The sequence below is a fragment of the Alnus glutinosa genome, chromosome 14 (genome assembly GCF_958979055.1).
Source record: "Alnus glutinosa chromosome 14, dhAlnGlut1.1, whole genome shotgun sequence".
In the NCBI taxonomy this organism is placed as follows: Eukaryota; Viridiplantae; Streptophyta; class Magnoliopsida; order Fagales; family Betulaceae; genus Alnus; species Alnus glutinosa.
In genome coordinates, this window is record NC_084899.1 from 2,389,381 (window position 1) to 2,530,625 (window position 141,245).

Below are 141,245 nucleotides of genomic sequence, written 5' to 3' on the forward strand. Positions count from 1 at the left end.
TGAAATATGTAGCATTGTCTTTTCAGAATTAATTATGATTGTCTGTTCGAATTGTAGCCTGTCTAGTGCAATTATTTGACATCATTCTTGTAACACTCTATAAAGTTAGTCTTCTATTGAAGAGCCGATTGTAAAAGCATGTTATATTGGTATTAATTTATAGTCTTACACTGAGTGGATAGATTGAGAAGGCCGGCGAACGTTGTATGGGCGATAAATTTTACATTGATTTTTTATTTTGTAAGACTACATTTTATAATTGACATTAAAGAACTTTAATTGTACATTTAACTAGTATTTTAAAGTAATAACACAAATGTAGTTTGAATTTTAATTTCCTTGTAACGCTATGAAAGGTTTAGCCTCATATTGGATGAGTGAATTATGATCACGTTATATAGGTGCTAGCTAAGTTTCATATAAATCCTTTACAAGGTGTGATTATATTTTATAAGTGATTATAATTAATGAGCTTTAATTATAATATTAAATAGTCCATTTGAAATAATAACACACGTGTGGTTAGTGTTTTCCTGAGTAGTGACAATTCTACCTACAAGTAAAATTCAGTCAAGAACCTCAAAGCAAACAAAAAAATAACATTTGTAAGTGATTCTAATTAAAAACTCCAATTATAATATTAACTAATTTTTTAAAATAATAACATTTTCTTGATTTGAGACAATTCTACCTAAAAATAAAATTCAATCAGATCCTCAAACTAAACAAATTAAAAATACAAAAAACAAAAACAAACGCAAGCATGTATATATACTTCATAAAATTGAAGGGTCCCCTACTGGATCAAAAGCATAAAGGGCAATATGCAATTTCGTCCAACAACAGGCCCTTATGTTGTCTAAGTCCTAAGCAAGCACCGTCAAGTCTCCGCCTATAAAATGGTTCTTCAAGTTCGATATGCTCGTAGCAGCATTTTCAGTCTCTCAAACCCTGCCAAAATGACTGTGATCGTTCCTGGTATATATATATCTTCATACTTAAATCATTAAATCTCATTTCTTTTATTCTTTTTTCATCAAATCTTGGGCTCCTAGCTAGTATATTAATTTTACGTGACAATATTGTTTTGATTGTATATATGTTTCTGTTTCCCTTGATGCAATTAGAGACGGTTCTCTCAGTCGATGACGAAGACAACATCCCCACCATTGAAAACGAGAATGTGAAGGAGCAAGCAGGAGAAGAAGAAGAAGAAGATCGAAGAATGTGATGTTCTAAAGCAATTTGCCATCCCAGAAACCAATGCTTTTGGCCATTCCTTCAGGTTTTTTGGGGTCGCGATTTTGTTTTACTCTCTTTAATTTTTGAAGGAATCAACTAACTTAATATATTTTGTCTCAATGGCCTCAGGGATTACCAGAAAGAGAGCATGAGAAAAGAAGTTGTTGAGGATTTTTACAGAAAGAATCACATCTACTACCAAACCTACCAATTCGTAAAGTCTCTCTCTCTCTTAATTTTATTATGATTAATGATGAACGAAGGGATCGGATAATTAATAATATCTATAGTAAATTAATAATAATACGTAAATAATAGGCAAAAAAGAAGAAAGATGAATATGAGAAGCTTGACAAGGCGGTGATGGGGATATGGGGCCATGATGAATACATGTCCTTGGTGTGTGAACATGATCAACTCGATCGAACTTTTTGGTTTGTTTTTCATTCTTTTCCACCACATTGACAAAGATATATATATATATATACATTACATGCAAACAGGTTGCAAAGGGGAACCACACCACTCTCCCACCAGCTGCTCTCTTCATCATTAGGTTCCATTCCTTCTATGGTGGGTTTTAATTAAAGCTGCTCACCAACTTTTCATGGTTGCAAACTATCAATTAATTTTGAAGGAATTTGAAGGGTTTAAGCATATAGAGGAAAAGGACAACTACCCATATGCTTAATAATTATATATGCTTGAATATTTCTTGCTATTTTGGACAGCATTACACAAAACTGGAGCTTACACATACCTGATGAGTGATGAATGACGAAGACAAAGAGATGCTAAGGTGGCTGAAAGTGTCCAAGTAAGTAACGATCATTTTTCTGCCTCTCTAATCTATATATATTAAATTTATTTGAGAGTTTTATTTGGTTAATTAATTACGTACACTTTCCATATATATCCACGTACGTACGTATGTTGTAATTCAATATATTTACATGCAATTGTTGGTTTGTTCGTCTGGATAGCAAATACGACCTGTACAGCAAGAGCACGGTCAGGGTCGACGTGGAGAAAGTGAAGCCATACTATCTGTCCCTGATTGATAAGGTCAGTTAATTAGCCACATTAATTGTTGAATTCGTCTATAATTATCGATTAATTAATTACCTCGGAGTAATTGTCATGTATTTTTGTTTCTTTTTCCATTTACAGTATTTTCCAGCCAAGCTCAAGTGGTGAAGGGATATGGCCCAATATTTAGCCTATATATGTCACCGTCTTAATAAAGTGTAACCAAATAAAATGTAATCTTACCTCTTATATATATGTAGCTTTCTCTGTTCTTATGTATGAATCTCTTTAATTTAATACAAGTGCATTCTTTTCTTCATATGTAATATATATTTGATTATCATAATTGCGCCTAGCTTATCCAAATTCCCATAACTACAGGAAATTGGGGGGGGTGTGGGGGGGGGGGGGGGTCTCACCCAAGTCCCAAGGCAAAGCCATCAATTGAGCATTCTCGAAGTCTTGGGATCAATATATAATTGTAGAATAAAATTATAATTTTTAATATTACTTATTTTTTAATGAGAAATGATCTATACTACACTAACTTGTATCATACTTTATTAATTATTGTTACATTGCTAATCAGCTTTTAGACTTTTTTTTTTTTTTTTTTTTTTTTTTTGGTTTTTTAAACAACGGCAGGTCCAAAGGCTGATTGCAAGGCCAGATCAGCAAAATAAAATAAAAATGAGATAGACGTATAACATTACTCTAGCTTTCTTCAATACATGTTTTGTCATTAGGAGTTAAGCAATACCAAAGGTTGCAGTAGTGCTGGTGGCTCCTCAAAAGAAAACTCAAAGAATACAAAGTGTCAAGGAAAACTCTGAGGGAACCCTGCGGCTACTACAACTTCCTAGCAGAAAAAGGCTGTAACAATTTCTTAGAAGGTTTTTGTAACACTATAACACTTGTCCCGAAAGGACTTGGCTTAGATCTAGTTCCAGTTGAAACTAGATCTTGTAGAGATTGTGACACGTATTTTGTAACGAGATACAAGGAACATGTGTCTTAATTTCAACGAATTTGATTCTAATTGAAAGTGAACTCATGCCAAATTGGTTATGAAAAATCCTAAAGCGTTTTTCTGGTAAAAAGGAATAGATTACAACAAAAAAACATGAGTTTGAAAACTAGATAAAGGTGGGATTCTTTCCCTTAAGATGAGTCCTCATTATGTGTAAATTCTAAGGCAATTAATCTTGATGCCTGTCATGTTGTCAATTAAAAACCAACCAAAATGGTGAGACATGTGTAGAGAGATATGCACAAGTCACCTCCCTCTCAAATCTACCACCACATGCAGGAGCGGAGCCAACATTTGGGATTTTGAGAAGCAAAATTGAAAAAAAAAAAAAAATTAAGAAAAACTTTGGAACTTATGGGGGCCAAGCCCCCAAAGCTCTTGGTAGCTTCGCCCCTGACCACATGGATTGTCGAATCTAATAGATATTCAATTGGTTTCAATCATGGCACCTAAACCCCGGCTTTTGGGCTAGGTCTCATTATGTAAAGGGCTTTGTGCCCACTCCTTTCAATCTTTTTCTTACTTCCGTTTTGCCCAAAGAAGAACTAATTACTAGCCTTTTTTTTTTTTTTTTTTTTTTTTTTTTTTTTTTTTCTGGTAAATCTTTAATCTTTCATAAACTCTATTTGCTTAAAAAAGGAAAAATTCAACATCCTACTCAGCCATGACTAGACATTGGGTATGTTTGTTAATGTGTTTTAGAATGTGTTTTTTATTTTTATTTAAAAAAAAAAAAAAAAAGGTGTTCTGATGACATAAAAGTATAAATAATTTTGAGTTTGTTTTGTATTTTGGGTTATTTGTTAATGTTTTTGTTTTGATAGAACGGAAACCAAAAAAAAAAAAAAAAAAACCAAAATTTTAACAAACATTTGCTTTGCAACTAAAATTAGGATGTGATATTGTAATATGGACGTAAATTTGACTCATGCTGTTCTAGAGCATCTTCTGGTGTTCTCCTGGAATGGCATAGATGTAATTTTTTTGATTAAAAAATTACATCTATGCCATCCAAAAGGACATAGATGTAATTTTTTAATTACATCTATGCCATTTCAGGAGAACTCTAGGAGGACATCAGGAGATGCTCTAGCATTTCTCGTTCAAATATTATCACTCAATACACAAACAGTACAACTCTAATAAGAGAATTCTCGTTGATTTGTTCTCGGTGCTTTCCATAAATAAGATTATTTAATCCACATGCAAATTAACCCCTAATCACTTTTGTTGGGGTAACCAATTTAATCTCGTTATGAGAAAAGGATAAATACAGACTTATGATCTTGTTAATTATTTTGAACGTTTCTTTCGGCCATAATGCGTAGGAGTTTGATTGAAAATGAAATGAGGTTTCTATTAAGAATTCCAAGGTTTCCTTTTAGCAGATAAGGACTCCTTTTTTGTAACTATAAGTACCCCCTTTGACAACGTACGTGCTTGCTAGATAGCCACAGCCGATCATAGTAGAAACTTTGAAGGCAAAAATGACCATCCTCGTTGAGAAGCCTGAGCTAATTGGTATATATCTGTATATATGTATATATACGCACACACCATTTGGGGTGTTCTTTGTTGTTTCCTTAGATTTTCTTGAGGTTTTGATGTTTTGGTCGTTTGTTTTGTAAGGGACAGAGGTGGAGGGGAAGAAGCATTTGTCTGAAACCAAGGAGATGGTGCCCCAAGCAGTATCAAACAAGGAAGATAACGAAAAAGAAAATGGATTCTTTGCACCAGATGTCAATTCATTCGGCAACTCATTCAGGTAATTTCCTTCACATTTCTTTTTACCTTCAGCTCTTAGAGTGATGAAAATGGTTTTCAAGTTCACACGTACGCAGTACGTACTGATCTGCGCATGTACGTGGTGAAAATTCTTGACAGAGATTATAATGCTGAATCCGCAAGGCATAAGACGGTGGAGGAGTTCTACCGGTTGCAGCACATTAACCAAACATATGACTTCGCAAGTGTTAATTAAAGTATTAATTAGGTTAAAGCTTTTGAAATAATTTACCCGGTACGTGCTGAGTTTGAATAGTTTATCCCCATTCGATTAAGGCTTCGTTTGTTTCGGTTTGATGTAAAATGTTTTCTTGAAATTGTTTTTGTATTTTTTGAAGTTTTGTGCGATTGAAAATGATGGTTAAACCGAGAACATTTTCTGTTTGATTGGAAAACCTTCTTTAATCTTTGAAAAATGGTTTAATATCGTAAACTATTTTCGAGTTTGAGCTTTTCATTCTCGCACGCATTCTCTCACACAGTTTATTCTCTGCCGTTGCCCGAGATTGTTGGATTTTGGTGACTATTTTACATACGAGTCAAAAGCCAAAAAAATGTTTTTAGCTGAAATCATTTTCTTGCCGAAAATATTTTTCAAAAGAAAACATTTTACATCTAAACAAAAATGGAGCCTAGATATTTCACGTGTATTTGTTGGGCTCGGGACAAGTTTGTTAGAATAATATAAATTAAATGAGTAAATTCATTTCTTTCTAAGCTTAAGCTTTTATGATAAATTGTAATTTAGCAAAGTTAAGCTACTTATTAAACCATATATATGTGTGTAAAAAAAAAAATGTAAAAAGAGAAATTATAATGGGTGTGGGTTTCGGTTAATTATTTTAAAAGCTTTCAAATTAAAATGCATGCAGGTGAAGAGGATGAGAGAAGAGTATGGAAAGCTGGACAGAGTGGAAATGGGGATATGGGAATGTTGTGAGCTCCTCAACGAGGTGGTGGACGACAGTGATCCCGACTTGGATGAACCTCAAATCATGCACTTGTTAATGTTCATTGAAATCAAGGAGTGAAAACATATTCACAAATGAAGTGTTTTAATTTTCTTTATGTTCAAATTAAGTTAACTAATTTGTGAATTTGTTCAATGTTATAATTTTTCCCCAAGTTAAATGTACTGTGAATTTGTTCAATGCTAGCATTGATAGCATTTGATTCCCTAGTGTTCTAAAGGAGTAATTCTATTAGTACATTAAATGTTCATCAAGTGTCTATAAAAAAAATGAGGTGGCTTTTGAAACTACCATTTAATCAAAATCTTCATTTGATCAATCACACGCCCAATGGTAATTTTAAAAACCATATTATTTTTTGATGAATACTTAATGTATCAATAAAATTACTCATTCTAAAGATATCGAACCCTACATCTGATGTTACTTCTTAGAGCCACATTGCTCTTTCCCAGAGCCTATGCCCAAGGCAAAGATCGTGAGTTTATCTCATGAATTTTTAAATTATGACCTAAAAGTTTGATTTGATAAAAGATTAAATGGTATTAAATAAATTTAAATTTTCAAAGAGATATTAGGAGTTTAAGTTATAGAAAATATAAATGTAAGGGTATTTTTAAAATTTTGAGCTAGGTCTGCCCTGAGTCCTACGATCATTGATTCTAAAAATTCTTAATAATACTATATGGTTGCAAAAACAATGTGGACCAACCAATATTAGCATAACCCAATCCCTATTTTCTTAATAAGAATAAACAAAATATCCAAAAAAAACTCGATTATCCAAAAAAAAAAGAAAAAAAAGAAAAAAAGAAAAAAAAGGTGGAAATATTCCAATCACTTTTACGGGTCAAATTCATTAATATATCAATCTCATCCCCACCCATTCCCTCCCTTAAATTGGAATGTCGTATACGCCCAAACCTATCCACGTCCCCCTAACGAAGCAACATCTTTATTTTCTGGCAAAAAATAGAAATATCTTTTTTTCTTTTTCGGATGAATAAAAAAAAAAAAAAAAAAAAAAAAGAGCAACGGCCCAGCTAATAAGGTCATTAAGGTGAGTGCCAGGCGTTAGCGGTTCGAGCCGGTTGTTGCAACGTGCCCAAGAAGTGTCACTGTTTAGACGTAGCCACTTACTAGATTCACCTTATAGGCCATCTCCAGCAGATGCTTTAAATCTTTCAAAATAGTCAAATTTGACTATTTTGAACATTTTTTCTCCAACAACAGATTAGCCACTATGACTTTTTCTCTTCAACATTGAACAGTGCATAGCCAACACCGGCTATTCACTGTTCATATGTTTATGATTTTTTTATTAATATTTTCTTTCTCTCCCTCTCCCTCTCTGTCACTCCACCTCCACCCACATCCCTCTCCTTCTTCGTTCACCCACTTCCCTCTCCCTCACTTCTCATCTCTATTGGTCTCCCCCTAGTCCCCCACTTCGACGCCATCATAGGCCGCCAGAGACCTCTGTTCCGACCTTGACGAGAATCCAATGCAATCAATCGTTGCTCTCCCTCTCTGTCACTCCACAGCGCCGCCCCTCCGTCCCCGACCAAGCTCCACACCAAGATCTCCGTCATTGCCCAAACCGAAATCAACTGAAACACATATTCTAGAACAACCAAAATCAACCGAAAACAACCAAAACCTTGATCTGTAAATATTTTCTGTTTGGTTAGAAAACCTTCTTTAATCTTTGAAAAATGGTTTAATATCGTAAACTATTTTTCGAGTTCAAGCTTCTCATTCTCACACGCATTCTCTCACACAGTTTATTCTCCGCCGCCGCCCGAGATTGTTGGATTCGGCGACTTTTCCATACGAGCCAAAAGCCAAAAATATGTTTTTAGCTGAAATCATTTTCTTGCCGAAAATATTTTTCAAAACAAAACATTTTACATCTAAACAAAAACGGAGCCCAGATATTTCACGTGTATTTGTTGGGCTTGGGACAAGTTTGTTAGAATAATATAAATTAAATGAGTAAATTCATTTCTTTCTAAGCTTAAGCTTTTAGGATAAATTGTGATTTAGCAAATTAAGTTAAGCTACTTATTAAACCATATATATGTGTAAAAAAAAATGTAAAAAGAGAAATTATAATGGGTGTGGGTTTAGGTTAATTATTTTAAAAGCTTTCAAATTAAAATGCATGCAGGTGAAGAGGATGAGAGAAGAGTATGGAAAGCTGGACAGAGTGGAAATGGGGATATGGGAATGTTGTGAGCTCCTCAACGAGGTGGTGGACGACAGTGATCCCGACTTGGATGAACCTCAAATCATGCACTCGTTACAATCTGCTGAAGCAATTAGGAAAGATTATCCCGATGAGGATCGGTTGCACCTCACTGCCTTAATTCATGGTAATACTAATACCCCATGCCATCACAATTCTTAATTATGTGCTACTTAATCCGAAGCTGCAATGCTATATAATTAATCATATCTATGTATCACGATCCACATGATCTATATATTTGACTTTTAACATTTTTGGTGTGGGCAAACCCGGGCCGCTTCTCCTTTTTACTCAAACGATTGATTAAATACACAGTTTATTTATTAATTTAAATTTTTAGGATAAATAATGATTTAACATGAGACACTTAGACTAATGGTCATAATCTTGTCTCCACAATTTGCTTTCTATTTTTATTATTTATTTCATATATATATATATATATATTATGTGTGATTGGGGATATGAAAATGCTACCGGTAAAGGATCTAGTCGCATTCTTTGTGATATTCCAGCTAAAAACTATTCAATAAAAACATTTAAGTGACTTTTTTGAATTAATTAATGAGTTTATGGCAAAGGAGCTAAAAGTGAATTTTATTTTGAACTTTTAGTTCATAAAGTTATTGAATGTGATATGAGATCAAGTAGGCATAAATCTTGGAACTGAGATATGCGTAATTTTTGGATAATTGCATACAAATAAAGAAAATGAAAAAAGAAAAGAAAACGTGTAGAATTGAGAATGCAATTGTATCTCGGCATGTCAACTGCATTTAAGATATTAGGGGCCACCTACATGGGCCTATGGCTATATATATATATATATATATTAAAAACAAATTAAAAGCTTCACGAGATGAAGTTTGAGAGAAAGCTTTTTAGTTGGAAAAATCAAAAATGGTAACATGGCCTAAAACTAACAAAACTAAAAATAAAATAAATAAATTGCGTGGGACCAATTGACCAAGTTGGTCCCATCCTCTTCTCCTATGTTACGGAAGAGAGGAGGATGGGAATTAATCACATTTTATTATATGTGTAGGCTATCGATTAGAGTGACCTTTATTTAGGGAAGCTTTCATTCTAGGCTTTATAGCAGCCTTTTTTGTGGTCACATGATTGAGCTAACGATAGGGATTGATTTATGGGGAGAAAGTATAGGCTATGGCCTCTCTATTCAATTCTTAAAATCGGAAAAAAAAAAAAAAAAAAAAATGAAGAAGAAGTAAAAAAAAGAAACTTAGTCTACGGATCTTTACCAACAAATTTTTTTTGCCTATGAGCCCTGTCCATAAGAGTTTTTGGCTTCGTCCCTGCTAATGATGGTCCTTCGAGACAAATCAACCTGCACCGCTCAGAGTTTAAAAAATGCAAAAATGGCCCAAAGAGTAAACATGATACACAAAATATTAAGTACGTGAAAAATGGAAGGAAGTTTGTTATGAAAGATGGATTTGGTGATTAAAGATAATTATGAAATTATGTTTATAAGTTTAATTTCTAAGGATCCGGCTTGTGTGCTGTAGTTTTAACTATAGCACACATGCTACAAAAGTATGCAACGACCCAAATGGTGTAAAAGTATTTAACGGTCTAGATGTAACAAAAGAAAATTTGTTTTTTAAACCCTTATTTCTCTTTGATCGTGTTTTTGGGTTACCAAGTCCAAACCAGTATAGGGTTTAAGGAACCATAACAACTTTGGAAGTGATGGATGGAGATGTGTTTCAGAAATGCAGAACGACACCTGTTCTGCGACCAAAAGCGAACATTGCCTTTGATTAATGGCAATTTCTTCAATTTCTTAGTCTCACTCAACATCTTCAATTTCTTCATCCTCTAGTAACCCACGAAGATACATTGCATTGTTACATCTGCAAATAATGGAAGAGCAAGCAAGTCAAAAGCTTGCAGAAAAGAAATAGGACTCCAATATTTAATATTGCTTTGTTAAACCGGCCAACCTGCTCATTAGAGTTGAAGCGAAAGGAAGGCCTCTTCTGCCACCTCCTCCTCCCTCATCTCTACCAATGTCCCTTTGATGTGGCGTCAAACGTCTTTAGATGATCAAACCACCTTTAAATTAAGTCTATTTTTAAGGTAGTACAATTTTTAAAAAATGGTTTTAAGAGTGGTCGGGATGCCGCTAATGGACAAGGAGGGAGAGACACTGATGCACAAGGAGGTCATAGGATCGACTATCATCAGAATTTTGAAACTAGAAATTTTTATTTATTTATTTATTTTATATGGATTGCTGATGTGGCAAAGAGATCAATCATGTCCTCAAGATGAGTACTCTCATATTCCGACTTCAGTTGCGAGTTACCTTCTTATTACGTTACCAATTTTATTGACCTTTTGGCTCCCGTTATTACTAAGAAACCGAAAGAAATATCAAAAGTGAAAGAAAGTGGGAAAATGAAGATGAAACAAATGTAGGAAAAAAAAAAAAAAAGTCCAAAAGAGACTAAACATGATCAAGAATAATCCATGGAAGAAGACCCTTCTCCTTCTTCTTTTTTCCTCATTATTTTTAAAAGAACAGCTATGATTGATGAAATTGCCACATTCATGAGATTTGGATCCTTCTCAGTAATAGACTTCTTAACCTATACGTACCCACAGTACCAATAATATCTGTCACGCAATACATTTCGTCTATGATATATTACCCAACAGAAAATAAAATAAAATAAAATAAAAATAAAAATGTCGGTTTAGAGTTTAGATTATTATATAGCTGCCATCGTCTCAGCAAACCTGTCCAGCAGATCTCCAGCTATTAAAATTCAACAAAACAACAACTAAAACGCGGGAGCATACGGAGTTGATGACGTGGTGCATTAAGCAACGTCCGTTGCGTATACCACCTGCCACGAGAAAAGTCAGAGGCTTATTTGGCCATGACTAGATGCTGCGTCATGAGTGGGTCCAACCTTTGCTGCGTGACTGAAATTAGGATGTGATATCCACGTAAGGCTGACTCATTTCCTTAAATTTTAATCCCGGAGAACATGCAAGTGGGCGTCTGTAAATTCTTTTTAATTTAGACCCCCTTCTTAAACTGCCAAATTATGGCATGCACCACTTCTTTCTTTAAATAATATTTTGTACCACCCCATTTAGCAAATCCTCCAAAATTGGTTATATGTTGCAATTAAACTTATAAATGTAATACTGTTTAAAGTGGAGCTGACAATTTTTGACACGATTTTGTAAATTTGATATGAACTCAATACAAAATTAGCAAGTTAAGGTTGTGGAGTTTGACCCGTTTAATTAAATGGGTTGGGTTAGGAATGAACTATTTAGTCTTATACACATGTCTCGACATGGCCAAACTCAACACGAAATGAGGGATATGATCCGTTTAATTAAATAGGTAGGATTATGGTTGACCTATAACCGTGCCTCAATACCCCACCTGAATCCGACACGCGAGCATGAATTGACACCCTTAGTTTAAAGCGGATTATAATAATCCTTTAAGTTTAAGATTCGGCTTAAATTAGTTTTAGTTAGAATTGAACCTGTTGGAACTAAGATATATGTTCCTTATGCCCCGTTATAGAACGCGCATCTCAATCCCAACAAGTCCCCTAAGCCAAGGTTTGGCTTATGTATTGTAAAGAGCCTACAACATATGTGCTTTTTTTCAAAGGTTCAAATTTTATTTTAAAATTTTCAGGAAAAACTTTATTTATCACCCGTGATCTTTTATTACTTTTGCAATTATACCCTTAAACTTTTAAAAATGTCAATTTATGGTCACCATCTTTCAATTGTTTGCAATGTTAACCTTCTTGTCCAAATTCAACATTAAATCCTAACTGAAAAGGCAAAATTCTCAAAATACTTCTCCCTTCTAAATTTTTTCTTTTGGAAAAATGTGACCCAAGTCGGGTCAAACTTGTTATTTATTTATTTTTTAAAAAAAATTAATTATTAAATCAATGTATTTTTGTAATTTTATAAACATCTTAGGGCTATAAATGATATTTTGCTCGTAAACCATTTGATTTAATGTTGAATTTGGACGGAATGGTTGAAAACTTGAAATTGCAAAAAATTGAATGACATTTTTAAAGTTTGAGGGTGTGATTTAAAAAGTGATGAAAGATTAAGAGTGGTAAATGAAGTTTTTTCAATTTTTGACGAAAAATAGATAGAGAGAGAGAATGAAGTTAAATATGGATCCACCGTTAAAAAACCTATAACATATATTCTGTAGTTTTTTATCGCACCTAAGCCAAACCCTATGATTTATAGGAAATTCAACGTTAAATTTAACAATTAAATTTTAATTAAAAGATCATGATTTTATTACATTAATTTTCATCATATATAATATGCATAATACTTTAAAAAAATTTGTGTACTAATTACATATCTAAATAATTTAATCTGAATATAATAAATTCTGTTTAAGGAGCTCAAGAGCTTGTAAGATACCCAATCATAGATAATCGATTAATGAATAAAATTGTAGAATACCAATTTTAGTAAGAGATGATCTCACAGCTTCGACCATCGATTGGGGTAGGGTTAAGCTCAATTATTAGGGTATTAATTGGAAGGCATTTACGTGAGCCAATGAATGAGTTAGAACTTGAGTGGAAGTGATAGACACGCGCAGGAAGCGGGGTGTATCTCCCTCGTCAATTTCCACGTTTTGAATTGTTTTGAACGTTTCCTAGCTTGGGACTTGTTGGATAAAATAGCAGGAAAACTTTAGATTTTTCAGTTCAGGACTTCCAAGTTAAGGACTTCAAGGTTTCAATTTAGCAGACAAGGACTCGTTTATTTCACCATAAATACCTCCATGGACAACGTGTGCAGCCACAGCTATTCAGAAGCTTTTCATCTCTATTCCTTTGGTTTGAGTTTTATTGCTCCAAGTTTGGACGAACAATGACTATCCTCATTGAGCAGCCAGATCTTGGTACCATTCTTTTAATTTTTTAATTTTTTAATTTTTTAATTTTTTAATTTTTTAATTTTTTTTTTTTTGTGTTCTTCCTTTGTTTGATCATCATGGGTCTCATTGCATTGGTTCTAAATTCTGATCTTGTGTAAGTTGTTACCTTTTTTTTATCAGACTCACGAGCAGAGAACCAGAAGATTTATTCTGAAACCAATGAGTTGGTATTAGATGGTGGATTTGTGGTGCCTGAAACTGTGTCAAATGATGGATTGGAAGCAGAAGAACTTGTCTCAAACAATGCATTCCTGGCACCAGAAATCAATTCATTCGGCCGCTCATTCAGGTCGGATTAAAAAGAAGAAGATTTATGTATTATTTTTCTTAGTGATCGAGTTGGTTTTGGTTGAATGAAATCTGACATGGAGTGATGGGTACGTAATGCTTGATCACAGAGATTATGATGCAGAAAGCGAAAGGCAAAAGAGTGTGGAGGAATTCTACCGCTTGCAACACATTCACCAAACATATGATTTTGTAAGCAGAAACTTCCAATAAATTAAACTATGTGTTTGGCTTGAAAATTTACAGGGGAAGAAACTACAGCAAATGTAGATTTAGCTGACATATCTTGTGGATATTGCAATTATAGGTGAAGAGAATGAGAGAGGAGTATGGGAAATTGAATAGAGTGGAGATGAGCATATGGGAATGTTGTGAACTCCTCAATGAGGTCGTGGATGATAGTGATCCTGACTTGGATGAACCTCAAATCATGCACTTGTTACAATCTGCTGAGGCAATCAGAAAAGATTATCCCGATGAAGATTGGTTGCACTTGACTGCACTTATTCATGGTATACCTAGTTAAATTTCTTTGGTTCTATCTAAATTGAAATGTGATATTCTAAACATTCTAGATGTGAAACATGATTTTTGGAACAGAGTATAAACATCAAGAAGATAAAAGAAGAAAGTCGCCCAAAAAAAAAAAAAAAAAACCGCCATTTGGCATTAAACGACGCAAAATGGCGCCTTAAAAACACCAATTATTTAGTGCCGTTTAATTGGCGTCGTTTGCATAGTGACACGAAATACCAGCAGAGAAAATTTTCTCTCATCGTCTCCGTATGAAACGACGGTCGTTTGTCAAATGATCGATGTTAATTGATGATATATTAATCTTGCATGGTTTCAGATCTTGGAAAGGTTCTCCTTCTTCCTAGCTTTGGAGGGCTTCCTCAATGGGCTGTTGTTGGTGAGTGACATGTAACTTATTAGTTGTTTTGCCTTCAGTTTTTAAATTTCAAGTACTATAGAATTGAGCAATTAATTCCAACATTGCAGGAGACACATTTCCTCTTGGTTGCGCTTTTGATGAATCAAACGTTCACCACAAGGTCCTTTTCAAAAACTTAATCTATATTAGCAGATTTAGATGAGAAAATTTACTCTATGTATTAAGATAATTGTCTTTCATATTGCAGTATTTCAAGGAAAATCCTGATTACAACAACCCTGCTTACAACACAAAGTACGGACTTTATTCTGAAGGATGCGGACTAGACAATGTGATGATATCATGGGGGCACGATGACTACATGTACTTGGTATATATATAAATATGTCTTAAGTATCAGCATTTTTTTATACATTTCCAGAACCCCATTTCCTATTCGCCAAAACTCGTTTCTATCGTTCACCGTTTAGTTAAATATTTTACGTGTTTATAAACTGCAGGTGGCCAAGGAAAACGGGACAACTCTACCTCCGGCTGCACTATTCATTATCCGATACCACTCATTTTATCGTAAGCATTATCTTTCAACTCTTCCAGAGTATGCAAATTGTCAATCGGCCAATTAACTTGTTCTAACTCTTTTTTTTCTTTTTTGAATTTATTATCTTGTAGCTTTGCATAAGGGGGAAGCGTATAAACACCTAATGAATGAGGAGGACGCCAAGAATTTGCAGTGGCTTAGAGTATTCAAGTAAGCTTTTTGTTTATTTTTTTCACCCTGATCACCTTGTATGCTCTGATTGCATCAACAAAACTGATTATGCTGTGCTTATAACATGTATATGCAGCAAGTATGACCTTTACAGCAAGAGCAAAGTGCCAATAGATGTTGAACAAGTGAAGCCATATTATCTATCCCTCATTGAAAAGGTGAGATCGATATTTGTTGGGTGTGGAACCTTTTCTTTAATATTTTCACATTCATTTTCTGAATTGGAAAACTTAATTTGTTTCAGTATTTCCCACAAAAGCTCAGATGGTGAAGCTTATTGGAATTTTGAAGCTTCTGGATTAAGGAAAGAGGAAGGCTACTTGGTGTCGTATATATAATGCATGAGTGGATGCTTAATTTACAAGAGGAATATTGGAAATGTTTTTATAATTGAAGTTGTAGATCAGTCATGTGATTTTTATGAATTGTATTCCTTTGCTGTTTATTCCAGTAATTAATTAATTCCTTTTGCTCCAAATTTCTTTCGGCTTTCATCAGATAATTAATTAATTAATTAGTTATAATTAATGTGTCTTTAATTTAATTGTATATCTTGCTTCTTCCAAAGGCAAGAAGACCTTGAACAAACTGGACCGATATTCTAGAAAATTAGGTTGATAATGTGATCAATGTGAGCTGTCAAAGTTTATCTGTACCTGAAATTCAACTTCTAATGAATTGGCTTTCCTGACAAGTATTGCCGTGGACGGAAATTATAGAACATCGAGGATTGGTTGAATAAATCTATTAGTTAATTTCTAAGCCTAGCTAGCTGATTAATTAACACCAACCCCCATCTTATTTATTTATTGTCAGACTCGTTGATTAACTTAAGCGGTCAGGTTTTCAAAAAACACGCAAAAAAACAAATAAAAAAAAAAAAAAAAACACAAAAAACCTCAAGCGGTCAGCTCCTGTCTCATTCCAAAAGTTGAGGCAATCAATACCGAGATTCAAAATTTTAACAATTTGTTAGTTAAATGAGTAGTCATTCGTTACAATTTATGAGTAAAGGGATAACTCAATCAGCTGGGGGTTACGCCTCATGAAGCGAATGTTACTAGTTTGAATTTTTCATTTCCCTTCTTGTATGAACATGTAAAAAAAAATATTATGAGTAAAAGTGTTGGAGATCTTTATCCAATAATACATTTACATTTTGGATATGACTGTTTCAACCACTTAATATAAATGGATTAAGCTGATTCAAATATTTGATCTCATTTAATTAACACAAATTTCATATCTAATAAGCATAAATTATATATATACAAACACACACACAACTAGATTCATGACAAAATCAATTTGATAACCAATATTCATAACCTTAATTAATAATATTAACCCAAATTGTTTGTGCATATCCAATTAACATACTATTACATTTCAATGAAGTTCATCCAAATAAACAAACACAACAATAAAAAATATAAGATTACATTATAACAAATAACAAAATAAAACATCATCACTAAGCATCGACTTTAGTTACTAACATGATTGGAAGTGAATAGAGTTGAAGGGTTGGGCGGAGGACTCTGAATGATGGTGGTGGTGGCGACAACTGTCGTCAATGGTGAAGACAAAGATGAGAGAGAGAGAGAGAGAGAGTGGGAGAGAGAGAATTGAAATTTTGAAAGCAGGAATAAAAGAGTTTCATGTGATCTTAAGATTTTGGAGAAATTTCATTTAGCTCCCCTTAATTGTCGATACTTTTGCAATTACCTCATTAAACTTAAAAAAATTATCAATTCAGTTTATCAATATTTCATTTTAAAAAAAAATAATAAATATATACAAAATTTTCAAAGATTCAGGCGTTGATATTTTTGCAAATTCTGTTAAATCTTGACCAATTCTTATATCCTTGCAATTTTTTTTCTCTCTCTTTTTTTTCCCCCTAAAAAAAGGAGGGGTATTTTTGAAATTTTGATACCCATCCGTTACAATTCAACAAAAAATCCAAACAGAGTGGTGACATTAAAAAAAAAAAAAAAATGAAAGATGAATACAATAAGTTGAGAATTTTTGAAGTTTAGAAGAGTAATTACAAGTATGATGAAAGTTCGGAGGGTTAAGTGGAGTTTCTCCTAAATTTTTTGACTTTTAAGTGTAAAAATATGATTTTACTATACGAATTATGCAGGTTGACCCACATTTGACCCATTTATTGTCGGGCCAATCCATTTTGACCCCAATCCTATTACACTAAATCTTACTATATAATTTTGTATTAATTCCGTATTGTGTTCTTAAGTTCGTAGCTCGTCTTAAACACTATAAGCATTCCAAACTAAGTTAAACCCCAATGCCAATTACCAATTAAGGCATTCCTAATTCGAATCCCCTTTTCCCTCTTGTGTGAACATGTAAAAAAAAAAAAGAAAAAAAAGAAAAAAAGGGCATTCCTAACTCAAGAAGGGTGGGTTTGAACTTCAAAACTGAAAAATAGTTTAACTGGGTTGTGTATGGGTTGGGCTACGAACCCTTCAGGCTTCAATAGCCCGGGCCTTAGTTTTGGCCTTTTATCCAAAAAAAGAAACTAAACCCAAGCCCAAATTCTGGCAACACACACGTGCCATGCACACGAACCGTTTCTTTTCCATCTGTTCTTCTTCCCTGTGCAGCTGTAGTCTGTTTCCGTTTCCCTCTCAGACCATTGATCTTTTTCTCTCTCTCAGAATTTCTTAAATTTCCTAAAAACTCTCCTTCAACTTCACGTAATTGAAAATTCCCCCCAACTTTTACGTAAAAAACCCCTCGATAGTTCAATTTAATTCAATCCCCTCCACAAGCTGAAAATTCCCAAAACCCATCGTCTTTCTCGGAATTGGGTTTTAACTTTTACCTCCACATCAATCTAAAAAATTTAGGGTTTATTCGTCTCTGTGATGACTCTCACCTCCTCCAATGGCTTACAATTTCTCACCACACGCACTCCATTTCTTTGCTCTTAGCGTCCTCGCCCTCTTGACCACAAACCCTAGCCTCTGTGCCGATTTCGGCGATGAATTCTCGATCATCGGGTACGGTTTCGACGCCTTTCACAGCGATTACACGCCGCCGGCGCCGCCTCCGCCTTCTCAGCCGCAGCACCCGCCGTCGCTCACGTGCGAGGACGATCTTTTTGGCACTGGATCCCTCAACACCACGTGTGTGCTCAATTCTAGCATAGTTTTCATAGATGACGTGTATATAGAAGGAAATGGAAGCTTATATATAGGTCCTGGTGTGAGTTTGAGCTGCCCTGTGTTGGGTTGCTCGATTACGGTGAACATGAGTGGGGGATTCAGTTTGGGTAACTATTCGACTATTGTCGCCGGGTTGGTGAGTGTCCATGCTTGGAATGCGAGTTTGTTTGAGGGGTCGATTATCAATGTGACCGCATTGGCGGGTGCGCCCCCGGCACAGACCAGCGGCACCCCTGACGGGGTGCAGGGTGCGGGTGGAGGGCACGGTGGGAGGGGTGCAAGCTGTGTGTCGGATAACACGAAGCTTCCGGACGATGTGTGGGGTGGGGACGCTTACTCATGGTCGTCACTGGACGCTCCTGTGAGTTATGGAAGCAAGGGTGGGACGACTATGAAAGAAGAGAATTATGGTGGGGAAGGAGGTGGGAGGATTTGGATTGAGGCTAATACTACAACTGAGGTTGGTGGGGATCTTTTGGCAGACGGAGGTGATGGTGGTGAAAAGGGTGGAGGAGGATCTGGGGGCAGCATTTTCGTTGGAGCTCAAAGAATGTACTTATCTCTCCCTATAGAAATTTTTTAATTTGGAACTATCCTTTAGTAATGTTTATGAAAATTGTATGCGTAATCGATCATGAATTTGTTATGCTATCGGTTTGTCTTTCAGGTTTGCTGTTGTCATACTTTTTTTATGGTCACCATGTGCTATGTGTTTCCCTTTGATCTCATTATGATTACGTCATTGCTAAATCTAACCGTGCATAATTTGTTTAATACTAACATCCCAAGCTAGAGAAAGAACACTTCTAGTAGTATATGATTTAGGAACAAGGCTTTTACATTTACATTTACATTTTATACTCCAGATTATCTGCAAATGTTTTAATTACAATACATAGTTTAGAGTTTTAACCTATGTCATGGACTTCTGATGGACTCCAAGTTGACCCCCACATTCTTGTCCTTTGGGGACCTTATAGTTAATTGTATAGAGATACTTTCCTGTAAATTATCATCTATAAGTGGATTGAAAACATTCTCAACTAATGATATCGTGTTGTGAAGAACAGGACTGGAAGTGGTAGGATAAGTGCCACTGGGGGTAATGGATTTGCTGGAGGTGGGGGTGGAAGAGTTTCCATCCACGTTTTCAGCAGGCATGATGATACACAAATCTTTGTTCATGGTGAGAATCAGATTATTTTTTATTATTTTGTTTTTTGATCTCAAGGGAAAGATTCTTTTTAATGAATAGATCCGATCACGACTTCGAATATGGAATTCAAAGGGATCAATGGCTTTATAAAGTTCCTTTTTCTGGTCATTTGGGTGAAGAACTCATATTTGAACAATCATTTGAGCTCTCTAACTTATGTATATTACGACTGAAATATACATTATGATCTACTGTTTTTTTCGCACATTAATGTTAGTGAAAGATATCAATTAATATGAGGGAAAAAGGACTTATCAAAAAAAAAAAAAAAATATGAGGGAAAAAGGAGAAAGATATGGCTATTCAGAATTTTTTTTTTTGTTAGGGGGGGGGGGGGTGGTGGTGGTTAATACATTGTGGTTTAGTTTGTCATGCACATGTTTTATGAATAGAAAGGTAGGAGTATGCATAAAATGGGTGCTTTTGTTTAAGATGGACTTTTAGCACATGATAAACCAGTAAAAAGCAATTTTATTAAAAAAGCGTAAGGCGCCCCAGTATACAGGCAGTATACGAGAAGCACTAGCAAACCCAAAACCCAAGAACACGCCCAAAAAAAGCATAAAGCTTTATCTACACAATTATCAGCATGGATGGTATGGCGTAAAGTCCTGATAATCAACAGAGAGTGCACAAATCAAGTATGCTATTAGACTAGATAAATCTTTATCATTTGATAAAGATTAATCTATCTAGATTTGAATATTAGATGAGTCCTAGTTTATCTAAACTATCTTGATAGTCATCTACAAGCATGTTGTATAATTTTAGGTTTCTACTTCTAGTCTTACTAAGCTTATCTTTTGATAAGCTTTTATCTTGTATAGTCTTATTAAAGGACTAACTCCTTATTCCTATATATGAAGATCACTGACCTACAGTTTAGGTAGGCAGAAACATCAAACAATCATAAACTCTATATGGTATCAGAGCCAATCAAGACAAACGTCTATGGCCACTCCCCTTCCCATCTCCGAAACTACTTCTTCTCAAACAGCGCCTCCTGTTTCCCACCCACCTCAAATCAATTCTTCTGCAAACCTAATAGCACTTCAAAATGTGCATCATTATATTTCTGAAAAGCTCAACCAAGATAACTACATCCTATGACGATTTCTTATGGTTCCGTTCCTTGAGGGCCAGAATCTCTTCAGCTAAGTCGATGGAACTCATCCACGGCCACCTCAACTTCTTCCCGATCCCACTTCCGGTCTTCTACTTTCTAATGCGGAATACCAGTCATGGTATCATCAAGACAAAATGATCTTCAGTGCCATCATCTCCGCCCTTTCGGTTGAAGCCTTACCACATGTTATTGGTCTTTCCACCTCTCAGGAAGTCTGGCTCACCTTGGAGACCATGTTCTCCACTCAGTTTCAATCACGGATCATGCAGCTCAAACAGCAGGTTGCTACCTTGAAGAAAGGAACCCTCTCAATCTCCGCTTACTATCAAAAAGCGCAGGGATTCTCTCACCTTTTAGCTGCTATTGGCAAACCCATTGAAGCATCGGAACTCGTCTCCCACATCCTTTCAGGTCTTGGTCCAGAATATGATCCTCTTGTTACCTCCGTGACCACCCGCCAAGACTCCATCTCTCAACGAACTCTACGGTTTTATGCTCTCCTATGAGATGCATTTAGGGCAACACAAATCATCCATTGATTTGTCTATCTCCACTGCTAACACTGCTCAGTGTCAAGGCCTATCTTTTCCTCGATTCAACCATGGTTCTTCCATTGGCCAGCGCAACAGCAACTTCTCTCGCGGCAGAGGCTCTGGCTGAGGACGATTCTCACCTCAGCAATTCTCCTTCTCGGGTCCAGGTTCTTCTCAGTGCCCCACTTGTCAGGTTTGCCATAAACAAGGTCACACTGCCTCAACCTGCTGGTTCCGCTTTGACCAAGGATATCAAGCTGAAACTTCTCCGCTGCATGCCAATCTTGCATCTGCCACCTTTGCATTTGATTCTTCTTGGTATCCGGACACTGGCGCCAACGTCCATCTCACCAATGACCTCTCCGATCTCAACTTAAATTCTGAGGAATACACTGGAACTGACAAGATTCGAGTTGGCAATGGCCAAGGTTTGGAAATTTTACATTCTGGTCGAGGTATCTTGCCTACACCTTCAAACAACTTTCTTTTATCATCATTGTTCCATGTCCCTAAAATCTAGAAAAACCTTATATCTGTTAACCAATTTACACATGACAATCAGGTTTTTATTGAATTTCATCCCACTTTTTTCTGTGTCAAGGACCTCCAAACCCGTCTACTGCTCCTCAAAGGCTCGAGTTGATCCGGTATCTATCCATGACCCTCATCTTGTGATCATTTTTCCATGTCTCTCACTGCCCTCATTGGTGAGAAAGTTTCCTTGGATCAATGGCATCACCGATTGGGTCATCCAGCTTCTCCTATAGTCAGCCAAGTTATCAAGTTCAATAAATTGCCCGTGGTTCCATTCAAGATCAATTCTGTTTGTTCTTCATGTCAACAAGGCAAAAGTCATCGTCTCCCTTTCAGTTTAAGTCCTTCTATTTCTAGTCGCCCTTTGCAATTACTTTTTTCTTGATGTATGGGGCCCTGCTCCACTCAATTCTGTAAACAATAATCGGTATTATCTAAGTATTGTGGATGATTTTAGTAACTATACTTGGTTTTATCCTCTCCAACTCAAATCTGATGTTCTTGCCACTTTTCTACGTTTCAAACTACTTGTTGAAACCTACTTTGGAACAAAAATAACATCTGTCCAAAGTGACAATGGAGGTGAATTGCGCCCTCTTCAAACCTCCCTCACAACAATGGGAGTCTCCTATCGTCCAAGTTGTCCACATATTTACCATCAAATGGGGTCTGTCGAAAGAAAGCATCGACATATTGTCGAAACAGGCCTTACACTTCTTGCCACTGCTAGGACACCACTTTCTTTTTGGGATTCGGCTTTTGAGAGTGTCGTTTATTTAATTAATCAACTCCCATCCAAAGTCACAAAACAGAAATCTCCCTTTGCAAATTTATTCCAAATCTCCCCTGATTATAAATTGTTGAAAATCTATGGCTGTGAATGTTGGCCATTCATTTGTCCCTATAATTCCACCAAACTTGCTTTCCGATCTCAATCTTGTGTCTTCATTGGTTATAGCAAGAATTACCTAGGATATAAGTGCCTTCACATCCCTTCTGGCAAAGTTTATATTGCTCGGCATGTGGTCTTCAATGACAAAATTTTCCTTTTTCACAATCTGTTACCACCCAATCTCCACCTCATCAAATCTCTTCTATTGTCTCTATTCCTCTTATAATTTTAGTAAACAATCATATTCCTGACCCCTGCAGTTCCACACCAGAAAATTCCCACAATACCTTACCAAATTACTCACCTCAACCTCTAATTCCCTTCCACTCTTCAACAACTTCCTCCTCACCTGCACCAACCGAAACCTCACCTATACAGGCCCTAGTTCCTTTAAACCAACCCCCTCCTTCAAGAGTGCATGGCATGATAACTCGGTCCTAGAATCAAATTTTCAAACCTACTAAGTTCATAGATGGCCAAATAAGATATCCTACTCCTCAAGCACTCACGGCTTCACTCCAAAGTCAGGAAGTTGAGCCTACTTGCTACACTCAAGCTAGCAAGCATGCTGAATGGAGAGAGGCGATGAATTAAGAGTTTGATGCACTTCTCAAAAATGGTACTTGGTCACTTGTATCTCCCTCTTCTTCTATGAATATAGTTGGGTGTGCAAATGGGTTTTTCGAATAAAGAGGAAGGCTGATGGGTCTATTGAGCGCTACAAGGCTCGTTTAGTAGCAAAAGAGTTTCATCAACAACCCAGAATTGATTTTTCAGAAACCTATAGCCCTGTAATCAAGCCTATAACCATTAGAACAGTGCTCTCTCTTGCTGTCTCTGCAGGTTGGTCAGTTCATCAAGTTGATGTAAGCAACGCATTCCTCCATGGTAGCCTCCAAGAACCTGTCTACATAGAACAACCTCCTAGATTTCAGCATCCATCTCATCTTACAGCAGTTTGCAAACTGCACAAAGCCTTGTATGGCCTAAAACAAGCACTAAGAGCATGGTTTTGAAGGCTAAGTGCTCGGCTTATAGAACTCAACTTCAAGGGCTCCAAGGCTGATTCATCACTCTTCATCTACAAAGCTAATGGCATTCAAATTTTTGTGTTAATCTACGTTGATGATATCATCATCACTAGTTCACACCGAGGAGCTATATCTAAACTTATACAAGATTTACACTCCTCTTTTGCTCTAAAAGATTTGGGTCCTCTAAACTTCTTTTTAGGTGTTGAAGCTTCTTGGAAATCGAATGGACTTCACCTATCTCAGCAAAGATATATTCTGGATATCCTCGAGAAGACTAATATGGAGCTTGTTAAGCCTGTCTCTACTCTGATGTCCTCATCTACTAATCTCAGCAAGTTTGAAGGATCAACCATTACAGACCCTACACTCAATCGCAGCACGGTTGGATCTCTTCAATACCTATCTCTCACACGTCCAGACATAGTGTTTGCTGTCAACAAGGTCTCTCAGTTTATGCAAGATCCTCGAGAACCTCCCTGGACTGCTATTAAATGCATCTTGCGTTACTTGAAGGACACTATTGAGTGCACTTTTTGCATCCACAAGCTCTCATCTCATCAACTAATAGCCTTCTCGGATTCAGATTGGGCTGGCTGCCCGGATGACCGCAAATCAACATCTGGATGTTGCGTCTTCTTGGGTAAAAATCTGATATCTTGGAGTTCCAAAAAGCAGCCCACTGTGTCATAGTCTAGTACAGAATCAGAGTATAAAGCCCTTGCAAATGCTTCTGCAGAACTAATTTGGATTTAGACTCTACTAAATGAACTTCGGATCTCACTTCCATGTGCACCAACTTTATTTTGTGATAATATAGGTGCCACCTATCTCACTTCCAATCCTATCTATCATGCGTGCACAAAGCACATTGAAATAGACTATCATTTTGTTCGTGATCAAGTTGCAGATAAGTTATTAAATGTTCGGTTCATCTCTGGAAAAGATCAGATTGCTGATGTCCTCACAAAGCCTCTACCTGCTAGCCGGTTCCTTCTCCTTGCTTCCAACCTCAACGTTAGGCCACCTACGTCGAGTTTGAGGGGGCGTATTAGACTAGATAAATCTTTATCATCTGATAAAGATTAATCTATCTAGATTTGAATATTAGATGAGTCCTAATTTATCTAAACTATCTTGATAGTCATCTACAAGCAAGTTGTATAGTTTTAGGTTTCTACATCTACCATCTAGTCTTACTAAGCTTATCAAAGATAAGCTTTTGTCTTATAAAGTCCTATTAAAGGACTAACTCCTTATTACTATATATGAAGATCATTGACCTACGGTTTAGGTAGGTAGAAACATCAAACAATCATAAACTCTATATATGCTATTTGAACAAAAAGGGATTTTTTTTTTCTTCCTTTTCTTCAATTCAAATTTGATGTTTTTCAATAGAAATATTACGTGCAGTTTTTTCAAGCCTGTCCAAGAGAATACTACTTTGTGGACGGTGGATATTCTTTTTTGTTAACTTGATAATTTTTGTTGCTAATACTAGTTGTGGTTTATTGATTGATCAGTTTGAGTGTTTGATCTCACAGACTAGGAGGGAAATGGGTTTAACTCTGGAAGTATTGGGTCAGTGGTGAATTATGAATTCTTAGCTATTTAATACATATATATCCTATTTGTATTTTTAAAATTTTTTTTTTAATTAAACCACATTTAGAGCCAATTACTTTATATCCTATCAGTTGGCCTGGTTTTTGACTATTAAGAAAAAAAAGTTGCCCCAGTTTTTACTGGGTATGATAAAAATATTTGCAGTAGTTTAGTTGCCTGCGGTAATTTTTTAAGATATGGGCCTTGCTGCCTTTTTTCTCCTTACTTAAGAGGAGCTGTGTCGCCATATTGGTTGGGATAATTTATCATTTGCAAGAAATACAACCACATGTATTTTATCTCGTGCTTGCCATTTTGTTTGCAGGAGGAAGGAGTTTAGGCTGTCCTGAAAACTCAGGTGCTGCGGGGACATATTATGATGCTGTACCTCGGATTCTTGTTGTCAGCAATCACAATATGTCCACAACGACTGACACACTTTTGTTAGAGTTTCCTAAACAGCCACTTTGGACAAATGTTTACATTGAAAATCATGCCAAGGCTTTGGTTCCTTTGTTCTGGAGTCGAGTTCAGGTCATTGAAGAAACATATAGTGACCCTATTTTAATGTATTCTGTTTTTATTTCCTATGAAGGTGATGATTGATTTGTTTCTGCTAAGACAAAGTTGTTTCTTTCCCCGGAAGACTTCTAATTATGCATTTACATATCAACATTTACATATCAGCGGTTCAATTTATGAATATTAAATGATAAACTTAGCATGGTAGCTCGAGATGGTTGTCAGAAAGACAGAAACTTAGCATTGCTCCGTAAACATTACTCTTTCTAGTATTAAGAATGATATATATATATATATATATATATATATATATATATATATATATATATTTTGGGGGGGCTGCACTTCAGTCTTGTAGTTGTTGGGTTGTCACATTATGATTTGCTTCTTGTCAAAGATGCTCATCCAATGGTTGTAATACTTACTCTCTTTTTTTTTACTTATCAAAAAGGGTATTACAATCTAATGGAAGCAAGCTAAGATATTTTAAATTATTAGACATTCAGACGCCTGAAGGATTAGATCAAATCTATTAACAATACCTGCAAGTATCATATGAATGCTTTTAAGTTGGTTATTGAGTAATGTGATATGCAAACGTTGATCCAAATTGTTTCATAGAACTCTTCTTAGGAGAAAGGTACACTGTGTGGAATAGGGGGAGAAAATTTAGTTTAAATTGATATGTGGTAGGAGCTTTGGGGAGAGTGTAAATGAGGCAATTGCAGGACAACATTTCTAAGCAAACTATGGTCATCTTTAGTTTTGTCATTTTTTTGAGGTAAGTAGTCATTGTCAATGTGTTTATATTTAAAATAATAATGCATTTTACAGGTTCGAGGGCAAATTCATTTAACATGTGGCGCAGTGTTGACCTTTGGGCTTGCACATGTTGCTACATCAGAGTTTGAGCTAATGGCAGAAGAGCTTTTGATGAGTGACTCTGTTGTGAAGGCAAGTGAGAAGCATGTTTTTTTTTTTGGCTCACCTTTTTCTGATTTTGATTTTTGATTCAGGATTTTCTTTTTAGTGATAATGTTCCACTCTGTGTTTTCCCATAAAAAAAGTCCATTTTACAATTATTATTTTCATACTCCTGCTGTGGCGGTATATTTATTATGCCGGCCGAATGATATAACCTTGTTAAGGCATATTTATCTCTGCATAATCTTTGTAACATTGCCTCTGTTGCCATGTGGAATAGCTTCAATCTTTTTGCATTTCATTCTTCTTTTGTCAAATGTTTATCATGGATTTATTAGTGATATGCTGATCTTCTTGTTACTCCCAAATATATTTAGATATATGGAGCCCTTCGAATGTCTGTAAAGATGCATTTGATGTGGAATTCCAAAATGCTTATAGATGGTGGTGTCGATTCACTCGTGGCAACGTCCTTGCTCGAGGCCAGCAATTTAGTAGTTCTCAAGGTACTTAATCTTCAATATTTTTCTGTTAACTATAGAACCTTGCTTCACGTTGCTTCCACGTAAGAAATCATGTTTCCATATTTGTTTGCCAGGGATCCTCGGTGATACATTCTAATGCAAATTTGGGAGTTCATGGACAAGGTTATTTGAATTTGTCTGGACCAGGAAATCTGATTGAAGCACAACGTCTGATTCTATCATTATTTTTTAGTGTCAAAGTAAGTATTAGGTTCCTCTTGTAGTTTTGAATGTGCAACTTTTCTTAAAAAAATTATTGGTTAGTTTCACTGGTTGGTTTAGTTTTAGGAGATAATCGCTGGAAAAGCTTATATCATATCTGGACATTTTTGCGTTTTTGAGATAATTTTTGGCATAAGTTACCCCTTTGTTTTCTATTTTGGAAAGTGGTGCATACATACATTCTTTTATTTCTATATATGTTTTTCAGTTTAATTCTTTTCCCAGTTTGTTCTTAACTGTTTCTTGTTGTGATTTCTGAAATCTGGTATTTTGTAACTATAACTCCACAGCAATTAAAATTTACCATGTAGCTTTACCCTTTGCTCATGTGGTCAATCCTCTCTTTATAACATGAAGGTTGGACCTGGATCTGTTCTGCGTGGTCCCTTGGAGAATGGCAGTATTAATGATATGTAAGTTATATCATACATAGTGCTCAATGCTGGCATTGCTTATTCAGTTTAATATTCATTCTTTTGAATTTGATAGGACTCCGCGGCTCTACTGTGAACTCCCAGATTGCCCTGTAGAACTACTTCATCCACCTGAGGATTGTAATGTGAACTCTACGCTGCCCTTTACTCTTCAGGTGTTCCATTAGCCAGATTGAGCACTAAGTACTTATCTTGATCAAATTAGCGAGTGGCTCATGTGCTGTGAATCAGAGTGAGGACTTTGTGTTTCTGACAAATGATTGACTTGGCTTGCTGCTGCAGATCTGTAGGGTTGAAGACATCATCATTGAAGGCATTATAACAGGATCTGTTGTTCATTTTCACTGGGTTAGAACTGTGGTTGTCCAATCTTCTGGAGTGATTAGTGCATCTGGGCTGGGTATGATTTTTGCCTCTTTTGTTAAAAACTTTGACACAATGAATGACCGGCAAGTTTATGTAGATTTGAGTGAGAGAAAAAAAGTGAGGAATCGTATTTTTGACTTTGACTCTCCCACTCCAGTCATTGCTTTACTTTTGGTGACTTTGAAAGTAACTGCTCCAACTTCAGCCACTTGAATTTTCGATAACCGACAAATAGAATATATTTCCTTGGAAACATGTTTTCTAATTCTTGACTTTATCACATCATCTGAAAAATTCAATTTTCATTGTTAACTGGCTATGTATTCTAAGTTACATTATGTTCTGTGGATTCTTTTATTGCTTTATTGGACTTTGTGCAGGCTGCACTGGTGGGGTGGGTAAAGGAAGAATTTTTGATAATGGTCTTGGTGGTGGTGGCGGACATGGTGGCAAAGGCGGGGATGGATATTATCTTGGCAATTTTATCGATGGTGGTGTTGCATATGGAGATACTGATCTGCCCTGTGAGCTTGGTAGTGGTAGTGGAAATGATAGCCTTGGTGGTGCAACTACTGGTGGTGGTATTATTGGTAAGTATTTGAATGTGTTCAGTCTGCAATTTTCTTCCTGTTTATGCTCTGTACTCTAGATGAGAATGAAGCAATGTTGTATTAGGTGCCATTTTAGAGGTCTGAAGCCAAGGCCTATTTATATACATTTCTCTGTCTTATTTATTCTTTACTCACACATCCTGCTGCCTCAGGGGCCCCACAGGATCATTAGTTTAAGGGTCACTTGTGAGGTATAGTTTTCATGTTGCAAAACATGCTTTATATCTGTGATGAAACAATAATCACAACAATACACGTGTGAAATTAGGGCAAAAGAGGAGAAAGAAGCTAAAAAATAAGAGAGAAAGAAGTTAGCAAGGGGTAAGCCATGGAAAGAAGAAAGAAAGAGAGGTAGGGGGAAGAGAGAGAGAGAAGGTCGGGGGGAGAGCAGGAAAGATAAGAATCGATTCTTCAATTTTTTTATTCCATCAAGTCTTCCTCCATTGGAGTACAAAAGACACTTAATAGACTGACGACTAAACCCTTGGGCAACACCCATTTATTGAATTACAAGAATACTCTTCACTCTTGAAAATTAAATACTAAGAACCCTTTAATTAATAGGACCTAAATAAAATTAGGTGGACCACTAATTCATGCTTGGCCTCTTGCATCATTGTCCCCTAGTTGAAAAAACTCGACCTTGAGTTTTGAAATGTTGAAAGATATTAAACATATGCTCAGAAAATTTTAGATCCAAGCCCCAAGTCTTGAAAAGGTCCAATCCGCCTCGGTCCAAAACAAATTTTTTTTTTTTTCCAACAAATCCCTGTTGTCACTCTTTGTTGTCTCTCTCATTATTTACTGATGTATTTGACCGCTGACCAAGGGAACACAAACAAACTCTCTTTTACTCCTGTCTCTCGCACAACATCAATGGGAGCACAAACTGGGACATGGATGCAGTGTGGCTAGGTGCGGTTTGGAGCCATGGTTTCTGGCAAAGGCTTTGGTGGTAGAGACAACACAAAGGCAGGTTGAGTATTGTGGCGCTACAATTGTCCTCGTGCTGGCAGAACGATGGCCAGTGATCTCTACATCGGAGTGGGAGGCTAAAATGAGGTCGTTGGCTGACAGAGACAGGTGAGGTGCTGTGGTTCGGTGGTCTGGCGCAGTGGGATGTCAGGTGTTTGGGTGGCAGAAACCGTGCAAAGGAATCTGTCAAGGTGGATGACAGCAGGCCGGTGGTGGATTTGGATGATGCGTAGCGGCCGTAGGTGGGTGATGGGGTAGGTTGCAACTATCGGTGGTGGTTTGTGGCTCTAGGTTGGGTGGGCTCCAATGGGTGGATGTTGTGCGGATGGAATTTCAGCAGCCTTGCATTTTTTTTTTAAGACCTCGGTAATTGAGAATGTGGTGGGTTCCAGCGTGGGTGGGGTTATTGCGATGGGCGTTGTGGTGGACGGTACGCTAACAGTGGGGTGTTTGTGGTTGGGTGTTTTTGATGGTTTCGACGTGGGTGTTAGATGGCGTTGCGGTTAAAGAATGGTTTGCCAATATGGGTTTTATGTGACTGACGGAGACACCGGGTTTTGGGGGTGTGGCTTTGTGTGGTTGATGAAACTTTTTGTGGTTGACGAAAATGAAGGTGGTGCAGGGGTGTGGCTAGCTTATGGTATATCAAATCACGTGATTGTTGGTAGAAAACAATCGCAGAGGCTCTGATGCCAATTTGAATGATGCAAGAGGCAAAACATGAAATATTGGTCCACCTAATTTTATTTAGGTCATATTAACAAATGGGTTATTAGTATTTAATTTTCATGAGTCAAGGGTATTTTTGTAATTCAATAAATGGGTGTCGTCCTAGATTATGTTAGGTAAGTTCATCCCCACAACATCCACCCATCGGAGCCCAGCCAGCCTAGAGCCACGGACCACCACCGATAGTTGCAACCCACTGGCCTCTACCCATCAACCAAATCCATCACCACCCTGCCGTCATCAACCTAGATAGATTCCTTTGCATAGTTTCTGCAACCCAAACACTCGACATCCCACCGTGTCTCACTTGTCTCATTCAGCTCATGGCCCAAATGGTCTCATTTCAACTGCTCACTCCAATGTAGAGATCATTGCCATCGTTTCACCAACACGAGGATGGTTTTTAGCGCTGCCGCACCCAACCTGCCTTTGTGTCGTCTCTGTCGCCAAAGCCTCCGCCGACAACTGCGACTCCGAACTGCTCCTAGCCGTGCTGCATCCACGCTCCAGTTCGTGCACTGATGCTGTGCGAAAGACAAATAATCAAGTGTCTATTTGTGTTCCCTTGGTCAGGGGTCAAATACAGAAGGAAAATAATGAGAGAGACAGCAATGCATGACAACAGGGATTTGTTGAAAAAAAAAAATGTTTCAAACCAAGGCGGATTGGACCTTCCTTTTCAAAACTTGGGGCTTGGGTGAGCATATGTTTTTAATCTTTCAGCATTTCAAAACTTGAGGTCGAGTTTTTTCTAACCAGGAAAGAATGATGCAAAAGGCAAGCATGAAATATTGGTCCACCTAACATTAGTAATTTTTAAGAGTCAAGGGTATTTTTGTAATTCAATAAATGGGTGTTTTCCAAGGGTTTAGTAAGTGAGTCTCTTTACGTGTAATTTGTACTCCATTTAGGAAGCAAACTTAATGGAGTAAAAAAATTTGAAGAATTGATCCTTCTCTCTCCCTCTATCTCCTTGGCTTCTTCTGTCCCCATAGCTTCGTCTTTCTCTCTCCCCTTTAGCTTCTTCCCCCTACTTTCTCCTACTTTCATTCTGTGATTCTGGTAATTATTGTTTGTCCTGCATCAGCTTGAAGTTAGCTTGAGGCACACAGACATCGATCCTATGTTAATGGTCTTATGACACCAACAAAAAAAATGGTTAATTACACTTAGCCCCCTTCAACTACCACTCATTTACAGATTGCCCCCACAAAAAAATGGTCTCAATGTTTTGTTTTTTGCTGGTGTACACATTCTGATAGTAGATTAACATTACTATTATCATTTTTTTTAGTACCTTTCAAGTCCAATGACCTTTTTTGCCTCTTAGTATTGATTTTCATGCTCAAATTAGATGTTGGTTTTTATAATGTATTTCCTGGATAGATAATCATAGCCTTATATATTCTCTTATGTTTACAGTCATGGGTTCAATAGAGCACTCATTGTCAAGTTTGTATCTCAATGGTTCACTTAGAGCTGATGGAGAAAGCTTTGGAGAAGATATCGGAAAGCAAGATGGTATGACCAGTTCAAACATAGGATCTGGGGGTGGATCAGGTGGAACTATTCTCTTTTTCGTTCATTCGTTGGCACTTGGTGATTCTTCTATGATCTCAACTGCTGGAGGACGTGGTAGTCCCAACGGTGGTGGTGGTGGTGGTGGTGGAAGAATTCACTTTCATTGGTCAGATATACCAGTTGGGGATGCATATCTACCCATAGCAAGTGTGAAAGGAACCATTTATGCTGGGTTTGTATTTAATCTTTGTTTGTAATATATAATATATCTGATGAATGAACAGGTTGTGCCAATTCGTTGTCATCATGGCCTAAAAACTGTCTCTTACATAGTATCATTCTCTTCTGTGATGCTTCTATTGCATGTGCTTTTTTCCAAGTAATATTTCTCACCATAAATATTCTTTGAATGAGGTCTTTACTACATTCGGTGATTAGTTTACAAACTCATGGAAGAGAAGACCAATCATTTCTTGGTTTGCTATCACTAAATCCTCTTGCTTTTTTGACATTGTGATGATCTGGTTTTCTCTTCAGTATTACCCCCAGTTTGGTCTTCGCGAAATCAGGCAGGCTCTGAGCCTTTTTTTTTTTTCCTTCCTTTTTCCTTATTTGCAGGGGAGGAATTGGTAGAGGTCATGGTCGTTCTGGGGAAAACGGGACTGTTACTGGGAAGGTCTGCCCAAAAGGGCTTTATGGTATCTTTTGTGAGGTAGATTTCCCATCATCATTCCATGTAATTTTTGGACTTCTTTTTAGGTCTATATGGTATTAGCAATTGTATAATGTCTAAAACGGAGTTTAAAAAAATATATCTTGTATTATTGAATATGTTTAGTGTAGTGACCATAGCTTCAAAACCTCTGTTGACTTCAAGTTTGGTTGATTGCTTTGAATTATTTGATGAAAAGACTTTTGCAACTGTAGCTAGATCCATATATATCATTTTGTTGATGAGATAGTTCAGTCCATATTTTATATCTTCTCCTCAGTGAGAGTTAATTAAGGTTTTCTTTTTTCTTTTAACTTTATACATGTTTTGTTTACCATATGAGCAAATTGTGCTGCAGGAATGCCCTGTTGGCACATTTAAGAATGTCAGTGGGTCTGATAGAGCCCTTTGTCGTCATTGCCCATCGTATGAGCTTCCACATCGTGCCATATATACTACCGTTCGAGGTATCTCTAAATATTTACTCCTGCTCGCTTCTGTGTGCAAAAGGATGACATTATATTTGTTCAAGCTTTATTTTGAGCAGTTTTATCAGAATATATCTTTCCGAGAATTTCACTTGCAAAAAAAAAAAATTTCTTTCCTGAGAATTTGGAAATTGTCATCGAGTGTGATAAAAAGTTTTTTGCTTCCATTTTTTTTTCTCTGTATTCCACCTTCGATGCGATGGTTTTATCATGTAATGAAATATCAAGATCTATTTCTGTGGGTAACTCAGTGGCTTAAATCTCATTTCTATCCTTCAACAGGCGGTGTTACTGAGACTCCTTGTCCATACAAGTGCATCTCTGACAGATTTCACATGCCACATTGTTATACAGCACTTGAGGAATTGGTATACACATTTGGTGGACCATGGTTATTTGGTCTTATTCTCTTGGGTATCCTCATCCTGTTAGCTTTAGTGCTTAGTGTTGCACGGATGAAATATGTTGGTGGAGACGAAATACCAGCCCTTGTTCCTGCTCAACCTGTTTCTCGAATAGATCACTCCTTCCCGTTTCTAGAGTCGTTGAACGAGGTCTGCCTCCAATTTATTCCTTTTGCAAGTCATGCTTTCTCGTCTGACATGCCTGATCAAATATACACCAACTTATGGAGTCTGCTGCGGCTGGTCACACATTGTTCTAAAGGTGATAATTTGTTTTTTAGGTCTTGGAAACAAATAGAGCCGAGGAATTGCAGAGTCATGTGCATAGGATGTACTTCATGGGGCCAAATACTTTCAAGGAAGCTTGGCATCTACCTCACTCCCCTCCTGAACAAGTAAAAGAGATTGTGTAAGCTCTCTTCTCTGATGTACAACGAATTGGTGGTTACATTTCCGTTGAACATGACACCTAGTTTTGTGCCATGATTAAACTACTGTGTACAAAGATTTGAGTTTTTTTTTGTTCATAGCTTTGTATCTTGCAGTCTTAATTTATAATAATAACGTTGCTTAATTATTTCATTTTCATGGCAGTTATGAGGATGCATTCAATAGATTTGTGGATGAGATCAATGGTTTAGCTGCTTACCAGTGGTGGGAAGGATCAGTTTACAGCATTCTCTCTCTCCTTGCTTATCCGCTTGCATGGTCATGGCTACAGCGGTGTCGAAAAAAGAAATTACAGCAACTTCGTGAATTTGTTCGATCAGAATATGATCATGCATGCCTACGTTCTTGTCGTTCACGTGCTCTCTATGAAGGACTTAAGGTTAATTTTTGTAGAAAATCTATTCCAATTTTTTCCTTACATTTATAAATATAGCTTTCTTAGGAATTAATTAGGTTTTAGGATGTTAATACCTACAAAATATATTGTTTTTGTTTTGCACAGCATTATTACCTGTCTCCAGGTTTTCTACTTTCAAATTACCAGACTGTTTTGTTGGATTTTAAAGTTTGGAAGTCAATAAAAGGTTTATTTATCTTTTGTGAAGGAAGTCTATCTTCTTCTTGGTAGATTTAGAAATTTTATTAAGAAACTATATCCAGGACTTACATTCTTGAATAATATTACGTACCAAGCCCACAAAACCTCTGGAAGTAGATGAGGCAACATAACTCTTTCTGCATGTTTGTGAACAAAAACAAAGATTTCTGCTATGGCATTGTCAATCTTCATACTTGACAAATTCTAACAAAGCTCAACAACTCAATAACTGTTTAATGTGTCTACCTCATTAGTATATAAATTTGTATTGTGCTGATGAGCTCTTGCTAGCAATCATCTGTTTGCCTGACAGAATACCTTTTTAATGGATCAACAATTCTCGTGTTAATGTTTATCGTCTTATATTACAGGTAGCTGCAACTTCTGATCTGATGCTTGCTTATGTGGACTTTTTCCTTGGTGGGGATGAAAAGAGAGCTGATCTTCCTCCTCGTCTTCATCAGAGATTTCCAATGACTCTAGTTTTTGGAGGAGATGGAAGTTACATGGCTCCTTTTTCTCTACACAGTGATAATACTCTTACCAGCCTTATGAGTCAGGTTTGGCTTCCATAAAGTTCTAAGCTGCCCTTTATTTAGTTTTTGCACCCATATATCACGTATTGGTGCAGTTCATGGAATGGATTCTGTTGATTTTTACGTTTGATCACCTTTCAGTCTATTCCACCTACCATATGGTATCGACTTGTGGCGGGTCTAAATGCTCAACTACGCTTAGTTCACCGTGGACACCTAAAAATATCTTTTGGGCATGTTATAAGCTGGCTTGAAACCCATGCAAACCCTACTTTAAGTACATATCGTGTACGTGTTGATCTCGCTTGGTTTCAGCCTACAGCTTCTGGATATTGCCACTTTGGACTTCTGGTATGTGCTATTGAAAATGAAAGTGCCCAGCCATCAATTGGAAGTCAAGATACTTCATCGCTACCCGAGCAACATTCATGGTAACAATTTGATTTTGATTTACTTTGTTGTTTCTGGTTATAAGTTGTTATGTTCAATTTTCATTCCTCGGCAATTTTCAGTTTGCACAGAATTCATATGGTTGATCCACTTGTTGATTTGAGAGTCGGTGAGCATTCAATGACGTGCAAGAGAAATTTTGGAGGGATTCTACATGCCAAGAGCTTACGGATGCTTAAACAGAAGAAGGCTATATGTTTTCCCTTCTCTTTCATAGTTTATAATACCAAACCTGTCGGCCATCAGGTAGTTAAAATGCTTTTATAATAATAATTTCCTTATTATAAAATCCGGTTGTTTCTTTTGAATGTTATTTTAATCCTCTCTCTCTCTCTCTCTCATTTTTGCAGGATCTAGTTGGTTTGGTCCTCTCTATAATACTACTAGGAGATTTTAGTTTAGTCCTTCTTACTTTGCTACAAATGTACTCTATTTCGCTGTTGGACTTCCTTTTAGTTCTGTTTGTCCTTCCTCTTGGCCTTATATTTCCCTTCCCAGCTGGAATCAGTGCTTTGTTTAGTCATGGACCTAGGCGGTCGGCAGGTCTTGCTCGTGTATATGCTCTGTGGAATATCACATCCTTGATCAATGTTGTAAGTTGTTGTCAACCATGTTTTCAGTATTCAATAAAGAACTTGAAAATAATGAATGCACAAAGTCATATAGGGTGTTCCAGAAATTTTCCAGTCGTTTCTAATCCTTAAATTTTTTTTTTCTTTTTAATTCCAGGAAGATATTTCTTTTTGTTAATATGATATTCATCACCATGCTAGTGGCATGATAATTAACTTTTTTGGTTATTTTAGAATAGATTGTTTATGAAAATGAATGGGATTAGTTGTCTTGACCAAATGGTTATGTTCTGACTGCTGTTGAAGTGATGGATGCTTTTTTGTCTGACGAATAGGGGCCTCGCCTACATTGCACTAAGGCACGTTATGCCAAAAATAAATTGGATAACCAAAGATTTTGCATCCATTAATGTTATTGTAAACAAGTACAATTGACTGCTGAAACTGCTTCTATGTATACCAAATGCAGCCTAGGATTCTTCTGATTGCTTTTGGCTATTTAGTATGCTACCATAAAGATACACTAAATGTTACTTTTACGATTCTAATACTCTTGAACATATTTCCTCTTGTAACAGGTAGTTGCTTTCTTGTGTGGTTTACTTCACTATACTACCCATTCAACTAAAAAGCATCTAAACTTTCAGTCCTGGAATTTTAGCGTGTAAGTAGCTCGTCTCGTACAAGCTGACATGGCAATAATTGATTGTATGGTTGTCAGTTATAGTGAATGTAGCTGCTCAACTAATCATAGTCCGAAACTTTTCTGTGTTGGTGGGAAATGCAGGGATGAAAGTGAATGGTGGATGCTTCCTTCTGGATTAGTGCTGTGTAAAATTATCCAAGCACGACTCATCGATTGCCATGCGGCTAACCAGGAAATCCAAGACTTCTCATTGTATAGCAGTGACCCCGACGTGTTCTGGCAGTCGTGAGGCGTTCCTTGTACAGCCTAAAAGTGCCCTTTTTTTTGTGTGGCCCTAATCATTTTTTCTTACATAAATCTTGGGTTTCAGGTAACTTAACGCATAGGATATAATTTTGAGAGGATTGGTAAGTGGTGCATACTAGAGGACTAAATGGAGAGAAATAGAGTCATAGAGACATCAAATCTTGTAGCCCCTGTTAACATGTTGTAGAAGTTTTCTCCAATATATTTGAAAATAGGCTTTGTCTGTTACCAGTCCAAGCCTGCTCAGTCCCTCAATTACAAATTCATGGTTAATATTTTCTGAAAGATCCCAAGATTTTGTTTGTATATAATAATGCATCCGGCATACAGACCTCCAGAAAATCCCAGGTACACATCAATGACTCTTTGAAAAGGATTTATATATAATCCTTTTTTCCTTTCTAACGACCAACTATTCATAAGTCTCCTATGGCTAGTTCTTCTTTTTTGAACACAGTGCCTTCTTCTTCTTTACTGAGAATCAATCCCCAAAGGGGTTACACAACCAGAAAGCCATTACAAAGAACAAAAGCACCAGATACAACCGCTAAGCCCAAAGTCGAAATCAGTGCCCAAAGGCCAAAGTTAGTGAACTAGAGATAAAGAATTTCTACCCATTAAGCCAGGAAAAATCCGACTTAAAGCAGCTACCAAACGGTAGACTATGATCAAAGACAAGAATTTACATAAAAACAACAAACAGAAAATCCTAGAACACAGCACCGAGAAAAGAAGATCGCCGAAGTTGGCGCGTGTAAAGCATGCATTTTCTCTGGAAACCTCCCTATGATGGACGACTTTCAGGAACATAGATCGACATTCGACACCTTCTGAGACTAGAGAAGCAAGCTGTAATCCACACGCACAAAAACAAAACAGCTAAAGACCCGTACGCACCGAATAGAAGCGAACCGCACAGTCTCATTGAGTACCATCCTGACCGAAAAAGGCCGACGACCGCAACTAGAAGGTCTTGTCGAAGAAAAAATCAGCCGAGAATTATAGATCTAACTTTGAAAACACCTTTATCGGAAATCCACCAACACCAACTGTTCTTCACGGGCCAATACCTAAAATTTTTTGCTTACAACAAGAAACAATAGAAAAACAAAAGAAAAAAAATCAACAACCTCCACCAGTTCAAGCACCGGGAGGATCAAAAGCTCCAACAGCCTTAAAGGTATGGAGAAGAGATCACCCACCTCCCCCCTCCCAGGGCGAACAAAGCTCACAATTTTTCTCTCCTCTCTCTAGAAACTTCATACATACGTTCTCTCTTTTGACAAAGGCAGTCTATGGCTAGCTGTTCTGTCAAATCAATAAAACTCTTTCTAAACAAGTTTCTCATTCTCTTACTGAAAAAAATAAATAAAAATAAAATAAAATTGGCAGACCCGACTATTTAAACTAATTAGTACTTTTCTCCTCTCCATCTTTTTTGGTCTCTTTCGTGATGATTTGGGCAACATAGCTGCATAGCCGGCCTGAATATTCTCTATCACTTGCCACCAACTCATCTGGGATTTTTCGTCCTTTTTTTTTTTTTTTTTTTTTTTTTTTCTGAAAAGACAATTCTTTTTTGGTTTGGATTGATAACTATGTTATTCAACAAGCAGAACTACCTATGGATACTGTTTTTCTTTTCCGGGAATGCTTCGTTTGCAAAAAAAATAATAACGTCATTGCCAACTATATTTGTCTCATTTTTCCTTTTAATTTCTCAAAAACAGAAAATTCTGTTAAGATAAAAACATTAACAATTCAAAATGTAAAATATTCATCAAAATACATAAATTATTTTTACCTTTATATCACATCAAAATACTTTTTCAAATTTTAAACAAAAAAAATTCCCCAAAATTCGCTAGCAAACATACCCTAAAATTCTGGTGTGAATCAGAAAAAAAAATAGAGTCCATAGTTGACTAAAAAAATTAAAAAGAATTTTACCATCTCCTAAAAAGAAAAGAAAAGAAGGTGTTGCCATGAAACAAGCATCAAGAAGGCAAATGAGGCACTCAATAAAGAAAAGGAATCGAAATTGGAGGAAACAATTGACCATTTCTTTCTATTTTGTCGTGAGATCATGCAGGACGTATTTACTATGATTGGGCTTTTTTCACCAAGTAGAAAGAACTAATATTGCCAGCGAAATGGACAAAAAAAAATAAAATCTGCAAGCTCACGTGGCTTCAATTAATTGGTCAGTGAGGAAAAGAACCTGATCCCTGTTGGACTCTGAATTTGGCCTCAAACCTGACCAAGTTGATGCATGACATGCTGTTACCAGATTCGCTCTTCCTAAAAAAGAAAAAGAAAAAGAAAAAGAAAAAAAGAATTGGCGCATGGCACTGTCACCTGACCCTTCATCTTTATTTATATGTATAAATACAAATGAGTTCCAAACCAACGACAAACTCACCAACCACTGTTCTACCAATACAATTTACAACTACCAATCTACCTGTTCTCTCCTCTCTCTCTCTCTCTGTGATGAGGGACAGAGTGATGGGGCAACAGGGCATGGAAGCTCCACTTTTGGGCAATCATGGCTTGGCAGATAACAAAAAGAGGAGTTGGAGCAAGGCTCTGCGGTTCCTTCTTGCATTTCTAACCACTACAAGTCAGTTTCTCTTCTCCCTTCTTCTGGGTTTAATCTAATTAATTTTCTTTCATCTGGGTTTGCCACAATTCCTCTATCTGAGAGAGTTTCGGTGCGTAGATATCCAAGGAAAGTATACACCATGTCCTCTATCCCTTCTTTTGGTCTTAAGATTCCTTGATTGTCACTGCAACGCCAACATGTTTGGCTTTCATTAGAGCTAGTGTTCGTGGCCCTGGCCTTGAACCATTAATTGGCTAGACTCTTTAGCACCATGCATGTTATCTAAGGGGTGGTCAAGAGAAAGAATTTGATCTTGGAGTGGAATCATGGTTTGTATTTGGTATTTCAGGTGATTCAATTTTTGCTCAAAAATGAAATTACCATAATCAGTTCACACCAACCCACAGCTGAATTTGGAGGGATCCAAAGATATATAGTTCAAGTCCCATAAATTTCCATTTTTTTCCCCCCATTTCGGGCTTGAGCCCAAAGTCTGGAATCATACAGTTCATGATAAGTATCTGTTGGGATATGTGGTTCACATTAGAAATTTAGATAATGGTGGCTGTCCTCATATATATGCTATCCTCTCTTATGTTATATTTTCTTGTGTTTTGCCAGTTTATGGTCATAGGAGTGTACTAGAATTAACTATGGGAGTACTGTTTGCGTTTCAGTTGTATGCCTTATTCTCAGTGGCGACTTAAGTTCTTTGGTACTGAGAGGAGGAAACAAGTATGATAAGAGGATTGGTGGCAGTGATGCTGACATTGTTGAGTCAGATAAGGGTGTTGTTGCTGCTGATGATGGTCGATGCTCTGAAATTGGCGCATCCTTTCTTAGGCAGGGTGGGCATGCTGTTGATGCTGCAGTGGCAACCGCATTGTGCGTCGGAGTCGTTAACCCGATGGCTAGTGGGATAGGCGGCGGAGCTTTCATGATTGTCCGGTCTTCCTCAACCTCACAAACCCAAGCTTTTGACATGAGGGAAACTGCCCCCTTAGCTGCTTCACAGGTTCACATTTCTTTCTTTCAGCTAAAATTTTGGACCCCAAGATTGAAGTGAGTCCAATACATAAAAAAGTTCTGGGTTCGTTTGACAACTTTTTAGATACCTTTTTTTTTTTAATTGTGATGTGACGTAAAGATGAAAATAATTTTGAGTGTTTTGTGTTTTAATTTGATTGTTAATGTCTGCTATTTTCTTTCACTATAGTTTATGACAAATTTTGTTTTGCTGCTTGTAAAAAGCAGGATATGTATGAGAACAATCCCCAATCCAAAGCTTTTGGTGCACTTGCAATGGGAGTTCCTGGAGAGATAGCTGGCCTTCATGAAGCTTGGTTGCAACACGGGCGTTTGGCATGGAGGACTTTATTCCAACCTGCCATAAAACTAGCTAAAGAAGGATTTGTGATTGCTCCTTATCTCGGACAGCACATAACTAGGCATGCAAAGCTGATCTTGAACGACGCAGGTTTAAGTCAAGTATTTGCACCAAACGGGAAGTTGTTGCAAGCGGGTAATACATGCTACAATGTGGAGCTTGGCCGCAGCTTAGAGGCTGTGGCAGAGCAGGGGCCTCAAGCTTTCTACGATGGAACTGTTGGTGAGAAGTTAGTGAAGGATGTGAGAGAGGCAGGTGGAATTTTGACAATGGAGGATTTGAGGAATTATAAAGTGGAAGTAAAAGCTGCAATGGCGGCGAATGTGATGGGCTACACAATACTTGGAATGCCACCTCCTTCAAGTGGAACAGTCGGCCTTTCTCTGGTAAATAATATTTTCTTGTCCTCATGTTCTTGTGTAATTAAAGGACTGCAACATCCATTTTCAGAGGATTTCTTTCTTCAATTGTTTGCCAAGCGGTAGAATATGTGTTAATTAACTATTAAACATTGGTAAAAACAGGTTCTAAACATTTTTAACAGCTATGGAAGTTCCAATGCTGCCAATGGAAATCTGGGTGTACATCGCCTGGTTGAAGCACTGAAACACATGTATGCTGTCCGAATGAACTTGGGTGACCCTAATTTTGTTGATGTGAGTAAATATGTATCTGACATGCTCTCGCCATCTTTTGCGAAGCAAATTCAGGAAAAGATACTCGACAACACCACTTTCCCTCCAGAATACTATATGAGCAGGTTTGGTCCGTTTATCTTATTCGCGTAAATTTGATCTTCCCCCTTCCCCATCTGGTTGAAAATACAGTTTTAGCCTATAATTTTCAGGTGGAGTCAGCTGAGAGATCACGGAACCAGTCATTTCTGCATTGTGGACGCAGATAGAAATGCAGTATCAATGACCACTACAGTAAATTTTCCTTTTGGAGCTGGGGTGCTCTCTCCTTCCACTGGGATTGTGCTGAATAATGAGATGGATGACTTCTCAACGCCCACAGAGATTACCCCAGATAAACTCCCTCCTGCTCCAGCAAATTTTATCAAACCAAATAAAAGACCATTATCTTCCATGGCTCCAATCATTGTTACCAAGGTAAAGAAATTAAAACAGCTAAAAATATGTTGTTTCCCTTGAAGCTTTTCTTCTAAAACTGATTGCAGCAAAGTAATCAGTTCTCAATACTACGGCAGTCTGCCCTCTGAGGGCTAAGAGCCTGTTTAAAATTACGTTAAAGAGCTTAAAAAGTTCTTTTAATACATAAAAAGTTGTGCCAAACAAAAATCGGTTTGTTCGATAAAAAAAAAACTTGGAAAGCACTTTTTTGTACCTTTTTGCTCTATAAAAGCCACTTCAAAAGATGTTTTTTCTAAAAAGCTATTTCAAGATTTTTCTATAAACAAAGAGCTCTATTTCCAACGCAATCCCAAACAGGCTCTAAATCCCCTGCCAAAATTGTCATCAAGCAGAGTGCCTTCACCTACATTAGATTGTATCCTTTGCACTTACCTCACTTCGTATCTTACCATGGCAGGATAATCAGCTGGCAGGGGTAGTTGGCGGCAGTGGTGGTATGGAGATAATCCCAGCAGTAATCCAGGTTTTTATTAACCATTTTCTCTTGGGGTTGGAACCATTAGCTGCAGTTCAGAATCCAAGAATCTACCACAAGGTTTCTTACTCGTTTCAATACATAAAACCACAGTATATTCTTTTATAATTCAATAAAAGTGAGCTGACTAAATCTGAATCCTATGCAGCTAATACCAAATGTGGTTTTGTATGAAAACTGGACTGTGATTGATGGCGATCACATTGAGCTTCCAGATGAAAGAAAGCTCTTCTTGAAAGAGAGGGGTCATCAACTGAAGGGCGAGGCAGGGGGGGCAATCACCCAGTTTGTGGTTCAATCCCTCCAAAGCCCCATTAAAATGGGCAGAAAATGTGGAAAATATTCTAATGCCAACATATTCCATGGTACACTCACTGCTGTTAGTGACCCTAGAAAGAACGGGAGGCCTGCGGCCATTTAGTCACCACTTCTCTTTCTGGTTGAAATATTGTGGGGGAGGGAGAGCAGGCCTTCCGTTGAGTGTCTCAAGCTTGGCCTGCAATGCTGTAATGTAAAAATACTAAATATTTTTTATTTTGTAAATATCATTTTCAACTTGGTCTACGACCATTCTTCTGCCTTTGTCTTTACCCACTTGAAGAAAACTGAAACCATCAGATGAATGAGGAATCCATACTAGCCTAATTCTCCGTTTGTTTTAGTGGTTTCAAAACATGTAGTATAAAAATAAAAATAAATTACGTTTTCAAACTGCCATTTTTTTCAAACGTATTGCTAAATGGAACACTAAATGGGATTTTGTTTTAAAAAGCGTGTATGGCTTAAAAGCCAAGCTCAAGCTTAAAATAAGCTTAGTAGTTAGTAGTATTAGAAATAATTTGGATTTGATTGGCAATTTTTTCTTTTTTCTTTTCTTTTTTCTTTTTTTTTTTTAATTTTATCTTACGCGCATTGTACCTTATGGGGATGACAATGGAATCTCAAGCTTTTATATATGTCTGGAGACTTCCACACCTCAGATCATGTGATCAATACAACAGAAAATACAACCAAACACTATCATGAAGAAAATGAAGGATTTTTACGATTTTTTTTAGCTTAATGTACGATAGGCAACAACCCAAGTAAGATGCAAACAGCAAATTTTCATGACGCTTTATCCATCAGCTGTATCGGTGCCAGAATGTTAGGCTTGCTTGTCTCAACAATACACCCGTTCATGACCATTTCCTCCAGCATAAAATGTGCTTTCTCTAAATGGAACATGATGTCTAGCTCACACTGCAAATTTAAGTAGAAAGAAATGGGAAAAACCATATCAACTTCTTCTTTAAAAGGAAAACTGAATTCAGGAGATAGGAAATAACCTAGGATATTGGCCAGAAATAACTGAACTAAGACTTACCACATTGCCAAAATGACGGTCCATGGTTTCAACCAAGAGATGTATGAATTCCAAGATTGCAAGTTCATTCTACAACATAGACAACACGGAAAGGGAATCAATATTGAGAAAGACATCTAGGGAAATGTTTGAAATGAGAAAACTTTCCAATAATGTACTTTAGAGTTTAATGTTGATTTTTGAACACATGAAAAAGCCTTTTAAATGGGGTTATCTTACAACCCTGTGTGTGTGTGTGTGTGTGTGTCTCCCTCCACCTCCTTTTCATGTAGGTTGAAAATGCTACATCCAATCAAAGCATGTCAGTAATACTCTCATCTCATGGAAACTACACCCTTGAAAGTGAGAGGGACATCACTTTAGAAGTCCTATGCAAAATGATCTATTGGTGCAAATTTGTAGGCAAAGAGAAATGTCCAGGGTAGAACCCAGATTCTTTAATTGTCATAATTCACATTGTTTTCTTCTGTGTCCACAAAAGTTTCAAAATGCAAACATCATCTCAACATATGGATTAAACAGAGAAACTTACTTCATCATTGTCAACTCCAACCAGGAAAAAAAGTGATGCATAGCGCCTGTATACAATTTTGTAGTTCCGATGCTCAACAAAAGAACACTGTTAGCATGAAACAAAATGTATCAGCGACAGAAACATAAACATCTGCTGTGACATAATATATATAAAAGTTACTTCAAGAAAGACTTCACTTTACTGAAAGAAAAACAGGTTATCTGATTATCAATAGCAAGCAATATGTTAACATTGTCCAGATACAGATTCTTACTAGAAACTGGAGAGCAGCTAATAGAATGCATAAACAACGAATAAATAACCAAAACAAAACATAACCAGAAGAAAGTAGAAAACTAGAAAGTGCTTGACTAGGCAAGTACTCAACTCCTATACATGATGGTTTTATTCACCTACTCCTAGGCATGGTATTTTTAGGAATGATATGAATCCCTACAGAGCACACAACAAACTACTACTAAATAGTTTGCGTCTAAACAAGACCCACTACACTACCTTCCAAGAAGCAAAATCCAAACATTTTTTCGACAATCATGAACCAAGCATGAGCATTACTGTTCTTTGGATGAGAAGCTGTTTTGGGTAAAATATTGATGATTGATAACTTGAGAAATGGGGGGAAATCATTGCGGGTTATTCTTGCATGTGCAAGAATTTTTTTTTTTTGATAAATAATCTTGCATGTGCAAGAATTCTAGCGAAAAGGTGGACTATCTCCTTTCACATTTCTGTTGTGGCAAGAGAACGGCAATGCCTCGGGACGTGATAGAAGTGTTTATAAGTTGGAAAGGGAGACTAAGACGGCATGAAAAGTTAGATTTGCAGCACACTTACTCCTTGCATTATGAGGAAATTTTGGCAGGAGAGAAATAATCATACTTTGGACAAGGTAGAGATGAATGGGAATTCGCTTAAAATCAATGTTCTTAAGTTCATTGTTTGACAAGTTGCACGCTTTGGGCGGTATACAGAACTATACCTTCTGGGATTTCATTGCTCTTTTGAATTTTCGATTCTAATTTGTTGAGAGGAGGTACCACAATCATCCTGTACATTGATAATTTTACTTTTCTGAATAATAGTTTATTGATTGATAAAAAAAATCATAAAATTCAAGACCAAACGGACATGAAACCACGTCGTTGCCAAGATTTGGCAATTGAACTCTAAACCATTCAAAGGAAGCAGACCCTTCATGCGCCCTTTGAAACCTTTTCACCCTCCTCTCAAATTGGGTACTCGAAATTAATTCCTAATCGATCGGTTAATATAACAACCATGCAGTTCATGTACACGAAATTGAGTTTCCAACACAGACTGAAAGCAAAGAGCTTTACCCGAAAGGTTAGCGATTCAGTACGATCTGGGAAATGATTTGGGTTTGATTAACCCCACTAATTCAATTAACCCAATCTCCCTAACAGACTAAGAAAGAAAATAAAAAAATAAATTTAGAGAGAGAGAGAGAGAGAGAGAGAGAGACCTGTTGCTCAGAACGAGCGAGGCATTTGCGAACGATTTCTCCCTCGAGAGCGCGACGTTCTTCGATTGTGAGGTACTCGTAGTATTGGGCAAGACGGGTCTGTCCCTGCTTGTTCACCATCAAAATGAATCTGATCCCCATTTTCTTCAATCTCAGAGAGAGAGAGAAAGAGAGAGAGGGGGGGGGGGGGGGGGGGGGGGGGAGGGAGGACTAGAGAAAATGAGAAATAGGACGTGTTTGGCTGCTCCTCTTTTGAGAAAATTCAATTTTTTTAAAGTTTTTTTTTTTTTTAATAGGTTTTTAAAGTCATTTTCAGTACACGTAGTTTAAAATTTTACAACGTTCACCAATATTTCATTTGGTATCTTAAATGGTGTTTCGATTAAGGCTACAAAGAAAGATGATCCCTTCCTACAAGAGTTAGATTATGAATGAAATAGAAATAGAAATAGAAATAGTTTCAAGATCTCTCTAAAATCTTTTCTTTATTCCCAACAACGCAATGCTTGTCAATGCTCAACACATTACCTTGCAAAGTTGCAACCTTTTCTTTGATTCACTTGCGAGTTCAGGACGTACGAATCAGGATATTAAGGATTTTCTGTAAATTAGTTGGTGCAATTCAAGCACAACCCCCATGCAAAGAGCAACAGATTATAAGAACAATTAATTACAAAAAAACTAAAAACTTATACCCATTTTCAGCTCTCACCCACGCAATTACTTTTCAAGGCAGTCTCTGTTGTGGTCTGTGGGCTTATAAATAAGGTTGATTGATGACTTTTTGGATGTTGAGGTGAAGCTGATAAGGAGGTTTGGAGGGAAGGAATTTGGCTAAGGGCGTGGCTACCCCCTGAAATTTTTTTTTTTCTTTTTAGATTATTTTTGTCATTGAATGAGACTGACAATTTTTTATAATTTTAAGGAACATTTACTTGATCAACGGTTTGAAGAAATATTGACAATAGTATGGTAATTTAAAAAGAGAATTTTTTTTTTTTTTTTTTGGTTAATCAAAAACTTTTTGTTTCTTTTACTCTTTGAAAAGACCTATGAAATGAAGGTTGAAAGAGATGATCCTCTAAAATATCTTCAAGTTTTGCCAAATCTTTTTTTTTTTTCTCTATTTTCATAATTTAATTTTGGTTTTTAAGAAAAAATTGAGGTAATTTAGGAAAAGATATAGAAAAATGGTTACTTTTCCATTCATTTTAACCTCCAACGCTGACAAAGTGGCATTTTCAATAATAAATAGTTGTTTGATGTATCTATACGGCAATTTTTTAAGTTTGAGCGTAAATAAAAAAGAATAGAAATTTCCTATAAACTTGTACTTAATAAAATTATTTTTTACAACCTATATATAAAAAAGATATTTGTTTTTTTATTACATTTTTTTTATTAATATTATTAAAACAAAAGTATGTAAGAAGCACATGCTATTTAAATAACATGTGATTCTCGCATGCTAAGAGACACATGTCAATTTTATATGTGGGTCGTAAAAAATTTTTTACAAATCAATTTGTAAAAAGTTTCTGTTAAATAAATAAAAAAAAAGAATAATAGTTCATGGGACAACTGTTTTTCCCTCGCTTTAAAGTATAACCAAACCCACAAATACCAAAACTAAGTTATAAAAAAGAGATGCCTCGCTTAATTAGGAGAACTCATTTCTTCCCATGTCAAGATAATCTCGCTCAAGAAGAGATTTTTTTGGTAGCCGGTGCCCGCGAGATTTTCCATTATTCGGTAAAATGAAGCAATTGATTACCTAACAAGTTCAATCCTTTCCTCATGTCTGTTATGAAAGTAAAATTTTACAACATGTAATAGACGTTGTAGTTTGCATTAATTTATTTTAAGAGCAATCATAATTTAATTAAATAAAGATAGTAATAGTTATTTAAGTAAAAAAAAAATGTAATTATTTGTAACACTACGGTGTAGAAGTTATTTAGTAGTTTATTTGTATTAAGAGTTTATCTTAAAAGTAGAAGTAGGAGTTCATCTCCTATTTTATGTCTTTGTAATTTTCTTATTTATATGCGTCAGTAATTAAGAAAAAGTAAGCAGAATTAATTTCAAGCCTTTTCTTGTGTTTGAAAATATTTAGGTTTAATCCTAATTTAATTATCGTGTTGCGTGTTCGATAAGAGTAATGTTTGCTGCACAACATTCAAAGCTGACGTAGAATTAAAAATGAGGTGGTTTTTAAAATCAACTTTTGATCAAAATTTAACAGTGATCAATCACACACCCAATAGTGATTTCAAAAGCCACATCATTTTTAAATGGACTTCTAGCATTTATTAAAAATTTCCGCACAACATTACACACTTTGTAAAAAAATTGAAAATAATTTCTATGTCACCTTTGTTGTGCAAAGTTTGTACAAAATGTTGTGCAGCAAACACTAGACGTTCTATAAACCATTCACGTAACAGTAACAATGTACATGTCAAGCAAGGATTGGATTTGAATCACAATGTCGTCGTCATCATCGGCAGACAGACACAGCGAACTCCATTCGGACATGATTTCCAAGCTAGGAAGCGTTTAGGTCTACAATAATACAAATCACCAGCAGCAGCATACGAAATTCCTTAAAAATCAATGGTTTAAGCAAATCATATTATTAGCATATCTAAATTTTGATCAAGTGGGATAACATTTCCACACAAATCCCATGGAATTGGAAGGCCAAATATCACTTGCAACAGAATAAGAGTGGGCAGGAACAGCTCCTAATCTTTTAACTGTAGGCTACAACAATGGCAGTAACCATACACAGAATTACATATGGCTGACTTCTTTCTTCACGGCATTGTTATCCGAATCTTTCTCCTCGTCCAAAATCTAGGTTGGTGGTTCTTCCTCTCTCTTGTCTTCAACAATAACATCTTTAGCGCTCAAGAAGCTCGGCTGATTCGTCGAAGACAGAACCCTAGCCCACATTCTCTCAGTTATCACAACCTTTTTCTCTCTCTCAATAATCCGCTGGAGACCAACAATCCAGTGTTAGGAGAAAATAAACAGTTACTGACATGAAAAGAATGTTGCAGTGCTATAATATTCGACAGGTTTTTAGATTTTATTGTTCTCTTAATGGAGTTGGTGTAATAATCAAATTAGAAGTTACCAGAATGGGAAACAATCATCAAAGGGCACACTCACATAGAAGGGTATATAAGACTGTCTTCCATTGACAGGTCCAACTGTAAAACCCGTATAACCTGCCATTACTCCATGAACAGCACTTTGAGCAAGAAGTGTACAATATACATTGTCAGAGGCATTGCTTGGAACAGCTCGGATCATATAAGTAGGATCTGCCAAACAAGCAACACTTGATTATAATAGGATAGAGTATTCTATATATATGTGTGTGTGTGTATGTGTGTGTATTACTGATCTATACAGCATACGCAACACAATACGTATATCAGAACATATTACTAACCTCCATATCTGAGGTTCACGACCATCTTATTTGGTAAGGAAAAATGATCCTGTAAAAACAGTAATATCAAATTAATCAGGGTGAAGATAAACAATAATATCCAGGAAAAAAAAAAAAAAAACCATACGTGACATTAAGGGAAGACCATTCACTCTAGCATCCACACCTTAATTTTCTGCGATATCCATAGCCCAGCATCTTGGATGTTTCCTGAAGCATCCAGCTTATCCATAGAAAGAACGGTCTCAGCAATCATGACAAGAACAAAGTGCCCATTTTCTGTGAGTCGTTTCTCTATGTATTCGAAAAGTCCACCTGGACCTTCAAGATAAAAGGGTGACTCAGGAATCAAGCAACAGTCCACATCTCGGCCAGCAAGAGTAGCATACATCGCAAGAAACCCTGCACCAAAGCAATGTAAAGTTAGCAGAGTCACATCACATGACATCGGAAACACATTGGGTCATTAATTCTGTCAAGAAAGAGAAATACACACTTCAAGTACAGGCAAGGACACCAGGGAAGAGTAGACCGAGAGTCCCAATCACTTTTTATTTTATGCTCAAAAGTATTTTAAAATCTTGCAATTTACCATCTTAATCAATGTGTAGTAACAAAAATTAATAAACCCATACACATAATTGCATTGAACTTTGACAAATTGAATAGGAATATTAAAACTAAAATAAGACCAAATTAAACCCTAAAGATTGGTGGACGTGAAGACTACTCTAATTACGTAGATTAACAGATTTTTTTTTTTTTGATAAGTTACCTAGAACTTACCACAGTAGCGACCCATCAACTTCACAACCCCAATACCATTCTCAACACTTGCAGCTTCAACACGTGCTGCATTAATAGCACGCTGAGCCTCCTCAACAGCAGTGTCAAAGCCGAAGGACTTGTCAATAACCTGTATAAGCAAGAAATAGCATGCAGTCAAAACAAAGTGTTCAGATAATCAAGCATTATATTTAGAGTAATGTTTCTTGCATAACTCTTGTACAACTTTTACACAACTCTAACAACTTTTTTTTAAGATCAACTATTGAATATTTAGGGCCCACATATAGGAAAACAAACCCAATGGTTGATCATAAAAAATAATAATAATAATAATAATAAGAAGAAGGGATTTGATTTTTACACTACACAATCACAATAACTGCACAACAACTCCTCACATGAGGGTGGGCCCCAATGTGTGAGGCCCACCCTCATGTGAGGGATTGTTGTACAGTTATTGTATTAGTGTTGTAAATCTAACATTTTCCTAATAATAATTAGAGTTGTACAAAAATTGTATAAGAGTTGTGCAAAAAAAACATTACTCTTATATTTGATAGTGATAGTCCAGTAGGTAGGGAACACCCAAGAGACATACTGGAATGTCGTTATCAATGGTTTTGGGGATTCCAGCGACTGCAACTTTGAGACCACGCCTTCTGATTTCCTGCATGAGTTAACAATAACTTGCATATGGTAATGGCAATCAGTTTTCTACACATTTCAATAGATAAGACACCTTCGCCTTTTCTTTTTTTTTTGGGGGGGGGGGGGGGCCTTGAACAATAGGACATTTATCAATTAGCATTTCTAAAAACATTAAATACCTCGAATATGAATGAGGCCCCTCTTTGAGTTCCATCTCCTCCAATAATATAAACCTGAAATCCAGAGGATTATGAATCTAATGCCCATGAATTGAGAGGATGGTCTTGGTCAGGATAAATGCATATAACAAAATCTTAAGTGATGAACAAACTGGACTAAAGACAATGTAAATACCTGGTTTATCCCCCGATCTTGAATGCTGTCAACTATCTTTGAGGTATCATGGCCACCACGTGATGTCCCAATGAAGGTTCCACCACGTTTATGGATATCATTCACAACCTTAGGGGTTAAAGTAATTGTATTTCTAGCAGAGAAACCCCTATATCCTCCCTAAGGATTCTGCCAACTTCATTAATTGTTGATTCCAACAAATTATCCAGTACAAAATAAACTGATACAAAATTCAAATGCTTCGAAACTTACGCTCTCAACAACTAAGGCAAAATGAAAGAAAGGGGAAAAAGTAAAGAACTAGCAATTGACATGATTTCCAAATTCAAATGTCTTCCAGGCCAGGGAAGGCATTAAAGTCAAATGGGAAAGGAGTAGGCCACCACATTTTTGTCCATTCAACGTTTTTTTATGGTTCTTATTTATCTATTTGTTTTTGGTTAGGAAAATCAGCAAGTTAACCCAGATGGCAAAGATGCGCTACACCAGCAGGGCATTACATCGACCTGTGCCATTAATGTCCCAATGAATTTTTAAAACTTGACCGTCTTTAACAAATATTCTGGTTCCTGTCCACTTTCTAGATATTACATGCTTATGAGTGTACCGTGATTGATTATATTTTAGTGCAAAAAAGCCATCAGGTCCACTAAGAGAGAACAATGAAAATAATTCTTGCATTAGCAGTTCTGCCAGTTCCCTTAGCATTACGTATGCCTAAACACCCTTTTAGAAAGGAAAAAAGAAAGCCCTACATACTTGGCTAAATGAAAAGATGCATAATGCTCAATTTTTAATCAAGGAAAGCATAGGTGTTTCGGATTTCGTTTTTATTCTTGTGAATGCAAACTACACGGAAGGTATTTATTTAACCTATCCTCCGGGATGTTCCCATTCTGAGTGATCACAAATTCTTTCCATTACTTCTCTCCTCTCCTCCTCAGTGCGTGACAGTTGGTTTTCTTCTTTCTCTGTTTTGTTGGGGGGAAGGGGGTTTCAATGAGATATAGGAGTAGAGATTTTAATAATCACTTACATCAATGCCCAGAACTTTCTTTACGCCATACATATGGTACAAGCCACATACAATCTCCCTGATCACTGTGTTGAGTCCAGGACAAGTACCCCCACATGTCACAATACAAGCAAGAACATCATCTGGCTCAAAATACACCTGAACAACATATAACAGCATGCATAAATGACAAGCATATGGTTCTCCATTAATTCAACCCACTCATGAAAGCACCCAAAATACATACCCTTTGACGGGGTCCAGCACGTCGAAAATGTATACCTCTTGGACTATCTTTGTGAACTACAATCTACAACAGCAAAAGAGCCAAAAAAGAAAAAGAAAAAAATGCATGAAATTCAAATCCAGACTTCTAGTTCATCAAAAAAGTGTAGTAATCAAAGATGCATTCTACAACAATTGCCTTCCCACGCATTCGGATCAGAGGGAACCCACACCTCAGCCTACAGTAAGATCCTCTCCAATCCCTTATAGTGTAGGGGCATTTTTGTCCCAAAAAAAAGTAAAAAGACAAAAATACCCCTAAATTATAATGAACCGGAAAGGATCCGTGTCCCACTGCCTTTTGGGATGCATGCACCTACTTATAAGAGCAGTAACCATTAGGAAAGGGGAGGTGTTAGAAAAATACCAAGCGCACACCAAGTGAACACTCCCTTGATGTTTTTTAAACATTTCTCATGAGGAAAACTCCTTTCCTACCAGCTACCCATACCCATAAAGTAGTAGCATAGGTGATCCAACCACACATGCCTTCTTCATGTCAATTTTACTCTCAATAATAAACTACGAAGTCAAGAACATAATCAATTGCATTATCTCTCCTCTGTTAGTGAACCTCCTCCAACCAGCAGCTCCACATCATCAGCAGACGCTCAAGACTACTCTTCATCACGTGTTATCTCCAACGGCATACCACAAGACACGGTCATATCCAGTTATCCTTAGTTATCATTCAAACTTAGATTAGGTGGTTTTTACTTTCAAATGTACAGTATTAGAGTTCAACATAAACTCTTGTAACACCTCTATATATACAACATTTACATTTAGGTTTTGATTAAGTTAATCAAACCTATTCCCTCAAAAGTCTTTCATGGTATCAGAGCCAATCTAGGCTAACCCCTTTATATATATTTTTTTTTTCCCGTATCCAATGGCCTCTTCTTCTGTTTTTAATGTTTCTGCACTTCCGACTCCTACCCAGCTCATCAAACTGACTGACACCACCTATCTTCTATGGACTTCTCAATTGGTTCCAATTTTGAAAACGCATGATCTCATGGACATTGTGGACGGTTCAACGCCCTGCCCCCCAGAATTCTTGACCGATGCTGAAGGCAAGATGGTTTCCAACCCGGCATACTCTGTCTGGGTCAAAACTGATCAATACATTTTAAGTTGGATTACTCTCAATCTCTCTGAATCCGTGTTGTCTACTGTTTATGGACTGCACACTTCCCGGCAGGTATGGCTCTCTTTGGCCACTCAATATGCCTCTGAATCCAAGACGCGTATTTCTCAATTGAAGCGTAAACTTCAAACATTACATCAAGGTTCCAAAACCTGTGCTGCTTATCTTCAGCTTGCCAAATAATATGCCGATCAACTTGCTGCTATTGGCCAACCTGTTCCTGATGAGGAGTTTATCTCCTATGTTATGAGTGGTTTAAACCATTCTTTCAACTCATTTGTTACTGTCATTATGATTTCCACCCGCAAAACTTCTATGACTTTTGCAGATTTTCGTGATGAACTGTTGAACCATGAACTTCTGCTCAATCAACAGACTGCACCGTCTGCCAACAGTCCTTTTGCTCTTATGGCTCAGAAACCAGGAGATAGCAATCTCTCTGGCTTTCCCTCTGGCCCCAGACCTCACTCTGGCCCCAGACCTCACTCTGGCTCCAGATCTTTTCGGCCTCACTATCCTCAGAAGTATCCTCCGCGGTACAACAATGCTCGACCTCCAATGGGATTGTCTTCGTTTCCCAGGAGTCCATATACCTCAACTCGTCCTGCTGGATTATCAGGACCTCCTCCAAATGGCTCCTCTGGCCCTGGTATTTTTAGCCGTCCACCTTGCCAAATCTGTGGAAAAACAAGTCATCAGGCATTGGACTGTTTCCACAGAATGGATTCTGCTTATTAGGGTCGCCATCCTCCTACACAACTGGCTGCCATGGTTGCTCAGCATAACACAGTTCTTGAAGATCAGCAGTGGTTTGCTGACAGTGGGGCTAATGCACATATCACAAATGAGCTCGAAACTTTGGCAATCCAAGAGCCATTCCAGGGTCCTGATTCAGTAGCAGTGGGGAATGGAGATGGTCTAGCCATTGCCAATACTGGTTCATCTACTCTTCTTTCAACTACTTCTCCATATTTCACTCCTCCTTTTAAACTTAAAAACATTTTACATTGCCCTGCAGCTTCCACCAATTTACTGTCCATTCAAAAATTTTGCAAAGATAATGCTTGTTTCTTTATTCTAACTGATTCTCATTTCTATGTGAAGGACAATCAGACTTGGGCGACTCTGCTGGAAGGCAGGAGTGAAAATGGCTTGTATCTGTTGCGGTTTCAGAAGTCTCTCTTCAAACACAACTGCTGTTTTACTGCTTTCTTAGGTTTAAAGACCACACCTTTTGTGTGTCACTCTAGATTAGGTCACTCATCCTTTGCCACAGTGTCCACTGTAATCAAATCTCATCACCTACCTGTTCTAACAGGTGATTTATCTAATAAAAAGTTATTTTGTGATTCTTGTCAACTTGGTAAAGGAAAGACATTACCATTTTCATCTTCCACTCGTGTTTCTTGTGCTCCTTTAGAACTCATACATTCGGATCTTTGGACATCTCCAGTGGTCTCTTTAAGTGGATGCAAATATTATATTATCTTTGTAGATTATTTTTCCCGCTACACTTGGTTTTATCCTCTGCAAGCTAAATCAGATGTTTATCAATGTTTTGTCAAATACAAGGTTTTAGTTGAAAACCAATTTTCTTGCAAAATTAAGAGCCTTCAATCTGATGGTGGGGGTGAATATACCTCCCATCAGTTTCAAAATTTTTTGTCTCAACATGGTATTCTCCATCGAAAGTCATGTCCATACACATCTCAACAAAACGGCCTCGCAGAAAGAAAACTAAGACATCTTCTAGAGACTGGTTTGACTCTCCTTGCTCACTCAGGTCTTTCCAACAAATTTTGGGTTGATGCTTTCCTTACTTCTACTTATCTTATCAATCGGCTTCCCACTGTGGTCTTACAAAATATCTCTCCTTTTCAAAAGTTGTTCAATACTCCTCCAAATTACAAATCTCTAAGGGTCTTTGGCTGTAAATGTTTCCCCTTACTTCGTCCCTATACAACACATAAATTGGAATTTAGATTAAAATCCTGCGTATTTTTAGGATATAGTAATGCTGGCTATAGGTGTCTAGATATTGCCACTGATAGAGTTTATCTCTCTAGGAATGTTGTGTTTGATGAGACCTGTTTTCCTGCAAAGGATCATGCCAAGCAGCACCTGTCTTCTAAGCTCAATGCCTCTACTGATGTGTCCTTTCTCATGCCTCCAAGCATTACACCAATACTGTCAAGTTCGACTTCCCCTCCTCAACCAGCAGCTCTTCCTTTGATCTCCCCAGCACCACTTTCAGCTCCATCTCCACATGCCTTTACTGATTCTTCGTTGGACTCCAATGAGGTATCTCCCCAATCACTCATTACATCTCCTATTTCACGTGACCCCTCTCCTTCTGTCCAGCTTGAATCTGCTACAGCATTACCCGACTTTGCCATTGTGTCTAATCCTGTTCCTCTACCTGATCCCCTACCTATTCCTGCTCACCCTTCTTCTAATTCTTCTCAACCCCATCACAATATGGTCACAAGATCCCAAACCGGCTCCCTGAAACCTAAACCATTTTCAGATTTCCAACTTTTCTACACATCCAAGCATCCCCCTGTTGCTCTTCATACATCCCTATCTCTAGTTGAACCTACTTGTTACACTAAAGCTGCTACTGATCCTCGTTGGAGAACTGCTATGGCTCATGAATTTGATGCACTTATGACCAATGGCACTTGGACTCTCTGTCCTAGACCTTTGCACACCAATGTCATTAGGAATAAATGGGTTTACAAGATCAAACAACATGCAGATGGCTCTATTGAACGATTCAAAGCACGCTTAGTTGCTAAGGGATTTGATCAAAAATGTGGACTGGATTACACTGAAACCTTCAGCCCTGTCATCAAAACAGCCACTATTCGAATTGTGTTAGCTCTTGCAGTTCAGTTTAATTGGGAGATTAGACAATTGGATGTCTCCAATGCGTTCTTACATGGCACATTGCTAGAGGAAGTTTTTATGGAACAACCTCAGGGTTTCCAAGATAAAGAGCAACCAGATTCTGTCTGCAAACTACATAAGGCCATTTATGGTCTCAAACAAGCACCAAGAGCATGGTTTACATGTCTCTCGGCTGCGCTGCTTAGTCATGGATTTCGGGCTTCTCTTGTTGATACTTCTCTATTTATTTTCCTGCATGGTGATATTCAAATTTTCATCTTGATTTATGTAGATGACATCATTATCACTGGTACTCACAGCAAGGTTATTTCATCAATTATCTCCAAGCTTCAATTGCAATTTCCTCTTAAAGATTTGGGTCCTCTCCATTTCTTCCTAGGTGTACAGGCCACCTTCTCCTCAAATGGACTTCATTTATGCCAGACAAAGTACATTTCAGATCTCTTACACAGGACTTGGATGCTTGGTGCTAAGCCCTCCAAATCCCCGTGTTCCTCAGGTGCCAAACTATCAAAATTTGATGGTGAGATTCTGCCAGAGCCATCTGAATATCGTCATGTGGTTGGTGCCTTACAGTATTGTACTCTTACTAGACCTGAGATAGCATTCTCTGTTAATCAGCTGTGTCAGCACATGCACTCTCCATCTTCTACACACTGGACTGCTGCTAAGAGGGTTCTTAGATACCTCAAAGCTACACCCTCACATGGTCTTTTCTACTCCAAAGGACCTCTGCAACTCCAAGCTTTTTGTGACTCCGATTGGGTTGGTAGCCCGGATGACCACCGCTCAACATCAGGATTTTGTGTTTTTCTTGGTAATTGTTTAATCTCATGGTCAGCCAAGAAGCAACCGGTTGTCTCTCGTTCTAGTACAGAGGCAGAATACCGTTCAATGGCCATAGCAACCGTGGAACTTTATTGGTTAAGAATGCTTTTCAAAGACTTGTCAATACCACTTCTTCATGCTCCAATTCTCTGGTGTGACAATGTGAGTGCATTAGCCTTGGCGTCAAATCCCGTATATCATGCTAGGACAAAGCATATAGAAGTCGACTATCACTTTGTCCGAGAGAAAGTCATCAATGGGGATATTTTGATTAAGTTCATCTCAACCCTTGATCAAATAGCGGATATATTTACAAAGGGCCTTTCAACAACTCGGTTCACGTTACTAAAGTCCAAGCTTTTGGTTGATTCTCCTCCCATAAGCTTGCAGGGAACTGTTAGTGAACCTCCTCCAACCAGCAGCTCCACATCATCAGCAGACGCTCAAGACTACTCTTCATCACGTGTTATCTCCAACAGCATACCACAAGACACGGTCATATCCAGTTATCCTTAGTTATCATTCAAACTTAGATTAGGTGGTTTTTACTTTCAAATGTACAGTATTAGAGTTCAACATAAACTCTTGTAACACCTCTATATATACAACATTTACATTTAGGTTTTGATTAAGTTAATCAAACCTATTCCCTCAAAAGTCTTTCATCCTCTTTCCTGATAATCACAAGCTTATATACAAAATAAAGCCCTTCTGTTTTTCTCAGGAATAAGAAAATAAGTTTGAAGAGAACACTAACCTGCTGAGCAACAGTGTCGTCCACATTGACAAAATACTGCCTGAAAATACAATAGTAGTATCTCAATGAACCATCAATTCTAACCAACATTACCAAAAGGCAAGAACAGCAAATTTCATCAATCCATCGAAGCGCGTGGGCGAAGGTGAACTCACTTGACACCCGAGTATGCAGGATTGTCTTGCAACGGACTCGGATAGTTCTGTCAGGAAAATCAAAATGCTAAATATATATATAAACTCATCAAAATCACATGTAGGTATGTTTGGGAACAATAATAAAATAAGATTTTATCACACTTTTCTCAGGAAATGAAACTATCCAAATATATTTTTTAACCTTATTTATCTCGAAATTTGTGCACTAAATTATAGTTAAATTCAGATTTAAAAAATTCAACACCCAATCAAATTCTAAATAATTTCACGAACAAAAAAAATCTATTAAAATTTGGCTAAGCTGAGCTGAGTTCCTCGATTCTCGGAACTCCAAAGTTACTGAAAGCTTTCTTTTCCTTCATTTTCGCTTTCTCATCCGCCAAACGGAAGATTAGTCAACAAATTTAAGAGAAGAGATAATAATTTAATTGAATGATGGATTATGTACTCCAGGAAACGACGACGTACAGGGAGATCAGGAATATAATCAGACAAATGAGGAACGTCTTCGAGAACATAACCGGCCGAACCTGTCACGACCTTCCGCTTAAAACCGTTGGAGGCTTCCATCACGACCGGCGAATACCCGTTTCTCGGACCCGAGACGATTGGACGAGCATGAACGGAGTCCACCAATGGGAAAGGTGTTCTGAGCCATGGGCGGTCGTTGACGGGGGTCAAGCTCTTTTTCTAAAGCTGAAGAAAAATTGCTTAAAAATATTAAGAATATAACTAATGAGATAAATAAACAATTCAATAAAATTTAATTATTATTCAAAACATATAAATGTAATTTATAACTTATTTTGATACGTTTAACGTATTTAGAATATGAGTAGAGTTTAATAAAATTATTGTTGTTCTCTATATATAATTTCAAGTATATATATATATATATATATATATATATATTTTATATAATTAAAATATGTAACAAAAACTACATATATTCATAAATAATTAATTATTAAAAATAGCAATTTAGATATTAAAAAAATTAATTTAAATGAGCTTAATTAATGTAAAGTTTTGTTTATATATCTGAAATTTTTTAAGAAATAGTGGGAAGAAATTTTTTAAGAAATATTCGCAAATGAGGCTTAGAAAATAAAATTATGTTTCACAATTTGGCAAATCAGTGTTAAAGTTGGCGTCACTTTTCAGAGTTTGCCAATTTGGAAATTCATAGTAAAAGTTGCAATTAAAAAACCAATTGTTGACTCTGATTGACCAGAATAGAATCTTATCTCTAGTGTTTTTTTTTTCTTTTCTTTTTTTTGCGCTCGAGTACATTGTAAAGAAACCAAAAGAAAAAAATAGAAAAATTTATAAAATAAAGAAAGTGGAGAGGAAGACTTTTCCAAAACGTGGAGGAAAGGATGTGGATAGGGAGAAAATGATGGGAATGCAGTCAGAATAAATTTTGATTGTGACCCAATTTACCACATGATGAGTATAGAAGTTTACACTTTGGGTTACATAACTAGCTTTCTAGCTAACTGTTTGTGGGATGGTGGAGTGAATGATGGAGATGGTGGAAGCAATTTGCCAATCAATTGTAATTACTAGCTGAAGTGCCACTGTGACATTGAGAGAATCACCCTCTAAGATAAAAGAGGAAAACTCTAACGAAACTGCCAAATGAGCAGCCAGAAGAGCAGCAGTAGCCTCACCATGAATAACAGAGCAAGGTGAGTTAATAATGGAGATATATTTGATTATAGAACCAGTAGAGTCTCTACAAACTGCAGTTTGAGCAAAAAAAGAAGCTCTGATAATAGTATCATAATTTATCTCAAAATAAGGAGGGGAAGGACTCTTCCAGACTTCAGGAGTTTTATTATATTTGGTTTTCCACGCTGAAAAGTGATCACATGCTGTCTTGTTAATAGTAGTTAATATGAGAAGAGCATTTGGGATAATGTCATCATGATAAGCTTTATTCCTGGTAAACCAAAGGTAGTCACAAGCAACAACAGCAAATATTTGGAACCTATGAGTCTCTGCTGGAGGAGCTCCAAGCATACGGTGTGGATGAAGAATAATAAGGAGCCAATCTGTCATGTTGGTAACATTTAAAGCAATTGTATCCAAAAGCCAAAAAGATTGGTGCCAAACCACATGTGCAATGAGACAAGTGAAAAAGAGATGAGAAAGAGAGTTTGTAGGATAGGACCAAAGGGAGCAACTGGTGTCTAATAGAAAAGAAATGATGGATTGATAAATTCGAAATTTGGTGGGAATAATATTTCAAACCATCTTTGAAATACAAAGTTTTAAACGATGGTTTAGCTTAAGTTTCCATAGAGCTTTCCAACAAAATTTAGAGAGAGGTGAGGGTGTGGAATGAGAGAAAAAGCTAATGAAGTGATGTGTGGTAACATTTCAAAAAAGAGAAATAAAACTACCTATCTAGAGCATTTTCTAATGTCTTTTTTTAATTATTATTATTATTATTATCAGGGTTAAATACATTTTTAGTCCTTGAGTTTTGACAACTTTATTTTTTAGTCATTGAGTTTCAATTCGCATCACAGATGATACATCAATTTTGGAAAATGACCAAATTAGTACCTCGGTTAACTTCTCTGTCTAAAAACTAACGGTCCGCCACGTGTCAACCTCAGAAGTTGACATGTGGCACTATATAAAAAAATTAAAAATAAAAAATCTTTAAAAATCAATTAAAAAATTTAAAAAAAGAATTGAAAAAACTAAAAAAAAAAAAAAGGGGTGGAAAAGAGTTGTGATAGAATTGTGGAAAAGAGTTGTGGATTTAGCATTTTCTTTTTTTAATTGAACGAGGGTCAAGAAAATCAGTCTGTCAACCGTACGGCATTCGGGAAAAGCGTGATTTTACTGTAGCAGTCCATATGGAAAAAATAAATAAAAAAATTGGAAACCCTTATTTCTGTCTTTTCCACTTTATTCGTACGGAACCTTCTTTATCCGAACGTGAAAATAATTAAGCAACTTTTTCAGTGGGTTAAAAGACTTTTAAATATATATTCAGCTACTTTCTGACACATGAGCTAATTTAATAGGAAAAATCCTTTATATATATATATATAATTGTTGAGAGGAAAATAAAATCGTATTTTTCAAATGAGTCGGGGTGAGCAGGAACCGCTCGTATCCGTGAAACCGACCTGACCCGGTCCGATTCGAACCGACCCGTGAAGAACGGATATAATGCATTGTTTTAAAATTGCGGATCTTGGATCACATAATTCATAATTTTTGAGGCGGGTTGCGGTATTAATATTTTTTCCACCCGCATAATCACCCCGCCTCGCATTCCCTCTTTACTCAGTTTTTCAGATTTCCCCCAAAAAAACCCCAAGACTAAGAGTCACGACTCATGACTCACAACAAGAAACCCTCAAACCAGAGCGGCGCATCCCATCCATTTGAAGATCAAGCGTGATTCACAGATTCTTTTCAATTCCGGTCAATTATTTAATTTTTTATACAATTTAGGGTTTGAAATCAAATAGGTTCTTCACTCTTTAAAACTGTGACCGTCGGTCATCACTCATCTTCAACCCAATTTGTGCATCGACTCCTATGTACTGAAGAAATCTTCGCTCTTCAACTTTCACCGCTAGCCGTTGGGTATAAGTAGTTCAATCTCTCTCTCAATCTCTCAAAAACAACTCCTTTTCAAAACTATATTCTCTAATCTCTACTCATGAAAAGGCTGAATCTACGGAAGCCAAGCCAACCTAATTTTCAGGAAAAGCCTGCCGCCGAGTCTGTCAAGCCAACCTGATTTCAAGGACAAGCCTGCTGCCAAGTCAATCGGATTTCAAGGAAAAGTTTGCTGCAAGTCGGGCCTATTTTCCCCTAGACCATGCGCAGCCTGCAACGTCTCTTTTCAAGAAATATCTTTGCTAAATGTTGTTGTATTTAGCCATCTTAGATTAAAGGTGTTTTGTTTTGTTTGCTATAAATCAAATACTGAATATGAAGTCCGTAAGACATTTTCACTGCAAAATCAATTTAAGTTGTCTTCTTAATAAGGCACACGTTCCCTTTTCTTCTCAAGGCTTGTTCTAGAATTTTCTCGCTTGGGTTGTGCAAACAGGTTCATACCCTTGTTGTGAAATTTGGGTTGGATTTGGATTTGCATGTGGTTAATGGATTGGTGAGGGGTTACTCTGTTTCGAGTAGTTTAGGGATGCCTAGATGGTGTTTGAGGAATATCCTGAGAGGAATTGAGTATTTGGACCCATAAAGTTTTTTGGGCCCATAAAATTTTTTGGTTTAAAAAAAAAACAACAAAAAGAATACCCAAACCCGCATAACTCGCCCCCTATCCGTGCTAAATGCGGCCCATCGGATTGACCAATCACTATGCGGGTTGCAGATCCCGATTTTCAAACCCATTCATTGCGAGGCGAATTGTAGAAAACATGTAAATCCGGCTCAATCCAGCCCACGCCTACCCCTACAAATGATTAGTAAATAAGATATAAATAGAATCAAGTATGGAAGTGAAGGATGTGTAGCCATATGCCCAAAGGTTTCTCAAGTCGGCACAGATTTCCAAAAAAGAGAGAACAGATTTAAAGTCGCGCAGCTTTCAGACAGGCTTGGCAATTCGGGTCCACGAGTCGGGTTCGTGTCAACCCGGCCAACCCGATTATTAATCAGGTTGAGTTCTTAAACCCGAACACGACCCTATTTTCAAACGAGTTACCTGAACACGACCCGGGTAACCCGTGAAGAAGAAGAACTAAAGAAGGCAAGAAGCGTGGCCGAGCCCATTGCTAGCCCAACGCTCAGTGATTAAGGCACTGCTCATCGTCCTCGTTGAGCTTTTCCTCATGGGCTTCCTCTACATCTGCTTGTGTTGATTCTGCGCAAACTCTACCGCCGAGTCACCGCCTCTTTCTCCTCGAATTTGTTGAGAGCCTGAGACAAATCGCGCAGTCAATCTAGTACCGGCAATGCTCGAATCATCAGCGAGTCCACTCCTTTGCACAGGTTCGACCTGGTTGGAAGATCCGACAGTAGAGAAGAGTCAGAAGACGTTTAACCTGGAGGAGGGGTCTGGAAGATCGACAGTCGAAGACCATGACTCGTGTATAGAGGTGACTCAGGAGTCAGGGGGCGTGGTTGCGTGAAATGAAACGATGAAAGAAAGGGAAAGCTAAAAAGAAAAAGGGATGCGGGTGCGGGTCGTGTGGCTAGCCGGGCTAGGTTTTTTATTTTTATTTTTTATTTATATATATATATATATATAATAATTAACGGGTTTATAATTGGGTTGACCCAATTATGACCCGAAACCGATTACTCTAAACCTAAACCCTGTATTTTCGTGTCGTGTTCGTGCCAAGTTCACGGGTCGTGTCAAAAATTGCCAACCCAATTATGACCCGAAACCGATTACTCTAAACCTAAACCCTGTATTTTCGTGTCGTGTTCGTGCCAAGTTCACGGGTCGTGTCAAAAATTGCCAACCCTACTTTCAGAGTTTGTTATCATAGTTAAACGTTACGTTTAAAAACATTAGTTAAACAATACGTTTTGGAGAAAAAAGAAACAATGATTGCGTCGTCTTCAACCTTCCCTTCTTCTACCTTTAATTTCCTTGGACCTAGTTATTACATAACGTCGGAAACAATCGTAGAAAGAAAATCACAAGCTTATATACAAAATAAAGCCCTACTCTTTTTCTCGGGAATAAGAAAATAAGTTTGTAGAGAACACTAACCCGCTGAGCAACAGTGTCGCCCACATTGACAAAATACCGCCTGAAAATACAAAAGTAGTATCTCAATGAATCATCAATTCTAACTAACATTACCAAAAGGCAAGCACATCTGCAATAATACTCCAAGTCTTAGGTAATCAGTCTAAACTGTTAGCGTTGGTTTAGCGTAAGTCCGTTGGTCAACTCGTTGTTACAAGAATATTTAGGGTGGTCCCGACATGGTCCAATTAAAATTTAAAACTGATTATTGGAAACTTAGAGTCTATATATATATATATATATAACACATCAAAATCACATGTAGGTATGTTTAGAAACAAGAATAAAATAAGATTTTATTTTACTTTTTTTAAATTTGTCACAAAAAATCAAACTATTCAAATATATTTTTCAACTTTATTTACCTTGAAATTTGTACACTAAATTATAGTTAAATTCAAATTTAAAAAATTCAAAACCCAATCAAATTCTAAATAATTTCACGAACAACAAAAATCTATTAAAATTTGGCTAAGCTGAGCTGAGTTCCTCGATTCTCGGAACTCCAAAGTTACTGAAAGCTTTCTTTTCCTTCATTTTCGCTTTCTCATCCGCCAAACGGAAGATTAGTCAACAAATTTAAGAGAAGAGATAATAATTTAATTGAATGATGGATTATGTACTCCAGGAAACGATGACGTACAGGGAGATCAGAAATATAATCAGACAAATGAGGAACGTCTTCGAGAACATAACCGGCCGAACCTGTCACGACCTTCCGCTTAAAACCATTGGAGGCTTCCATCACGACCGGCAAATACCCGTTTCTCGGACCCGAGACGAAACTCACGGAGCGGTTTCAGGAACTCGAAGAATTTCTAGAAGAATCAAGGGAGCAAAGGTTTATCGGAGGAGGAATTGGACGAGCATGAACAGAGTCCATCCAATGGGAAAGGTGTTAGAGCACTAGCAGCAGATTTTCAACCATTTTCTCTATATTTAGGGAACAAAACTACTTTTTGCTTTCCTATAAAAAAATACCCCACAATAGATTCCCTTACTTTTCTCTATATCAATTAAATATTATTTTTTTACTCTTATTTTATTATTTTTCTCTCTTTTCTACTTTTTCTCTCTTCCCTATATCAATTAATTATACTTCTTTTTTATTAAAATAATACATAGGGAATGAATAGTAGACATGTATACATAGGAAATCACTATTCATTTCCAACTCCCTCATCTAAATATAGGGCATTTGCTGTGGGAGGTTTTTTAATTTTTTCATGAAATTTTCCCTAAATATAGGGAAGGGAACCAATATAGGGAAGGGAACCAATATAGGGTAACTGCTACTAGTGCTTTTATGGCTGATCCATACATGTTGACATCCATGGATCCCACGCTGACGAGTAATTATATATGTCATATAAATATTTATTAATTGTCCATCAAATAATAAGGTGATTTTTTAAATTATTATTTGATCAATCACATATCCAATTAATTAATATTTATATGACATGTAAATTTACTCTTGAGTGTGTGTACAATATGAGTGTATGCAAATAATATAGCTCTCTATATATAAAAATGTGTTATTTATACGCACATTGTACACACATTTATGTTTGGTGTGAGACTCATATATATAGAATAAGAATGTGTTATTTGTACACACTTACATTCGGTGTGAAACACCAATGACGGATTTAAGGGGGGGCTGGGGGTGGCCATGCCCCCCCCCCCCCCCCCCCCTCAATTCCAAAAAAAGAAAAATAAAAATGTAGGTAAAATATAAAAATTATAAGATATAATATATATATATATATTAGCCTATTAACTCCTACTAAATTTTTTTTTTTTGCCCTTAGCCTCTGCCCATAAGAACTTTTGGCTCCATCTTTGGTGAAACCTGTGCATGTGAGATCCATATATGTACAAAAAAGTGGGTACAAATATCATTTACCTATAAGATGTATCCCACATGTATGGATCTCACACAAAATATATATATATATTGCAAAGGCGGGTTGTTTGTGACCCTTAAATAATGCATTTGGATCCTCTCCATTTCAAATGGAGATGATTCTCTCTAGTTAGTGGATTTTTAGGGGTATAATTGCCTTTTCATATTTTGACTTATCACATCATAATATGCTAAAATTAGAATTGGATCTAATAATGTGTATGACATTTATTATATTTAAAAATTGATGTTACAGTTCATGCAATATTTATCATATTCATGTAATATTTATCCTGTCAATCACTAAAATATAAATTATTATAGGAAATATAGTACTTATTTCTATAAAATATAGATTGTTACCTGAATTTGTAACAGATTATACCAAAAGTCAATACTCCAAACATTTTTCTTTTTAAAGATATTCGATAAGTAAAAAACAGGTTGCATTAGAGACAAATGCAATCTTAAAATCAATTTAAGAGGCTATAACTTTGTTCTAATAGTAATAAATTTTTTAAAAATAAATATTAATTTGAATATGTGATTGTAAACCAAGCCCATTTTAGAGTTTGTGAGCTATATGGATTCTATTTTATATTAAAATTTAAGACTTTTTACTATCTTTATCTCCAATGGTCCATTAATTATTTAATAGTAAGTTTCTTAAAAGAGTAAAAGTTATCTCCAAGTAGTTTACTTATATTAGGAGTTTATCTTAGAATAGAGGTAAAATTCATCTATTATTCTATATATTTGTAATTCTCTTATTGATATGCGTGAGTGATTAATAAAAAATAAGAAGAATTAATCCCAACCCTTGTGTTTGAAAAGGTCTAAGTTCCCCTATAATCTAAAATCTAGGTTATGCCCATGTCAAGCAAGGATGGGATTTGAATCACGATGTCGTCATCATCATCGGCAGATAGACACACAGCTCCATTAGGACATGATTTCCAAGCTAGGAAACGTTTAGGTCTACAATAACACAAATCACCAGCAGCAGCAGCATACGAAATTCCTTAAAAATCAATGGTTTAAGCAAATCATATTATTAGCATATCTAAATTTTGATCAAGTGGGATAACATTTCCACACAAATCTCATGGAATTGGAAGGCCCATAATTAAACAGCCAAATATCACTTACAATAGAATAAGAGTGGGCACGAACAGCTACTAATCTTTTAACTGTAGGCTACAACAATGGCAGTAACCATACACGGAATTACATATGGCTGACTTCTTTCTTCACAGCATTGTCATCCGAATCTTTCTCCTCGTCCAAAATCTGGGTTGGTGGTTCTTCCTCTCTCTTGTCTTCAATAACATCTTTAGCGCTCAAGAAGCTCGGCTGATTCGTCGAAGACAGAAGCCTAGCCCACATTCTATCAGTTATCACAACATTGTTCTGTCTCTCAATAATCCGCTGGAAACCAAAAATCCAGTGTTAGGAGAAAGTAAACCGTTACTGGCATGAAAAGAATGTTGCAGTGCTATAATATTCAACAGGTTAGATTTTATTGTTCTCATACTGGAGAGGGAGAGAGAGGAATTGCAAGTCATTTCATGCTTGTCGTATTGAAAAATCAAAGGTTCCACCAGTTTCAGTTATTTTACTACAGAAATAATCACCTCACCATAACAAAAAACTAAAAATTTAAAACAATTATTTAATTTAATATCAATGAACATACAGTATGTCTTACACATTTTCTAGGAAATAAATTTCAAGATCACAAAATCGTAAACTAAAGTATCATTCAAAAGAAATGTTATGTAAAATAATCAAATTAGAAGTTATCAGAATAGGAAACAACATCGGATATTTAAGCAAAGGGCACACTCACATCGAAGGGTATATAAGAATGTCTTCCATTGACAGGTCCAACTGTAAAACCCGTATAACCTGCCATTGCTCCATGAACAGCACTTTGAGCAAGAAGCGTGCAATATACATTGTCAGAGGCATTGCTTGGAACAGCTCGGATCATATAAGTAGGATCTGCCAAACATGCAAAACTTGATTATAATAGGAGAGAGTATTCTATATATATATTACTGATCTATACAGCATAAGCAACACAATATGTATATCAGAGCTTATTACTAACCTATATATTTGAGGTTCAAGACCATCTTATTTGAGGAAAAATGATCCTGCAAAAACAGTAATATCACATTAATCAGAGTGAAGATAAACAATAATATCCAGGGGAAAAAAAACCATACGTGACATTAAGGCAAGACCATTCACTCTAGCATCCACACCTTAATTTTCTGCGATATCCAAAGCCCAACATCAGGGAGAAGCTTGTTTCCTGAAGCATCCTGCTTATCCATAGAATGAATGCTCTCAGTAAGTAAATCCTGTCCCGCGCCTTCAGCTATGACAAGAACAAAGTGCCCATTTTCTCTGAGTCGTTTCTCTATGTATTCGAAAAGTCCACCTGGACCTTCAAGATAAAAGGGTGACTCAGGAATCAAGCAACAGTCCACATCTCGGCTAGCAAGAGTAGCATACATCGCAATAAACCCTGCACCAAAGCAATGTAAAGTTAGCAGAGTCAAATGACATCGGAAACAAATTGGGTCATTCTGTCAAGAAAGGGAAATACACACTTCAAGTCCAGGCAAGGACACCATGAAATGATTGGGGAAGAAAAGGAAAAAAACTAAGATTTGACCACCAGGGAAGAGTAAACTGAGAGTCCCAATCACTTATTATTTTATGCTCAAAAGTATTTTAAAATCTTGCAATTTACCATCTTAACAAAAATTAACAAACCCATACACATAATTGCATTGAACTTTAACAAATTTAATAGGAATATTAAAACTAAAATAACCAAATTAATTATTACATCTGAAAAATATAACTTGACCAAATTAAACCCTAAAGATTGGTGGACGTGAAGACTACTCTAATTACGTAGATTAACAGAAATTTTTTTTTTTCATAAGTTAAGTATAACTTACCACTGTAGCGACCCATCAACTTCACAACCCCAATACCATTCTCAAAACTTCCAGCTTCAACATGTGCTGCATTAATAGCACGCTGAGCCTCCTCAACAGCGGTGTCAAAGCCGAAGGACTTGTCAATAACCTGCATAAGCAAGAAATAGCATGCAGTCAAAACAAAGTGCTCAGATAATCAAGCATTATATTTGATAGTGAAAGTCCAGTAGGTAGGGAACACCCAAGAGACATACTGGAATGTCGTTATCAATGGTTTTGGGGATTCCAGCGACTGCAACTTGGAGACCACGCCTTCTGATTTCCTGCATGAGTTAACAATAACTTGCATAAGGTAATGGCAATCAGTTTTTTACATATTTCAATAGATAAGACACCTTCACCAATTTTTTTTTTTTTTTTTTTTGGGGGGGGGGGGGGGGTGGGGGGGGCTTAAAAGGCAAGATCTCAAACGATAGGACATTTATCGATTAGCATTTCTAAAAACATTAAATACCTCGAATATGACAGAGGCCCCTCTTTGAGTTCCATCTCCTCCAATAATATAAACCTGAGATCCAGAGGATTATAAATCAAATGCCCATGAATTGAGAGGATGGTCTTGGTCAGGATAAATGCATATAACAAAATCTTTCAAGTGATGAACAAACTGGACTAAAGACATTATATATACCTGGTTTATTCCCCGATCTTGAATGCTGTCAACTATCTTTGAGGTATCATGGCCACCTCGTGAGGACCCAATGATGGTTCCACCACGTTTATGGATATCATTCACAACCTTAGGTGTTAAAGTAATTGTATTTTTAGCATAGAAACCCCTGTATCCTCCCTAAAGATTCCATCAACTTCATTAATCATTGATTCCAACAAATTATCCAGTACAAAAAATAAATTGATACATAATTCAAATGCTTCAAATGCTCTCAACAACTAAGGCAAAATGAAAGAAAGGGGAAAAAGTAAAGAACTAGCAATTGACATGATTTCCAAATTCAAATGTCTTCCAGGCCAGGGTTAAAGTCAAATGGGAAAGGAGTAGGCCACCACATTTTTGTCAATTCAACGTTTTTTTATGGTTTTTATTTATCTATTTGTTTTTGGTTAGGAAAATCAGCAAGTTAACCCAGATGGCAAAGATGCGCTACACCAGCAGGGCATTACATCGACCTGTGCCATTAATGTCCCAATGAATTTTTAAAACTTGACCGTCTTTAACAAATATCCTGGTTCCTGTCCACTTTCTAGATAGAGCCGTGATTGATTATATTTTAGTGCAAAAAAGCCATCAGGTCCATTAAGAGAGAACAATGCAAATAATGCTTGCATTAGCAGTTCTGCCAGTTCCCTTAGCATTACGTATGCCTAAACACCCTTTTAGAAAGGAAAAAAGAAAGCCCTACATACTTGGCTAAATGGAAAAGAGGAGATAGATGTCCAGCTGAAAAGATGCATAACACTCAATTTTTAATCAAGGAAAGCATAGGTGTTTCGGATTTCGTTTTTATTCTTGTGAATGCAAACAACACGGAAGGTATTTATTTAACCTATCCTCTGGGATGTTTCCATTCTGAGTGATCACATATTCTTTCCATTACTTCTCTTCTCTCCTCCTCAGTGTGTGACAGTCAGTATGTGACAGTTGGTTTTCTTCTTTCTTTCTGTTTTGTTGGGGGAAAGGGGGTTTCAATGAGATATAGGAGTAGAGATTTTAATAATTACTTACTTCAATTCCCAGAACTTTCTTTACGCCATACATATGGTACAAGCCACATACAATCTCCCTGATCACTGTGTTGAGTCCAGGACAAAGACCCCCACATGTCACAATACAAGCAAGAACATCATCTGGCTCAAAATACACCTGAACAACATATAACAACATACATAAATGACAAGGATTTGGTTTTCCATTACTTCAACCCACTCATGAAAGCACCCAAAATACATACCCTTTGACGGGGTCCAGCACGTCGAAAATGTATACCTCTTGGACTATCTTTGTGAACTACAATCTACAACAGCAAAAGAGCAAAAAAAAAATGCATGAAATGAAAATCTAGACTTCTAGTTCATCAAAAAAGAGTGGTAATCAAAGATGCATCCTACAACAATTGCCTTCCCACGCATTCAGATCCGAGGGAACCCACACCTGCCCTTGGGGTTGGGGATGCAGGCACCTACTTATAAGAGAAGTTTAACCATTAGGAAAACTCCTTTCGTACCACCTACCCATACCCATAAAGTAGTAACATAAGTAATCCATCTACGCATGCCCTCTTCATGTCAATTTTACTCTGAATCATAAACTACGAAGCCAAGAACATAATCAATTGCATTATCTCTCCTCTTTCCTGATAATCACAAGCTTATATACAAAATAAAGCCCTTCTGTTTTTCTCAGGAATAAGAAAATAAGTTTGAACAGAACACTAACCCGCTGAGCAACAGTGTCGTCCACATTGACAAAATACTGCCTGAAAATACAAAAGTAGTATCTCAATGAATCATCAATTCTAACCAACATTACCAAAAGGCAAGCACAGCAAATTTCATCAATCCATCGAAGCGCGTGAGCGAAGGTGAACTCACTTAACAACCGAGTATGCAGGATTGTCTTGCAAAGGATTCGTATAGGTCTGTCAGGAAAATCAAAATGCTAAATAAGAAAAAATATATATAAACGCATCAAAATTACTAAATAACCAGACTAAAAATCAACATAATCGCCAAAATAATTCATTTTAAAAAGCAAAGCTTAACGCCATAATTGTAGTGAAAACAAAAAGAAAGAAAATCAAACAGAACGATTTCCTAGGATTGAAAATAACAGAGGTCTCAGCTTCACATTCAATCCCAATCAAATTCTAAATAATTTAACGAACAAAACAAATCTATCAAAATTTGGGTAAGCTGAGCTGAGTTCCTCGATTCTCGGAACTCAAAAGTTACTGAAGGCTTTCTTTTCCTTCCTTTTCGCTTTCTCATCCGCCAAACGGAAGATTAGTCAACAAATTTCAGAGAAGAGATAATATTAATAATTTAAATGATGATGAATTATGTAATCTAGGAAACGACGACGTACATGGAGATCAGGAATATAATCAGACAAATGAGGAACGTCTTCGAGAACATAACCGGCCGAACCGGTCACGACCTTCTTCTTACAACCGTTGGAGGCTTCCATCACGACCGGCGAATACCCGTTTCTCAGACCCGAGACGACACTCACGGAGCGGTTTTTGGAACTCGAAGAACTTTTAGAAGAATCAAGGGAGCAAAGGTTTAAAGGAGAAGGAATTGGACGAGCATGAGCGGAGTCCATCAAATGGTAAAGGTGTTCTGAGTGGTCGAAGAAGAAGAAGAACCGAATGCCATATTTGAAGGCGAAACGGAGTTTGACCAAACGGCAAAAAAGTCCACGAGACGGTCGTCAAAGTAAGATACCAGAATCTAGAAACGCCGAACGCTGAGTTTGTGCGCTCTGGTTTTTGAGATCGAAAAGTAAAACCGGTGGCTTTTTCTCTATTCCCCCTTTTTGGTTCTTGTGCACAAAAAATAAAATAGTTTTTTTTTTTTTTTTTTTTAAATCAAAAATAAAATAGTATTTAAAAAAAAAGGGTGATGCTCACGCTTAAAAGAACTATTATGGAAATGACGTGGGTGGCAAGCGCATTATTATGCTGGTTGTCCGTGACCCTTAAATAATTGAGCAGTTATTTCTTTTATAAATAAATAGTGAAAATGACATTATTGATTTCCCACATCATCGTATATTAAAATTGGGATGGGGACCTAACAAGGTATATGACACTTGTAATATTTATAAAATGATGTTGTAATTTAAGTGATATTTATTATGTTCATGTAATATTCATTATTATAAAATATGTAACACATTTTTATAAAATATAGATTGTTATCTGAATTTGTAAGAGATTATACCAAAAGTCAATATTAATTTGAATTATATGATTGTAAACCAAGCCCCTTTTAGAGTTTATGGGCTATATGTATTCTATCTCCTATCCGTTGGATATGTTGTTAATTATTGCAGAATTTATAAAAATTGAATGAAGGAATATAATTCCCTTTTTGGGTTTGGAGCGTATTAATATAATTTCAGGATGTTTTCTTTTGCAACAAGAAAGAATGCTTTTGCTTTTACTTTTCAAAAAAAAACAGAAAAAGAATGCTTTTGGACCAAGTCGCCAATTCAATCAATATGCAAATCTAAAAAGTTAATTTAAAATTAATATTAACTATTCAATTAAATCGGATCCGATTGTGAAATTTCTTTCTATTCTTATACCGGTATGGTGTTCATTTACTGATTGATGTGAGAATACATAATTGATTAAATAATTAAAAAAATTATTAAGTCAAATTTATTGCTTGATTATTTTATCAATTATATAAATTATCGCAATCAATTTTTAAATAACTTTATAATAGAAATTATAATGATCTTAACAACGTTCCTAAACATTAGGATGCATTGAATAAAATAGTTGCGTAGTCCAAAACATCTTGATTGTGATTTGTGAGAATAGATATTTTCCAAAAATATGGAATTCGTTATTTAATTAAAAGTTTGATAAAGTCAAATATTAAACTAAATAAATAGTAAAAAAACTTATATAGACGAGTTAATCACCGCACACGTGTAACGTCATTTTCCAGGATGGCAGCTATCAAAAGACACATGGGAGTTACGTGACGTATAAATCGGGACGCGAGGTTCATGGAAGGTGATGAGTTGGACAAGTTAGACTTTAAGACCTTGTGTGTACTGTTTTCTAGAATTTGTCCAAATCCCTGGTCTATTTGATGGGGGACAACTCTAAAACATCGGACGACCACCAGTTTTGACCGCTACAAATTTTTAATTTTGGTACTTTTTATTATGGTATTTTATTTTTAACTGTTATGTAATTTAATTTTTAGACTTTGAATTATGTTAATTTAATTGAGCTTTATGTTATTTTAATGGGCTTTCAGTCCAAGAATCACTAAGCTCAAGATTAAGGTTTAATCCTTAATCTATTTAGGCATTTTTATTTATTTATTTACGTAGTAAGCATTTATTTTAAATAAATAAATAAAAAAACAATTTACTGTTATCACCTCCTGATTTTTCTTTTATCCGGTGCCTATTGTTTTTCGTCGATAGCCCTCTTTTTCTATCTCGAGTAAATGAATAAGATTTATTATGGTGTGTTTGAGTATTGAATTTTTGAAATCATAATTGAATTTTTATTTTTTTTACAAATTTCGAGGCAAAAAAATGTGTTCGGGTGTTGAATTTTTAGATTGAAAAATATTATTTTTTAATTGTAAGAAATGATTAGAAGTTTGAAAAGTTGTATATAATGATTAGTATTGTGAAAAATTGTGTAGAATAATAATTTATTATATATTGATTGTTTAATTAAAAAATATATAAATAATAATTTTTTTCAAAAAAACATAATTAAAATTAAAATTAAAAAAAAAAAAAAAAAAAGATGAAGAGGGTGGCCGCACGCCACCCCCAGAGGTGACTGGGGGTGGCGCATGGTCACCCCAGTGGTCAGGAGAGGCCGCGCGGCCACCCCCAAGGGTCGGGGGTGGCGCGAGGCAACCCACGGCCACCCCAGTGGTCGAGGGAGACCGCACGACCACCCCTTATGGTCGGGGGAGGCCGTGCGGCCACCCCAAGGGTTGGAGGTGACCGCGCGGCCACCCCCAAAAGGGTGGCTGCCAACCGGCGGCCACTCCTCTGTTTTTTTTTTTTTTTTTTTTGATTTAATTTATTATTATTTTATTAATTAAATGTGGGACCCACGTATTTTTGGAGACAACTTGTCCTGCGCGTGGGTCCTAGTCATCAAATCAGACCGATGAGAATGTCGGCCTTGAATTGAAACAAAATTTTGATAAAATTCAAGTTTTTTGACAGGTGGGCGGATTTTTTCTAAAATCCGAATAGAATAAGTATTATATTCTCAATCCAAACAAACCATTTAGACACTTTACCTTAACTCTATTGTTTTTTAATAGATGAAGAAAATAGAGGTATAAAACATAAACACGGGGACAAAAGATTATAAGAGTTCGTTTTTCCATTGTCGAGAGGAAATTTTACTAAAATACAACCCTATCAGAAAATTTGATTAAAGCGGCCTATCGAATTAAATTGTGAGCGTAAAAAATTAGCACTCATGTAAATGATAGAGGTTGACTAGCTTTGAAAAGAAGTTACCAAGCCAAGGTTGTTTGAAATTGAAAAAAAAAATCTTCCAATTTGAAGTTAGGTGACTGTGTTGAACGGCAAAGATCACTCTCTAAAATGATGTTGCCAATCTTAAAATCAAGGGTTGAGTGTCTCACCAATGGTTTTCAAATACAAATGAAGCGTGTTATGAATTTGTAGACACATATAATGTAAAGAGTCATGTTATTTAGTACACTTATATTCATTTTTTATTTTATTTTTTAAAAAATCAGTCATAAGATCTGTAGGACTTACCTATGTGAAAAGTGTGGATCCTACACAGGAGCGGAGCCAGCTTTTAGACTTTAGAAAGGCCAAATTGACAAAAAAAAAAAATTAGAAGTAAAATTTAATTTAATTGTTTTTTTTTTTGGGAGGGGTAGGAACCTTTGGCTTGGGGGGCCTACCAAGGGGTAGCTCCGCCCCTAATCCTACATTATTTTAATGTTTTTTTTCAAAATTACCAACAAATAACCAAAACATAAAACATTTTTTCAAATATAAATTCTATAAAAAATAAAAAAACACCTCGTACAAAAAAATCAAACATACCCATAAATTTCTATAACATGAATCTTGCAATTTTCTACAAAATTAAAGCATATGCTTTTAGCCAGTCCTATTACAATCGACTTCGACGACTTGTAAATAGTCTCTGCCATTTTCTTTTCTCTTGTTCACTAGTTTAATTTTCTTGTACTATTCAATTCTTTGACCCCAATTTCCCCACAATGGGGTCAAATGATTTTTGAATATGAATTTTCTTTTCGTCAACTCATTTTTAAGTGTTACTTTTTCCCCCAAAGAAAATAACACATCTAGAAGCACATGATCAATGCCAAAAGTATTATTAGTGCCTTTTCACTTTTAATAAAAACATTGTGCCAAAACCACGTACTAGAGTCTTTGTTTTCTGTTATCCAGATGAATATATTAAAACACACAATATTCTTAAAAAGACAATTTTATTTTATTTTTTTTCCTTTATTTCTCATCAAAAAAAAAAAAAAAAAAAAACTAAATTTTATTTGATTCATCATAGTACAAGTACGATAATTGCCCATCGAATTTTGAGGCGAGCTGATGTGGTATGAATCCACTGTAACGATCTTCATTTGCTGCTAAACAAATTTCAATGGCCTTCTTTGACAGGTGGTCTTCTTGATAAAATGGCTGTCCGATTAATTCGTCGATTGGCATCCACTGAAGAATTAAACACAGCTCCAGCACGATCAAATGAAAGAACTGGCCGGCAATGGCGAAGAAGACGTACAATAATCGATGAATTATATGATTAAAAGCATTAATTACCTTAGCATCTTGAATTTCCTTCTCATCGATCGTGATTTCGTAGGACAATGGCTTAAGCATGCACACGAAGAGCAAATCCGACGTCTCGAAAGCCACAAGGTGGGCATGTCTTTGAGGTTGTACCCAACAAATAGTAAAAAGAAATAGACAAATTAACATGTTTGGCATTAGGGGCCGGTTTCAAAACCAAATTCAAACACAGGTCACAGAAACCATGTGGATTTCTCAGAAGAGTACAAAAACATATTCCTTAGTCACATGCATGGTGGCTGCCACGCAGATCTGAGAGCCATGTGTGGTTGTTGGATAAATTAAGTGGCAAATTCGATGGCCACATGATTGTTGCCAAAAGGACCGGATCGACGGCTACGCACGGCGCCAATAAGTAGATCTGGCAACCACACACTAGTCGCCATGTGGATCCAATGGTCACGTGCTTATTAAAAATGATTGAGTCCCATATTATAACAACCCACCTCCAATGACATAATATTGTCCGCTTTTGGCTCTCCAAACCAAACTTCTCAGGAGGTCACCCATCCTGGAATTATTCTCGCAGGAGCACACTTAACTGCGGAGTTCTGATAGATTCATGACCATCACGGCTTTAAAACACGTTGTGTCATAAATGATGCATTTATACATATAAGCGCATCCTCATTCGCAGGCGATGTGAGACGTCACACATATTGGAAAGATATTATTTTAAAATGTGTTTTTTGTTTAAAAAATGTATTATGTTGTGATATAAAAGTTAAAAAAATAGTTTTGATTTAAGTGTTTTATGTTTTCAAATCTTTGTTAAATGTTTTTGTTTTAAAAATTAAAAATTAAAAAAAGAAAGTAAAAAGTAAAAAGTGTTATCAAAACAAAGCAAATAGTCCCGTTTAATTTGGAAATTGAAGGCTTTTATAGTGCCGGATGAAAACAATACCTGAAAGCAACCATTTGCAGGAAGATTGTGTCAACCTGTGAATTGAAGGGGGGTAACTCATAAGTAATTAACGAGCAGCAACATTGATAATTAATGATAATATCCAGAAAGTTGAACATATTCTTACCCCAGTTTCTTCTTTCACTTCCCTGATAGCTCCAGCGAATATGTCTTCAGACTGAGAATCAGCCAAAAGAAGCACTCACTGTTATTAGCCCTTCAATGCAAAATTTCAAAAAAAAATATCATAAAATTCAATGAGCAGAAAATATATATTTCACCTTGTTGATATAACCAGTGGGCAACTTCCACAAACCCGAGCAACTACAAGGAGTACATTTCTCTTTCACCACAAGGACCTAATTAAACGTAGTTCACCCACAAAAACTCTACTAATTATGAAGTATTAGAAATATTAATTATACCAATTATTAAATAAGATAATATTAACCTTTTAAGACATTAACTTTATATAATATTCCCAATTTAAAACCTAAATAAAATTAAATTGAAGTGCCTGCTTTTTGTCATTAATCACAAATCCTGCAACGCCTATCTGATGTGAAGGGCTAGCAGGAAGCAAGCAGGGCTCATTAGGAATCCAATATGTTAACATAACATATCCTGAATCAGCATGGTGGTAATTGAAACCCTCCTGAAAACCAAGAAACAGAGAGGTTAAACAACAATTAATTTGCAACTTACTGAATAATCAAGTTCGTAAGCACAAAGTTTTCCTCCGAATTGTATTTCAATCCAGTCTATTAAACTGATATATGTGTCTGAAATATAGACTAGGTTGAAAGAATTTATTTTAATCCAATTTTGAAGAAATTTTTTATCCAATTCATAATGATTTAATGACAATTAACATGACAAATAAAGTCATATTAGTAGTGTTAAGGAGAAAAGAGGCCTTTTGCTTAATTAGACAATGGAACATTGGAACATTACCTGAATTGCAATTGGAACAAGATCAGCTTGCTCTTGTAGTATTTGGAGCCATACTCCCTTTTTCCCCTGCATTTCACAGAATAGTAGGTATCATTGACAGCATCTTCAGCAACTATGAGTTCTAATCTAGAATGGTGACGTTGAATCACCAAATATCTCAAAAGTTTATGCAAAATGATGAATTTAATTATCATTCACTTATTATTTTAACACTCCTCGTGTGTGGCTTAAACCATTTGGTCCATCCCAAATAAGTGATGTCTAACATGTAAAATATTTAACTAAAATAAGGTAAATTGTTGAGTCGGTAATTAAACTCAGGATCTCCGTTATTATGGGCTTGTTTGGCAAGGAAGAGAAAATTCTCCCTCCCCTTCTTTACTTTTTCAAAAAACAATCAACTTAAAAATATTTTAACTTTATATCACATCAATAACTTTTTATTATTATTTAAATAAAAAAAATTAACTGCAATACAAATTTTTTTTATTTTTTCATATAAATTCTTTTTACTTTATATCACATCTATCACTTCTTACTACTACTCCCAACTCACGCTCCCTTACCAAACAAGGCCTCTAAATGTTAAATTAATGATTAGCCAAAAAGCTTAAGTTAATAAAAAATTGTGAATTTCATCATTTAAAAATTAATATTCTAATTGAAAAACTCACGACGACTCCAAACTATGTTAAATTATTAATTAAATAATTAAAATTTTTATTTCTTTTGAGCTTAACCTTTTTGAGATAATTAGTGATTTAACATGATATCGAAGCTAAGATCTTAAGTTGAGTTCAAATCTTAACTCTACAGTTTCTCTCCAATTTTAACTATAATAGTCGACGTGTTGTCTAATCTCACACGTGCGTGGGAGGGGGTATTAAGATTTAAGAGTATCAGAGCAAATGTCCAAGCTTAATGCTAAAAAAGTATCTACCTTCAACTTCCAGTCGGACAAAGAAGCTCGAAGGGCAGAGGCAAAGGCATTTGCGCTCGAAGGTAAGCTCTCTGGATCGATAATGACCCCATCATATTCATCGTCCCAAGCATCAAGCAACTCAACTGCTGTGCTTGGGGATGATATATTGGGAGATAAAACTTGCAATCCCTTTTTCTTCTGAACATGGCTGCCCCCATGAAACGGCAAAGGAGAGGACTTGATCAGTATAGGCTTGCTCAAGAAACCTGGACAAAAGAATGAAGAAGTTATTGACAGTGATATCCATTCTTTTTATCTTAGATTAAATGTAATGATCACAACTAATTAAGAAAAATAATACAAACCCTTTGATAACCATTGGAAGCTGCAGTCTTTTGCCCAGGAGGAATTACTTCTTGGCTCCTCTATGAGGCAGAGTCGCTGAAAGTAAAAACCTGTCCTTTGACAGGCATTCACCACTGCTGCCATTATTGCCACGCTGATCACTTCCCATATGCATATATATATATATATATAGCCTTGCAGAGAGATGCACTTGATTCTGCTGAAGCAGCAAAAAGAAAAAAGAATACTGGGGGAATACTATTCTGCAGGCCAAGTAGGAGGAAAGAGATGGCAATTCAATTTTCGAAGTTGAAGTTTTAACCAAACAAAACGTTTAAGTTTTAACCAGTTTATCCTTGTTTATCTTAGCTGAAAACAATAATCAATCACTCTCACATTCCAATAATTTCGCAGCCCTTATTCAATAATAATTTTAAAAGCTATATCAATTTTTGGCATAAAATGATGATACGACATAACATTTCTTTGAGCTACTATAGCTTCCATATTTTCAATTGGAAATGGCTTGCATCTTATTTCCGTGTGTGAACATGACACATTCATATACAGATACGTGTGCAATATCTTCTTTTTTCGGACATGTACAGGATATGTGCCCACATCGAGTAATGCTATATACTATCTTTTTATCCCTTCAAAGTTTATGTGGCTTTTAAAATCGCCATTAGATTAATATCATTATTGAATTTTAATCAAATAATGATTTTAAAAGTCACATTAATTTTAGAAGAATAAAAGGACGATAACAAGGTAGTATATAACATTACTTGCCTATGATCTCCTAGTTTGGCAAGAACAAAGAATATCTTTAATTATCACAAAAATTTAATTGGATAGAAAATCATCATTTAATTCTATTTTAATACTTTACATGTTCATTAATATTTTTTTAATTTGTACAATGGTTGTATGACAAGTACCAAATGGAGAGCTGAAAAGAAGATAAAAGGTTAGAGAGGTCCGTCGAAAGCTCGTCAAAACCTCTTTCGATGTTGTTTCCAAGAGGTAGTTCAATCGACTAGGGACCACGCTTCATGAAGCGGATGTCACTAGTTCGAATGAAGCGTAGTCCCTAGTTCGAATCCCTCTTCCACCTCTTGTGTGGACATGTCAAAAAAAAAAAAAATCTCTTTCGATGTTTAAGTTCGTTATGATAGGAGACGAAGTAAATTGACAGGGTTTAAGTAAGGGAATAGAGATACGTACAGGGGCAGAGCCAGGCTTCCAACTTTGGGGGGCAGGATTGAAAAAATAATAATAATAATAATTGGGAGTGCAAATCTGAAAAAATAAAAAAATAAAAATTCAGTAGTAAAATTTTAATTAATTTTTTTTTTTCTTAAGAAAACCTTCGGCCCCTATCCAGATATGTACTTGGTGAAAGATTCTCCTCTTCTTATTTAGGCTCATTGTTCCAGCCTCTCCTAATTAAGTAGGGTTTTGGGACTCTGCTCAAATTCTAATTATCTATGTTCGGTTGTCAGAAGAATACGAATATCGTGCAGTTAATCCGTTTGTAACTTTTTGTTTGTAGATGATCAAAACCAGAGCATTTTGAGACTACAAATTGCTCTAGATCGAATACGTCATGATTTTGATATTAGAGGTTTATAAGCTTTTCACTAGTTGTACGTACCCATATGGAAATATTCTTATTCCCCATATCCCTGGATTATTCCCTCTTCTTCGGTTTTGTTCGTCGATCTATATTTACCTCTATGCTTCAAAATAGCAATTTGTTGAGCTCAGGCCACCCCTCATATCTTAAGCCCCGTTTAATTCGTGGGATAGGCTCTTGAAATTGAATGAATATTCTATAAAAATAGTCATTACTTTCATACTTTGCTTGATAGGAATTTATTTTTTGAAATAATTATTTTTATTGGAATAAATATCCCCTTTGGAAAAAGAATGCGTACCTTTCAAGAATCAGAATGAGCTTCATCCCCATATATGTTGAGAAGATTGGAACGAATTTTTAATTTGTAATATTCCTGAAAAGAGACAAAAGGGTGCAGGCCAATATCCTAGCAGAACAATTTGAACAAGTGTCCCATGTCCCATATTTGTACGTAGCTCATCATCAGAAGAACAAGTTGTGCTGGCCATCTTGACGAGGCATTGCCTCCACGAATTTTTTATTCTTTTTAATAATAGATGATTTAAGAATTAAATGACTGTGTCGTATAATATATGCATAATTGTATCATTGGCCTCTGTGAAATGTCATAATTATTTTTCATTTTTTATGGTTTAAAAAATTTATGAGAGGTCCTTGTAGTAAGCAATAATTACAAATCGATCCTTGGCGTCAAATTCCATTAAAATTTTTGACAGATTCTGTTAAATGCCACATCAGATCAATAAGAATGCGACAAATGTCAATCTTAATAAAAAAAATTTATTAAAAAATAAATAAATAAACTTATTTTTTTTTAAAAAAAAAAATTTAAAAAAAAAACAAAAAAGCAAGGGGTGGCCGCGGCCTCCTCAAAGGCTGGGGGTGGCTATCGGGCCACACCCAGTAGATCCAGGAGTGGCCCAGCCACCCCTTGCTTTTTTCTTTTCTTTTTTTAATTTTGATTTTTTTAAAAAAATAAGTTTATTTATTTATTTTTTATTAAGATGGACACGTGTCGCGTTCTTATTAGTCTGACGTGACGCTGACGTGGCATTTAACAAAATCTGTCAAAAATTTTAACGAAATTTGATGCTAGGGATCAATTTGTAATTATTGCTTACTACAAGGATTTCTCACGAACTTTTTAAACCATAGGAAGTGAAAAATAATTATGACATACCACATGGACCAATGGTGCAATTATCCCTATAATATATTAGGGTAGTAATGTGGTATATATCAATAATTAACTGTTTGTATTATAAAAGGAGGAGATATGATTCTTCACCACCTAAATATACAATTTTTCACTACTTTGTCTATGTGACAAGGTGATCCTCCACTTTATTTTATTTTTTAAAAATAAAAAAAAATTCTAAAGTTAGTGGGGGATCACCTTGTCACATAGACAATGTAGAAAAAAGTTGTATATTTAAGTGGTAGAGAATCATATCTCTACTTATTTTATGCAATATAAATTGCTAATTATACCCAATCTCAATATGTTGAAAGACAGAAAAGTCTCGATTGCTAACCTTTCTATAATTGAAGGGCTGGAATGGCATTAAACTAACCAAATTAGTAGTACAAGATGGTTTATGTGAGGTTCTAGTTTTATAAATCAGAAATTTTAATTCGAGGAATGCTAGACATTCAAACACTTGTTTTCAGAATTTAGTTCCAAACTAATGTGTCACAATCTCATGAGATCTATCATTTTGTGAAGTGTATCACAATCTCATAGGATTGTGACACATCAGTTTGGAACCAAATTCTGGAAAAAAGTGTTGGGATGTCTAGCATTTCTCTTTTAATCCTCACACTACAATATATCACAATCTCACTAGGCTGACGCAAATAAAATTTATAAAATTAGAATTTGAAAAATGATTTATTTACTCTTATAGTCTTTTTTTTTTTTTTTTTTTTTTTTTTTTTTTTTTTTTTTTCCACTTTTCAAAATCAGGATATGTAGAACCTTTGTGTATCTCACACATAGCCCTACAAATTCAACAATAATTTTAAAAAGAGAAAATATAAGAACCATAGAATCATGTATAACAAGTCTTTTATAAATTTAAGGGAAAATATCAGTTTAGCCTTCCAAATTACTACTTGTTTTGCGTTTAGCCCCACAAACTGCCAACATTCCGACTTCGACCCCCCAAACTACCAAAACCTTTGAAAAATATCCAATTTGACGAAATATTCTTGTATTACCCCTGCCACGTGTCATTTTTTAATTAAAAAAAATATTTTTTTCAAAAAAAAAAACTAAAAACTAAAAAAAAGTAAAAGGAGTAAACTAAAAAAAAAACTTAATTTTTTTTTTTCAAAAAAAAAAGGGACCATGGGGTGGCTGGCGCCACCTCTGGTGGTGGCTCGTGGCCACTCCAGTGGTCGAGGGGTGGCTTGGGGTGGCTGCGTGTCACCCCCGACCCCCTTAGGGTGGCTTTCGGGCCACCCCAAATGAATTTCGGGGTGGCCCGAAAGCCACCTCTAGGACTCAGGGGGTGGCGCGCGGCCACCCCTAGGGCTTGAGGGGTGGCGCTCAGCCACCCCTAAGGGCCAGGGTGGCTTATAGGCCACCCCCCTACCCAAGGGGGTGGCTCGGCAGCCACCCCCAAACCCCATATTTTTTAAAAAAATAAAAATAAAAATTTAATTTTTTTTAATTTTTTTTTTTAGTTTTTTTAGTTTTTTTATTATTTTTTAATTGAACACACACACAAAAAGAAGATAAAATTAGAGGCCATTTTTACCCCTTTGGTTCCGTAAGCCTAGCGTGATTGTTGTGTGAGATAAAATTAGAGGCCATTTTTTCCCCTTTGGTTCCGTAAGCCTAGCATGATTATCAGAGGCCATTTTTTCCCCTTTGGTTTTCCCCTTTGGTTCCGTAAGCCTAGCGTGATTGTTGTGTAACTTGTGTGATCATGGTCTGGTCTGAAGAAAACGAGAAATTCCACGTCCTCAATCCAACGGATCGGATTTCCCTACGTGCTTCTGCCTTCTAGAGACTTCACACGTGTCTCTCTACTCGTTCCCCAATGCCACACACTTGTCAGCGAGTAGTCTCCAACTAGCTCGGCCCGAGTCTCACGAGTCACAACGCCACGAGTCCGTACAGTCTAGGGGTTTCGCGTTCGATCGTCGATCGCCACCACCATGTACCGAGTCGCAGCTTCCCGCCTCAGGGATCTCAAGGTCAGTCCCCGATTCTCTTCTCAGTCCCGAGTGAGAAGAAACCCTAATCCCCAATTCTTTGGACGTGATCTCGTACACATACCTGAAAAATTTCTGCTTGATGCTGCGAATCTTGCTCTTTGAATTCGTTGATTACTTAGCCAATTAGTGGTTAGATCTGATCATGGCTGTCCAACTGTTTGATTGCCAAGAAAAATAAAATAATTAAAGTACCAGCTAAATTTTGGGACTTCCACTAAAGTTAGCACAATACAAGCGCTTTTTGTAACGCTTAGTTCAGATTTGTATGATTTAAGAAAGTAATATAAGATCGAAGGAAAAGAAAAATTAGATCATGTTTTCAGTTGCAAATTGAACAATGCATTTTGTATAATCAATTGCAACCTAAGAGCTTCGATGACTTGTTTGTAAACTTTTAATTTGGTTTTTCCTCGTTTCTTTGGTTTGTCTTTTTGGTTGTTTGCAAGAAAACTTTGATTATGTAACAGTCTCAGATGTAATAAGTTTTGTGAAAAACGAGAATGGCTCCTTGGTGTTTTGATGACATTTGCACGTAGAGACTCTTTTTGGTGTAATATAGGGGATAGAACCAATCTTTTTGTTTTATGTTTATTGTATATGGATCATCTTATAGAGTGGAAATGTATCGTGCTCTGCTACTTAACCATGATTAGGGTCGAAGGTGCAATGGGGCGTTGGCCAGATTTGCAAGTTCGAGTGCTGTTGCCACAAAGCCATCCTCCTCTTTGGGAGGTCTCTTTGGGTGGCTGACTGGAGGAGGATCCAAGTCTTTACCTCCCCTAGACTTCCCACTTGATGGTGTCACTCTCCCACCTTCATTGCCTGATTACGTTGAACCAAGTAAAACCAAGATTACTACTCTCCCAAACGGCGTCAAGATAGCCTCTGAAACATCGACGGTAAGAATGGTTGTTGGAGTGTCTTTTTAGAGTCTTTCTTTTGTATTTTTCCTACTCATATAATGGATCAAGAATCTGATGATTTATCCTAATTGCCTTTGGTTCTGCTGGTTGACCAGAATCCTGCAGCCTCAATAGGGTTATATGTCAATTGTGGTTCAGTCTATGAGACACCAGTATCAATTGGAGTCAGTGACCTGCTGCGGCGTATGGCTTTTAAGAGCACGAGAAACCGGAGCCACTTGCGTGTAGTGCGAGAAGTGGAAGCCATTGGTGGCAATGTGGAAGCTTCATCTTCTAAGGAGCAGATGAGTTACACCTATAATGCTTTGAAGACTTATGTTCCTGAAATGGTAGAGCTGCTTGTTGACATTGTGAGGAATCCTGTATACCTGGATTGGGAGGTCAATGAAGAGGTAGTGGTTTTTTTTTTTCATCAGACTGTGCAAACGCTTGCAATTTCTGTATTCTCTCAAATGTATTAGGATTGCTGAAATTACAAACTACATTCTGCAGCTGCGGAAGTTGAAAGCTGAGATTGGTGAAACTTCTAACAACCCTCACATTTTGCTGTTGGATGCTATTCATTCTGCTGGTTATTCTGGTGCTTTGGCAAATCCAGTTTCAGCCCCAGAATCTGCAATCAACAGATTGAATAGTACAATTCTTGAGGAATTTGTTGCTGTAAGTCTTTGATAAGTTTATATTTGATGTCTCTGTTTATACATCTCGTATCCCTCTATGATATTTGTCTCTTCATATTAGCGTATTCAACTCAGGCTTTTTTTTGACAATTTCAGGAAAATTATACTGCTCCACGAATGGTACTTGTAGCTTCTGGTGTTGAACACGATGAACTGTTATCTGTTGCAGAACCACTTTTGTCTGATCTACCCAGTGTCTCTCGTCCTGATGAGCCAAAATCTGTTTACACTGGAGGTGATTATCGTTGCCAAGGTGAATCAGGGGTGTGTATCATAAATGTTCCATTTAAGTTTTTCTTTCCTGTCTTTCACGTCCATCCAGCATTTTGTTAACCCTGATGTTCTCTTGCCTGACCAGAGAACCCATTTTGCTCTTGCATTTGAACTTCCTGGTGGCTGGCATAAGGAGAAGGAAGCTATAGTTTTGACTGTGCTTGAGGTCTGGATATTTAGTTTTTCTAGTAACTTCATTTGCTTGTAAACTGAAATGTTCGAAGGAATTTGTTATCTACTGGGTTCCCCAATATTTATTTGCATTGTTATTTTGCTCATTCTGCTTCACAATGGTTGCAATGTTAATAAATCTAACTTTACTGTAGGTGCTAATGAGAGGTGGTGGATCCTTCTCGGCTGGTGGGCCTGGAAAAGGGATGCATTCACGCCTATGTAAGTTTCTCAAAACACTTGTGTAACTGAGCTTGAAAAGCATGGTTCATTTCAAAGTTTTTGGTTTGAAAATTTGTATTACATAGATTCTAAACATATGGCTATTAGGTTTTCTCTACTTTCTATTTCAAATAAACCATTTTATTTGGTTTCTCTTTCTTTTTCTTTCTCTGTGTTCCAATTTTTGCATCTAACTTCATTTGCTGATATGATGAGCAGATCTTCGTGTTTTGAAGGAGTATCCACAATTTCAGTCAATTTCTGCATTCAGCAGCATCTACAAAAGTACTGGCTTATTTGGCATCCAAGCAACCACTGTAAACTATCTCTTTAACCTTTTATTATTTGGGTAGATCAGAAATTTGTAGTTTCCTGATGTATTGCAAGACGTGATATCTCAGTTTATGATTCCTACAAATTTGCTTATTTCTTTTCTAGTAAGTATTGAGTATCAGACCATAAAAGTCATTCTTAGAGTCCCCAGCAAATGAGATCTGTAAAATCTATATGTAAAATCCTGTAATTATAGTTACAATTAAATTAAATAATTAAGGGTTCTATACACATGAGGTGTTACGACCGGATCCTGATCAGAAAAGCATTGCAATTAACCCAGTGTACAGATGTAAGTGGATTTATGTTTGGGCCAAGAGAGATCAGAAAATGTAGAAATGGTATCAAGTTTTTATGCTCTAGATCCAAGAATGGGAAATGCTTATCAGAAGCTTAAAGTACGAGTCGGATGGCCAATCAGCACTGAAGAAAATTATAGTTTTTTTTTTTATGATACCATATACTGGGTGTCTAATCTTTAGGTGAAAACACTCAGGTTGCTTCTATGGGGGAAGATTTTGCTCTCTTTCTCGCTCTCTTTGAAATTGTATGAATGTAAGCCATTTGCTTCTATAGCATGGTTGAGGGACATCGAGATTGTAGGCTGTTCCTTATGCTATTTGTTCTCTTTGATACCTCTATTGGCTTTGAGCAAATTGTTCTAATAAAAAATACCCTCATTTCCCCTCTTCAGATATCGTATCGTGATATGTGTAAAGATAATATAGCCCTTGGGCCTGTGCATGCCATGGTCATGCCCAAGGAATTATCTATTTTCTGGAAAATCCTTAGAATGGTTGAGTTTCCTGAAAGTTTGACATCATTATTTTTAGGATATAATGCTTGGCTGGACATATCCCTATTTTGGAGTTATTTGTTACATTATATTCCCTCTTTGAATGAAGAGCTCATGTTTCTGAATACAGGGTTCTGATTTTGTGTCAAAAGCCGTTGATATAGTGGCTAACGAGCTTATCGCAGTTGCAACACCTGGAGAAGGTTTTTGCCTTAACTTTATGTTGGGTAGCGTTGTTTTTTCATTGCCACATCTAATCTTGGATCCTGCTTTTGACCTGTTCTTCCCTTTGTTACAGTTGACCAGGTACAACTAGATCGTGCTAAACAGTCAACGAAGTCTGCCATCCTAGTAAATTTGGAATCCAGAGTATGCAACCATTTTATTGCATTTCTTCTTTTCTAAATTTAAATTTGACTATACTGCCAGCTGTCTATCCCATGTCTATTTTATTTATTAATGTTATTAGTCTTATATGCTTACTTTTGAGGCATATTTTGTAGACCCTTGCGTTGGAAGATATTGGTAGACAAATTCTGATCTGTGGTGAGAGGTATGGCCCGAGGCATGACTGTCCATGGACTTGTAGACAACCTCTTTATATGCATTAATGCACAACAATGTCTTCATGTTTATGCCATGCACTGCACAAGGATATCCCTTTTATATGTCCATTTTCTGCATGCCTTTTAGGTGCTTTTATTGTATTTATGTGTGACTAGCAGAAATTTAGCCAATCAATGTGAAAATGTCTTAACAGTCTTTTTACTCTAAAAGAGAAGAAATTCAAATCTTCTAGCGATCTTGGTTACAACTGTGAACGCCTTTTATTTCTTGTTTTCTACCATAGAAATGAGATGTAGGCACATAGGTGTAAAAATACATTGTAGGCAGATTGTGCTGTTTTTTTAATTACTATATCACTCCATTGATTCTGTAGTATTAGGTATGAAGCACAAATACATTTCACAATCCGAGGAACCATGTCAGACACTGGATGTTACTTTTTGAGAGCCATAAATGCATATAAGATGGCTTGTCAGGATTATGATGGTAGCCTATTTGTCATAATACAGGATCTAGATTTTGACAACACAATAGTTCTCTGGATTTGGAAAGTTCATTCTGGGACAACAATATTACATATTCTTGTCTCATTATTGATAATTTTGATAGACTTAGGGTCTGTTTGGGTTTGCGATTTCAAAAAGTGCGATTTTAAAATAGCGATTTTAAAATGTGCGTTTTGAAAAAATGATTTTTAAAAACGCAGTTAAGCATTTAACAAAATCGCAGGTTAGTTTTTTAAAATTCTGCGTTTTCAAAAAAGTAACCCATTGCCTGCGATTTGAAAAAACAGTTTTCTGCATTTTTAAATCACAATTTTTTAAAAACACAATTTTCAAATGGTTTATTTTTTGCGATTTGGTTTAAAATCGTACTTTTTGTCAACAAAATCGCAATCCTAAACGCACCCTTAACCACACACCAGTATAATTTCACATGTGATCAGCTTGCTTTTCTTGTTGTTACTTATGATGGTGGTGGTCTGACTATGTACAGAAGCTTCTTGGCTTTAATAACTTAGTACAAGATGAGTGAGAGCCATTTTGGGAGGACCTCAGCCTTTTAAAAATATGAGAAGCCATCTTTTGGCAGCTTCTTCTAAAAAGCAATAACAGCTTCAGAAATTTGGTGAAAAGCTGAAGCACTTTTGATTCACCAAATTTTTTGAAAGCTAAAGCACCTCTGGAAAGGCCCCACCAAACAGAGCCATTATATTCTGCTGCTTGTTCATTGGTTCTTGAAGGCAATTTATTCCTTTTCACTCTCTTCAGCAATTTATTTGAGGTTCACCAAAGATGAGTGGAATAAGTTCTGGGGACCCCCCCAGGGTTTTACTTGCGGGAGCCCACGCAAGTTTGGGGGGATGATTTTCTCTGATCTTTTATTCCGAATCATGGATGATTGTGCTTTTCCAGTTTTTCCTTGACTGTAGTCTACACCTATTTTGTTAATCATGCCACTGCCAACAATATTTTTTTGCACCACTTTTGTCATTATATAAAAAAAAAAAAACCTTCTTAAGTTGCGAGATCAGATCAGATTGAATATGCGATGAGAAGGCTTTTCCATCTTCTGTAGAAGTTTTAGTAACTAGAAATAAGATTTTCTCTTTGTTGACGATGTGGAGAACCAAGCGATTGTCAGTTTGGCCTCTGCTATAAGTAATTTTTTACTCGTTGTGTTAATACCTGATCTTGCTTGCATGTTTACATTTACTTTCATTTTAAAGAAGTGCTATCATATTTCTATTTTCTCAATAAATATGTTTGTCATCCTTAGGAAACCTGTGGATCATTTCTTGAAAGCTGTTGATGAAGTTACCGTAAAGGATATTGCTTCAGTTGCCCAAAAGCTTCTTACTTCCCCTCTCACGATGGCATCATATGGAGATGGTATTTTTCCCTGTTCTGTGAGAACCCTCTTATCTATTTAATTAGGTTTCTGTGGTGAATTTCTTTTTATTATCCTATCATGTTTTGCAGCTATCAATGTTCCAAGCTATGATTCAGTCAGCAGCAAGTTCCGTTCAAAATGAAATTGCTTTTCCTGTATGTACAAAAAAATAGAGGTACTGCTTTCATGAATAAGACTGCGCAGGCAACTGACCTGCTTTGCTTGCCCTAAACTTTTTGACGTGTGCATATATCTTCAAGTTCAAGCTCTCATATTGCTAATTGCAGTTGAAAATAAGGAGAAATTTTTTACGTTCCGATTCTTGAAAAGCGGCTATGCTGCAGAAAGTGGTGTAACTTTTGAGGGACTAAAAATGCCCCCACACGTTTGACAGTGTATGATCTGGTTACATGTTCACTTCCATCCTTTAGCAATCTTTCGTATGCTTATTTGATTGTTTTTATTTGCATGTTTTCTATTTGAAGAGAGGTCAGAGTTTCTTAACTTGAATGCCCAGGGAAAAAAGACTTGAATGATTGATCACACTAAGTAAGATTGCTTTATAAGAAAGTTGTTATCAATATTAATGAAATAGTAATGATTTCAATAGAAGATAGCATCAATGAAAAAAGTTTTGAGTAATCTCGTCGCATCAAGAAATTTGAAAAAAAAGGGGGACGGAAATAAATTGGAATAATTATGAAGTCATTAGTTATTTTCTTTTGGCTTTAATATGTGTAATGTGCTTGTGCAGACATACACAAATGGGGTCGCGTCCTCTGATGTGGCACTCTTTCTTTCTTTCTTTCTTTTTTTTTTTTTTTTTTTTTTTTTTGAGTAATCTGATGTGGCACTTTGACGGAGCTTGCATCTTGTATTAGTTGTATATGCAGGATATGAGACATAAGTCTTGCTCTTTCCTTTCTCTTTTAAGGGTTTGTTTAGAGTTGCAGTTTTGAAAGTTTGTGATTTAAAAAATAACAATTTTAAAATATGTGATTTGAAATGCAATCTTTAAAACGCAGTTTAAGTATTTGATAAAATTATAATTTAGCTTTTAAAATCGTGTGTTTTATAAACACATTTTATTGTCTGCGATATGAAAACACATATTTTTCTATGTTTTTAAACTGTATTTTTTTTATTAAAAAAAGAAAAGAAAAAAGAAATTCACTCCTAAACTAAGCACTTTTCACAATTTTGTTTAAAATTAAACTTTTGATTTTCGAAATCGCAATACTAAACAAACTCAAAGCCTAATCATTGGTTTAGATATCTTAATGGTAAAGCTGTTATAATAACACAACTCCTTATTCGAAATAACCTAATTTTATTGTTTCAAATGACCAAGTGAATTACTGGTACCTAAATTTAGTGACTCGGGATTCTATCTAATTATTAGAATATGGAGACGAATGAAGAGGAAACAAACATGCATATGCCAAGTTTATCTTGGCCCAATTTTTTTTTTTAAAAAAAAATCCGTGCCAAGGTCAAAACAGAAAATTAATGGAGTGAAATAGAAGCAAGGGCCAAGATTAGATAAACCTAACATCAAAACTTTTCCCTAGCCCTAGGGGTCGTACCCAACTCACATGGAGAAACCTACACATCTTTCTCTCTCTCTCTCTCTCTCTCTCTCTCTCTCTCTCTCTCTCTCTCCATATTCTTCCCAAACATTTTAAGTTGGTTACCCGCTAACATTTTTTACTACCTTTCTGAGAACAAGATATTTACCCAAAGTCATTGACACCAACAATCTCACTGCTCGACAAGATTACTTGTTGGTGAAAACATAAACACCAACACCATGATGCGAAATTTGTTGATTAATGTTCTTACTTTTTAGCTACCATTTAATTTGGTTTTTGGAAAACTTAATATTAACATCATTTTCTTTTGCGATTGATTACTAAAATTTAATAGCGTATATGCAAAATTTTGGTTTTACCCATATACAAGTGTGCAACAATTAGAATGAAATTTCCTGTTATTAGATTACCCGAATTTCACATAAATTCGTCAGCTTAAATTTATGTGGGTTTTGCATCTTAGGTTGTCCGAAATAGATGGGTCCCGCATAATCACATATTATTCCTGGTACATTGTATAATTGTATGGTTATTCATCTTACTTTTTGTAGTAAATCACAAAGGCATTCTCCTCTACACCATCAAAAGTGTACAATATTGGCAGACAATGCTTTTGTGGAGAATAGTTGGACAAACTTTTCAAGAGATTAGCAAATGAGTCCAATCTCTCGTATGAAAACAGTTGCCCTAAATATTTAGGCAGTTTAAAGTGGGGAAAAGTTGAAGGGATGGAAGTTGGAACCACAAAATGGCGAAGAGGCTTTTGATAAAAGGCAGCCAGGTGGAAGGTGAAACGTTTGTGCATAGGGATGGCATGCAAGTGGATAGAATTTCGTACCTCTAATATCCAGAGATACACAGTTTTCCTCCGAACTAGATTTAAAAAAAATTCTTCTAATTCAGTTTATTAATCTAATATTTGTCCTTAAAAATATATGATTTTCACCTGTTCTTAGAGAAGTTTTCCGTTAACCATGTAAAAAAATTATATTTAAACATCATATACTCTAAGGACAGATGGTAGTTTAATAGACTGGATTAGAGTTTGGAGAAAACTTTTGTCAACTATAGTTTATCATATATATCAGAATTGATCATCAATCCGGCCAGTGCATAATGTTACTACTTCTCATTCCACATTTTTGAATTTAAAAAATACAAAGTATTATTCTCCTCGTATGAGATATTCCGATACACAATTTTATTTATTTATTTTTTTTATATAAAAAAGATAAAAGGAAGGAAAACAATATTTACTTCACGAATTGAAGATGCTCCCAAATGCATGCAGCTTAAAAGTTTCTGGAATATTTCATTCTCATTGTTGAATACTACGCACGTACAACCCTTGGTCCCGTTATTGATATTTCTGGGCACATTTATTAATTTTCGTCATGAAGGAAATGGCAAGTTTTCAAGTAATTAATTATAATATATAAATATCAAGAAATTTATGCCACATGCAAAGAATCAATTAAGAGCATGGAAATATTGTTAAGATATGCGGATCCATATATTGTTTCATTAGTCAAAGGTCAGCTGCATGATTAATTGGATAAATCTGATCGAGTAATCTGATTCTTCATTCCTCTGGACAAAAAGAGAGAATTAATCAAAGGTTGTTTACAATTTGAATGCTTTTAGCCCTCCGTTTGTGTTCATGGTATATTATGTCATTAGATATACCCCTAAAGATATATTCCTCACTATGACACTATATATGAATGATGTTAGACAAAATATATATATATATATATATATATATATATATATATATATATATATATATATATATATATATATATATATATATATATATATATATATATATATATATATATATATTCTTATCGACTTTGTTAGAAACTATTTTTTTATTTCATAATTATCCCACCCACAATGTTAAGGTGTCAGTCCCAATCAATCCTTGGATTAGTCATTTTTTTTTTTTAATAAAAAAATCAAGAGTTGGTTGGAATTGTCATGTAAACATTGTGGGATAATTGTGAGATAAAATGTGGTTTATAGTATTATTTAAAAATTATTGGAGATTTTCTATACAAAAAATGTGGTATGTATTCCACAACTATCTTACGATGCTGATGTAATAGCCTCAATTAATCATTGAATCAGTTATTACAAAAAAAAAAAAAATGATTTATTTCTTGGGACTGCATTGTAAGATAATTGTGGGATAAAAATATAGCATATAAGATTACTCTACAAAAATTAGAGTAATGCTAGAAAGTTAGAAACTATATTTTTATTGCACAATTATTCAACAATGCTGATGTACGTGACAAGTTGAAACTGCCTCATCAGTATTGTGGGATAAGAATATAGTTTGTAGCAATATTACTCCAAAAATTAATGGTGGAGATTGCAAAATTGGGAGAGAACTCCAATATTTATTTATTTAACTGGAGTCAATTTTTACGGTTAATTTTTGTAGAGAGAAATTACAGTGGTTTTTTTCAGCCAAATTAAATCATTTTCTAACTCCCTACAAATAAAAAATAAAAAAAATAAAAAAGAAAAAAAGAAAAGAAAAGAAAAGAAGAAACAAATAAGCAATCATGGCCATCAATGTGTTGTGCAAACATCATTTCTGGACCCTTCATCATTCTACACTTGACTGCTCAAAAGAAGGTTATAAACGTGAATGCTAACCATCATCCGATCAAGGTACTTTTATAATGGCAGAAGATTTCCAAGCTGGGCCCACGTAATGGTGGGTCTACAATTTTCATGTTCACAAGATGGACTGTGTGAGTGGATAGCATTTTAGTTTTTCCGAGAATATAGAAAAATAACACAAGGCCAAAAAGTGAATCCAAAAAGAAAGGCAGCTAGGAGAAAAAAAAAAAAAAACAGTACACAGAATTATATGATTGGAAATTTGGTATTCTCAGATGTGGTAAAATGTTTGGTGCTTCGGCCTGAAGCTTCGTAGATTTCTCTTCTTTTTTATATGATTTTGTATAACTCTAATTACAAGGGGTGGTGGTGGTCCATCAAGTATACTGCTCATTTGCCTTGTTTATCAAGCAACCTGCTAATACCTCTCTCTCTCTCTCTCTCTCTCTCTCTCTCTCTCTGCAACATTCATGGCAAAAGCATAATCATCAGCACTCCAGCTCAAAACCCATGTGAGCTCCTATCACCCCTTTTCCCGTGTTTCTATCTTTTTCCTGTCTCTTCTCTTCCCATGTATGAATCAAGAAAATTTTGGCTTTATTATGCTCCTTAATATAATCTGTACGCAAAATTCTGAGACTGTAATTTTCCAGGGTTTCTTCTTGTCTGTCAAAGTTTACTGCCTGTAGTATATATATATATATGTAAAGTATTTTTTATTTTTTTTGGCACAGTTTAGATTATATAATTACTTTATCGATATCACAGCTTCTACCACGAAACTTGTACCAATGGATATGTATATAATATTTTCCTTGTAATATATATTATTATTTTGAGTAGATATATATATAACTAAAATACAGATTTGGTTGCTCTTGCTTTAGTAACAGCTAGCTGTGAAGGCCGTTTCTTGCCTTTTGCTTTTGTAGTCAAGGCTCAAACAAAGGTGCGGGAGAACCCCTTGAGCTTTAGAAAAAACCAACCGAGTTTTCTTTCTATCCTATTCTCTCTTTCTCTCTCTCTCTCTCTCTCTCTCTCTCTCTCTCAAACCGCCTACATGCGCTTCTTAATTTGGCAAAGGCTTAAAGGTGGCATGTAGGTTTTGAGGGTAGCTTTTCCCTTTTTTTTTTTTTGTTCCTCTCACTCTATGTCACACTGGCTTCAGTTAAAGTAGCTAGAGAGGGAATTCTGGTGTTTTCCATGGTTAAAGCAGGTTTATAGTTCAATCCTACTGTGACAGTTTCCTCTTTTCCTCTCCTCCTCACTTCTTCTTCTTATACTTTTTCCTCCTCTCCTCTTCTTCTCCTTGACAGTTTTTATTCTTCCTATTCTGGGCATATTTCTCATCTGGGTTTTGCTGGATTTCTTGATTTGAATCGAGTTTGTTGCCTGGTATATTCACATGCTTAAGAACTTGTATTCGATCTTTTTATTATTTTTTTTATATTATTTTATATCAAACGCTTTTTTGTTTATTCATTTCTTGTTTTCTGATTGATCCAGAATTAGTCTGATATTGTTCTTGTTTGATATAGATATATATACCTTTGGAAACCACAGCCAAAGTTCATGTTTTGATTCAAGTGATCATATTGTTAAATACCCATCAATTCATTTCGCTTTCGCTTTCCCTTCAGATCTAAATCAAACTTATGACTTGTCTTGTATAGAGAGCAAAGCAGCTGGGATATGAGCAGTTGTTTGCCATACAGAGATAAAGATTTCTGGTTGAGAGAAAAAAGATAGCATCTATCTTTCCGTACGTCGAAAGAGCAATGAATAAGAGTAGTGTGGGCTCCATCAGCAGTTCATCAGCAGATCTCATCGATGCCAAGCTCGAAGAGCATCAGATGTGTGGATCCAAGCAGTGCCCCGGCTGCGGACACAAGCTCGAAGGCAAGCCGGTAATGATTATATATCTATCTTATCTCATAAAATTCTTGGCTTCAACATGAAGAATTGAATCACACCCAAGAAAAGAATATGTCCTTAATTTTCAGATAAAACCAAATTCAATTCTTTTTTCTTTTTCTTTTTTCTCTCTTTTTTGCTTTCATTTTTACTTGAGTTTGATTATTGGAGTTTACAGGACTGGTTAGGTCTACCAGCAGGAGTGAAATTTGATCCTACAGACCAAGAATTGATAGAACACCTTGAAGCAAAGGTAGAGGCCAAAGACATGAAATCTCACCCTTTGATAGATGAGTTTATCCCTACTATTGAAGGAGAAGATGGGATTTGTTATACCCATCCTGAAAAACTTCCAGGTCAGAAATTTCAATATTATTTATATATATGTTATTCAATTCCTAGCTTTCTTTAATATTTTCCCTTAATTAAACTTCATGCAGTACTGGGTTTAATTTGTTTTCAGACCATATCGTTGCTTGTCTTTCAGTTTGTTACACCTAAGTCAACCTAACTTTGATTTTGGTGACTTTTCTTGCAGGAGTTACAAGAGATGGGTTGAGCAGGCATTTCTTCCATAGACCTTCGAAAGCTTACACGACAGGAACAAGAAAGAGAAGAAAAATTCAAACCGAATGCGACATGCAAGGTGGAGAGACACGGTGGCACAAGACTGGGAAGACTAGGCCTGTAATGGTGAATGGCAAGCAAAAGGGCTGCAAGAAAATTCTAGTCCTTTACACAAACTTCGGCAAAAACAGAAAACCCGAAAAGACCAACTGGGTGATGCATCAATACCACCTTGGTCAGAACGAAGAGGAGAAAGAAGGTGAGCTTGTGGTTTCCAAGATATTTTATCAGACTCAGCCAAGGCAATGCAACTGGTCTGACCGCAGTGCAACCACCGGCGAAGGAAGCAGCGACCCTAATAGCAGGAGAGACAGTGGCAGTGGGAGTTGTTCTTCCCGGGAGATGATTCCACAGAGAGACGACGTGTCTCCGGCTGGGGTTGCTCCAATATCCGGTTACACTGCCATGGACATTCAACAGTTCAAATCTGACCATTTTAGCTTTGCTCCATTCAGAAAAAGCTTTGACGAGGTATATTATATTATATTTGTTCATACATCTCAATCTATCATGCATCTTCTTAATCAATAGAATTTCTTCTTAAACAATAACTATGAAAAAAAAATAATGCTATATATTTAGAAAATTGTTATATATACAATTCTCATATAACTGGGATCACGTTTCCTACCACGTCATTCCAGTTAATTATATTGTATTCGTATAACAATACTAAATTAAATAGAATTTCTCCATCATCACAAGTGGGTGTTGAAGTCTGTTTGTTTTTTTTTTTTTTTTTTGGCTTTGGGTGTTGAAGTTTGTTAGCTTGAAATTTATGCATCTTTTTCGGCTAAATAAAATCGATCGAGATGAATTAGATCACCTTACTGATAGCATGTTGCTCTTCAACATGTACAAGTAAATAGATTTTGACATGGAACTAGTCATATACTTCACAAACATTAAAAGTGAAGGAAAGAACTAAAAATGCTCTAGGGTTGGTTGTTTTTTTTTTTTTTTTTAATACCCATTGCTTGCATATGAAGCATGAAAAACTCTATGGACCTCTCCTGATTAGAATTGTCAGCTAACTAAAGCTTGTTAATTTCTCCACCAAGTGGCTACATAAATTAACTTGAAATTAATTAATGTCCAAGCTGACATGTAAAAGATAAAAAATAAAGAGAGAAAAGGAAACTAAAGGGAAGCTGAAAATGGACTAGCTAGCAACCGGTCTATAACGTGGTGGTGTCCATTGCAGGTGGGGATAGGAGAGGCATCGACGGCAAGGGAAGCCGCAGCATCAGGCACGTGCGAAGAGATGCGGGATCACCAGAGGCCACATGCCATGGCACCCCATGAGCATCATCAGCAACATCACCATCCACATCATCAGATTGCGACGGCCACAGCCTTTCACATCACCAGGCCTTCACATCCCATTTCCACCATCATCTCTCCGCCTCCCCTCCACCACACCTCCATTATTCTCGATCAAGACTCCTACCACGTCTCCAGAATAATGCTCCAAAATGAAAATTTCCAGGTAATTAATCAACCAAACCCATTTTCCTCTTCCTTTTTTTTTTTTTTTTTTTTTCCCAGTCCAATCATGAGTCAATTCTTCAATGTGTCCATCTTCTGGTTTGTTTGTTAATATGCATGATTTTCAGTGGCCATGTACCAAAAAAAAAAGGAAAAGAAACTGTACGGCTTTTCACTTTTAAATCCTTGTTGAAGACATGATCATTGTTTAAGGTGGTTTTATTTTCTTTTGGTCTTGTCTTTTGAACGCCAAAATACAGCAGCAGCAGCAGCAGCAACAACAGCAGCAACAGCATCATAAAATGGGAGCGAGGTCTGCCTCTGGCTTGGAGGAACTCATAATGGGTTGCACTTCAACTAATGTCAAAGAGGTAAGTATGAAACTTTTTGACCCTGAATTCCATGAGCCCTGATTTGTCATAATTCCAACCAAGGAGAGAAAGGACGAAAAGGTAAACAAGGATTAAAAAAAGGGAACAAAATAAAGAAAAACAAAATTTCTTTATTAATATAATTTAAATTAAAGAGAGAAACCAGAATACTTCTTTTCCTTTTTCACTTTTTCTTCTTTTTTTTTTTTCCATGTTATTGTGGTTTTATAATGATATATACTATATCCACCTCCCCTAACATGCAACAGATGCCGGCACCTAACGCATATCAAGACTTAGACTAGACAGTCTTTTTACCTAAATGGAAAGAGCAAATTATGTTGAAGAATTTCAAAAGAATACTTAAAGAAAGCGCAAAACAGAAGTTGCTTTTCTGCTTGTACACTCTTTTTGCTTCTTTAATTTCCAAGGATTTTTTTTTTTTTTTTCCCTGAACCGCTAGCTAGATGGTATAACAGTTTTTCCATTTCTAGTTTTTAATTTTTTTTTTTAACAAGAAATATCATTTAGTAGACTCTTATATAATTACTATATATACAACTAAGATTATGTGACCAGTAATGAAAATAAGTCATTAATTTTTTTTATTTTTTATTTTTTAGAAGTCTTCACTAATCTAAAAGATGAATTTTACTGACACGTTATAATAGTATAGGAGCTTACTAAATATCATTACTCCGATCAACACAAATAAGGAGCCTAAAAAAAATGTGAAATCAGAAGCGTGGATCTGGGAAGTAGAAGAAATTTTCTCCTTAAATCATTTTTGAAAATTTTAAACTACCAAAAAACTTTTCCCAGTGCAGCATTATCTTTTTAATAATTTGCCTGCTAATATATATGAGCTGATGAAGGTCTAGAAAAGCATTTTTCTATACAGTCAATGCAATTGATTATATCAATAATCAGTCTTAAAAGGAGCATAATTAGGTAAGCAATTTAAGCAGTTGTCTTGTATTTTTTCATGATATCTTTTGAAAGAATGGAATGATAGTGACTTATATCTTTTCTCATGTGTGGCCTTACAAGAAAGATACATCAACAGACATTTTGATTGAGATAAAAAAGGACTAAAGAGGCAGCTTTTCTGTTAATTGTTTCTTAAGTAGATTTTTTTACTACAGTCCAAACCCTAGTCTTCACATGCTTACATTTTTTTTTTTTTAGCAGGAATCATCCATTACAAACCCTCAAGAAGCAGAATGGTTGAAGTATTCCTCCTTCTGGCCTGATCCTGACAACCCGGATCATCATGGGTAGGAGCAAAAAAAAAAAAATAGAGAATAAACAACACCCTTACAGACAACATCATTATTGTCATCATTACTATGAAACCTTCCTCAAGTTCTTTCGACATGAGGCCGAGAAACCATCCATTGTTTGGTCATTTTCTTTCTTTTTTCCCGGGGGTCTGGCTAAGCTCTGATGGCTCTCAACCGAACTAACTGTGCAACAGTCCATGTAGAGAGAGAGAAAGAACAAAAGGAAAAAGGAAGAAAAAGAAAAGAAACCAAGAAAGGCTGCATTCTCCTCTGACAAATAGAAGGAGAACCAAAGACCCAAAAGATAACCATTCGCATGAAAATCATCACCATTATGATTACAATATCATCTTTATGGCTATTCTTATTATTTTATTATTTTCAAGAGCTTGTATAATTTCTCTTTCTTGTTCTTTACAAAGAAAATACCAAAGAGCTTGTGCAAATTGCAACAAATACTTTGTTAATTGTGCTGTCTTTAGTCACTTTGTTAGTAAAATATAAAGTGTTCATATGATTTCTCTTTATAGAAATGAAGAAGGTTTATGAATTGTTTAATTATTTCATTGGTGCTTCACTTTTCTACTTCTTTTCATATTTTGGGAAATTTAATGAGATATAATATTATGGTTTCTCCTCGCTATTACAAAATTACAATTAAGTAACTTTTATGCATGGATTTCAAAAGTCTATAGATGTGTAAAATTTAATCAGAACTATGAAATTGAGAGGATCCCGATCCGATCCGTCACCTCTAGCTAGTCTCCTATGCCTTCCGTGTTGTGCTTAATATTGTGATCTAGATATATACTAGTGCATGGTGGCATTACTTAAACTTAATTAAGTAGGAAAAATCTTATTATTTACACAAATTTAGTTATTCTACTAACACTTATATTTGTACATAAAAACAAATTCATACCATAACTTTTATATTATGATTCATATCTTATACACTGTTCCGACTAGATATATATATATACCAGATTGATACAAAAGAACAACATTCGATGAGTACGTGTTTAATGAGGTATATATGCTACAAAATAATGTGTAAAAACTAACAGAACTGCTTGCTTCCCTCTCCCAGATGAGACCTTCACGGGAGTTTTTTTCGGTATCAATGTTTCCTTAGTGAAAAGGATGGTTAAAGGAAATTCTTAGGCCCTCTCTTGTTTTCCCCATATATAACCTTATATGTTTGATAAATTCATCAAGCCACTGGGTGACAAACTGGTATAATCTTTAATTTTCTGGATAAACTATTATATCGTGCTCGACGAGATTTTTTTAAAGTGGCTGTCATTCTATAAAAGGCGTATAATGGGTTCTTTGGGTCTACTATCAGAAAGGAGGGAAGGAAGTTAAAATTTCATATTGGAAATATGGAATCTTTACATAGTATATAGCAACAGATTTCACATTTTAAGTCACTGATGATCTCTTTGTTTTTTTGTTATTTGGATGACTTCTTTATTGCTTTATTCTATTCTAGATTCGAGCTTTTTCTGCAGTATATGATAGATATATTAGAGATGTGCTTATCCTGCGAGAGAGAGAGAGAGAGAGAGTAACGTGCATGTTATCTTTTCTTTCATGGGACGTGCATGAGAAAAGCTAAAATCAATATGGAGGCGAGGCAGCTTCATCGTAGTTTCTGAAGGGAATAAAGATTGAGAGGACAAGAATAATCTTTACGGTTTGAAATGACAGCCGTACGTCTCCTGTCGAGATGGTAATTAATTTGTCCTGCCATCAATAACATATATTTATATATAGTTACTGACCATGAATTTGACCTCTTAATACATATAAATACTTGCTGATTTATGATGTTTTTGTAGCTGAAAAATTAACATCAGCAGAGAGAATGAAAAGCTAGGGTACTGTTGGGTGGCATATATATATTTTGCTAAAAATAAACAAAAAGAGGAAGATCCTACAAGGGATTGTGCGGGGGATATAATAGGAGTGGGAAGGGGGAAGTGTCTCTTTCCAAATGCAATAGAAAAATAAATAATAAGGGAATGACATGTGTAGCTCAACCTAAAAAGGTGATATTCATTTCCTTTCACTTTATGGAAGATTTCGGATGCTTTTAAAGGGGGGAAGAGAAGAGCATTAATTAGAGTAGCAGCAAATATAAGGGATCGAGGGGCTTTCTCCTGGTGTCCAGATTTGGTCCCATAAAGAAGTTGCAGGAAGAATTGTTGTAGTGCAATGAGGAATATCACAACATGCCCATAAACCACCTTTTTTGGATTCTTCCCACAGTGTCTCACCCGCTTTTCAAATACAAATGAAAAGCCCACCTTCACTAGCTTGCTTAATTCTTCCATATTATATGCATGGGGCCTTCAATCTTCATCAAAATATTTCTTCCTAAACTGTCGACGAATTCTTTGGTTATTATACTACTGCCCCTCCTCTATCTGTCACTGTTCTTTGTATATATCACGGCATGCATGGCCCATTGCAATTAGTCAATGCATGTACAAATCAGATGGTAGATAGCATATGATCGAGGAGCTAGCACATCCTCCAATAAGTTGTTGAAGTTAGGAAAGGTTTGGTGAGCATATTCTCCACAAGTGTAAAGAAAAATCAGGATTCAGCAACTTGTCTCTAATGACATAAATTAACCAACGGACGGTGGAATTGGTCAATTAACATACTGCAGAAACATAGGTTTATATGACATCATATATATGCTAATAATGAAGTATGAAGAATCGGTTAGTCACACACCAAATCCTCTCGAGAGAATTTTCATAGAGAAATAAGGTCAAGCACAAAGTGTCTTGATGGGATCCAGTGGAAAATCACTCCGATGCTAATTAAGTCGGTATTTGTTGAAGAAAGTAATAAGCTAAAGGAATTTACAAAAAAAAAAGGAAAAAAAGAAAAGGGAGTGCTTGGCTTGAATAATGCGCGCGTACATATATCCTGAGCAATTAAGCTCATTCCAAAGAAATGTTTTCCTGTGCTTTGTTGGTTAAGGAGAGGGTTATGGGATAACTGATTTGATTTTTGATTATATGGCCTTTAATCCATTATGAAAACGTTCCTTAACCCCAAAAAATAAAGTGGCATTAGGAGATCACTAGGTGGCAATCACCCAGATCTTGTAAACATTACATCTGATCTCTCTATTGCTAATTGTGTGCCCGTGGGCCGTCGATCTCATCTGGATTTGGTTGATCCGTAAGACTTATCAGAAATGAGCCTATTTGGACTAACCAAATGGGCCGAAAAGGCCCGCTTCTTAGAGAGTTTATTCTTTTGATTTTGAGTAAACCAAAGTCGTAAGAGAATATCAGTAGGAATGGGCGATTGGCTCCTTTGACCAGAAAGACTATCATTTCATTTGCACAATATGATAAATGTATGGAAGACGAGGCTTAAAATGAAGATAAGGTTGGAGCAGAATGTGACATATCGATATTATATATATATATATATATAATTGAAATTGATAATAAAGCTTTTGCGGTTATATATATTGACAAAACTTAATCACATGCTATTATATATTGAAGTTTGCACCTTTGAAGACAAATGAATGATTTGTGTCATGGGAATACACCTAGATCAGAAGAGGCTATAGTAGCTCAAATTAAATGGGAAATCAGGGTACGGCTTATCTTCAAGGAGAAGTTCAAAAGGACTCCTCTAAATGTTAGACTAGCTTGTATTTGGAATCTGTAAGATTTGTTTGTTTGTTTAGTATCTAGCTGATGTATTGTTTGAGTTGTTTTCTCACTTTGTTTAGGGAGTGTATCCAGTTTTACTGGAGAGGGGAGAGATTGTTTTTGGATCGAGTTTGGTTTATGAAAGTTTTAATTCATCCAAAATATATATATATATATATATATATATATATATTGAAGTTTGATTAGAAAATGGATAATTAATTATAATTTCGATTATTTTTCTACAAATTAGTGGTCCCCCCCCCAATAAAGTACACATAAAACTTCATACTTTTTGGATTTTTGAAAAATTTACCCACCCATAGTAAGAAAACTTGAATCAATAGTACCTGCTCGCCATTCCTACTTAAGGGGTGAAAATACCATTCACCACAAAGGTGTTATTAGAAAACTTTAACCTTCAATTTTTCTGTTACTGATTTCTCATTTCTAGGGTTTAAGCATGGAATTTGTAAACGGAAATGAAATGAAAATAGAATTGACGATGAACTGAGGAAGAAATGGAAGAACAACAAAATTGGAAAATGATATTATACTGAAATTAGGCAAATTCGAGGATGCCTAAAACCTCCGTGAGTAATTTGAGGTACTCCCCCTCCATTTTCAACCTAAAGACTGGATACCAATTTTCATGCCTAAAACATTTAACTAATCTTGTTTATATAGACCCACCTAAAGGCCACTAAACTAATAGGCCACTAACTAATAAGGCCCAAGGCCCATTAAGCTATTAAGGCAACCCATTAACTAATATATCCCTTGCACGACGATCGTAGAGAAGAACAAGATCTACAAGCGTAAAGACGAGTTTTACAGGAAAGTTGCCACTGACAGACTGTTGGCCATAAGATACGACGCCTCTATTTGCAAATCTCACTGGACAAATCTCCCTCCTATCCCGCCGCTAATTTCACTATCTCTCTCTGAAATTATGTCTGCGTTGCGAAAATATTTGTCTCCTGTGTTTGGTACCTGGGAAACGTGTTTAAATTCTCAAAACAAAATTTAATTCTTCTGTTTGGGTGCCAAGAAAAGGTCATAAATGAAAGAGAACCAAGCCCATGTTCTACCGGGCAATAAAGAAAGAATATTTGAGTGATCTAGAAAAACGTAAAGAAAACTCTTGTGAAGTATATTTAAATAAGGATGATTCTCTAAATTTAAATTGAAACTTAAGAGAGAGAGTCCTCTTAGAAAAATAGGAAAGGTAGGCTACCAATGGCACCAGCAATTGGCAGGGCTAAATGTGCTAGCCTACAGCTAATTGTGCCGATGATGATCCGGTATTGGGCAGGCAGCATTTTCTTGCCATCGAAACTCGTAAGGAGGATGGTCCAGGTAGTCTATGAGTGTCGAAAAGGGTTGCCATATTATCTACTGCAAAGACCCTGACAATATGCTGAAATGAATAATGGGAAATAACAAATTTAATTACCAATTTTAGAGTTTTTGTTTTTCCAAGCACCCTATTGTTTTCTATTTTTAAAACAAAACCATTAAAAAGCAACTCAGAACACAAACCACTAACAAAACATTTAAAACTACTTTCACTTTTATATCATATCAAAACACTATCTGAAATAAAATAAAATAAAAACAAAAAACAACCTCTAAAACGCATTATCAGACAGTAGATTTACGCATCAACAAAAAAAGGAGCATATTTTGCGAGGAACTGTTCTTTTACCAACCTCACTTGGTGTGAAAACGATAGATTGTAATCTACTTTCTCAAGTATCCAGTCCACTACACGCCTTGTATCGTGCAGCCTGTGATATTAGCAAATAAAGGAAGAGTCAACCCGCTTAATCTTGCGGCCTTTCAGATGTCAACATGAGCTGAAAGCGAACTACTACTGATTTCAGATGTCAACATAATCTTTTTTGATGTTACATTGGTACAAACCATGGAGATGTATAAGCAAATTGATTACGGAAATGAGAATTGACTGCTCCAACACTTTATCTACAAGTCGAACTGCGAGCCATGCCTCACCCATCAATACGGTGTCATACATAATCTTGAAGAACCCCCCCACCCCCCAACTCCTCTCTCTCTCTCTCTCTCTCTCTCTCTCTCTTAAACACAAAGCTACCGCAGAGCAAGCCTCACCCATCAATCCAGCGTCCTACACAAACTTAAAGATATCTGCCATTTTACTCTCTCTCTCTCTCTCTCTCTCTCTCTCTCAAACACAAAGCTACCGCAAAGATGGAAAATCAATAACATTCCAAACTTATTTCCATAATGCTCTTCGGATCAAGTAACCATCTCCTTACAAATTTCTGATGTGCAGCAAGGCTTAACAAGCTCGTGCTTCTGGCACTGGCAGCCGCCTAGGTTCCGGTACAAAACCACCAGAAACTTTCAAGGATGCAAAAAGACAAGATATTCTTGCTATCATGGGCCGAGCCTTCACCACTTTGGGAACAATGTCCAGCTGTTTACCAGCAATACCATCGTAATTGCTATGATACCCTTCAAGATCAGCTTTCGTTATCAGAACTACATCCCCCGAAGGAGAACATAACATTGTAGATAGTTGGTGCTTGCTGTACTCTTGAACTGCCTGCTTATTATAATCATTGTCATTTCAGCAACAAGCAAAAATGGTAAGCCAAGCAGTAATATTTGTTAATGGAAAAAAAAAAATCCTAGCAAAAATGGTTCTACCAGCATCCAAACAATAAGATATAACTATTATAATTTTACTAGTATATTTAACTATTACAAAAATGGGTTGCCATATTATCTACCGGCAAAAATGGGGCGCGCTAAGATGAACAACAAAGGTTAAACCCACAATGCAGGAAGGTGACATAAAGGAGATGACAACACTTGCAGATCAGTGGCAGAGCCAGAAAGCCTTTTCAAGGGAGCCAAGATAATGAACCCATGTGTAAATGTCAGAGATTGATTAGTGATTGACCAACACCTCAAGTTTAGAAATTGTTAAGTCACCTTAATTACATAAGCTATTAATTTTAAAGATAATTTAAGAAGAATTAAAGAACATTATTAACTTAAAAGATAGGTTGAAATGTTGGAACGGTTTATATCTAAGTTATGCAGAGTCAACCAAAAAATAGAGGTAATGTATGAAAACCCAGGAGAGACCATGTGTAAATACTCAACAATAGATTAAATATCACAAAGAAGGGATACAAAAATCTAAAGGGGGTCATGTGCAAATAATGGGGAAAAACTATAGATTATGCATCAGTAATAAGTGAGAGTTCAAAAAGGCAGGGGGGCAATTCGCTGTCCCCCTGCTACTGCTTGCAGTATTATGGTGACTGGCACCAACTTAATTCCTTCCTTAAGATAAAAGGAAGAAAGGCAGGGGGAGTGGGTACTGAAATTTGCGGAACTAAAGATATATTCTCTTTCATCACAAGAAAATTTTCGGACCACCTGATTGCTTACCTTCCACTGAGAGGGGGCTAGCAGAACCCGAGGTCTTCTGGACCGCACAAATTCCAGGGCATCAACAGGTGTCATGTGCTTGTACCTCACCTGCAAAACATAAATCAATCAACTCTATCATGTTCATATGGTCCAAAATATACACCTAATAATAGATATTCAGCTATCCGACAGGCACATTTTCAAAACCAGATCAACATCCATCCTATGCAGGGGAATAGAATGCTACCAAATAGCAGAGAACAATGGTTGTACTCCTTCCTCGTCCAGCTTTACAGTGAACATAAGTAGTTCTACCACAACATGCATTCTCTGCATGTCAAAGCAAAAGCAAAATAAAATTACATTTCATCAACACACCACAGAATAGGGCTGTACAGGTGGTGGTGATTAGCAGTTATTGCCTCTAACCATTTTAGACAGTTTTTGGACTATCTTGAGGCTGTTTTAGTGTTTTGGTATGAAATCCTATGCCAAAACGACATCGTTTTGCTATACTATATATATATGTATGGCAAAACAACATTTAAGGGTAGGCAGAGGCGGTTATTAACCGAATAACCGCCTCCACCTAACCTACCACTGCTAACCGCACCGCCCTAGGCGGTTAGTTGGAAAAAGACAGCCGCCCACCCATGCGGTTAGCGGTTATTAACGGTTAATAACCACCTGTTTGTACAATCCTACTACAGGGCAAAGGAATCACACAATAGCAAAGAGCTAAATTCACTCACTGTGAATGAAGTCCACAGCTCGGTTGATATCCACGAATGAAGGAGCAAAGAGGTAATCTCTTGTGGGAATTACTAAGTGCTCAATCTCATGGGCCTGAAAACCATTAATCAATTAAAAAGAACAGATGAATCTCTAGCAGTGGAATAGAAATTCTAATTTAAAATACTTATCAACTTTCTGCTTTGACATAACCACCACCATTTTCATCAACCATAAATCAACTAAGTTATAGAAAAATTTATGAAACCATAAGGGCAAAACAATTTTTTTTATAAGCAACCGTGACATCTTTAAGTCACAAACCGAATAGACCCCAAGCAAGATTAACTACAAACTTTTGTTTAGAATGTAAATTTCTTAAATTCATTTTTATCAAAAGAATCTACTTATGTTGCCATTAGTGATTTACTTAATAAGCTCCACTTGCAAAAGCCAAAAAATAAATGCATCGATTTATCTAAAATTGGATCAAACAACAACCAAATCAAGCAAATAGTGTAGAGGGATCACACACATGATACAAGGTCGTTGGAACCAAAGTTTCATAAGGTTCATTCAGAGTGATAACACCTCCAACACCAAGCTGCTTCAACCGTGGAACATCTTTGGGGAATGGAACCGCACCCAGCAGCAGAAACTGAAAAACAACAATGACTTTAGTGATTTAAACACAACCAATTGGAAAACACATTTTCAACTCAATAGAGAGAACCACAAAGTACATCTACAACAACACTGATGCCCGAAATTGTGCAAAATTTGCTATCAGCTAAGGCCAAAGAACACACACTTTGGCTGCTGAGAAAACTTAAGACCTAAAAAGTCACCACTTTCAAAGATAAAACAAGATAATAGCAAATGATTTCTGAGGTGTAAAAAAAAAAACCATCTAAAATCTGAAACTTTAGTTTCTTTCATCTTACCACCATCTGTCAAGAACCAACTTGAGCAGAACCAACCTTTTGGTTTTTTAGAAGACCAACTAAAACAACAGAACTTATTACCAAAAACATCGTGCTCGATCTCAGTTTCATATGCAAATTTGAGAATTTGGCATATGTTTAAACCATGTAATTTTCAATTTTGTCTTGGACTCGCTTGTATGTAGGTTTTGTTTTCTCAAGCTCCAAACATTTAAATACTTCATTACAAAACCTTTTCCTCACTATCAAAAAATAAAATCACTTTTTCCTAATCAACAAAAACAGAGCGTAACCCCTGTTTGGTCGCTGAGAAAGCAGTCTAAAGTACTTGAAATCCAAATTCTGAACAGTGAAAATTAAATCCCATGTTACTTTGGTTTCCATTAAAGGTCAATTAATCCCACTGGAAAAAACTACCATTCAAAAGAATCAAAACCCTAATTTATTCTTCTTTAGCTAAGCGATCTCATTAATGAATAAAACTAATCAAAAGCAAAACTCGATCGACTTCATTCAACAACCAAAAAAAATCAAGAGAGAGAGAGAGGAGAAACTAACACTCAAGACCCTAATTTCTTTGATTTTCCTAAGTTTTCTCAGCAACCAAACACACAACAAACACAACCTAACAGAAATTTAAAAAAAATATATATTTTAATTACAATAAAAATAAAAAATAAAGAGTTTGAAAAACCTGATCAACTTCGTCCCACCATCTGAACTCGGACTCGATCTTGTTGCGAAGCACATTATACAAAAGTGTCGGGTAGAAAAGGATCCGAGCCCCGGCTCCGACCAGCGCTCTCTTGGCGTCGACCCTCACAACCTGCCTCCCCGAAACGCTGTCGTCCCCTCCACACTCCACCTCGTCCAATTCCACGATCTTCATCGCACCAATTCCGAACAACAACCAAAACCCTAATTCCACTGATTGCGCCCAAATCGAACAACGCTTACGACTTAAATCACACCCTAAGGAATAAAGGATGCTATAGAATAATTCGGCGGGGCCGAATAAGAATTAGCTACGATATTGGGGCGAGAATTTTTTGGGTCCTAATCGGGAAATATAAGAAAGTTAGGGGATGGGTGTCTAAATATGGGGAGTGATAGTGGGATCCGATGGGTGAGAGAAACAGAGGGAATTGGATGTATTTGGAAACTATAGTCAAAGCTTGAATGGAGGGATGAGGAAGGATGAGTGCTGACGTGTATCCTTCGAGAAGGGTTTATTTAAAAATAGTTTAACAATTTCTTCTTCTTTTTTTTTTTTTCTTTTTTTTTAGTAATGCAATATACGATACTATTATCTTATTATTATTTTATTATGTTAACGTTACGTTGTCAATTTACTATTATTTTTTTTTCATTTTAAAAATGACTAATTTAAAGATATATTGGCAATGACAAGTCAATACAATAAGATAGCGGTGGGGTTTAAAACATTACTCTTGTTTTGAATAATTTCTAAAGAAAAATGTTTGAAATGTTCACTTTTTACGATAATTTTTTGAAAAATATTAAACTCAGCCATTCTACAATTCTTTTATAATTTACTATCACGTGTCAACAATGATTTGATTGTGTTAAAATAAAGTAATGTTACAAACTAAATTCGCATCCTACTCCTATACAGTTAGACTGATGTGGCAGCAGTTTATAAGCCCTTGAATCAGCCTTTAATAAAAAGGAAAATGATAATAATAATAATAATAGATTATCGGCATGAGTAATGCCACACATCATCTCCTTGTTCTCCTTTTGTCCCCCCAAAATTGATGTGACTTTTAAAATCACCATTGGATCAAAACTCAAGAGTGATATATCAAAAATTCAATGGTGATTTTAAGAGCCACATCAATTTTGGGGGGACAAAAGGAGGACAAGGAGATGATGTGTAGCATTACTCTATGGGCATTGCCATATTAGCCCAGTTATATAGGAGTTGAGTAATTAAAATTGAGTAATGCTATACATCATCCCCTTGTCCTCCTTTTGTCATCTCAAAATTGATGTAGCTCTTAAAATCATCATTGAATTTTTGATATATCACTCTTGGATTTTGATCCAATGGTGATTTTAAGAGCCACATCAATTTTGAAAGGACAATGGGATGATGTGTAACATTACTCATTAAAATTGCTTGTTAAAAGACATGGCTCAAGTCACATATTAACGTGTGTCAACAAATTGTAAAAGAATTTTAAGTCTAACATTACTCTAATTCTTTCACAATCTGATGCGATAGTCTACAACTAGTAAAATGATTAAAGGTATATGGTTCACAAGTCAAATTTTTTGCTTAACTATTTTATAAATTATGAAATGTCACGTCAGTTTGTGAAAACTTGCAGTAAAAATTATATTATTCCTAGTAAGACTCGTTTCTAGATTCATGCAAAAATTAATCAATCAAATAAAATTAACGGTATCATAGTCACTAAAAGAAATCAAATATCAATTAGAAAGTATTTAGATAATTTTGTGACAATAAAGTTTTGAGGAGGGAGGGGATGATATTGATGTGAATTGGTGTTTAGGAATTTTTTATAACAATCATTATGTTTTGATTGACATTTCATATCCACCTGATTCAAACAATGACAAACAAAAAAAATAATGGATGGGTTGTACGATTTATGCATGTCTCAATCAATTTAAGTAGGTTGAAATCAAATCATTTGGATTCATTATAGAGTAACATTGTGTCAAATTCTAACAAATTTTTAAGGGTAATCCTATTCTTTGTATTCATTGTACTTTACTTTAAAAATAACACGAGCTCACAACAAATTAGTGGTTAAAATTCAGATGATGTTTTTTTTCATGTTCACCTGAATCAATTGTTTAGAACGTGTCTCACCTACCATTGTAACACAATTATAATTCACTTAAATATAAACACAATACAGTTCTATCGGATTTTATCATTCAGTCTCATATTAGAAATATGAGTAGTTCACATAGAGCGAGTGAATTATTAAAACATTAATGGATATTAAGTCTCATGTTAGTTTTTTACGATGTAAAACTGTGCTTTATAAGTAATTATAAGAATCTCCAAATTAATTAGTCCTCTTAAAGTGATAATGTAGATGTGTATAGTGCTTTTATTTTATCACAAATAACGTATTTTCGTCAATATCACGTTGTGCAGTATTCTAATACCACCTATTAGCATTACTTAAGTTTGTGTGAGATACTCCAATTTGAAAGTGGAGTGTTACAAAGTATTAAGGGCATGTTTGTGTAGTATTTTGCTTTTTATTATTTTTTTGGGATAATTACACTTAACCCCCATGATTTATCCACGGTGTGGCGATTTACCCCCAAATGTACCAAAATTGGTACATGACCCCCCCGAACTTGCCAACGTGTGGCAAAATCAACATTCCGTCCAATCGACCGTTCGTTTAGACGGAAAATCGGTCACGTGCAAGTCACGTGACCGTTTAAGACAGAGACCCTCCCCAAGTCACGTGACTTGCACATAACCGACTTTCCGTCCAAACGAATGGTTGATTGAACAAAATGTTGATTTTGCCACACGTTGGCAAGTTCGAGGGGTCATGTACCAATTTTGGTACATTGGGAGGTAAATCACCACACCGTGGATAAATCAGGGGGGTTAAGTGTAATTATCCCTATTTTTTAAAATCGTGTTTGGGTAGATTTTTTAAATCCAAATTCTATGCAAATTTTATCCAACTTTTTTTAATTTTGTCTATTCTCTAAATTATTCAAACATAATTTTTAAAAATAAAAATTTTTAGTATTCACAATTTTAAATATAATAAAATATAATACAAAAAAATTACACATCCAAATAATCCATAAGCTCCTAAAACTCAACTAGCTCAAATTCTAATCTCTTTTGTCTCTTTGCTTATGTCTTTTTTATATTTGCACTTTTTATTTTAGCATTATCATTTGTTTGGTATGAAGAGTATACATTTATTTTCTGGGAATCGAAAAATAGGTGGTCTGGGAAAGTGCCAACAGTTGGAAGATTAGGTATCTTTGTATTGTTTATTAAAAGAATTATTAAATAATATTGTTAAACATTTATCATATGATTGGTCACTCCTTTTATTTTTTTAATTAATTTTGACATGAAAATTATTTTCTAACAACCCCTATTCACGAGATTAGAATCATAAAAAATTATTTGTTTAAATTTAAAAAAAAATCGAATAGATAATTGTGAGAAACCACTTATAAGATTTACTTGACCAAATAAAAATTTGTCTACCCAACCATTTATCCGGTCAAATGAATCTCATAAATAATCTTTCATAATTACTGTCTAAATTTTCTTAAATTTAAACAAATAATTATAGATCATCGTCGTTCTTATTCACAAGGATAACAATATTATTATTTAATTATTTTTAGATCGGATGACAATATAGTTGTTGGTGATGTTACTTTGATTTGCCACCTTTGACAACAACCTGTTTGGATGCAATTGGTTGCATGAATATTTTAGGTGTAGCTGTTTCCCATCCTACCATAAGCCTCAACTGCCAGAATTGTGATTGGACTGGCTGGTGGTCAATTACTTGCCTAAAGGTAGCCCGATTCCTGGTCTCCTTTCTAATCCTTTTTTATCAGTCAATTTGATTACGTAAATAGTTTTCTTATAGATTAAGTTAAAGAAAAAATATATATTATTATTATTAGTTTTTTCTTCTTTTTTTCAAACAAAAAAAATAAAAAAATAAAAAATTACAAAGAAGAATCCTTACCGCTCCTTAATATGATAGAGGAAGTGAAATGTGAAAAAGTATGAATGCTGCCGAACACAAGGTGGGAAGTGCCCCATCCAGCAACAAGGTGTGCATTAATATTAGCACATCTAAAAATTTTAAGAACACTCTAAACATTTATGGAATGCAATTGAACCAGAGAATAAAAAATAACTAGTACAAAGATCGAATATGAGAAAAGCAAATGATCTTTCAGAGCCAGAATAGTAAAGAAAGAATCTCCTTCAATGATCAGTGATGAGCAGCCCAAAGAGACAATTAATCTGGAGGCCAAAAGTGTAGCATAAGCTTTACCCATCAAGGTATCCATAGGAGGTAATTTCAGAGTATTGACTACCAAGAATTTCTCAGAGTGATCTTAGAGTACTGCTGCAACAACTGTTAAAGTAGGACGAATGGTCATATTAAAATTGACTTAAAAAGAGCCTAAGGGATATGCTCTCAATCAACCATGATGCCATTCTACCAAGCCAGCAAGTGATGTTGAGTTGTGGTCCTGGTGCATTTAAGAGTGTTGAGGGGTACAGGAGAAATAACATCATAAATAAGTTTATTTCTAGCAAACCAGATATGATCCATTAACATCAAAGCAGAAATTTGAAAACTATGCAAATTTATTAAATTAATGTGTTTCAAATGGATATAATTCACACATGTTGCAAGCAAATTTTTTTTTTTTTTTTTTAAAAAAAAACACATCCGTTAAGAACTTAAAATCTTTTGTTAAATTTTAACGGAAGACCCCAAAATATTCTTATTTTTTAAAAAATAATAATAATAATAATAATTTGCTCCACGGCTATTGGCTAGCCCACCGTAGATCAAGCTGCGTTATTTTATTTTTATTTATTTAATTAGGGTAGTTTTATATTTTAATACATTTTACAAGGGTATAAAAGATTTTTCACATAATATTTTAATTTAACCTTAAATTTTAAGAATAATGATGACTTTGCAACTTTTTAAATTTAAAGAATGACTATAAAGTATCGAACATCGTGGATAAGTGAAGTTTAAAACAAGCTTTATCTTTAAATTTGACGGTAGTCGGTAGATGTCATTTTAATAATAATAATAAAAAAAAAAAAAAAAAAAAAAAAAAAAAATCCTTCTATCTCAAAAGTGATTCCGGTCCAAGAAATTGATTAGCTTGGTTCTCGTGCCCGTGCCCATGAATCATTGAGTAAGACTAACAGCTGTGCTCAGAAAAAGAATGAAAAAAGAAAGAAAGAAAAAGAATTGGACCAACTGGTGTGACATTGATTGTCCTTATATTCTTATTTTGTTATAATTAAGGAAAAGGGAAAAAGAAGAAGGGACAAGAGTATAGGAAAACGAATACGAATACGAATACGAATACGAATTTTGTGGGTGTCCTTTTCATGAATCCTATAATTGTGTTTCTTTTTGTTTTTTGTGAGTCCTATAATTGTGTTTCAATTCCAAAACCTTCCATCATCATGGCCCTAACTTGATGGCCAGTCCAACCATCTAAGATAACTTTGGGTTGGATGGATCTCCAAGATTGGGCCATAATATGATCCACCAAACATATTTGCAGCGTCCTTATAAATTTAGGCTTCATTTAATTTACAGAATGAATATTTATTAAAAAATAAAATGGTTATTACCATGAATAAAAGATAGTGGAATAAATGGCTATTCATACTCTTTAGTTTGGTAACAAATCATATATATACTTTAATAGGAATCGAATTAAAATTACTAAAAAAACTCAACATTATTTTAAAAGAAAAAAAAAACTCAAATTATAATTTAAAAAAAAAAAACAAATTTTTTATTTTTTTGGAAACTAGTGGGTGGCCGACCACCCCCAAATGCTTCGCACCACCCCCGGCTTCATATGTGGCTGGCTGATCACCCCAATAGGTGGTCGACCAACCACTGTAAATAGGGGTTTTGGTTTTTTCTTTTTTCTTTTAAAAAAATTGGTAGAAAATATAAAATAATGAGTGATTTTTTCTAAAAATATAGTATATTCCTTTAGGAATAGCTATGCTTCTAATTTTTTAGATGAATAAGTATTCATCTTCATAAGGGAATGGGAATAACTATTACAATGAATAGATCCCTACCAAACAAAGTAATGATTATTTCATAGAAATAGTCAATCAATTCCAATGGTCTATTCTGCGAATCAAACAAGGCTTTAGTCTCAAAAGTCCCACAACTCGCAAACAATGACTCGGAATCTTTGTAGGTAGAAATAGAAATTTTCCGCATAATGTGTAAATTGTTGGATATCTGAATCCCGTAATTAGTTGAGATCAGAATCTCCTACAATTTTAAAGAAATTGTAGATTCTTAAATTACATAATTTAAGTTATTTCTAGGCATCAAAACGCTTGAAAAATTATACATATTAAAAATGTAGCATGTTATCGAGGCAATAAAAAATAATTTCTCTAAAAAAATGCTTCATCTTCACTTTTGTAGAGACACTTCTTATTCATAAAATCAAAATGCATTTTTGTGCTCAAAACTTGTTTACAACATAAAGAGCAAGAATCTAATAAAAATATATTTCATTCTCAACTGTAACATGCCACTTTTTTAATAGGGATAATTGCATCATTGGTCCCTGTAATATTCCATAATTATTTCACTCCTTATGGTTTAAAAAGTTCATGGGAGGTCCTTGTGGTAAGCAATAATTACAAATCGATTCCTAGCGTCAAATTCCGTTAAATTTTTTGACAGATTCTGTTAAATGCCACATCAGCGCCACGTCAGACCAATAAGAATGCGACACGTGTCCATCTTAATAAAAAAAAGGTAAATATATTAAAAAATAAATAAATAAACTTATTTTTTTAAAAAAAATTAAAATTAAAAAAAAAAAAGCAAAATTAAAATTGGTTTTTTTTTTTTTTTTTTAAATAAGTTTATTTATTTATTTTTTAATAAATTTACTTTTATATATAATATATATATATATAATTTTTAGAGGTAATTTGGGCAATTCAAGTAAAAAACAAAATCATGTGTGATATTTTTTGTCCATTTTAACTATGATATTAACGGTTGGTATGACTTGCTATAAAGTAGTAGTTGAAACGGGTAAAGTGTCACTTTTTAAAGTTTTAATAGCCTAAGTACCCATCAAGAATTTGCTTAGGATAAGTTTGTTTTTCTAAAATTAAATAATATATTTAGTTATGTTCATCCAATGCAACATTGCTACTAATCATTTCCAAGTCAATTGTAGACAAAGAGAATTTTTCGTTTATAACTAATATATTTTTTTAAGCTTATGAGGGCCCTTTCTTTTTTTTGTAATGCTATATATACTACAATCTTATTACATTCCTATTTTATTAAGTTGATATGGCACTGTCTATCAGTCATTGTTTTTTTTTTTTTTGAACGAGAAGAAACTGCTCTCATTAAAATCTGGAAAAAAATACATCAAATAATGATCCAAACTAAGGATCTTAGGGACTTGGTTGTTCCCTAAAAACAATATTACTAACACACATAGGAGTGTCATCCAGCCAACACAAATCTACAAACTTAGAAGAGGCCTCTTTTGCTAGAGTATGGGCTGCCATGTTAAGAAACAAAAAAAAAAGGATAACTTAATAAAAGTGTATCGAATTATATGCTATTTTGATATAATGGTACTGAACTAGCAAACGTCTTAAACTGGAGTATCCAAGCTTCTAAAAGTCTCACTTAAAGATACTCCGTTAGGATTTGTTGTTAAATCTTAACGAAGTACCCAAAATACCTCTATTTTTTTTTTAGGGAAAAAAATGCTAGGATTTAGGTGTTGATCAAAATTTAACAGATTTTGCAAAAATACCCATGCCTGAAACTTTGAAAATTTTTATAATTTTTTTTTTTAAAAAAATAAACACAAAGTTATTTTTTGAAAATTTTGATAGAATTTAACATCAAATCCTAATGGAGTACCCTTAATTGAGACGTTTGGAAACTCGGATGCAGTTCGAGACATTTGCTAGTTCAGTCTCCTTATCTCAAACAGCTTATAATTTGATACCCTTTTGTAAAGTTATTCCAACAAAAAAAAATAAAATCAAGAGCTGATGGCAATGCAACATCAGTCTAGTGAGATGAGGGTGAGATGAGAAGTAGTATATAGCATTACTTTTTTTTTCTTCTAATTTTTCTAGCCTTACATCCTAAAATTGGAGATATGAGGAAGACTTAAAATTATAATACCCAATAAATTCTTATGATCTGTTTGGGAACCGAGTGGAATAATTATTCCACTCGGATTTTTACTAAAACCCGCCCACCCGCCCGAACACCCGAATTTGACCCGGATTTTCGTTTGAATTTTAAGCTGATATTTTGTGTAAGAGCTGGGCCCACGCGCAGGGGAAATTGTCTCCCAAAAAGCGCGTGGGTCCCACATATAAATAATAAAATAATATAAATTTAAATAAAAATAAAATAAAAGAAATTAATTAAAAACAATGGGGGTGGCCGCGCGGGCCTCCCCAGGCCAGCGGGGGTGGCCGCGCGGTCACCCCAGGCCAGCGGGGGTGGCCGCGCGGGTCACCCCCGGCCAGCGGGGGTGGCCGCGCGGGCCTCCCCCGGCCAGCGGGGGTGGCCGCGTGGCCTCCCCCGGTCACCTCCGGGGGTGGCGCGCGGCCACCCCCAAAGGGGTGGCTGCCAACCGGCAGCCACCCCTGCATCAGTTTTTTTTTTTTAAAAAAAAAAAAAAAAAATTATTTATTTATTTTTTAATTAAATAATCAATATATAATAAATTATTATTATTTAAATTATTATTTTACACAACTTTTCAAAATACCAATCATTATACACAACTTTTTAAACTTCCAATCATTTTTTACCATTAAAATATAATATTTTTTAATCTCAAAATTCAACATCCAAACACAATTTTTTACCTCGATATTTGTAACTAGAATTAGAATTGAATTCTAATTCTCAAAATTCAATACCCAAACGCACCATTAAACTCTAAACTTTATGAGAAATAATATTTTTAAATCTTCTATACATTTATTATACATCTACATACAATTAATTTTTAAATTTATCATTAAATTTATGGGCCCAATGTAAATCTTATAAATCCAAATGTAAATTTAAAAATGAGATGTACAAAATAAAAAAAAATGTAAAAATATAATTTGTCAAACCTTATACCTTGAAACCTTACACAAATATAATTTTAGGTGCAGGATAAAATAAAATTAAAAATTATTATTATTATTATTTTTAAAAAAGACCTTTTTAAAAGTAAAAGTTAATTTTAAAAGGCCTAAATATAAGTTATTTGGGTCACTGAAAACTTTAGGGCCCATGCATGGCCCACGCGAAGGGGATTGGAGGGAGGAAACCACAAAAGGCTAGCTACTACCTACCAGCATCAATGATAAAAATCTCATTGGTATTCTACGAAAAGTTTGGAGGATGAAACCTCCTTTTCACTAGTCTGTCCAGCTATTCTGAAAACAAGCTAGTGATAAGTCACTGATAACCCTAGTGCTTGGGACTTGGGAGTTTCTTGTAGACTGGCAAGCAAAATAAAGTCTAACTCTCTAATCTCATATTACTAATAAGAATATGAGTAATTTATATAAAGTGTGTGATTTATGAACATATTTATTGGTGCTAAGTTTCATATTTACTCTCTATTATTGGGCGTTGAACTTTACGAGTGATTAGAAAAGTTTTAAATTGATTAGTCTTTTTTATAATAATTGTAAATATGTAACTAGCATTTTTTTTAGATTGTTAGAGTATTCACATTCGGTGGAACAAATTTTAGTTAAAGAATTATATATTTTTTTTTAATATTTTAGTTATCTACTTGTCCAAAACACCTAAGTCACACTTTTTTATTTTGGAAAATGATTTTGGACCTACCATGCATGGATTTCACCAATATGTCTTGGTTGTGTAAAAGTTGTGCACTTTTGGTTGTCCAACTAAAACATCCCATTTATTTTAGTTATCCGTTTTCGCTATTCTATTTAAAACATTATTTCATTAACCACTTTCACTATATCCAAAAAAAAAAAGGACTAGATTGATTTTTTGTTTTTTTTTTTATATTATTATTACTTTATTTGTGCATTGTCAAGAATCAAGATTGTAACAGCTAGCCATTTTTTATAGCTAAAATGGTTAGTCGAATGTAAGGGTGACAATTTGTGTAGTTGTGTTGAAGTATGAGTAGAAGACTACATAAGTTAACTATAACCTAACTATTTAATTAAACGGATCAGACATCAACCCTAAACCATTAATTTCATGTTTGGTCAATGTCGAGTTCGTAAGTCATGTCAAAAGTTGTCATCCTTAAATGTTGTGTATTGGGTTCAGGTCGTATCGATGGATGAGTATAAGACTATATAGGTCAATCATAACCTAACTCATTTAATTAAATGAGTCAAGCCCCTCAACTCTAACTGACTAATTTTATATTAAATTTGTGTTAAATTTACATATTCTTTAGAAAATTATCAACTCTAACATAATGAAACTATTTTTTTCTCTCTCTCTCATAAAGCCTCATGGAGTGGATGGAGCCTAAAGCTAAAAGGTAGGTTCTCCTGAGATTATGATTTACAATTTTTGATACGACCAGCGAATTCGACATGAACACGACACAAAAATACAGGGTTTGAGTTTAGACTAATCGGGTTTGGGGACCCGATCAAAATCGTGTTTGCAGGTTGACCCGACATGTTGACATGAATTTAACCCGTTATTTCGAATTGCCAAACCTACCTGCAATTGCTCTTAATGGTTTGAATTGACCGATCAATGTTAGTGAAATTGTTGCTGTTCATAATGAACCCGTTGGTCCATCAGTCCATCCATTGATTTATACAAGACTGGATATGCGTCCAAGTCTACACATTCATTCAATGTGACACTAAAAGCCAAAGGTAGCTTCTCCAGAGAATTGGATCTCAAAAAAGTCTTTTAGGAAAAAGAAAGTTATTTGCCACACAACTCCCACAAGTAGGGATAAATATGCTACGACTTTCTCTGACATGTTACATATTTCTATCCAAAGTCAGTACTCTCTTAAACTGCTGACTGCATTCCCCTTTTTAATGCCATCATACCAGCTTCTTTGAGCAACTCAATCAATGGCTCAGTTTAATCCGTACGCGAAAGAGCTTTTGAGTGAAAAAAATTAGGCATATAAGTCAATCTTATTTCGATTTAGTGTCATGCCCAAAATTGAGTCTCACCAAAATAATAATAATTTACTGTGATTTCGCGCCGAGATCCAGAGAGTTTGTTTGAAGTTCTTTTTGTGTCACTCTTATGTTCTTCTAAAAGCGAGATGGCTTTTAAAATCGCTATTAAATTTTGATCAAGTAGTGATTTTAAAAATCACATCATTTTTAGAGGAACACGAAAGTTACACATTAAGAACTTTTAGAATTGCTCGAATCCACAACATGCAGTTTACTTTGTGACAACTTTCACTTCGAAGCACCAGGCAACTCTTTCTAACATTCAATCATGTGACATGGTATTTATTCTGGCACTAATATTAGGTACTTAACTGATAAACTAAAAGTTTGGAAAGACTTCAATTATCACCTTTGATTTTTTATCATTTTTACAATCATACCCATAAACTAAAAAGTTTTAATTTAGTGAATACATCTTTCAATTTCAACCATCCGTTATAATTTTTTATTAAACTTAACGAATGGGTGTCAAAATTCCTAAAGTACTCATGATTTTTTTAGGGAAAAAAAAAAAAAAGAAATTGCAAGGATTTAGGCGTTGGTAAGGATTTAACGAAATTTGTAAAAATATTTATGACTGAATCTTTGAAAAATTTATCCTTTTTTTTAAAAAAAAAAAAAAGAAAAAAGAAAAAAGAAAAAACATAGGTATTTTGGTAATTTTTATAGGATTTAACATAAAATATTAACGGATGAGTGAATTTGAAAAAAAAAAAAATAGATACACTAAGTTGACATTTTTTAAAATTTAAATGTATGATCGTAGAACTGATGAAAAGTTAGGGATGATAAATAAAGTTTTTCCCTTATTACTGTTACTGCTTGGTCCATTATGACAGCTGAGCTACCCTTGATAGAAATTTTAAGAAAGCATAGAACAAATTGGCTATCGGAAAATTATCCACCTCATACCGGGAAGATCTCATTGAATCCGTAATATTAAATTATTATTTATTTTAAAAGTTTAAACTAATTATAAAAATATATAAATTTAATCACTATCAATATTTTAATATTCTCCTTATGTTATGTGTGAGCTCAATCTACTCCGGACGAGATTTTAATAAGTGAAGTCAACACGTTAAATACTTAGTATATAATATATTTTTCATATATTTTAACGCATAATAAAGCTTTGACGTTAGAATGAGAAAGAGCAGAAAGAAAGGTGTAAAGGAGTGGCAGACAGGTAGACAACATTGATAGAATGATACCCAGGAAGCCTTCACCCACTCATCTTACAAATTAAAGAAGCAGAGAAGTTGACACCACCTAATTAATTGGTAATTACCCAGTTAGTCATGCGTGGACAATGACCATAATAGGCCCGGTGGCAATTACGGAACAACCCATTGGATCAAAATTCAACAATGATCTATCATAAATTCAATGGTAATTTTAAGAGCCACATCAATTTTGGGAGGACAAAAGGAGGACAAGGAGATGATATGTAGCATTCCTCTTACTCTAATTCTGTTCGTCATTACATTCCCTATTACGTCATAATTTTAGTAATTCATGACACTAAACGAGTACTTTGCGCCGGTTCGATCTTACAATTCAAGAAATTTATGTAGAATTGCTTGGTGAATTATATTCAGATCACTTTAAATCGATAAAAAATTGTAAATGTAATCATTTAATTATTTTCTAACACATTTTGTCATTTGTTCATGATAAGAAAATTGCCATCCCTTCATGTAGACAGACAAATCACGCGTATATATCCTTTAATTATAATATCTTCTTAATTATTAAAAAAAAAAAAAAAATCAGTTTGTTGATATTCTCTAAAGGGTATTTAATTCACTTCAAGCTAGCTCAACATTGATTGTTTTACAGGTGAACTTATCTTTAAATTTCTACCTAATTTAGGTACTCTCATTAGATTTTCCATGTTTTTTCTGGGGTATGTATCATGGCCTAATCATAAAAAGTCAATTTTTACTATAAAATTATTTATAAACTGATGAGGCAATTTATAATTGGTGATATAATTCAGAAATGGCTAACAAGTTGATAAATAATTTTTGTATATCTCTTATATATTTTTTCTACATCATTTTTTTAAATCAATCATTGAATTTGTAGAACTTACAAGAATCTACATGTGAATCCTAAAGATTCAATGGTTAATTTAAAAAAATGATGTACAACATCTATATAAAAAATGTACATGTAACAAGTCTCGAATTCTGGTTTCGACCCTCTAAATAGTAAAAGGTATATGTATAGACGTATAGTATAGGGTTTCTTGTGGCCCGTGCTCTCTCTCTCTCTCTCTCTCTATGAGTGGCATGGTCCATGACTCCAAGGAAGGTAGCTGCCGTCCAATAGAGGGCTCAAAGTTGCATGCGCTTGCTTTATCGATTTATTTTCACACGAAGCATTCCTTTTCTAATGATGAGCAATCCTTTTCCAGCACCACTATACTCCAATTATTTGTGTATGGTAGACAGTAGAACATATCAGTAATGTCGCATCAGTGCCATTATTAATATAAGGAAAATGAAAATGATTCTATGGTTAAATTATTATTTAAATAATCAAATTCGCATGCGTATTTTACTCTACTTAAAATTTTAAATAAATAACGATTTAACATAATATCATAATAAAAGTCCAAAGTTTTAACTTGACTTTACGGTTGGTTTATCCTTATCTCAATTTTTGTGTCGGGTTTTATTTGTTGGGAGAGAGTTTAAATCTACACATAAGAAAATGTGTTAGAATAAATTTAAATAGTTAAAATTACAATTTCCTATCAACTTTTCAACTATCATAATTTTTGTATACAATGACGTGTTTCAACATGAACAACGCTAATAATAATGTCGTTCAAAGATGAAACAACGCCAATTAATGTCGTTTAGGAAAAACAATACATCATTAACTGACGTGTTTTTTGTAGTGTGAGTAGCTTAGGGTTAGTGAATATACTCTCTAATATATAATGTTATTGGGTTATGTTCAAATTACAACAAGTGCACAACACCAAGGTAAAGTGAGCTCAGTGTTGTGCACTTGTAGTGCATGTATCACCTCCCAATATTATTTTTGACAAATCCTAACCAGAAGTAAACAAACTCGAGAAATGATCAAAACACTCACAATGTACAACAATAAGACACATTAGGGTGGGACCCACACATTGAGTGTGGGTCCCATCCTAATGTGTCTTGTTGTTGTACTATTGTCGTACTCCAAGAGTGCAATGATCATTTCCCAAACAAACTCCACTTTGGTCTAGAATCAGTCACGACTCACGCAGCAGTGAAAGTAGCTCGATTAAGAAAGTTACATGCAGGACCCAGTCATCCCAGGGCTTAATTTGGATTCAGTTTTGTATCTATAGGCTGCTTTAAGTAACTAAACACCTAAAAATAGAAAATTATTGAAGTACATTTCATTGGGTTATTACTGAATGAAGAAATAAATTTGGTTGTCTATATTTTCTATATGATATATATAAGCTAGGCATCCTCCGGATAAGTCAAATCGAAGCGGTTGATCTACGAAGCCCACAAAAGAGTTGTAGATATTGCTATTAATTCGAATATCAAATGTTGTTCATCGGGTATGAAATTCTAAGAGGAACACTAGAGCATTTTCTGGTGTTTTCTTAGTATTATTTTGAAATGGCATAAAATTATATCTATACGATTCCAGGAGAACACTAGAAGATCGATGCTTTAACATTTTTCAAATTCTAAATATCTCTTAACACTGCCGACTAAATGATCAACATTTCTATAATTAGAATTGTTGCTACTGCCCTAATAATAGTCTTCTTTCTATCATTGCTCCACTTGTAATAGTGTCATCGATCACTTACAATTTCCATTTTCAGTAGAATCAAGACTATCCATTAATTTATCAAGAAACCAATTTTTTTTCTTTTTTTTTTTCATCCCCTTCTTTAATTTGCCTGTATCAGTTCAGAAGACAAGTTGACAGTTGGAACATGCATGCGGCAGGTTCATATTTATTGAACCATCCCCACCTTCTTCTGTCACTGTCAGGCAACCATTTGAGGTGAAACCCTATTTCTTTTTCTTTCCCCTTTTTTTTTTTTTTTTTTTTTTTTGGAACACAAGATAATAACACCTTCATTGCTATGGAAATAAGTCCCAGAGAGATTACAAATAACCAAAGGACATCCATTAGTACATAAGGCTAAAAACAAAGCTTTTAAGTTAAATCACTGCCCGTAGGCTATCATAGCGACTAGAAATGGAGAATTTCCACCCAATAAGTCAAGAAAATCCCAATTTGAAGCAACTATCAAGGGTAGCTATTTCTCATTTTACTCTCTCTGTTGGTACAGTTTCCGGTACGGTGACGTGTTGCCTTGTGATTCGTTGCCTTCCTTAATCTTCGCTCTCCTCGTAATCTGCAAAATAATAAACGGCTCGTCGGACTATGGGGGTGCCGACCGGACCCCCACTCCGAAGCCTAAGTCAGTTCAAACTAATTTTCTGGAAAATATATGTAATCTCAAAAGCTCAGAGAATATGCTTGTTTTTTTAATACCTGAAGCCGTAGTCTTATTTATAGACTCACAGTTCACAGTTAAAAAACCGCTAGAGTGCTTGGAGCATAATTTAATTAGGAGTCTGAGTCGGAGATCACATAGTCTTGAATCTTATATTTCTGATTAGGAGTCTGAGTCCTAGATCACATAGTCTTAAGTTTTATCTTCATAGAATTCAAATTGGTTAGTAGAGTCCAAACTGGATAGGACACTACCCCTTTAGCTAATGTCATTCTATTAGGTACCTTATCCCATATTTGATGGGATAAAAGCCTATTTTGATACATTCTGAATATCTGTCTTTTTGGAGATAACGAATAGTCTTGTACTTGGGTCTGATCTGGCCGGGCCAACCCGATAGGCTTGGCCCCCGATACTACTTTAGGCCCACATGTCTTTGGTGTTAATTATTTCTCCAACACTCTCCATCACATACAAACAGCATTTATTGAAGCCCAATCCCAAATTTACGGTGTGTGTCTATATATATATATATAATAGCTCAAAAACATGAAGTTCTACTTGCCGTATCAAACCAAAACTCAGTTCAATAGTTTCAAATAAATTTACGTGTTTTAACGATCCATATATAAACCTTAAAATCATGAATAAAGTAATGTCTTAATTATCTAATAAGGGGTTAATGTGAAATTTAACACCTATAAATTTATTTATAATCAGCTTATTCTATGTAGACAATTAATCTTCTCAATGTGAGACTTAACCTTGTGCATTATTTTCATCTGAATATGGCAAGAGTATTTTGCAGCAAAATACCTACTTGTGCAAATCTTTTTATTTTTCAGAAAATTTTAATTTTCTGTGAATGATAGAATAGTTTATATTAAAAAATCCAGTATTTAATAGTCAAAATGGGTTGAGCCCCAATCTTAATATAATGTATGACAGGAAAAGAAATATCATTGTAGGATCATTTGTCTTTATTTTAGTATTTCAAATGTTAATAATCTAAATTATCTAATGTAATATAATGTTACCGAGCGTGTGAGTCTTCACATCAAGAACCAGGGCCAGGGTCAAGCAACCCTGGAACTTCTTCTTTGCTGAGTAAATTAATGCTGAACAGTGAACTCACCCACCACCACCTGTTGATTCACATGATTTTTTTTTTTTTTTTTAATAAATAATAAACTCAAGACTCCTTGCATTAAAACTAACAGGCCCGAGGGCACATTACAGCGAGTAGAAATACAAACGGATGCTACCCACTAAGCCATAAAAAACTGACTTGAGTTTTGCCTACACATAAACAAATATTACAAGGTCAGGCATTTGAGACATTCTCTGCTTTTAAGCACAATTTCTCTAACGATGAGAAAGCTGATCCGGGCAAAGAAACAAGTCCTAAAACAAACCAGTTGATTAGTGTCAAATATTGTGTATTTGGACCCCTTGATTTGCACTAGTTAAACCTTTAGCCTTGTTATTTTCTAATGTTTTGGTTAGTTTTTGTGTTTTTCTGTTTCTGTAGGTTAATAAGAGAGGAATGACAAATTTCATAAGGAAATGCCTGAAAATTCGGAGGTCCTGAAAAGTCGATTGATCGAACTTAAAAGTCGATCGATCGAAACTTTGCCCGAAGTCGATCGATCGAAATAAAAGTCAATCGATTGAAATTTTCCAGAACCTGTTTTTGCAGAGCGCGCCAGAACACCCAATCAGAAGTTCCTCCATGACAAAAAGCAGCTCTCCCTCTGATTTTTGCAGCAGAACACGCTGGTTTCGTGTTCTTGGTTGTCTCTAGCAAGAGAGGAACCCTAGAGGAGGGTAGATGAGTCATTTTACATGGGTTTCTAGCTCTAGTTTTCTTCTATAAAAGCCATAGCCATGTCTCCTTGTAGGGAGGGTAGAGAACAGTAGATAGGTTTAATTTCGTGCATTTTGTAATGTATTTCAGTAGCTTTTATTCTCAGACACTTTCTCTTTGTAAAGCTTTTCTTTTATTTCCATGGTTGTTCTTCATTTTCTTGTGGTGTTCTTAGTCATGGAAGGCTAGTAACTTCAACTAAGGTTGATGATGAAACCTTTCCACTGATGACACTCACACTCTTGCTGTACCACTTGCATATTTAATGATATATCATATTTGTTGTTCAAGTTCCATTCATTTAATGCTTTATCTTTTGCAATGAATGTGGTTAGTGGTGGAAATAGGACATTTGATGTGTTTCAACCGATGAATACATTGTTTTATCGGTTTGAATGATGATATCCATTGTGATTGAATGATACATTGGATGATTTGATTTCAAATTGATACTCTTTGTGATTTGTCTTTGTGTTGGATTCATTTAATGGTTCTAGGGTTTATGGTTGAGAAACTTGAATGACACCCTAAACTTAATGTTCTTTGGGTGTTCAAGTGGAAACCAAGAGTGTGAGTTGTTGGATTTGGTTAGGTGGATTCCTTAGCCTTAGTTCCTTTTAATTTGCATATAGGGATGTAATCGAGCCGAGCCGAGTCGAGTTTGAAGATTTCAAGACTGGCTCGTTTATGAGTCGAGCCTAAATAGTCGAGCTCGAATTCGAGCCGAGCTATAAATTACATGTTCAAGCTCGGCTCGTTTAAAATTCGGGCGAGCTCGAGCTCAAGCTCGAGTTCGTTGAAAATGACATTCGAGCCGAGCCGGGTTACTGGACAAGCTCGGCTCAACTAGAGCTCAATGTAAACTATTAAATTTTTCAATGAGTGATTAAAGCAAAATTCAAGCCCAAGTTTATGAACAACCTCTATGCATTTATTAATAACATAAATATATAATATGTAAGTATATAAGGCATATTATAAAATATATTACATAACTATAGTTTATAAGTAACAAATTAATAATATGTTATTATGTATAACTACAGAGTATAAACAATGGTATATGTATAATGTGAACAAATAGTAAGTCTAATATATTCTATATACCTAAGTAACTATAATATAAGTATAATATATAACTATTGTTAACCATGTGTGATGTGATATATGTGTTTATATATATATGCTAACTATTTAATATTGTTATATTGTTATATACTAACTATTAATAACTTAATATGTTAATTTAACATACTAAATATTGTTATCAAAGTATTATAATTAATATGTAATACTATATATATTATACTATGTTTACTATTTACTAATATATATGTAAGATATGAACGAGCTAACGAGTCGAACTAACGAGTTGGGCGAGCGATCCGGTCAAGCTTTAAACGAGTTGAGCTTGCGAGCCCCTATCGAGTTTTGTCGAGCGAGTCGGGTATGTATCACTTACTAATCGAGTGGGTTTCAACAGTAACGATCGAGTTTCTACAGTATCGAGCTCGAGTTCGGATCGGGCTAAACCGAGCGGGTATCGAGCGGGCTGTCGAACGGACTGGCTTATTTACATCCCTATTTGCATATTTCACTCCATCTCTTTTATTTAGTCTTTTGTTCTTGAATCAATCCTTAAACCTTTGGAACTAGGTTAAAATGAGGTTGATTACACTAATATTTGACCATTTCCCTATGGATTCAACCTCGCACTTGCACACACTATATTGCAAACGATTCGTGCGCTTGCGAGTACTCTTTAAAACACATATCACCAGTAATATTTGAAAATCCATAGACAGACTTAAAGAAATAAAAATTATACAAGGAGCACAAACAATAAACAAATACACAAACATAAACAACAAAACAAGCCGTTGTCGAAAAATCCCCACCGATGCCGACGCGTAAACAACACGCACCATACACAAACACCTCCTTAGTGACAGCCGATCGCTGGAAACCATCCCCACCACCGACCAAGACCAAGAAAAGAGGCTTGTGACCCACATGCGCATAAACAGAGAACGGTGAACCTTGGAGCGTGCAGGTCACGTGCCGACCACCGGCGACCCACATGGCAGTGGCTAAAAGTGGAAGGATCGGAGAGCGGCGATGAACTCCACTAGGAGGCGTGTGTCCCAAGAAGTCCAACGTATGGGCACAGATCTAGCGACAAAACAGAGATGACAATGAAGCTCGACCATAAAATCTCACCCCAAACGAACAAATCTTGCTTGCCATTAATGCCTGAAAAAACATAACCCAAACACAAAACAAACACTCCCTACTGGTTCTACAAACCAGAGAGGACTATCACTCTATAACTCTAAAGGTTAGGAGGCAAAACACTCATGGATCTAATCATGGGAAAAAACAAAAGACCTTTTAGAAGTCACAAAAGACACCGTTGCGAGGAGAGAGGCGTGAAACCTCCCTCCCCCCACGCCACAAAGCCTCTCTTCAACGCTCTTTCTCTATAGAAATTATCGGGAGTTTCTCTCTCTAGAAAGAGAGTTTCTCATTGCAGTGGGCTTTTTTTCTAAGAAATTAAATACAAAAAGTAAATAAAATCTTGGGAACTACACTTATTTTCTCTAATTACCACATATTTTACATTTAAACTTTAAAAAGTTACAATTGACCTTAAACTATCTAGCTCTTTCACTTAACCTCCTTATGTTATGATTTTCACTTAAATCCAACGAAAAATGCATGTAATGTAAAATGTCTATTATGCCCTACGATAATGGATCGAGGTGAGCAAAATATCCGACTACTGCCTACCAACCACCATCGACCGCCTACTGACTTCTTCTAGTTCAGTAGTCAGTATAAATTTTTATTCCAAAAGTTGGTTTGATTCGGTAGTTGGTATAGTTGATTTTAAACCGATTGACCAATTAATCGAACTAAACCGAATCGAACGAAAAACTTTGGATAGAAACAAAGTCGTTTCGTTAGATCGTTTTGTCTTTGTTTTTTTTTTTTAAAAAAAATAAATAAATAAATCAAAAATTAAAACGACTTCGTTTCATTAACAAATTGTCTTTTAACTGACTTAACCGACTGCTTTTTAACAAAAAATTTCAAAATTACAAGTTGTCGAAATGGAGTCGGTGAATTAACCGACTTAACCAACTTTGTCGGTTAACCAAACCTAAAACCACATTATTGAACCAAACTGATGCCCACCCCTAATAATGGAGACCCCCGACTTGGTCTCTAGCCGTGGGTCTTTGACCATGGAGCTATGGAAACCACAATGCTGTTTTTATTTTTTTATTTGGTGGAGGGTAGTATTGTTATTTTACCTCACACATATCTCACGTAATTTAATTTCCATGGGATTTAACAGAAAGTCCATCAAGTAAAATGGCTAAATAGCTTAGGGTCGATTGTAACTTTTTAAAATTTTGAATGACATTGCAAATTTCGTAGTAGTTTGAGGAATAAATATAGTTTTCCTAAAAAATTAAAAAAGAATATTTGTTTAAATTTTTATTTTGTTGTTCTGGAAATAAAAATATAAAACACTACTAAAAACATAATAACAATTTTCACATTTACATCAAATCAAAATAATTTTTATTAAATAATAATAATAATAATAAGCTGAAAACAAACACCCCTAAAAAGAAGGGATAATTGTACCATTGGTCCTTCATGTATGTCATAATTACAAGTCACTCCCTATGATTTAAAAAGTTAATGGGAGGTCCTTGTGATAAACTATATTTACAAATCGATCCCTAGAGTCAAATTCCGTTAAATTTTTTGACAGATTTTGTTAAATACTACGTCAAACCAATAAGATTGTGACACGTGTCAATTTGAATAAAAAAAAAATGCTACTGGGGGTGGTTGCGCGCCACCCCTCCCCATTTTTATTTATTTTATTTTTTTTTAAAAAAAGTTTATTTATTTATTTTTTAATAAATTTATATTTTTTTTATTCAGATGGACATGTGTCGCCATCTTATTGGTTTGACGTGGCATTTAACAAAATTTGTCAAATTTTTTAACGGAATTCGACTCTAAGGATCGATTTGTAATTATAGTTTACTACAAGGACCTCCTATAAACTTTTTAAACCATAAAAAATAATTTGTAATTATGGCATACCCTAAGGATCAGTTAGGCAATTATCCATAAAAAAGAATGGCCAAAAATTCAGCCTTCACTCACGAGTCATGGTGTGCACAGTAAAAAAGCTATTATGGATAACCTCAATAGTCAAGATGCAAACATAGACAAAGAAAGAAAGAAACAGGGCCCAGTTTTCTTGCCCGGCCAATTAAACCCGACATTTTCTCTCTTCAATGCTGATCGTCCTTATTGTTATTTGGACAACCTTTACAAGCCATCGAAGCCAACCCATCAAATTAAAGCATTTTGGTAATCCTCCACTGAAAATGGAGAAGGGCTGGCTTCTCGCTGTTCTCATCCTCCAAATAATTTTAACAGAAGCTGCTTTTTCTGTCGGCGGCGGTGTTGGTATTGGTGTTGGTATTGGCAATGTAGGTGGTGGTGGTGGTGGAGACGCACCGGGTGGTGGAGGCGTTTGGATTGGTGGTGGCATCAACGGCCCGGCGCCATCTGGTTCTGGGTCTTCGGTTCCAAAGCTCCAGAGAGCTTACGCTGCTCTCCAGGCATGGAAATCTGCAATCACAGAAGACCCATTGGGAATTTTAGACACTTGGGTCGGCTCCGATGTCTGTTCTTACAAAGGAGTCTTTTGTGCAGATTCTCAAGATGGGATGGATGCCTCACCTGGGCCTGTTGTTGCCGGCATAGATCTCAACCATGCAAATCTTCAAGGCACTCTCGTCAAGGAACTCTCTTTCCTCACCGATATGTCTCTGCTTCATCTCAACAGCAACAGATTTTCAGGCACCGTTCCTGGCAGCTTCACAGATCTCTCATCGCTGCAAGAGTTAGACCTTAGTAACAACCTCTTCTCAGGTCCTTTCCCCGCAGCTACTCTGTACATCCCAAACCTCGTTTACTTGGACATCAGATACAACAAATTCTCAGGTCCCCTTCCTGAAGGTCTCTTCAACAAGCAACTTGATGCAATGTTTCTCAACAACAACCAATTTGAAGGCCAACTCCCGCAAAATCTTGGGAACTCTCCAGCGTCTGTGATCAATTTAGCTAATAATAAGTTCAGCGGAAATATCCCTTCTAGTTTTGGTTTCATGGGTTCTAAACTTAAGGAGATATTGTTTCTGAATAACCAATTAACAGGTTGCATTCCCCAGGGAGTTGGGCTTTTCACAGAGATGCAAGTTTTGGATGTAAGCTTCAATTCATTGATGGGCCATTTGCCAGACACCATATCTTGTCTGGAAGAAATTGAGGTTCTCAATTTCGGACACAACAAGCTATCTGGGGTTCTGCCAGACCTGGTTTGTTCTCTGAGAAGCCTTTCAAATCTGACTGTTGCTTACAATTTCTTTTCTGGGTTCAGCCAGGAATGCTCCAATCTGTTCTTCAGGAATGTGGGCTTTGATTTCTCACTGAATTGCATCCCTGGGAGGAACATGCAGAGACCTCAGCCAGAATGCTCTGTGATTCCAGGAGGTGGGTTGAATTGTCTAAGAATCCCTGCCGTTGCAAAGCCTCTTGTTTGTGGGTCACTGGCTGTAGCTCCTCCAAACACTAAACCAAGCCCCTCATCTCCATGAGAGAAGAGAGAGAGAGGTGGGTTGGTGATGGTTGTCTGATTCTTGAATACCAGCAATCAATGATTTAGAGCTTCCTAATTTATTTATGCATGAAATTAGTACATCTAACTTATCATATCTGTCTTAAACTGGATATATAGGACATGCTCAGAAATTGAAGGGAAAAGTAATTATGAGTCTGCTAAAGTGCTAATGCTAATGGGTATTCAGGTGTTGCAGGGAGTACTTCAGAATTTCTTTTCTTTTTGTTTTTTTTTTTAATAAGCCAAAATCTTAGTAATGAATATAGAAATGGGTACTTGCTTTCTCGCGTGATATCTCTGTGTCATTTTGTGATCTCTGTGCAAGAATATCCGCTCATCTTCTCCGTGAAAAGTTCTAAAACCCACGCCTTCATCTACGGTACATCTTTCCTCTTCTGCGGCTTCCCCCGTATGCCTCGGGAAGCAAATCAAAAGGTGGAAAGAAATTTTACCCTAAAAGTTTATTAATAAATTGTCATGTATCAATTATCATGAATGCTTATAATATGAAAAAAGTTACGCATATTTAAACTTGTATAGAAAAAGTTTTATTAAGATATTGTAGAACTTATTTATTGATATCCGTAACATTTTTTTTATTAATTGTTTTGATCATCTTTAATGAATAAACTCTATATCAGTTAGTAAAAGTTTAAGTACGTGTAGTATTTCTCTAAAATATTGATTTTTTTATATGTATTTTTTTAAAATAAAAAGCAAAGAAAAGAAAAAGCTAAATCAGTCATCCTATAAAAATGTACCCTATAAAAATGTTAGAGCTCATGGCGGGTAATGTAGTATGCAAAAATAACAAATAAATTTTTACTATCAACATTCATATACAATTTTGAATAATTTCATAAATGTGTCCTATTAGATCTAATTATAGAATAATATGTGTTGCTTAGAATAAAAAATATAAAAACTAATAATATATAAGATATATAACAACTAAAAACTAAAAAAAAAAAGTTGGAAGAGGGGGGAACTCCTTTGACTAAATTAACCTTTGAGTAGTCAAATCACCCCAAGGACATGAGGGGTGGTTTCGGAAACCATGTGGCCAATCGGGCAGCCACCCCTCATTTGGCCAAAGGAGTGGCTTGGCCATCCCTTTTCCAGTATTTTTTTTTTTTTAAAAAAAAATTGTTAGTTTTAATTTTTAATTTATAGTTTTTCAGTTTTATATAAAAAAAATTAAAAACTAAAAAAAAAAACTAAACTTTTCTTTCATTCATTCATTCTTTTTTTTTTTTAAAAAAAAATATTGCGATCGACCAGAGGACGTATTGCTTCTTTCCAGCATCATCGTTGGGCACGATGCACGCTTGCATCTCGGTGAACTCTTCCCCGCCTCTTTGAACGCGGACATAGCTAATTTCCTATCATTCGATGTCTATGATATTAATATTTCGAAGATTATGAATGATTTCAATCCGAATTTTGTTTTGTTACAAACGATGAACAAATTTATCATCATTGTGAAAGACCTCGATCGGTTTCTGACGGAGAAATCAACAGTCGTGAGCTTGTTCGTCGATGTTCATATCCATTTTCATCTCTGTGATTTTTTGGCATTTAAAACGTTGGCCAATAGTTACCGGGGCTCAAGGATCAAAAGCATTTCTTTCAAGTGGAGGATATTTTTCAGAGGGGAGCGAGCTTGAGCTCGGCCGAGATCAGCGAGCTGATGATTGCAAATCGAAACTCGTCGAGTTGAGTTATAAAATCGATCATCACGACATTGCAAACGAACGGTGACCGGAGGGGTGTCGGGAAGATCGAGTCACGGTTAGGAAATAATGCCACCCCAAACACCCATCATAAATTTTTTTTTTAAAAAAAATAGTTTTTTTTTTTTTTTTTTTTTTTTTTTAATATATATATTTTTTAATTTTTTAATTGAAAAATGACATATGGCAGGCCGGAGACACCCGAAACACCAAACACCACCAGCTGCACCTTGGAAATCATGCCATAGCCCTAACGCGCCGGAACAGGGAGAGACCTCCCTAGTGTGTGCTGGCCACGCGCCGAGTAGGAATGCGCAACACGGCCGAAGCTGGGGGCTGCTGTATCGGAAGAGGCCGGCGACCGCCGTGGAGAGGTGCGTGTCTTGAGAAACTCAGCCGAAGTGTGTAGATATGACTCCAAAGAAAATACCAAGGAAGCACGGTCAGACACTTCGACGTAGACACACCAAGAGGCCGCTTCCTAACACCAAAACTTCCATGCAATCTTCTGTCAAGGGACAAACAAACACCGCCGAAAAATCGGGGGAACAAAAACCCCACAACTCTAATGGCTTGAGGACACCCAACCTTCATAACAACAAAGCAAAGAAGAAAACTAAAACTAAAACTCCCTAGCCCAAAAGAGCTGAGGGAGAACCACCACCGGGAGGGAGAAAGCGCGTAGCCCCCCCCCCCCCCCCCCCCCCAACAAAGAACAAACTCCTCAAAAACGCTCTCTTTCTAACTTTGTTCCTACTTGGTTTCCTTTTGTTTCTCTTTTGGGCTTGAACTACTTATGGATAATTTAATCATATACCTGCCTTATGTAGTCCAACTTACATTTATCACGGAATAGGATCCTCTAAATTTCAAATGAAATGGATACTATGGTTTGAATATAAAGTTTGTGCTTCTAACAGTATATATGAAGGGACAGAAATTTCTTACAAATCGGTTAGTAAGAAATTTCATACAATCCACATATAAGACTGACATGTGTCTTTTAAACACGTGAGAATCACATATTTTTTTATTAATACTATTAAAAAGCATGTGATAAACATATGCTATTAAAACATGTATTTTTCACATGCCAAGGGACACATGTCAATCTTATATGTGGGTTGTACGAAATTTCTTACAAACCGATTTGTAAGAAATTTCTGTCCTATATGAAATCAGTGTTGACACATTTTTTCAAAAATTAAATAATATGAAATTACATACACCGTTAGATACACCAACTTTAAATTCTGAGTATGAAATAGAGTTCGGAGAGGATTCTATCCCCACCGACTGCACCATCAAGTTACAATCTAAAAATCAAAATGTCAAAAGGCAGACATCAAGCGGAGAAAGCATAACTTAGCCATGGAAGTCCTCAAATAATCATGGCAAGAAATCGCCGCCATAACAACAACAACAACAACATCATCATTTTAATACAATTGTCCAACGTTTTGATGTTTATTAAGCGATATAATACATGGGATTCGGAAGTTTAAAGGACCGTTTGGCCACGGCAAAGCCCAACAAGTCACTCCATTGGTCACCGGAACTTCCATGAATCCTATAACCTTCATCTTGCAACTCTGCTCTCTTTTCAGATTTATACACGATTGCCGGTTTCCCCTCATCTGAAGTCCCCCTGTTTTATATTTACCAACAACATATCAATTTGGTTATCAATACTTAATAGGACAATTATAATATCTCTACGGTTACTTTTCTCATGGGCATTGTTTAAATTTTATATACCTCAAGATAAGCCTTTCCCAGTTGGTGTACCCAGCAGATAAAAGATTCTTCTCTGTCACATTCCTCTGATATTCATCCCTTCCCGTTAACAGAAATATCTTAAACCCCAGCTGTTCGAGCTCTTTGTACAAACTCAAACTTGCTGGTAAAGCTGGGGCCTCTGCCAAATTGACCCAAGAGTCCCAAGATGTCTCGTTATAGGTCTCTGATCTATGGAGAAAACAAGGTAGGGTAAATACTTTGCTCAAAAAATCAACCAGCATGATTATTTAGAAGTTTGATGCAATATCATTAGGAAAACGTTTGGGTCCTACAACTTTTACTACACGTCCTTTACAAATTCATGTAATGTTACATGGGTGCATGACAAAAATTAAGCAACAAAATTCGACAGATAAATTGATGTAATATTTTCGTATTAGTTAAGTTAAAGACTAATAAGGAGTAAATCTCTATTTATTTGTAGTCTAGTCTAATAAGGAATAAATATTCCAAATAAGGTTATATAGGCTATTCGTGAGAATTCTTTCTCATTAGGGTCTAAGTCAATAACGGCTAAATCTAGCCTCGTAACATATAGCTATTATTCCTCTAGGGTTCTTGCATGATGTAAATGACGGCTAGACCTAATGGTTATGTTTTATGACCTAGCCGTCTTCTATTTAAGCATAATCCTAATAAATAAAATATCATGCTTGTGTATTATCAAAACCTAGAGCATCTTTTGGTGTCTTGAAGGTCACGGCTCCCTCGAAGTATCCTATATCCTCTTTCCTTAGTTCTTGCATTGTTTGATTCACATCATAAATTTAATTGTTTAGTCGTTGACGTGATAAGTTTCACATCCGTTTGTGAGAGACTTGTAGTAAAAGTTACAGTACCCCTAGCGATAAAGGATCCATCACACAATTTATCATGTTGAAGGAAATATGGTAAATGCCAGACCTAATTTCAGCAGAAAAATAAACAAGGAAAACCCCCATTGTGAGTTCTAAACAGTAAACACCAAAGGTAGGGGACTTGGAAGATTTGAAGTCTATGTTAACACGCAGCCCAATCTTTTCAAGGTAGGGGACTTCAGCCCGAATGCAAATAAGGCATACAAGTTGAACATATCATGTTTAAGGGTTGGAACTTCAAAGCCATCCTGAATAACATTATTCATCCAAAAAAAAAAAAAAAAGCCAGAATCACTTCTTTAAATAAATAGAGTCAAATTGTCCTTCTAGTACTGTAATATTTTCACCCAATAAAAATGTTCTTCAAATAAATATCATTTTACCTTTTTTTTTTTTTTTTTTTTTTACACAAAACCACCGCTTCTTCTTCTTCCACTTTAGGTCTTATGAAGGTCCATAGGTACTAATAAGAGGGGAGGGGGTATCCGTTGGCATTCTTTAGTCCTTATTTTTATAGTTAATTAACTTAATTCAAAGAGAAATGCCAGAGATACTAAATATTTTGTTAAGAAATAGGTACTAAAATGATATTGAACTTATTCATTAATATTCGTAGCATTTTTTTATTTATTAATTATTTGGTGGCTCTTAAAACTTAACAAACAAAAATGACAAAAGAAAACTACCAATTTCTGATCAAGGAGAAGCACAAGAGAAATGGTCCAAAGAATTTCCGTTCTTAGATGATATTAAATGAGAATTCCATTCTAAGAGATATAATATAATTCAATAGGAGGAATTTCTTTCAACCAATTACATATTGAGGTTAAAAAAGAAAAGATTTCTAGAATGATTCATATAGTAAGAAGAATTTGTATGAAAAAGTGAAAAAAAAAAAATAAAAAAAATTGTATTGTAATAGATTTTATTTATTTAAATAGTTGATGCGATATAAAAAGTAAAAAAAAAAATTAAAATATTTTGAAATGATTTTGTAAAAAGGAAAAATGAATGGAAAAAATAGTATGTTTACCAAACACCCCATAATTTTTAGCATTTCTCAAACATAAAACACGTGCAATAAATGATAGTCAAGAAAAGTGGTCTACCGAATGTGCAGTTCTACGTGTCATACTTCAATTGGCAGATCCAAACAACCAATAACCTAACATTCACGTGCGCAACCACCTATGCGACAAATGAAATAAACCTAACCCCAAATAATTCCTCTAATCATCGATCAGAATAAAACGATTCGGGGCTTACCCGAACCCGTGGACCTCATAGTACGGCAGGTTCGAGAGCAGAGTCTCATCGATGTCGAACACCCACACGTCCCTCCCGTCGCCAGCGATCTCCACCGTCTTCACGAAGGCGAGCGAGTCCTCGGCCACGACCTCCGAGTCGGACGAGTACCGCTCGCCGTTCATGTAGTCCTGCACAAAGCGCTCGCACCTCGACGGAACGGTGGACCAGTACCCGGCATTGTTGTTCTCGACGGATAACCTCCAGCTGTCGCAGTAGAGATCATCGTCTATCCGGATTTTGCGGTCGCCGGAGACCAATTGGATGAGCGAATGGGAAACAGCAGTGGAGACAAGGCAGAGGAGGAAGAGGATGGTTCGGACGACAGATTGGCCGGAGGCCATCGCCGGAAATCCAAGGAACTCAGTTCAGAGAGCTTTCTGGATTTCTTTTTCGGATGAGAAACCCGCGGAGAGAGAGAGAGGTTGGGATTTTTGGTTCTTGGCTGAGTTGGCTCTATTTATAGGCTCTCTCAGCTCCTGAGCTCCATTTTAGATAAACGACTTGGAATATCCTACCGTTTAGTTACATTCAGAATTAGAAACTTTACATAAACGATTGCCATTTGTTTCTTTATAAACGATCGAGATTTTTTAGTCGTCTATTCCTCCTCGAGAAATTATACAAACTCATTTTCTATCAATTTTTTTAAAAAAATTTATTATTATATTTGTAGACCTATATTGAATCTCACAAGTGACAAATTCAATAATAAATTTAAAATTTAATCATATAAAAATGGATAGGAAATGATTAGACTCCTTCATTAGATGCTAATAAAATCACATCATTTGCCTCGTTTAAGCCAAAATGTTAAGCCATTTGTGCATTGCCACTAGAGGTGTGCAAAACCCGCAACACCCGTACCGACCCACAGCACCCACCCTGCAGAGGATCGGGTTTTCAATTTTTTTTGCGGGTTAGGATTTTAATTTGAGAAATCTATGCGGAGCGGGGCGGGTTGTGGTTTGGGGTTTTAAAAAACCCCGGATACCTGCACCCTTAAATTAAGAACAAAAAAAAAAACCCTAACACCCCCCTCTTTGCGCCAGTTTCTTTTCTCTTCTTCAATTCTTCCCCTCTCTTCTTCCCCCTCTTCTTTCTTTCTAGTTTTTTCCCCTCCTTTCTTCCCCTCTCTTCTTCCCCTCTTCTTTCTGCCGCACTCTTTTCTCTTATTCAGTTCTTCCTCTCTATACTTCCCCCTCTTCTTTCTTTCTAGTTTTTTCCCCTGCCTTCTTCCCCTCACCAGACTCTTCTCTTTAGGTATTTAACTTATCCTCTACTCTCTAGTATGGTACTCGTTTTTAGGAATTGGGGAAGGCATCTTCCTCGCACAACTTGATGGTGACGATGTCGAGAAAGCGGGCGCCCATGGAAGTTATGGAACAAAGCAGCCACCCTTCACTTTTTTCTTCATTTCTCTTCAAGCCCACCCCATCAGATCTACTCTGATATGAGTAGATCTGAGTCTGATATGAGTAGATCTACTTTAAATTTGCAAAATCCACAAAACCTGCACCCGCAGAAACCGCCCCGCGCCCCCCTGCGACCTTACGGATACAGTGAGCAAATTTGCGGTTGTGGGTGAGATTTTCTACACCCGCATGGTTGCGGGGCGAGGGCAAAAATGGTGGAAATCCGCCCCGCCCTGCCCCGTGCACACTCCTAATTGCCACCGTTTTTCGCTGCTCTAATTGGAATTCTTTTCATTTTCAAACAATTCATATTTTTCAAATTTTGTGATAAAAATAAAATAAAATTTAAGGCTCATAAATTCTTTATGATTTTTTTTTTCCCATAAACTATACTCAATTTCTCAAACTTACATGAGTTACATCCAAATTACATATATAGGGCGAGTGTGGACTCCCGCCGTTTTGGTTTGGCTGATCATGATACAGTGATTAAATCCGGCGATAAAGTTCGGC

The 141,245-nt window shown here is 35.7% G+C and overlaps 12 protein-coding genes and 2 long non-coding RNA genes across 21 annotated transcripts; 8 read left to right on the plus strand and 6 right to left on the minus strand.

The window, feature by feature from the left end:
- The first annotated feature begins 950 nt into the window (after nt 1–950).
- On the plus strand, nt 951–1,449 carry LOC133857173 (uncharacterized). Its single transcript, XR_009898315.1, has 3 exons — nt 951–978; nt 1,128–1,285; nt 1,372–1,449. It is a non-coding gene; the product is annotated as an uncharacterized LOC133857173 (long non-coding RNA).
- Nucleotides 1,450–4,536: 3,087 nt separating this feature from the next.
- Nucleotides 4,537–6,066, plus strand: LOC133857927 (uncharacterized). The gene is made up of 3 exons (XR_009898397.1): nt 4,537–4,822; nt 4,931–5,066; nt 5,959–6,066. It is a non-coding gene; the product is annotated as an uncharacterized LOC133857927 (long non-coding RNA).
- Nucleotides 6,067–12,937: 6,871 nt separating this feature from the next.
- LOC133857926 (inositol oxygenase 4) lies at nt 12,938–15,725 on the plus strand. The gene is made up of 11 exons (XM_062293318.1): nt 12,938–13,256; nt 13,413–13,581; nt 13,691–13,772; nt 13,888–14,092; nt 14,434–14,493; nt 14,583–14,635; nt 14,723–14,845; nt 14,976–15,045; nt 15,148–15,226; nt 15,324–15,405; nt 15,492–15,725. Exons 1-11 carry the CDS (start codon nt 13,226–13,228, stop codon nt 15,516–15,518), a joined length of 981 nt encoding a protein of 326 aa, XP_062149302.1. The 5' UTR covers nt 12,938–13,225; the 3' UTR covers nt 15,519–15,725.
- Nucleotides 15,726–17,873: 2,148 nt separating this feature from the next.
- LOC133857039 (uncharacterized) lies at nt 17,874–37,633 on the plus strand. The gene is made up of 22 exons (XM_062292139.1): nt 17,874–18,993; nt 19,512–19,627; nt 25,707–25,915; nt 26,738–26,857; nt 27,205–27,333; nt 27,426–27,551; nt 27,931–27,986; nt 28,063–28,162; nt 28,290–28,407; nt 28,754–28,963; nt 32,111–32,441; nt 32,828–32,921; nt 33,280–33,388; nt 33,692–33,963; nt 34,095–34,222; nt 34,408–34,642; nt 35,233–35,421; nt 35,539–35,828; nt 35,910–36,093; nt 36,198–36,440; nt 36,998–37,083; nt 37,207–37,633. The coding sequence occupies exons 1-22, from the start codon at nt 18,161–18,163 to the stop codon at nt 37,352–37,354; spliced, it is 4,326 nt and encodes a 1,441-aa protein (XP_062148123.1). The 5' UTR covers nt 17,874–18,160; the 3' UTR covers nt 37,355–37,633.
- Nucleotides 37,634–39,776: 2,143 nt separating this feature from the next.
- Nucleotides 39,777–43,568, plus strand: LOC133857588 (glutathione hydrolase 3). The gene is made up of 7 exons (XM_062292855.1): nt 39,777–39,994; nt 40,654–40,991; nt 41,231–41,749; nt 41,888–42,123; nt 42,211–42,475; nt 42,915–43,052; nt 43,141–43,568. The coding sequence occupies exons 1-7, from the start codon at nt 39,865–39,867 to the stop codon at nt 43,411–43,413; spliced, it is 1,899 nt and encodes a 632-aa protein (XP_062148839.1). The 5' UTR covers nt 39,777–39,864; the 3' UTR covers nt 43,414–43,568.
- Nucleotides 43,569–43,920: 352 nt separating this feature from the next.
- On the minus strand, nt 43,921–46,560 carry LOC133857707 (AP-4 complex subunit sigma). The gene is made up of 4 exons (XM_062293025.1): nt 46,377–46,560; nt 44,891–44,977; nt 44,359–44,427; nt 43,921–44,234 (listed from the first exon to the last, which is right to left on the minus strand). Exons 1-4 carry the CDS (start codon nt 46,515–46,517, stop codon nt 44,100–44,102), a joined length of 432 nt encoding a protein of 143 aa, XP_062149009.1. The 5' UTR covers nt 46,518–46,560; the 3' UTR covers nt 43,921–44,099.
- Nucleotides 46,561–48,993: 2,433 nt separating this feature from the next.
- Nucleotides 48,994–59,418, minus strand: LOC133857639 (ATP-dependent 6-phosphofructokinase 3-like). Of its 2 annotated transcripts, none has more exons than XM_062292923.1 (13): nt 59,202–59,418; nt 58,731–58,777; nt 58,576–58,615; nt 52,893–52,955; nt 52,667–52,804; nt 51,631–51,789; nt 51,456–51,509; nt 51,227–51,295; nt 50,626–50,755; nt 50,006–50,241; nt 49,840–49,888; nt 49,554–49,708; nt 48,994–49,373 (listed from the first exon to the last, which is right to left on the minus strand). In XM_062292923.1, the coding sequence occupies exons 1-13, from the start codon at nt 59,301–59,303 to the stop codon at nt 49,236–49,238; spliced, it is 1,380 nt and encodes a 459-aa protein (XP_062148907.1). In that variant the 5' UTR covers nt 59,304–59,418; the 3' UTR covers nt 48,994–49,235. The 2 variants fall into 2 exon arrangements, with proteins under 2 accessions (XP_062148907.1, XP_062148906.1); XM_062292922.1 differs by having other exon boundaries at nt 48,994–49,376.
- An 8,007-nt stretch (nt 59,419–67,425) lies between these two features.
- LOC133857638 (ATP-dependent 6-phosphofructokinase 3-like) lies at nt 67,426–72,934 on the minus strand. Its single transcript, XM_062292921.1, has 13 exons — nt 72,467–72,934; nt 71,974–72,020; nt 71,819–71,858; nt 71,334–71,396; nt 71,108–71,245; nt 70,055–70,213; nt 69,878–69,931; nt 69,618–69,686; nt 69,382–69,511; nt 68,674–68,939; nt 68,517–68,562; nt 68,253–68,407; nt 67,426–67,831 (listed from the first exon to the last, which is right to left on the minus strand). The coding sequence occupies exons 1-13, from the start codon at nt 72,704–72,706 to the stop codon at nt 67,631–67,633; spliced, it is 1,608 nt and encodes a 535-aa protein (XP_062148905.1). The 5' UTR covers nt 72,707–72,934; the 3' UTR covers nt 67,426–67,630.
- A 3,651-nt stretch (nt 72,935–76,585) lies between these two features.
- Nucleotides 76,586–80,253, minus strand: LOC133857640 (nudix hydrolase 8-like). Its single transcript, XM_062292925.1, has 9 exons — nt 80,124–80,253; nt 79,777–80,024; nt 78,837–78,902; nt 78,400–78,537; nt 78,164–78,241; nt 78,010–78,060; nt 77,883–77,917; nt 76,949–77,057; nt 76,586–76,840 (listed from the first exon to the last, which is right to left on the minus strand). The coding sequence occupies exons 1-9, from the start codon at nt 80,245–80,247 to the stop codon at nt 76,655–76,657; spliced, it is 1,035 nt and encodes a 344-aa protein (XP_062148909.1). The 5' UTR covers nt 80,248–80,253; the 3' UTR covers nt 76,586–76,654.
- Nucleotides 80,254–84,665: 4,412 nt separating this feature from the next.
- LOC133857333 (mitochondrial-processing peptidase subunit alpha-like) lies at nt 84,666–91,291 on the plus strand. The gene is made up of 13 exons (XM_062292557.1): nt 84,666–84,949; nt 85,624–85,869; nt 85,989–86,285; nt 86,386–86,553; nt 86,670–86,837; nt 86,932–87,012; nt 87,173–87,239; nt 87,459–87,556; nt 88,499–88,571; nt 88,667–88,737; nt 88,872–88,921; nt 90,715–90,827; nt 90,918–91,291. The coding sequence occupies exons 1-13, from the start codon at nt 84,911–84,913 to the stop codon at nt 90,968–90,970; spliced, it is 1,524 nt and encodes a 507-aa protein (XP_062148541.1). The 5' UTR covers nt 84,666–84,910; the 3' UTR covers nt 90,971–91,291.
- Nucleotides 91,292–95,365: 4,074 nt separating this feature from the next.
- Nucleotides 95,366–101,196, plus strand: LOC133858085 (NAC domain-containing protein 75). Of its 7 annotated transcripts, XM_062293525.1 has the most exons (8): nt 96,036–96,273; nt 96,374–96,452; nt 96,731–96,964; nt 97,150–97,327; nt 97,510–98,069; nt 98,803–99,087; nt 99,347–99,457; nt 100,649–101,196. In XM_062293525.1, the coding sequence occupies exons 3-8, from the start codon at nt 96,836–96,838 to the stop codon at nt 100,736–100,738; spliced, it is 1,353 nt and encodes a 450-aa protein (XP_062149509.1). In that variant the 5' UTR covers nt 96,036–96,273; nt 96,374–96,452; nt 96,731–96,835; the 3' UTR covers nt 100,739–101,196. The 7 variants fall into 7 exon arrangements, with proteins under 7 accessions (XP_062149511.1, XP_062149512.1, XP_062149513.1 ...); XM_062293527.1 differs by lacking the exons at nt 96,036–96,273; nt 96,374–96,452 and adding an exon at nt 95,366–95,569; XM_062293528.1 differs by lacking the exons at nt 96,036–96,273; nt 96,374–96,452 and adding an exon at nt 95,946–96,006.
- Nucleotides 101,197–106,116: 4,920 nt separating this feature from the next.
- LOC133857374 (phosphatidylglycerophosphate phosphatase PTPMT2-like) lies at nt 106,117–110,676 on the minus strand. Its single transcript, XM_062292626.1, has 6 exons — nt 110,232–110,676; nt 109,129–109,251; nt 108,614–108,707; nt 108,109–108,191; nt 107,880–107,969; nt 106,117–107,022 (listed from the first exon to the last, which is right to left on the minus strand). The coding sequence occupies exons 1-6, from the start codon at nt 110,424–110,426 to the stop codon at nt 106,756–106,758; spliced, it is 852 nt and encodes a 283-aa protein (XP_062148610.1). The 5' UTR covers nt 110,427–110,676; the 3' UTR covers nt 106,117–106,755.
- A 21,518-nt stretch (nt 110,677–132,194) lies between these two features.
- LOC133858049 (leucine-rich repeat extensin-like protein 7) lies at nt 132,195–133,914 on the plus strand. Its single transcript, XM_062293467.1, has one exon. It carries the CDS (start codon nt 132,232–132,234, stop codon nt 133,597–133,599), a length of 1,368 nt encoding a protein of 455 aa, XP_062149451.1. The 5' UTR covers nt 132,195–132,231; the 3' UTR covers nt 133,600–133,914.
- Nucleotides 133,915–136,591: 2,677 nt separating this feature from the next.
- On the minus strand, nt 136,592–139,763 carry LOC133857925 (acid phosphatase 1). The gene is made up of 3 exons (XM_062293317.1): nt 139,279–139,763; nt 137,114–137,323; nt 136,592–137,003 (listed from the first exon to the last, which is right to left on the minus strand). Exons 1-3 carry the CDS (start codon nt 139,659–139,661, stop codon nt 136,826–136,828), a joined length of 771 nt encoding a protein of 256 aa, XP_062149301.1. The 5' UTR covers nt 139,662–139,763; the 3' UTR covers nt 136,592–136,825.
- Nucleotides 139,764–141,245: the final 1,482 nt, after the last annotated feature.

What these genes read in the sequence shown, in the direction of transcription:
- LOC133857926 (XM_062293318.1), top strand. Translation starts at nt 13,226, where the DNA reads ATGACTATCCTCATTGAGCAGCCAGATCTTG. An exon ending in TTCACCAAACATATGATTTT is followed by an intron (nt 13,773 to 13,887) that starts GTAAGCAGAAAC and finishes TTGCAATTATAG; the next exon opens with GTGAAGAGAATGAGAGAGGA. An exon ending in CAGTGGCTTAGAGTATTCAA is followed by an intron (nt 15,227 to 15,323) that starts GTAAGCTTTTTG and finishes ATGTATATGCAG; the next exon opens with CAAGTATGACCTTTACAGCA.
- LOC133857039 (XM_062292139.1), top strand. Translation starts at nt 18,161, where the DNA reads ATGGCTTACAATTTCTCACCACACGCACTCCATTTCTTTGCTCTTAGC. An exon ending in TTCGTTGGAGCTCAAAGAAT is followed by an intron (nt 18,994 to 19,511) that starts GTACTTATCTCT and finishes TGTGAAGAACAG; the next exon opens with GACTGGAAGTGGTAGGATAA. An exon ending in GAACAAGTAAAAGAGATTGT is followed by an intron (nt 34,223 to 34,407) that starts GTAAGCTCTCTT and finishes TTTTCATGGCAG; the next exon opens with TTATGAGGATGCATTCAATA.
- LOC133857588 (XM_062292855.1), top strand. Translation starts at nt 39,865, where the DNA reads ATGAGGGACAGAGTGATGGGGCAACAGGGCATGGAAGCTCCACTTTTG. An exon ending in CTCCAATCATTGTTACCAAG is followed by an intron (nt 42,476 to 42,914) that starts GTAAAGAAATTA and finishes TTACCATGGCAG; the next exon opens with GATAATCAGCTGGCAGGGGT. An exon ending in ATCCAAGAATCTACCACAAG is followed by an intron (nt 43,053 to 43,140) that starts GTTTCTTACTCG and finishes AATCCTATGCAG; the next exon opens with CTAATACCAAATGTGGTTTT.
- LOC133857707 (XM_062293025.1), bottom strand. Translation starts at nt 46,517, where the DNA reads ATGGGGATCAGATTCATTTTGATGGTGAACAAGCAGGGACAGACCCGT. An exon ending in TCGCTCGTTCTGAGCAACAG is followed by an intron (nt 44,978 to 46,376) that starts GTCTCTCTCTCT and finishes TCATGCTAACAG; the next exon opens with TGTTCTTTTGTTGAGCATCG. An exon ending in TTGGAGTTGACAATGATGAA is followed by an intron (nt 44,428 to 44,890) that starts GTAAGTTTCTCT and finishes TCTATGTTGTAG; the next exon opens with AATGAACTTGCAATCTTGGA.
- LOC133857639 (XM_062292922.1), bottom strand. Translation starts at nt 59,303, where the DNA reads ATGGAAGCCTCCAACGGTTTTAAGCGGAAGGTCGTGACAGGTTCGGCC. An exon ending in ACGACACTGTTGCTCAGCAG is followed by an intron (nt 52,956 to 58,575) that starts GTTAGTGTTCTC and finishes TTGCTGTTGTAG; the next exon opens with ATTGTAGTTCACAAAGATAG. An exon ending in GGATATCGCAGAAAATTAAG is followed by an intron (nt 49,889 to 50,005) that starts GTGTGGATGCTA and finishes CTGTTTTTACAG; the next exon opens with GATCATTTTTCCTTACCAAA.
- LOC133857638 (XM_062292921.1), bottom strand. Translation starts at nt 72,706, where the DNA reads ATGGACTCCGCTCATGCTCGTCCAATTCCTTCTCCTTTAAACCTTTGC. An exon ending in GTTGATGGGTCGCTACAGTG is followed by an intron (nt 68,940 to 69,381) that starts GTAAGTTATACT and finishes GCTTTGGTGCAG; the next exon opens with GGTTTATTGCGATGTATGCT. An exon ending in CTTGAACCTCAAATATATAG is followed by an intron (nt 68,408 to 68,516) that starts GTTAGTAATAAG and finishes CATGTTTGGCAG; the next exon opens with ATCCTACTTATATGATCCGA.
- LOC133857640 (XM_062292925.1), bottom strand. Translation starts at nt 80,247, where the DNA reads ATGGCAGCAGTGGTGAATGCCTGTCAAAGGACAGGTTTTTACTTTCAG. An exon ending in TGTCCGACTGGAAGTTGAAG is followed by an intron (nt 78,903 to 79,776) that starts GTAGATACTTTT and finishes TGTGAAATGCAG; the next exon opens with GGGAAAAAGGGAGTATGGCT. An exon ending in AAGTGAAAGAAGAAACTGGG is followed by an intron (nt 77,918 to 78,009) that starts GTAAGAATATGT and finishes TTCAATTCACAG; the next exon opens with GTTGACACAATCTTCCTGCA.
- LOC133857333 (XM_062292557.1), top strand. Translation starts at nt 84,911, where the DNA reads ATGTACCGAGTCGCAGCTTCCCGCCTCAGGGATCTCAAG. An exon ending in AGGGATGCATTCACGCCTAT is followed by an intron (nt 87,240 to 87,458) that starts GTAAGTTTCTCA and finishes TATGATGAGCAG; the next exon opens with ATCTTCGTGTTTTGAAGGAG. An exon ending in ATTCTGATCTGTGGTGAGAG is followed by an intron (nt 88,922 to 90,714) that starts GTATGGCCCGAG and finishes TGTCATCCTTAG; the next exon opens with GAAACCTGTGGATCATTTCT.
- LOC133858085 (XM_062293527.1), top strand. Translation starts at nt 96,836, where the DNA reads ATGAATAAGAGTAGTGTGGGCTCCATCAGCAGTTCATCAGCAGATCTC. An exon ending in TCCAAAATGAAAATTTCCAG is followed by an intron (nt 99,088 to 99,346) that starts GTAATTAATCAA and finishes GCCAAAATACAG; the next exon opens with CAGCAGCAGCAGCAGCAACA. An exon ending in CTTCAACTAATGTCAAAGAG is followed by an intron (nt 99,458 to 100,648) that starts GTAAGTATGAAA and finishes TTTTTTTAGCAG; the next exon opens with GAATCATCCATTACAAACCC.
- LOC133857374 (XM_062292626.1), bottom strand. Translation starts at nt 110,426, where the DNA reads ATGAAGATCGTGGAATTGGACGAGGTGGAGTGTGGAGGGGACGACAGC. An exon ending in CCATTGTTCTCTGCTATTTG is followed by an intron (nt 107,970 to 108,108) that starts GTAGCATTCTAT and finishes TATGTTTTGCAG; the next exon opens with GTGAGGTACAAGCACATGAC. An exon ending in TAGCCCCCTCTCAGTGGAAG is followed by an intron (nt 107,023 to 107,879) that starts GTAAGCAATCAG and finishes TATAATAAGCAG; the next exon opens with GCAGTTCAAGAGTACAGCAA.
- LOC133858049 (XM_062293467.1), top strand. Translation starts at nt 132,232, where the DNA reads ATGCTGATCGTCCTTATTGTTATTTGGACAACCTTTACAAGCCATCGA.
- LOC133857925 (XM_062293317.1), bottom strand. Translation starts at nt 139,661, where the DNA reads ATGGCCTCCGGCCAATCTGTCGTCCGAACCATCCTCTTCCTCCTCTGC. An exon ending in TATGAGGTCCACGGGTTCGG is followed by an intron (nt 137,324 to 139,278) that starts GTAAGCCCCGAA and finishes TTTTCTCCATAG; the next exon opens with ATCAGAGACCTATAACGAGA. An exon ending in TGGGAAAGGCTTATCTTGAG is followed by an intron (nt 137,004 to 137,113) that starts GTATATAAAATT and finishes AATATAAAACAG; the next exon opens with GGGGACTTCAGATGAGGGGA.